Here is a 133,338-nt window from a genome sequence, read left to right as displayed (position 1 = left end):
AATGTATACTGGAAACTGTGGTTACTATGGTCAATATTGTAGGGGTTAATACATCATGATGGTATGTGTGTTAACCAAAGCTCCCTGTGACAAGCAAACGCTGCTTCTGTAGAGAGCTGACCCTCAAACGAAGAGTCCCTCCAGGGAGGTAAAAAAATGACATGCAAGCGAAAGTTTATGTGTTCCCCTGCTCCCAGAGTCCTCAGTGCCGCCCATCGCTCATTCACAGCACATGATAACAGTCCCTGTAATAACATCAGCAGCAGGCCTGCCGCGTTTTATCTGCATAAAAGTGTGGACTACACACATCCATCAATTAGATTGTTTTGGAGGGCAGAGAGAAACTCCAGCGGCATTGCAGCAGAGATTAAACTTTTATTAAAGATGCACTTTCAATGTTTTTGTGCCTAAATTTAAACTGGTCAAACTCAGACTTGTATCTCAGTTTTAGTGCACGGACCATCATTACTAATTCTATTGTATATAGTATAATACTACTACCTGTGATTTACTGTGTAATGCAAGCGCTTCATAATGTATGTGTGTGTGTGTATTTGTGTGTGTATGTTTATTGCTTTTAGCTACTCTTTCTGTTACACTTTTATTAATTTTCCATGCAGATTGCATGATTTTTGCTTTGAGCTTCTGGGTAATCTACTTGCTATGCACCACCTGCTCAAAATGACAAATATTATATAGTCAAGTCACCTATTCAGTGCAGATTGTTTCAAAGAAGCTTAACAGCGATAAACGGGAAGATGATGCATTTCGGCTGTTGTTCAGCTGTGTTGATTCAGTTCTGTTGTAAAGATCATCAATTATTAAATTAGTTCATTTCTTCTATAAAGCAGTTCTGCAAAAAAAAATATAAAAAAATGATGTCATCGTCCAGCTCAGTTCAGTTCTCATACAGTCAGATCAATAATATTGTTGAATATTAAGTCCCCAACTAAGCAAGGCAGAGAACCCAAACTCCATATAGTCAAATACATCTGTACCTTGTTTTTAAAGATGCTTCACTACAGACCAACACACTTCACTGCCATTTATTTTATTTAAGCTGTGTTTTGTACTGATGCCTCTTGATGGTGAAGACTGTGACTTATATAGGGTGAGGGTTGAATGTGTTTTAGTGGTAGAGTTCTGCAGTTGTCGCATAAATGGATCCAGTGTGTTGTGCTGGTTGTCTTCCCAGAGGACTAGTAGTTTTAGAAGGCTGTGCTCTGAATTTTAAGCATGCTGTCAAATGCTATCTCGACTACATTCCCGATCTCATATTCGAGGCTTTTAACTGGGAAGTTTGGCAGAATTTTTACCCCTTTCTGAGTTGCGAGCTTTCACATTTAATTTCTCAGTAGTGTCTGCTCAGATGCTCTGACTGGCACACAAATATATTATGGACAGTAAACTGGATTTGAGAATGAGTACTTGCTTCCTAAAGAGCAAATTTGCTCAACCTTATAACCTTACCCGTCTAATATGTTGTACTGGTGCACGTCCATTCTTGATATGGATGATGGTGTACTGTAGTAGATACTGTATCACTAATTGACCCTTTTCATGTCAGTGTTTCTCAGAAGCAGAAGTCGTCGTAGTTTGGTCAAATTCAATAGGTGAATGAGAGACTACATAAAAAAAATTTTGTGTGTGTGTGTTCCCATTTGCTCATATAGTCAACTCAAGTCACATTTATTTATATAGCGCTTTTTACAATCCAGATTGTTTCCAAGCAGCTTTACAGAGATAACAGGAAAATAATGCAAAAAGTTTTGTTTCCAGAAGAAAATACAGTCACAGTCCAACTTAAGTAAGTTAAGTAAGTTTTGTTGTAAAAAAGTTATTAATTTAGTTAATTTATATATAGCCACTCTGGAGTAAACCATAATGCTATCATCGTCCAGCTCAGTTCAGTTCTCATATAATGGTGTCAATGCAGGCAGATCAATATTATTGTTGAATATTAAATAAAATGTTAAATTTAATGTCCCCAACTAAGCAAGCCAAAAGCCAATGGCAACAAAGGTGGAAAAAGGCAACCGTGGCAGTGAACCAAAACTCCATCAGGTGACAGAATGGAGCCAATTGGATTGGAACAATCAGAATAATATCCAGTTCCATCTGGTTGAAGTTTGGAGTCATCATGCACGGTATATAACAAACGAAATACTCAACAATAGTGTTTTCACGACTTTCAAAAAGATGGGAAAATACAGAGAGATTGATAATTTCATGCAAAGGTAATATAATACAAAGTATATTGTTATATATTTATATATTATTTATATAGCTAATTTTATAATATAATATTTGTATTATTATTTATAATATATAATATATACAATTTTTTTAATATATATATATATATATATATATATATATATATATATATATATATATATGCATATATGCTTCTCTGTTTCAGAGAAGCTTAACAGCGATAAACAGGAAAATGATGCATTTTGGATGTTGTTCAGCTGTGTTGATTCAGTTCTGTTGTAAAGATCATCAATTATTAAATTAGTTTATTTCTTTTTCTTTCTATTAAGCAGTTCTGCAAAAAAAAATGATGTCATCGTCCAGCTCAGTTCAGTTCTCATACAACAGCGTCAGTACAGTCAGATCAATAATATTGTTGAATAATAAGTGTCCCCAACTAAGCAAGGCAGAGAACCCAAACTCCATATAGTCAAATACATCTGTACCTTGTTTTTAAAGATGCTTCACTACAGACCAACACACTTTACTGGCATTTATTTTATTTAAGCTGTGTTTTGTACTGATGCCTCTTCCCTTCTCTTTATCTTGGCAATGGTGAAGACTGTCTGACTTTTATAGGGTGAGGGTTGAATGTGTTTTAGTGGTAGAGTTCTGCAGTTGTCGCATAAATGGATCCAGTGTGTTGTGCTGTATAATATATATATATATATATATATATATATATATATATATATATATATATATATATATATATATATTATTTTCATGGCTAATTTATAATTGGAGGTGAATTGTAAAAGGTTGCAAAATGTCATCACTGTTATAATTCGATATAAAATTACATTATGCTTTGACTTTCTAGGTTTTTGACTTTCCTGAGGATGAATCACAGTAAAAGCTTTCCCAGTTTGTTCATCACTGTGCAGCCCTTAGGTGCTCTTATCGCTTCGCAATGATACATTTCAGAGTGTGAGCTGCTGTTATTAAGCCATATTTAGTGAAAAATAGTATTAGTATTTATATACTAATAAAGGCATTTTTAACATTCCAGGAGAGTGCCTTGGAGTTTTTCTTTGGTTTAGTATTTATAAATAAGTGTTCTGCTATGTAGTGGGTATCAGAGGTATATATTGATAAGTTTGATTTCAGTTGCATTTAGGTACATTTAGTGTACATTTTTAGCATGTTACAGTATTTTGGCCTCTGCGATTTACTGCAATACGTCACTCCAAAACAGAGGCCTGCAGGAAAGCTTTTCCCCTGTCGTCTTCAATCATTCATAGAAAGACTCCAGAAGTATGACGCAACAGCTCTCACTGTAATTCCAGCCTCTCCAACAATAATTCATTTCTCCATATGTGAAGTTACTAACTCAGTCTTGCTGCTTTTTGTTTTTTATTTTATGAAGGAAATACCCTTATTGCATAAAGGTCTCGTTTTCAGCCAATTACTTCCCACAGAGTAATCAAATAAGTTTTGAAGACTTAGCGCAAGTCATTTGGACCAGTTTTTGGTGTGTTTTATTGTGTCCTTTTTTCGAGCTTAACATCCCGGGACCTGGGATAACCATTTCTAACTGTGTTTCATGTAAGACATACAGGTTTGGGATGGCATGATGGTGAGTGTGTGCGTGACAGAATTTTATTTTTGGGTGAACTATTTCGCTAACAAACTTTGAGAATCTTTCATGCTGTCACTGTAGAAGCAGAAAAATTGGTTAATTAGAGTTAGGAAAAAACATGTCCAATTAATATAACAATATGTCATTTATACAGTGTGTTGAATGCAGAAATACAGTGCTGTAAATGGATGATCAACTCATTTCCTATTAGTTAAGGAGCTTTTGACCATTTCTGAGATGTCCCATGGGAGTCACAGGAAGTGGAAATTGAGGAAGTGGAAATTGACATCCACACAGAAAATGCACAGATAGAAACAATCCTGAGGTCTTGTTCATGTAGCTAAATTTTATTTTAATATTTTTATTTTTTATTTCCTTCCCTTTCACTTCACCTTTCTTCTGGATTTCCACCTCATCGCTTTTATCACCCAGAGAATTTTGTGAAATCAGTGAATTATTGATGTTTTCGTACGGATCTGCTCTTGTACTCCATGCACTACCACTCTTCTGTTCTCCATGTGTCCCTACATGAAGCAAAATTTCACAATTTAGTCTGTTTTAATCTCATTCTGTTGAGGCAAAGTATGTAACTCAACATCTGAAAATATCCAATTTAAAATTTGGCCTTATTTGCTACTCTAAGATGGCATAAAACTGCATGCACGATAACACTTACATAGATTTGTTCTCTTTATTTTTAATCTCTTCCATTGTTGACCTGTTTTGTTCCCAGAACACCTTTGAAGACTCCAGCTGTAACACATCCATTGATGTGAGGATTCAGGAATCAATTCTGCCATCATTTTGGCTTATTTCACTCAATCCCATTGAGTTCCCCTTATATGAGAGTACCTGTTTTTTCTATTCGCTATATTGAAACTGTAATACTTCCACAGAATCAATCGTTACGCCCTGAAAACCCCTTTAGTTCAATCCTCATAACAGATGCTATCACTGGGAATTACACTAGCTATCAATAACTATTTCTTATTTCACGTAGTCTTTGGAGGTGGCCAAGAGAGTGTTTAATTTTAAAGTGAGACTTGATCAAAAGGATTGATGTACCAAAAGAGACTATAAATTTGCTATGGAGTTGAAATGTGTAATGTTTGTGCCACTAGTGGCTCCAAATGGAATTGCACACCCCATCAATATGTCCCTAACGCGACACTTCAGTGAGAAATTTAACACCTGCTCTATAATTGAAACCAGACAATGTTTACATGCATGTGTGTACTGTGTACAGTATGTTAATTCCACAGGGTAATCAAGACAGAAATACCAATGCAATCAAATCCCTCTATTTTAGGTGGAGCACAACAAGCCATTCAGGACCCCAGTCACATGCGTGTGTGTTGCATCCGCAAGACAGCAGTGGAAAGCGGAGTCATTATAAATGCTAAATGGATGAGTGTCAGTCTGCTGAATTCAACCTTTGTCCTCATGAATAATACAGTATGTTGACTAAAGAACAGTTTGCGAATGTAAATTAGTGGTTGACTGATATGGGTTTTCAGTGGATTATGCCATTACTGATATCTAGAGATCAAGATGGCTGATTACTGTATACACTAATGAAAGGTTTAGACATAACTCATTCTTTATTATTAATATTTCCACATTTATAATAATAAGTCATTACAACTATGAAATTACACAAATGGAAGTATGAGAATTGACCAAACCAATGAAAATTCGTTCTTTTTGTCTAGATTCCAGCTCTACACATCTGGACATTCATCAACCAGCTTCATGTAGTGCATGCTGGGATGCTTTTTGAATGGTATGTATGCTGCACACTTGTTGACTGCTTTTCCTATGTTATCCTAACCAATGGGGTTATGTTCAACAAATACACTATCTCCATCCATCCATCCATCCATCTTCTTCCGCTTATCCGGGGCCGGGTCGCGGGGGCAGCAGTCTAAGCAGAGATCCCCAGACTTCCCTCTCCCTAGACACTTCCTCCAGCTCTTCTGGGGGGACACCGAGGCGTTCCCAGGCCAGCCGGGAGACATAGTCTCTCCAGCGTGTCCTAGGTCTTCCCCGGGGTCTCCTCCCAGTGGGACGCGCCCGGAACACCTTCCCGGGAAGGCGTCCAGGAGGCATCCGGAACAGATGCCCGAGCCACCTCAGCTGACCCCTCTCGATGTGGAGGAGCAGCGGCTCTACTCTGAGGTCCTCCCGAGTGACCGAGATTCTCACCCTATCTCTAAGGGATCGCCCAGCCACCCTGCGGAGAAAGCTCATTTCGGCCGCCTGTATCCGGGATCTTGTCCTTTCGGTCATGACCCAAAGCTCATGACCATAGGTGAGAGTAGGAACGTAGATTGACCGGTAAATCGAGAGCTTCGCCTTGCGGCTCAGCTCTTTCTTTACCACGACAGACCGGTACATCGACCGCATTACTGCAGAAGCTGCACCGATCCGTCTGTCAATCTCCCGTTCCATCCTTCCCTCACTCGTGAACAAAACCCCAAGATACTTAAACTCCTCCACTTGAGGCAGGAACTCTCCACCAACCTGAAGTGGGCAAGCCACCCTTTTCCGACTGAGGACCATGGCCTCGGATTTGGAGGTGCTGATTCTCATCCCAGCCGCTTCACACTCGGCTGCAAACCGTCCCAGTGCATGCTGAAGGTCCTGGCTTGATGAGGCCAACACGACAACATCATCCGCAAAGAGCAGAGACGAAATCGTGTTGTCACCAAACCTGACACCCTCCGGCCCCTGGCTGCGCCTAGAAATTCTGTCCATAAAAATTATGAACAGAACCGGCGACAAAGGGCAGCCCTGCCGGAGTCCAACATGCACCGGGAACAAGTCTGACTTACTGCTGGCAATACGAACCAAGCTCCTGCTTCGGTCGTACAGGGACCGGACAGCCCTTAGCAAAGGGCCCCGGACCCCATACTCCCGGAGCACCCTCCACAGGCTGCCACGAGGGACACAGTCGAATGCCTTCTCCAAATCCACAAAGCACATGTGGACTGGTTGGGCAAACTCCCATGCACCCTCTAGCACCCCGTAGAGGGTATAGAGCTGGTCCAGTGTTCCACGGCCTGGGCGAAAACCACACTGTTCCTCCTGAATCCGAGGTTCTACTATCGGCCGGATTCTCCTCTCCAGTACCCTGGCATAGACTTTCCCAGGGAGGCTGAGAAGTGTGATCCCCCTGTAGTTGGAACACACCCTCCGGTCCCCCTTCTTAAAAAGAGGGACCACCACCCCGGTCTGCCATCCCAGAGGCACTGTCCCCGACTGCCACGCGATGCTGCAGAGGCGTGTCAGCCAAGACAGCCCCACAACATCCAGAGACTTGAGGTACTCAGGGCGGATCTCATCCACCCCCGGTGCCTTGCCACCGAGGAGTTTCTTGACTACCTCGGTGACTTCAGCTTGGGTGATGGACGAGTCCACCTCTGAGCCCTCAGCCTCTGCTTCCTCAATGGAAGACGTGACAGCGGGATTGAGGAGATCCTCTAAGTATTCCTTCCACCGTCCAATGACATCCCCAGTTGAGGTCAACAGCTACCCACCTCTACTGTAAACAGCGTTGGTAGGGCACTGCTTCCCCCTCCTGAGGCGCCGGACGGTTTGCCAGAATCTCTTCGAGGCCAGCCGATAGTCCTTCTCCATGGCCTCACCGAACTCCTCCCAGGCCCGAGTTTTTGCCTCCACAACCACCCGGGCTGCAGTCCGCTTGGCCTGCCGGTAGGGCTGTGCCGGTAAACTTGACAACCGCACCACCGCGGTTGTAAAGCGCCACCGCGGTGGCTGAGGAGTACCGGCGGTGGTTTGCAAAAAAAAAAAGTTTGTATGTGAATGCTGTTTTACATTAATATTATGACACACAAAGCTTTGTTTACAAAATAAATAATAGGTTAGCAATTAAATGTTATATTGCAGGCGCAGCCATGGAAAAGTTTGAATTCATGACGAATGAGAGAGTTGTGCGCGAGTCCATAAATTTAAACTTTGTCGGCTTTGAATTCTGGTTTGCGATCTTCACCCGATAATCAGCAAATTTAAAAATATTCCATTAGTTATTCCATATAGAAAGTTGAATGGTCTACTTTTAAACAAAACAATTAAAAACGAAAATAAACCGACTAGCATATGTTTATGTATTCCGTATAGTGTGCAATTCTCTCTATAGGCGCGTTCACTGCGAAGATGACGAGTGAGCATCGTCAACTTCATCTTTGCAGCCCAACACTGACACAAAAAAACCCACTTTATTAATAAACAATTCAAATGTCTCCTTGCTATATATGACACGTTCATAATCATTATTTTTGCCGGTTTGTGACAGCTGTTGTGTGCGTTATTGGCAGCGTCACCCACATGAACGCGTCAACCGCATCAGCACCAGAACATGGAGATTTTATTTTAGAGAATGATCGCACAACAGACATTAGAACATAATCGAATATTCAAAAATCGTGACTCATCCCTGCATGGAATCTCTTTTTTCTTTTCCCATACCTTCACTCGCGTCTCACCCATTTCCAAAGGGGATTATAAACGTTTCTTCCTTTGTTCGCTTTTAGGTCGATTATTTTCGTATTCTTTACTGTGGTAAAGTAGAAAAAACGCTGTAGGACAGATATAGCCTACATTTTTTACATGTACGTCAAATTCTTTTTAACACAGTTTGTGCTTGTTATTAGACATATTGGTATAGGCGCGTCAAGTTCATTTGTAAAGCGCGTTTCACACGCGCGGGTGATTTTAGTTTGGCTTTCTCTGGCAGCGCGCAAACATAGCTTAAATGTCTTGCCCATGTGGAAGATAAAATTCGCTCTTCATACCTTTTACAAGTAGAAAACATGAAGATATCAGAAAAGAGATTGATGGTCTCTTTCCTGCTCGTGTCCCACATCCCTCTCAAAGCGCAGAGCGGTAGGCTGTATCACGCGTCTTTGTGTGGAAATATTAAACAAAAGTTTTTTTTTTCTTAAATAGATTAAGATTTTTCTTAAATAGAATAGATTTATTATATTATGTAAGTTACCAGTATTTACTGATATTTGTTGCAATGCTTTAGAGGCTTTATTGTGTTGTTTCTTTGTTTTTATTTATTTATTTCAAAACAACCCCCCAAACACCGCAACACCGCCGGTATTTGGGTCCATTACCACCGCGGTGGTAAAAAACTGCCACCGTCACAGCCCTACCTGCCGGTACCCGTCAGCTGCCTCAGGAGTCCCACAAGCCAACCAGGCCCGATAGGACTCCTTCTTCAGCTTGACGGCATCCCTTACTTCCGGTGTCCACCACCGGGTTCGGGGATTGCCGCCTCGACAGGCACCGGAGACCTTACGGCCACAGCTCCGAGCGGCCGCTTCGACAATGGAGGTGGAGAACATGGTCCACTCGGACTCAATATCTCCAGCCTCCCTCGGGATCCGGTCGAAGCTCCGCCGGAGGTGGGAGTTGAAGATCTCTCTGACAGGAGACTCGGCCAAACGTTCCCAGCAGACCCTCACAGTACGCTTGGGTCTGCCGAGTCTGTCCAGCTTCCTCCCCCGCCATCGGATCCAACTCACCACCAGGTGGTGATCAGTTGACAGCTCCGCCCCTCTCTTCACCCGAGTGTCCAAGACATAAGGCCGGAGGTCAGATGAAACGACTACAAAGTCGATCATCGACCTACGGCCTAGGGTGTCCTGGTGCCACGTGTACTGATGGACACCCTTATGCTTGAACATGGTGTTCGTTATGGACAAGCTGTAACTAGCACAGAAGTCCAATAACTGAACACCACTCGGGTTCAGATCAGGGGGGCTGTTCCTCCCAATCACGCCACTCCAGGTGTCACTGTCGCTGCCCACGTGGGCGTTGAAGTCCCCCAGTAAAACGACGGAGTCCCCAGTCGGAGCACTTTCCAGCACCCCTCCCAGAGACTCCAAGAAGGCCGGGTACTCTGCACTGCCGTTTGGCCCGTAGGCACAAACGACAGTGAGAGACCTATCCCCGACCCGAAGGCGCAGGGAAGCGACCCTCTCGTTCACCGGGGTAAACTCCAACACATGGCAGCTGAGCTGGGGGGCTATAAGCAAACCCACACCAGCTCGCCGCCTCTTACCATGGGCAACTCCAGAGTGGTGAAGAGTCCATCCTCTCTCGAGGAGTGTGGTTCCAGAGCCCAAGCTGTGCGTAGAGGTGATCCCGACTATCGCTAGTCGGAACCTCTCAACCTCACGCACAATCTCAGGCTCCTTCCCCGCCAGCAAGGTGACATTCCACGTCCCTAGAGCTAGTTTCCGTGTCCAGGGATCGGGCTGTCGAGGCCCCCGCTTTTACTCAAGATACCTGCAAAGATGACCAAAACGATGTCCATCGCAAATGCAGATTGATATCTAAAAGTTTTTTTTATTTTTCTTCTCAGTAACATTTAGATATTTAAATCGAATCATCAGCACATATTGTCATTAAAACTTTCTCAGACAAGCAGATGCAATGAGACCTGTTTTTCTGTTTCTTCATGTGACATTTGACATAAAGCCAATTAGAATATTAGTTTTGCAAAATAAATGTATGCGTAGGAACAATTAATGTCAACAGAAACACATTTTTCAGACAGCATTTAAGAAGTATTTAGATTAATGGTTCTCAACCTTTTGGACTTTTGACAAGACCCTCACATTGTCAACAATATTTTTTTTTTATAAGACATCTTTATCAGAATATTTTTATTCACAATTTATGTTTTGGCCAAAATAATAAAAAATAATAATATAATATACTAAAATAATATACTAAAATGCATATTCATATTCATAAAAATTCCCCTTAGATTTTTAAGATTGTTTTAATTTACATTACTTTTCCAGTTCTAGAAATAACACTTTTAAAATTAGGCTACCTCATATATGCAGGTTTTCCAAGACTGTGGGGGGGAAAACCTTTGTTGAGGGGTGATTTAAATCTTGATTTTGTTTGAGTTGTTTTAGCTTATTTTAAAGGCAGGGTAGGCAGTTTCGGAGGAGCTAGCAATAGCAAGCTAACTTTGAAAACATGTGATCCCACTCTCCCTTCAGAGCGTCTCCAAAGCCACGCCTCCTTCAAAACACATGAACACGTACAAAGTGTCACGAGAGACTGCGTTAAACTACCTCATTTCTTAAAGAGCATAACATTACAACAATAATAAACATAAACAAATTACAAGTCCTTACTTGTACCACCTCACTGCTGCAGATTCATTTCGGCATTGATAGCATTGCCATTGAAATGCATCGAGTCTGAAGACGTGAACAGCTCCGGGTAGAACGTCACAGGTTTCCATCTTGTAATTGCGGTTATGACATGGCGTGAACGCAGCATAAGCTCTTTGTTTTGTTTCAAGGAGGAACTGTAAAAGGCGGCTGCTGTTTGTGACTGTCTGTCCACAACTCTGCACAGCTTTACCTTACTTACTGCGCTGATGACGTGTGATGTCTACGCAAGCAGGGTCCATGGAGGTATGGAGATACATATGTTGACAGGCAAGTGGGACATCGTATCATTTCATTCGGACCGTTTGCATTTTTTGGTTCTGAGACTTCCACAGAAGATATACTATGTACGTACATTTTTTTATTATTTAGACCACTTGTATTATTGATTGCCATCAGGATGTGAAGAGTGTTTCAAACAGTATAACAAAAAGTTATAAAAACAATTGCCTACCCTACCTTTAATACGTGTTTTGTCTTATATTTCAGAATTGTATCCCCTTGGGTGTTTGCTGAGGCTCCCTAGTGAGTCCCGGCCCCCTGGTTGAAAACCTCTGTTTTAAATGAAATATTTAAGATCATGAGAAACACATTTTCAGTCAAGTGTGTCCAAACGTTTAACTGATAATGTATATACTGCAATTTTATAATGGCAAACGAGACGTACACAACATTGCTGAAATTAAATTGGACAATATCGTGGTACAGTATATATCAGTAATGTAAACCTCACATAGCATCTCCCAGAGCTTTCTCATCTTTTTCCAGCAATTTTCCTTACAGACTCCTTTCAGAAGTGTGATGGCACCACATTGTGCCCGGACACATTTGAGAAAACTGAAATAAGAATGAAATTCTCATGCTACTCCCACTGCCGAGAGAGGTGGAGCAACATGAAACTATCTGTTGAAAGAGGAGAGGATGCAATGTGTCTGAATGCAGTAAGCTGCAACAAAAGGCACAAGTAGACTGTGTGATGATCTAGTATTGTCAGGTTGTGTGAAACCTGAGCTTTTGCCTCATTCTCTATGACCCATTGTAGGGCAGTATGCATTTGCAAGAGATATTAAGCTTTAAATGGATGTGTATAAGTGTAGAGAGAAAGAGAGAGAGAGAGAAAGAGGGTGGGGAGGTTGAGCAAGCAAATGAGAGAGAGAGAGTGAAGGAGAGAGAGAGGCAGCGCACGAATGCAACAGAGCAGCGGAGGAGAGGAGAGAGAGGCAAGGAGGACTAGGCGTTACGGTCGCTCCTTCACAAGCTGCATGAGAGATGCTAGGACTGCTGCAGAGAGATTGCCGTTTCTTTCCTTTTTTCTTTCTTTCTTTCATCAGCTTTCTGTCACATTGAACGCTCCATCTTCTCGTCTATCTCAGAGGTAACAAGTCTATAAAGATAGATCATTACTTATCGTTACTGCTGGCAACTTGCTCGACTTTTTTGTGTCATGTTATTTACAGCACTCATTGATTTTTGGAGTCACTTTAGCGTTTGTATAGTAGGAAATTTAGGAGCACCTTCATTCGCGTAAAAAAAATAATAGAATAAGTTGAATAATGCGTTTTGCTTCAGAGCTGCATTAGTGCTGAAGTAAACCCTGAATTTACTGTTCATCTCCTATGTGCATGTTCTTGTCTATGGTGCAGGAGGTGTAGAGTAATGCGTTATTGATTTTTGATTGTGGGAGCATGTTGTATGCATTATGTTGGGACTGGGCTGGGTCACCTGTCCTCCGCCAGGACCCATAAGGGCAGGCGTGTGCTTATGTGATGCTACCCTAAAAAGTTTGTGTATTGTTTTACACCTGATTCTGCTTTAGGGAGATTATTCATTCATACAGAGACATTTAGATGCAACAGGAAGTTGCATTAGCTTAGAAGTGGGGAAACACATTATTGATTACTTATTGATTGTTGTGAACCTGAATGCAAAAAATTTACTTGTATTGCATTCATAAATGACAGTTCTCTATGCAAACAAAGCATTTTTTTTTTTTAAATTGTAGGGTAGTATAAATAGTTTTTATGTACCATTTATATAAGAGTTTAAATGTGTGTGTGTCTACTGCATATATAAATCAAATGTATGTATTTATAGTTACATATATATTTAAATAGCTATGTAGCTGTAATGCCACACCTTTTTCTGTTTAAAGTATCAATGAATGTAGCGTGAGAGAGATCTCATAAACAGACTGTGAAGCTTGTTTATTTAAACAGTCTCTGACGTAAAACAAGCTAATGAAAGTAGCTACTGTGTTCCATGTTGCTTTCAGACGTCACCTAATGTTTTGTTATGTTGTTTCATGACAGGTGCGTGAAGGAAAGGCCATACTTGGAGTCCAGGTGTCTGTAGTTCTGAGATCTCCCACTGAAAACCTTCTCAGCCCTTTGTAAGATTGAGTAGCCACTTGAAGCTCGAAGAAAGGAAAGAAAAATAAAGGCAAGAGTATTGAAACTGCATAAAAAGGAGGTAGAACGCCTACAACTGAAAGAATGGACATAGCAGAGCAGAAATAGTCTCTTGTTAACTTCAGAAAGCCTCATCACAGACTAATAAAAATTTGAAACGGCACAGCGCAGCAACAAATCAGTATTCTCCGGCAGAGCCTGCAAGATATGGCCGAGAGAGTTAACCCTTTAGATGGCTGAACTGATTCTTTGAACGGCCACAATCTGCAGACACACTGACTTGTGAATGATGAATTTTAATGGGTCATTTCAGGATCGTTTTTGACAAATGGAGATCCTGAGATTCAAATGGCTTTGACACTTTGACAGCCCCAAATTTTTGTAGCTGATAATGAAAACATTCTCAGAGGATTCCTTCCTAGTCTACTAGATGTACAGACAAACCGAGAGACGTATAACTGACTAGTCTGAGATCCTCAGCTCGGATGATTAGTTTGGAAAGACTTTTTCTGGTCCAGAAAGGTTCAGAAAATCTTCTCAGGGCTGACTGGCATTCTCCTCTTTGGCGTATTTGTTTCAGTAACAACGTTTAGCCACCAAATTAAAGATGGCTGCCGGAGTGGCAACATGGCTACCTTTTGCCAGGGCAGCGGCTGTTGGCTGGCTTCCTCTAGCCAAGAAAAACATGCCCAAACCGCCCGTGGACAAAAAGAGCCGCAACGACGAGATCCTCTTCGTAAACGTGAGCGGGCTCCGTTTCCAGACATGGAAAAACACGCTGGATCGCTATCCCGACACTCTGCTGGGCAGCTCGGAAAAGGAGTTTTTCTACAACGAGGACACTCAGGAGTATTTCTTCGACAGGGACCCAGAGATGTTTCGCCACATTTTGAACTTCTACCGTACGGGTAAGCTTCACTACCCCCGGCAGGAGTGCATTCAGGCCTTCGATGAGGAGCTGGCATTTTACGGCATCGTGCCGGACATTATCGGAGACTGCTGCATGGAAGAGTACAGGGACCGCAAGAAGGAGAACCAAGAACGTCTGGCTGAGGACACAGAGGCCGAGATGGCGACGGACACCCCACTGCCGCCGGAAAGCACATCTCGGGAGCGCTTGTGGCGCGCCTTCGAGAACCCCCACACAAGCACCATGGCGCTCGTTTTCTACTACGTCACAGGTTTCTTCATCGCCGTCTCGGTCATAGCGAACGTAGTGGAAACTGTCCCCTGCCGACCCCTCAAAGGCAGCAAGAAAGACTTGCCTTGTGGTGAGAAGTACACGCTGGCGTTTTTCTGCATGGACACGGCCTGCGTGCTCATCTTCACGTTCGAGTACCTCATGAGGCTTTTCGCCGCGCCCAGTCGCTGCAAGTTCATGCGCTCGGTCATGAGCGTAATCGACGTCGTCGCCATCATGCCCTACTACATCGGCCTGGTCATGCCTGAGAACGAGGATGTGAGTGGCGCGTTTGTCACACTGAGGGTGTTCCGCGTCTTCCGGATCTTCAAGTTCTCACGTCACTCTCAGGGCCTGCGGATCCTGGGTTATACTCTGAAGAGCTGTGCTTCTGAGCTGGGCTTCCTCCTGTTTTCCCTTACCATGGCCATCATCATATTTGCCACCGTCATGTTCTACGCAGAGAAAGGCACCAAGGGAACCAACTTCACCAGCATCCCAGCCTCCTTCTGGTACACCATAGTCACCATGACAACTCTTGGGTAAGTTCATTCCATTTTTACCTGCAATTGTTTTGAATATGCGATAGATTGATCTTCTATACGCACAGAGGGACTATTTCGCAACTGTCGAGTGTTTGTTTGGACTGCAGTGAAGGTAGTATTTAAAAAGCTAAGGAAGGAGTAGATGAGATCCATTAAGAACTTACTGGAAAATTCCCGTGTGATCCAAACCACTTACTGCTTCATTGCTCATTTATGATGCTGACATCATAAATGTGTTCTAATATAGAAGTTCCACCAAAACTTTTGCGGTGAAGAATGAGTTTGAATATGGACAGATATATATATATTAATTATAGCTATTGTGTAAAGAGTTCTTTTGAATTTACATTCAAGTTGAAAATGTATCATTGTTTTGGTGTTCACATGTTGGGCCACCCTAAGTTTGCATGAACAAAATTTGCATAGCTGAAGATTTCAATTTAAGTGAAAGAGTGATTTTCATTTCACCAGCATACAGGTTTGGTATTGCAGCAGGTTTTTAGGTAAGAAACCTGCCTATATGTAAAAAAAAAGGGGGAAAAAAGCACATTTTTATGGTTAGTGAATCATCCCTGCAACAAAAACCAAAATATGTACCTTTGAATTCCTCAGTTATGCCCTGAAACCTTCTCCGTAGTGAGTCATTTACTCATAAACTGAGCCGTGAATGAGTTATGTACTGTTTCTGCACTAAACTCTTCAGCCACGTCTCTGTCCATTGGTTTGCTGTCAGTCTTTAGGGAAGCAGAGATGACAGAGTCCAGTTTTCTCTTGTTCATTGATACAGATCAATCCCTCAAGAGTGATAGATGAAGAGTGAAATGCTGTGTCACTGCATTTGAGAGGAGAGGATGAGGAGGATAGATGAAGCGTAGTCATTTTGTGTGTATGTGTGTGTATTTTTTTCAACTTGTTCCTGAAACATTTGGCTGTTTTGCAAAATGTCTCAATATGGTTTCTTTTTTCCATGTTGTTGTTGGGTAGAAAACACCCACACAGATGCAATGAGTATCATTCAGCACTATAGCACATGTAGGCTGTGTTTGGAATACCATAATATCATAACATACTACTATTTTTTCCAGTATGTACTAAGTATACTGCACAAAGTATGCTAGTTTTAAGCAAGTTTTCTGCTTGGAACAACTGAATGAGCTGCTGCATTTGGCAAACACAGTATAAACACCGTAATAACACACTTTCTGAGATACCGAATCCCACATTGCAATGTGCATTTCATGACCTTCCATTTCCAGTGTTACAAATGAACTGGCAGCAAAAATTACTTATTTATTGGTTTTCAAACCGGTTTACCTGAAGACTAATGCCATTGGTTGAGCCACTGAGGTACTAGGATAGAGTACAGTCTTCCAGGTTCTGGAAGTGAAATCCCCATTCTTTTTCACCATATAGAAATTGATTTTGATGATTATATATAGTAACTATATACCTTTCAAGACAAACCTAGCATGAGTTCTGAAGTTATAAATTGATGAAATATGATTCTATCGTATCCCATCAGTCAGTGTAATTTCAACTTTTTTTTCTTTTTTTTAAATTGAACTACCTATAAATAAGATAATAAGATAAAACTATATATATATATTCTTTGTTCTTTGTGAAATCTTTTTTTTTTGTTTTTTTTTTTGACAAAATCAAATCAACCTTTGTAATATTTGTAGTATTAGGAATATTAGGTTTGGCTCATGAATTTCTATTCTTTATTAAATATTTATTTGAAATCCCTATATAATGAAAGTGGATGGTAAAATTCCTACTGGAAACCAAGGCTGCAAGTTGATGGTCATTACACTCTGTATCATTGACTTGCGCCCCAAACTCATATTTGTCATGTTTATTGTTGCATATACTGCATACTGTTTCGCATACTATTTGTAGTTGCAGGCTGTTTACATTGGATAAGTTGGTACACAAAACGGTGGCATTTGAATTTCGTGCAAACACATTTATGTTGCTCTTGGACAGTAGGAGCGAATAATGAACCTAAATCTTGGGTCTTCCTCTGCATTATGTAAATGTAGGAAATAACACCATATTACTCTTAATATTTGAGCTAATCGTGCAAATGTCAGGAGCTGCGTATTAACACTTTGAAGCAATACATCATCCAGTTATTGTACATTATCATTGCACACATATATTACCTGCCATCGTGTTTTTAGCGTTTTTTTCATAAAATATCATGTAGACTTTTAACATTAATCTTCAGTGGTTTCTGCAGGGATGTTGATCATTGGAAGAGGACGTAAATCATTGGAAAACCGTATCTGAGCAGAGTTATTACTATCTAGAAGTCTATGTATTTTTTGTAAAAATGTGTGTGACATGATCTCTTCCACCTAGAAAGTCAAATATATAATCTGTATTATATTATTAGATTTGCCTACCTCATGAAGAGCAATTCAGAAACATAATTATGGTTCTCAAACAATGTCAGATGTTCAGATGTTTGATCTAACGGTTTTATGGTTTCAAATATATCTGTATGTACAATACTGCAAACCATCTGTAATGTGTTTATAGTAGTCGCTGTTACTATTGCTCATAGTTATATGAACAAAGCTGATTTGAACAAAGTATTTTTCTCATAGTGGATGATAATATAAAACCGTGTAGTAGTTTTGAGTGGGCAAGTGCCACTCACTTTGTCTCTAAAAATGTGCATAGTTTAGATGTACAGTCATGATCATTGATGCATTTGAACTGGTTGGTGACATTGATATTGTTTTTTATGTGGTAAAAACAAAAAGTTGTGATGTAAAGCAAAGCACAGGACTATCTGTGATGCCATCCAGCAAATTTAAAACCTAATCAGTGACATTTTACCCTCAAACTAATTACTTTTACATAGACTTGGCTGTGTGACCATTGTATAGTCTCCAAAGAAAATCAAATCTGGAAGCAGTCATGTTGGAACAACAAAAGTAATGTTCAGTTTTCAAATTCAGTGCTTTCTGTTTGCATTTACAATGTTAATATTCATGAAAAACAGAGCCACAAGAAGTATGGCATTTTAACCCAATAATCATATTTTCCAAATATAATTATGCACTTCTGTGGTTTGGAAATCCCGGGCAATGAAAAAGCAAATAACTACATCAGGTTGCATGCTTCAGCTTGCATGTTAATGAATGTCTCAGTTGAATAAATGAATATATTTGTGGGTGTTCCTGAAGTTACAGTAGAGAGATCACCTGATGCATTAATATTTTCTCGGGTTTGGTTGATTGGCCGTGTTCCCTCTGGTGATAGCCGGATAAATGCTCTGCTTTAGCCTTACTGTGCAGAGAGAAATGCATGTGCTCAGATCAAAGGAACGAGCAAAGACTCTTTAGAGACTCTCAGTGAGTGCAAGATTCGATTGGTCGGTCCGTGGCGGCAGATGAGTGGAATGCACATTACCAGGGCTTTATATCCAACTTTACGCTTCCTCTCCTTTGACCTTGACAGGGCAGCGTTTGGAGCAGGAGCTGCTGAATTAAGATGTCTGCTTCATTCCATTTGGATACTGTGTTAAATGTTTAATGCACCCTCTAAGTTATTATTAAATACAACCTGGGTGAAAGCAGGATACAATACCCTGGTATGTAAGAAATCCGAAGCTGCTCGTAAAATATGGGATCTAAATAAAGGATGAATGAATGGATGGATGGATGGAAGGATGGATGGAATGATGGGGGTGGATGGATAGATGGATGGATAGGGCTTTAAAAGTGAAGATTACAAAAGAAAAGTTTAAGAATGAGAATCTAGAAGGATCTTTAACTCTGATAAAGATACAGTTATGCAAACTTTGGAAAGAGAACATTGTTTGCATTGTGAACATTATTGAACAAAGACAGGTATGTTCTATGCAATTGTGTTGATGGGGATATAACAAGATGCATTTTTAGTTTCATCATTATTTGTTCTTCAGACATTCTTCTTTAAAAGAAAAAGAAGTAACAGGCATGCAAACTTCAGGCAAAAAACACAAGAAGTTCTTTTTCCCATTGTCACCATTGGCATATAATGCAACAAACATTGCAAAAGTCAACAGATTTTACTAAAAGACTTACCAATCTCTGTGTAAAAATAAAATAAGGATGCTGCCATCCTGAAAATGGGTGGATTACTCAGTACATATACATCCATGACATTTGATATTTTGGCTTTCATCACTGTTTATGTTCGTCTTTCTTCAGAAAAAAAAAAATACTTAAAAAATTTGAGACTGGGAAGTTTCTGAAATTTGATTGATTTGACATGGAATGACCCAATTCCTCCTCTTGTCATTCATTCATTCATTCATTCATTCATTCATTTTGTGCCTATTCTTTTAAGGAAAGTGGAATGTAGACAAAATAGGAAATTAGGATGAGTGAAGGGGAATGGGATTGGGACATGACCCAGGTCAAACTTAAACCTGGGTTCCCTTGAGTAAACTGCTCTTACAAGTCCTAACATGCAGCTCTGACAGTACTTTTTTTTTTTTTTACATAATATATAGTGTACATTCAAACATTTACATTTGTTTTCAGCTTTCAAAGTGCACAATGGGCAAGATATTGAATTGCATGGTTTTTCAAGAAAAAAAAATGCTTATTTTTGTCATTTATCAAAAAGAGATGTGATGGACTGTTCAAAATCTTTCCAGTTGGGGAGTAATGTTAATCTCTCCCTTTACAAGAGGACAAAGACTTGTTGTCCCAAAGCGTCACCGTCCCTCTCTAGAGTCCACTCTCACCATCTGCTGTTAGCTTATATAAGTGTCTTGTGGGAAATGGTCGTCCTTGAACAATGCAATACCCAAAGGACCTCACAGCAGCCGCGTTAAGCGCTAACGTCTGTGACAGAAACCACTCAACTTATCACTTCATTGAAGCTGTCAGGGTGTGTGATGGGATTGTGGCTCTTATTTTATTCTTTTTTTTTTTTCTCCTCAGACTGATGACCTGTCAGAATTATGTATTAGTGATGTAATGTGGTTCTGGTCTTGGTTCAGTTCACATAATTCATCTCGTGCTAGAGGCAGCAGGCACCACTTCCTTTTATTTATTTATTTTGGGGCGTGTAAAGGTCTGCCGTGATTGGCTGGGAGATTTGACTGTGGCATAAGAGATAATGCTGGCTGAGAATAGAGATTTAATTCAGGTGTGGACATGGTGCAGTTCAAGGGACGGATTTATGATTTCTACTCGTTCTCACATGGGGTCAGGTGAAATCACATACAGTATGAGTTGGTGCTACGTTTGAATGTACTTTTTGACCGTTAAAAATATGTATAGTATGTATGACTCTGTATAGTATGAAAATGGGTAGTATGAATGAATTTCAGATCTTACTACAGTACATCCGCCATGTTACTGTCATGTGACCTACCAGTGTCAGCTGCATCGCTTCACTTCCATTCATAAATCCTCTCCCGTGGCCTCATGAGATAGTAAAGTGTCCAGCGAATGTGCACTTCAGAATCTCTGCTGAAGTAGAAGGTCATCCAGGGACTTTTCGCCTACTGTTTTTCAAATACTATGTATTCATACATACTACTCTTTTGGCATACTGTTTTTCGCATGGTATATAGTAGGGAAGATTTTAGTAGTTCGTAATAGTTTGATTTTAGACACAGTTATAGTCTTCCAACACATCATACCCTAGCAACCATTCAGAACACCTTAGCAATCACACAACAACACACTAAAACATTCAGAACACCCTAGCAACTGCAAAGTAACATCCTGGCAACCACCCACACATCCAGAAAACAAAAACAACAAAAAGTCCTTAATAGTTTTATCTGCATTCATTTTCAGTTGTTTTCACTCTCATGCTGTTCTATGTCATTTGATGTCAATGATGCCAAACTGCATTGGATTTCAGATGTTTTGTGGCTAACATGTCTTCGTGTGTCTTCAAAAATATCCAAGTTTGTATATGCGGAAATGCAAATAAGATTTGAGAGCTACAGCGGAATGGAACATTTTAAGCAAATAGTGACATTTGGGTCTGTTCCTCACACAAATATGACTTCAGAAGACTTGGAATGTAACGCAAGACTTGTATGGACAATTTTTAAAGTAATTTTATGTGGCCATTTTGGAGCATGACAGTGCTTTTCCACTTTCATTTTTATGCAAAACGGCAGCCTCAATATTCTGTTTAACATTTCCTTTTGTGTTTTGCAGAAGAAAGAAGTTCATACAGGTTTGGAATGACGTGAGGATGAGTAGATGATGACAGAATTTTTTTTGTCTGAACTATAATTTAAACTTAATTCCCCCAGAGATAAGTCTGTTGACCTTTTCTTTGACAACTGGCACATTGTGTTTTATAATTTAGTGCGATGTCACTTATTGATGGATGTAGATTTCATTTAATTTGGATGTAGAAGTACATTTAATCTGCCACTTTATCAAACCAAACCAACTTCCTCCCTGCAAGTGAATTTGAACTCAAACCAATATCATCAGCAGTCTATGATCTTCCCGTCTGTAATTATGGTGTGCCTGTCAAGTGTCTCGAGCTGTCTGACTCTGAGAGACCGCTCTTAAAAGCACAAGCAGTGTCTCAAACGTTCTGCCAGTTCCAACACACTTCCAGACCACTGTTAAAGAAGTGATTGAGGTTATATACTGTGATAATGGCAGAGTCTTTGTGTGACATAATGTGTGTGCTTTCTGGATAAAGGTATATGCTGCAGTTCTTGAAAAAGTGTGTGTATATATATATATATATATATATATATATATATATATATATATATATATATATATATATATATATATATATATATTAATATATATATATATATATATATATATATATATATATATATATATATATATATATATATATATATATATATATATATATTTATATATATATATATATATATATATATATATATATTAATATATATATATATTAATATATATATATATATATATATATATATATATATATATATATATATATATATATATATATATATATATATATATACAGTATATACAATTTTATATTTACAAATGCACATTTGTGTGCCAGTTCTTTTTGCCATTTTTTTTTCTGTTTGGCTTTTTTTTCATGAAGCAAATCCAATTTAGTTTTCAAATCAAATTTTATAGGACCACACTTACTATCATAAAAAATAAATGTAGTGGAGCTTTTTTTTTTTTTTTTTTTTATCTTTCTCAAAAGACTAGTTTTTGATAACTTAATTTTATTATTATTTATGTTTATGTTTTGCATTGATATTCATTTATTTATTTATTTGCTCTTCAGAGTTGATTAATGTACTCTGTAGTTGATTGATGTACATATCGGATTTGATACAAAAAGTAAAATATTATTCAATTTATTCAAAAATGATTTATTATTTATATTTTTCATAATCTTTTTTTTTTTTTTTTTTTTGCCCTTGAGTTTCTGAACAAAGCTTAAAGGACTTGTGTTGATAGCTGTAGTTCACACTCACACTGGCTTCCTGACAGCTCTCAGGGTCCAGACAATAACAGGCAATTCATAATCTTACAGGGAAAAGAGATCTCACCTGGATTGGCTGCAGATAAAGGGATTTGTTGAGGTCTAAAGAGTCATATGGTGCTGAATGATGGATTAGAGTGAAAATGTCTCTCAGCTGTGTCCCACGATGATCTTTCATCTTTTCATTGAGATGTTTAAAATATTAAACAACTTTATAGTGTAAGAAATGATGATGAAATAAAATGTCATGGGTCAGATTTTGCTTTGCCTATGAGGTTGCAGTTTATCGCATGCATGAGTACAGAAAATGAAATGTCAAAAGGTCACGTGTAAATATCTCATTTATTGTGCGGAGACAGCAGAGGTGATGACATGAATGTAAATATACTTGGCGGTAAGGTGCTGAGCATGCATTAACTTTCTTGTACATAAATCAAAGAACAAGGGTCAATGGTCAGGAAGAGGGAGATCTTTTACAGTCATCATAATAGCGGGCCCAGGACAGAACCATGAGGCACTCCCATCAGAACTAGCTTTGTGTCAATACTGTGATTGAGTGAAAGTTCCCTTTGCTGTTTACATGTTTTATGAAAGACAAAGGATGATGGAGATCTTTCATTTATAGATTTATATTCAGAAGGTCAACTGAGGGTCGGGAAATCCAGCTTTTTGAAGGTGCAAGACGATTATCTTTTTTCTCATGCATGTAATTCTCATCAGGAACATATATAAATCTGGAGGTTGGTTATGGTTACAGTGACCCAGATTAATCATCACGAGTATAAAAACCATTCAAACTCTCATACTGAGAGGCATTGCTCAATCATATTGTTCATAAGTAACAATAGCTCTGTGCACAATTCATCTCCGTAGTGTCATTGCAAAAATGTTCCCTTCCATTATCCAGCTCTCCTGACATGATTTGGCCAACTTACACCTCCCTCCTATCCAAAAATAATCGTAGCTGCTCAGTCAGGTGGCCCCTGGCTGTGGTCCTTCTGTGTGAATGACCCATTTACCGCCTTTGTGGAGAAAAATGACAAAGCTGACATCATTTCCTCTCTTGCTCATGCCTCTCGTCGAGGTCCGCACCTTTCCCACAGGAGCTTGAGGGAAAGGGAAGACTGCGGCACTACTAGACTGAAGTGCAGGCACTGTGAAAGCAGAATGCTGCTGTTTTGATTGCAGTTTGCATGTTCATAGTGTCTGTTGTCATGTTTGGCTTTTAACATACTTATCTCTCATCACCATGACATATAAAGACATGCTAGGAAGGTGTGTATTAAATAATGAACAACTTTCACTTAATGAGGTCATAAAGAATCAAATTTACCATTATCATTTGAGATAAGAGTTTGATGTACTATGAAATATGGTACAGTAGCTTTAAAGGAATTACAGCTTTCTAAAAGGACATTTATTGAAACAAAGCCGCACTCGTTTTAATTTAGGTTTAATTAAAGCAAATTAGTCACCTGTCAGTCACAGGTGTGGATAATGTCATTCGGAATCACAGATTCTACTTTTTGGAAGTATGACCAACATAAGAATTTTCACCGGAAAATTAATCTGTACAAGTAAGTAACATTCACTTTTTTTCTGACCAACTAAGGGAAAAAAAGCATTGCAGTAAATCGCGCTGATTAAATCTAACGATCGCTTATCATATCGTGTCAAACCGTGCAAATTATAGTTTGTTCTCAAATTGTTAATGTTAACAATATCAGCATTGCTTGACTACAGAAATAGCTTTCAGAAATCAAAACTTTCTCTCCAGTCCAAATATTCAAAAAACATTAATTTTTATTTAAATTTCATTAAATTGTAATTATTTGTTTTTATGATTTTTATTTTAATATCATGCATTTTTTTAATTTATTATTATATTTAGTTTATTTTTATTTAGTTTATTAAATACACTGTTCATATTTTTATTTATTATAAAATAATTTATTTTGTTGTTTTGTATTTTTGTTGTTATTATTATTATTATTATTATTATATAAAATACATAAAAAAGGTATGAAATTACCCCTTTAACCATGTAGGTCATATATATGAGAGACTAATTCAATTTTGTAGACCTTTGGAGCATGAGCATATTTGCATGAAGGAAAGCTCTTGCGCTTAAATGTGCTAGAAGGGAGCCATTCGTCCCTCTGCACCGTGCTGCACTCAAACCTGTGGGACCCTGAAAGTACAAATCCATTACGTGCTGCATTGTGTGATGATTGAAGATTGTGTGATCGCTTCGGCTCTGTGAGCTCAGGTTTGAAAGTGTGGTGTGACAGTTTTCCAGCCATGAGGCTCTTCTGAGAGCATTTGCCGGAATATATGGGGGATACTTGACTCACTCTGAGATGCAGATTGCTTCCTGTAGACTTCCATGTTTTCCTGTGAAAATTGTTTTCGTGACATGAGTGAATCACTCAATTCTAAATGAGACTCACAAACAGAATGTAATGCAACCTAAAGATCTAAGATTTATTTATCTAAAATAAATAAATGATTAGTTCACCCAAAAATGTATTCTTTTACTCTCTCTCCTTTTGTGTTCCACAGAAGAAAGTAAGTTATACAGGTTTGGAATGACATGAGGGTTAGTAAATGATGACAGTAATTTCATTTCTGGGTGATCCATCCCATATTCTACTCTTTTCTGAAAATGCTATACGTTTCATGTTCAATTCCTGAGAGCAAGAAGCAGCCCATGAATTATCACCATTGTGCCCTTGAGGAAGACACTTAACCCCAGGTTACTCCAGGGGGATTGTCCTTTTTATATGGGCATGCCAAATTCATTTTAGGTCAAGAAAAAAAAAAATCACTTCATGTGGGCCAATTTTTAGGACTAAAAAGAATTACAGCTTGGAAGATATTACACCGACCCTGCTTGTGTGGCAACAAATATATTCTATTCTATTCTACTCTGCTCTGCTCTACTCTACTCTATTCTGCTCTATTCTGCTCTGCTCTACTTTACTCTATTCTGCTCTGCTCTACTCTACTCTGCTCTGCTCTGCTCTACTCTACTCTACTCTACTCTTCTCTGGTCTACTCTGCGCTGGTCTACTCTGCTCTACTCTACTCTATTCTGCTCTGCTCTACTCTACTCTGCTCTACTCTATTCTACTCTACTCTACTCTGCTCTGCTCTACTCTACTCTGCTCTACTCTATTCTGCTCTGCTCTACTCTACTCTGCTCTACTCTATTCTACTCTACTCTACTCTACTCTGCTCTGCTCTACTCTACTCTACTCTACTCTACTCTGGTCTGCTCTGCTCTGGTCTACTCTGCTCTACTCTATTCTACTCTATTCTGCTATATTCTGCTCTACTCTGCTCTACTCTGCTCTACTCTGCTCTACTCTATTCTATTCTATTCTGCTCTGCTCTGCTCTGCTCTACTCTACTCTACTCTGCTCTTCTCTACTCTTCTCTACTCTATTCTATTCTGCTCTACTCTATTCTGCTCTACTCTACTCTACTCTATTCTATTGTTTTCTATTAAATTAAATTCTATTCTGCTCTACTCTACTCTACTCTACTCTACTTGCAAGCCCAATGTTCCTCTGCCCTTTCTGTTTCTACTTTCTTTCTCATTATTTAGTAGTTAGCATTTATATACACAGTCATTCATTTTGTCTCTGATAGTTAATCACTTTAATCATCTAGAGAACTGTTCATTGTGCTTTTGATTTATAGCCCTCTAAACATGTCCCATTCTGGAGGGAAAACTCAGAGCTCAGTGTCACCTATAAAAGAGGCATTGACTTTATGGTTATATATATATATATATATATATATATATATATACACTCACCTAAAGGATTATTAGGAACACCATACTAATACTGTGTTTGACCCCCTTTCACCTTCAGAACTGCCTTAATTCTACGTGACATTGATTCAACAAGGTACTGAAAGCATTCTTTAGAAATGTTGGCCCATATTGATAGGATAGCATCTTGCAGTTGATGGAGATTTGTGGGATGCACATCCAGGGCACGAAGCTCCCGTTCCACCACATCCCAAAGATGCTCTATTGGGTTGAGATCTGGTGACTGTGGGGGCCATTTTAGTACAGTGAACTCATTGTCATGTTCAAGAAACCAATTTGAAATGATTCGAGCTTTGTGACATGGTGCATTATCCTGCTGGAAGTAGCCATCAGAGGATGGGTACATGGTGGTCATAAAGGGATGGACATGGTCAGAAACAATGCTCAGGTAGGCCGTGGCATTTAAACGATGCCCAATTGGCACTAAGGGGCCTAAAGTGTGCCAAGAAAACATCCCCCACACCATTACACCACCACCACCACCAGCCTGCACAGTGGTAACAAGGCATGATGGATCCATGTTCTCATTCTGTTTACGCCAAATTCTGACTCTACCATCTGAATGTCTCAACAGAAATCGAGACTCATCAGATCAGGCAACATTTTTCCAGTCTTCAACTGTCCAATTTTGGTGAGCTTGTGCAAATTGTAGCCTCTTTTTCCTATTTGTAGTGGAGATGAGTGGTACCCGGTGGGGTCTTCTGCTGTTGTAGCCCATCCGCCTCAAGGTTGTGCGTGTTGTGGCTTCACAAATGCTTTGCTGCATACCTCGGTTGTAACGAGTGGTTATTTCAGTCAAAGTTGCTCTTCTATCAGCTTGAATCAGTCGGCCCATTCTCCTCTGACCTCTAGCATCAACAAGGCATTTTCGCCCACAGGACTGCCGCATACTGGATGTTTTTCCCTTTTCACACCATTCTTTGTAAACTCTAGAAATGGTTGTGCGTGAAAATCCCAGTAACTGAGCAGATTGCGAAATACTCAGACCGGCCCGTCTGGCACCAACAACCATGCCACGCTCAAAATTGCTTAAATCACCTTTCTTTCCCATTCTGACATTCAGTTTGGAGTTCAGGAGATTGTCTTGACCAGGACCACACCCCTAAATGCATTGAAGCAACTGCCATGTGATTGGTTGATTAGATAATTGCATTAATGAGAAATTGAACAGGTGTTCCTAATAATCCTTTAGGTGAGTGTGTATATATATATATATATATATATATATATATATATATATATATATTTATACTTATATATATATATATATACCAGACTTGGGCTGGTTGTCACATTGGCTATATCTCAGTAAGGTTTTGATTCACAATTGTTCAAAATCTTAAATTAGAAGTTTTCATAATAAGTAATAAGTCAGGGCATGTTGTTAAAATGTATTTATTATAATTTCTTATTAACCAAAACAGTTATCATTTTACATGTTTACATGTTTGCTGAAAACTTTGCTGTTGTGACAACTTAGCTCATTGCATGAAGAAAATTGTGTGACTAAATTGAACTGAATTAACTTTTTGTTGACAAAATTCATGTGCAGGTATGCGCGTATTCAAAAAATGACATTGAAAAATAACCCCACTCTGAGAAGTATTCACTAGAGTAGAAAGTGTGACAACTAAACCCGGCCTCCTCTATATCATAACACCAACAGTCACAATTTTGAGGACAAAGTTATTTGTGTTGACCTGTTTATGCAACAATGTGTTATGAATTAAATATACCTTGAGACATTTATATACAGTATTTGGTATATTTAGGTCTACAGAGTATTACAAAAGAGACAAAGTGCTTCTACATGTTCACTTTATCAGCTTTATAAAATGGGGTGCGCTTTATCAGTTCCCATGAGCTCACGTTGTGTTCCACAAAGAGCAGACATCATGACTTTTTTTTCCAGTTTGCAAAGGAACACGGATTATCCGAGTTCAAGCTGTTCATTTTCAGAGGTCTAACATGCTAACGATGCTTCAGAATGGAATCTAACATGCACATTGAGCTCTTGTCGCATGTGTGCAGTCCACAGATCTTTAATTAGACGTTTCCACAGCTTAGAATGTGGAGTCAAATTAAGTCCCTGCCATTTTCCCTCATCCCAGAGACCATTATCACCTTTCTGCAGGATTGGAAAAGACTTTCATTTACAGCCCCAGCTTTATCTGGCAGCAATCATGACCAATGGAAGTGATGACCAACCTTTTTTATTTTGAGCACTTGCACTTGTACTATGTTCCTGTGTTCCTGGCCAGCCGTCGTGGGTTTAAATTAAACCATTTAGCCTTCTATGATTCTTTAGGTCCTAGTTTGCAGTGGGTAGTAAACATATGCTTCCTAAATCTTAAAACAGCCATATTGTGCATTTTTGTAGCATTTTAAATCACCCTTTAATGTAAAGATTTCAATAGATTTTTATTTTCTGCCTCTGACTTTCAGGCATCAGGGTTGGGAAGTTAAATTAAATTTGAGTCGGAATCTATCAGCAGCGTTTTTTTCCAGAAGTATTTTTTCCATTAATTTCTTCCATAGTGATTTTAAAAATATTCTTTGTTAAAGTGTTACATGCCATAACCAAGCCAACCATCTACGAGGTGAATCATGACATTACAAGCTATAGATTTGAAGCATAAAAGTATTTGAAAATCAGACAATCCCATGAAGCATTGCGACCAGCATAATCAAATTAAAAGCGGTGGAGAAATATTAAACTACTCATTTAAAAATGTTGATTATATATATATAAAAACAATATATTTTAAGTTTATTGCAAAATATGCATATATAAGTATTTTGAGAGCGCAAGGAGTTTGACTTGATTTCGTCATTCGCAGAGCTTCATGAGAGTGGGCGTTTTGCTTGCAGTGACTCTGATTGGTGGAAATTTCTGTACAGTATCATGGGTAATGTAGTTTTTCACCACAAATTCCGCTGTTAAACACAGTAAGTTGAAATAATGCAGTTTGACAGCTTCAACAGATGCAATTCCATTAACAACCTCCTGGCTCACAGGTCTGTCTTTAAAGGTTTATAAGTTATCATTAAAAAACAGTTTCCCTAAGGAGAAAATGAATGCGTTTTTACTTCTGGAACTCTTGCACTCTATTGAATTAGCACAACCCTGCTAAACACAATGTGAGTTACACTGCTGCTTTGCGCACACACTCTGCAGTGTGAAACAGGTGCTATAAAAGGCTGGTCTTCTGTGTTACTGTACCTTTAAGACTTCTGTGTGTATATGACTCTGTTATGAATGTTTTGCATGTGATGTTTAAGGGTCAAGTTGCTGAACACTGAATAGGCATTGATGATCTCTCAGAATGTGCTCTTGCTCGTGACAGTTTTTTCAGCGTAGTTTCCATAATTGAGAGCGGACCAAGCATTTTGTTGTGAACAACATGGACAGTCATTGTAGCCTTTTGTTGTACATACATTTTTTATGACTTTCATTCATATTTTAAGACATCTACTTTCAAATTTGCAGTTCTGCCATAATAATTAGTTTAAACTCTGTAATCACATCATCTCTTCTGTCTAAATTAAGGTCTTATTAATTGAATCATAAACAGGTTTCTTTTGACCTTCTCTTCACATGCCAGTACTGGCAACAGACTTTCAGAAACTTTGGATACTGTTCTCATGTTTGTGCTCTCGGCTCATAAACTAAAGCACTACGATTAGATTCAAGTGCAGCATATGGGACATACAGATGCCATAGCTAGCTGATCTTGGGTTGTACGGGTTTTTAACAGGGCAGGTGGTGTCAACAACCAACTATCAGGGGCTGAAGGAGGAACATGAATTCTCAATCCATTCTCTTGCAATTTTTATGCGCTTTCCTTTAATAAGTCATCACAACATATCACACATCCTTGATGAGGTAACGCTAAAAGCCAAGAGGCAGTTTTGTGTATATATATATATATATGTGTGTGTGTGTGTGTGTGTGTATATGTATGTATGTATATATATATATATATTTATTTTTTTTATTTTTTTTTATATATTTTTTTCTCAATAATTTATATTTCTCAATAAGAGACTTTTCACAAATGGCACTGGTTTTTATCTCTCTCTAAGGGTTCAAACTCCTTCCTTTAGTTCAGCATTTCTCCGGCCAAATATTCAATAAAAGGACACTTTTTCATTTAATCAAATTTATGTCCATTCTTATATTGCAGACGGATGGAGTTATGGTGGTCTGATGATGGAATAGGAATACAATTTCATTTATTAAACTGAAACCGCTGTGTATGAATTCTTATCAGCTTGACTGGCATTGTTAAGTTTTGGGAAATTGTCAAAATTAAATCAACTCAATACATATTCCTGATCTTACTGTGAGTGATTCATTTGTGCATGTTATTCCAAAGAAATCTCAATATTTGAATCTAAATGCACACACATAGTGAGTTACATAATCATCATAATCATTTTTAATTGCACTAAACTAAGTTTTTTCACTGTTGAATGAATATGTTTCTTTATTATCAATATTTCCCGCTTTCTCCACCAACTTTTTGTTGTTCACTGAGCCATTGCAATGCATTTTGGGATTACATGCCATGCTGTCTTAGAATTGAGCTTTTGCAACTTTTGCAGTGTTGTTTGTGTCGGGAACACTCCCAATGAGTAAAATAAGGTCTGTGGTAAACACTGTTGGGTAATGTTACTTTTAAAAGTTACAATATTTTGTTAATCCCTAAATAAGTAAGTAATTGCGTTACTTAGTTACTTTTTATGAAAGTAACGCGTTACGATACTTTTGTGTTTCCTTTTCTCACCTGGGCTGGGCTTGACTGTTTGTTTTTAAGTAACAAAAACAAATCAACAAACAAACAAAAGTTCTATTTTTGGCAAAAGTAAACCAAAAGTGAAATGAATAAACCTCAGTCTGAAGGAAATGCAAGTAGAGGATACAGTTCAGACAAACCTTTCAGCTTTGCTGCCATTCTGGATTGCAGAAACATGCAGAATAAAGTTCAACACTTTTACTTCAGCAATAAAAACAAAAAAATGAGATTCAAATATGATGTTTATCTAAAATCATTTTTGTCTATTCATAGTTGAATTGGATCATCGAAGGTCAGCCGCTAATTCAATGGTTAATAAAGTGAGATTATATACTTAAAGTACATTTGTGTGAACATATTTAAAGTTATTGCAGGTTTGCGTAATTTTTCACTGTTTTTATTCATTTTGAGGAATACTGAAACTGTTTGTGTGCAAGTGAGATGAGTAAATGCATGCTCACGTTTAGTCTAGAACTACAAACCCCATCATGTTCACACAGCGCACATGACGATTTCTCTCAACACTGCGACAGGAGAGCTGTCAGTCAATAAAGGGGAAAACAAAGTAACTTATGTTACTTATTTGAAAAAGTAACTCAGATATGTTATTGCGGTCATTGTAGAAAAAAGGTATTGTCAAGTTATGTTTCCCACAGACCTTATTTAAAACCGCCCATTTCAATCTTTCAGATGCCATGGACCACTACCCCCATCCTAAAATATAAAATGCAGCTATATATTTTTATGTATAAAGATCCAATTTAAATTGTGATGAATAAATATTAGAAATATGTCTAAAATATTGAATTTATTTTTAGTATAAGTTTATTAGTATACTTTTTTGTACTCACTATAGTACTGTACTGTGTATTATTTGTGTGTTTTAATCTAATTTGTATTATTTATTTAATTCATTTATTAATATTTTGTGTTATTTTAATCCAATATTTGTAACTGATTCATTTTTACAATTTCTCTAAACATTTCCCCGGACCCCATTTTGAAAACCCCTGTGCTAATGCACGATTGTCTTTTAGCATATCTCACATTCTAGTGGTTTTAAATCACAAACTTGATGTTTGCAGATCTCATAAAGTCCTGCTGTTATTAAAGAGCGTTTCTCTCTTGCTCCTGAATAGTCCTTTTCCCTTATAGCAATAAACCACAGCTTTGTACTCTCTTTAGTTTTCTACACTGATGATATTTGCGAGCGGGTGGTCTGTTTAACCTGTGGATGCCACATATAAATCTCGTGGAAGAGGCCTTTCAGCATTCTGTCAGCATCGCCGTCGGCTTCCCATTTATGGAGGTCTGCTGGAAGTCAAGCCTATGATTAGTTCTGTTTGTTTAGCTTTAAAGCTTTGATTAAAAAAAAGAAAAGAACGTGAAACGGCAGTCAGATTGTAATTTGTGTCCCGTCAAATGTCCCAATAGGTGGAACGCAAGCACAGATCAGGAACAGGAGACAGAATCTGGTCCTATAGCTTTTATAGTAAGTTACTATTTAATGCACAGAGAATCCGAAAATAATGACCCCATGTGTGATCCTCCAGTCGTTTTCTGCTGAGCTGACTTATTCCCCGAAGGTGTATTGATGTTGTGGCCACAAAATGCGCTAAATTAACCCAGTATCTATAAATAGTTGTCATTTCTGTTGTTCTCCCTGTGAAGAGATTAGGTTTCAGAGCAGAACTATCGTTTCTCAATTTCTCAAGCTCATTTGACGTTCACGCCTCTCACTGCTGCAGTCGTCTTAGCTGGAGTCTAATCTGCCTGATCACATGATGCACGAAAACCAGTAAAAAATCATTTTTCTCAGATTCTGACATCTCCATATAACCGTATCCACCCCGCACATCTCTCTTTCTCTCTCTCTCTGTCTCTCGTTCCCATCTGAAGCTCACCGGTGAAACGGTGGAGCTGTTATTTGTTGATATGGTATCCAATATCTGGAGTTTATTATGAAGCCATTCTGTACATTTTTCCAGATTCATTGTCTTTGAGTAAGTTGTCCTAAGTTGTAACCTCACTGTCATTGTTGTATTGAATTCCTACCCCAGTGTCTTCATTACAAATTAACTTCACAGTCCATTTGACCTTCTCTGTCGAGAAGCAGCTTTTAAAGCAACATTACTTGATGCAAAAATAAAATAGATCTGAGTGCACAGTTTGAGAAGTGATATACAAAAAAATTTAAAAAAATCATTTTCATACGCAGTATTCTTCTTTGAAAAATATCTAAACATTCTTAAATCAAGATACATTTACTGAAGAAAGATTTGTTAAGATATTATTTCTCGTTGTCTGAAAAATGTACTAAATTGAAGTGAGTTTATGCTTAAAACAAGAAAAAATGTCTGCCAGTGTGGTAAGAAATATAAACTTAATTCAATGGGAAAACAAGATCATTTTTCTTATCCCATTGGCAGATATTTTTCTTGTTTTAAGCAGAAATTCACTTTTTCAGAAAATAAGACTGGATAAAGGAATAGTTCACTCAGAGTCATCGTTAACTCACCCTCAAGTTGGTTTGAACCTGTATGAATTTCTTTCTTCTGTTGAACACCGAAGAGGATATTTTGAACAAAGTCGGTAACCAGACAGTTGATGGACACCATCGACTTCCATGGTATTTTTTTGCTACTATGGAAGTCAATGGTGTCCCCTCAAACACCCCTCACTTCTGAATAACTACAGTCTCAGGGATGAACTGCATTCGATCAGTTCTGTAGATATCTAAGGGATGACAAATAGACTATTTTTTAACCCTGTAAAGCCTGACATATGAAATAATAGTCATAGAAATCAACATGGAACCATTTATTGATCTTTAGAAAAAAAAAGTTTACATATATGTTTTTTGTTGAATATTATATTTGATACTAAAGACTCTTATGGCTCACAGAGTATGATATATGGGAATATGGAGCTCATCCTTGAGGAGAAAAGACTCCTTCATTTTATTCAGAGTCCCAAACTGAGCAGAAATATGCAATTTGGTGCAGTTGCTGATATTTAAGAGTAAGATGACTTTCTTATAGCTTGTGATGTAAATCAATGAGATATTTAAAACAGTATAACAGACTACTTACATAAAATGCATATAAATATCAATTGTCACTCTATATCTCCTTGGTAATATGATATTTAAATAGTTTATATAGCTTAGTTTTGCAAAGCTCTGCAGTTTTTATTGTGAGAGGCAAAACCGATTTTAACATAATTATCCATACACCATTTTTAGAAAATATCAAGTAAACCTTAGTTGATTCAGTCCTGTGTATAAAATGTATTCTTCGGTTTACTTTATAAAAATCATAAAGATTTCACAGCTAAAAGACATGAATACATTTTGTAGAAAACATTTGTGGGTTTGAAATGAAAACTGTTTGGATTTGGAAAACAATTATGAGGCTTTATACACACAATAAACTTTGATAATCGCAAACTTTATTCCTGTTCTGTTCCGACATAAAGTTGTATACCCCAGGAGGGAAATAAGTTTTGTGTTGTTGTTAGTACAAGGAAATCAAATATTGCAGCATTTGGTGTACTTTTTAATTCAAAAACCTCTCCAAGCAGGAAACTGAGCAGTTTTATTGAACATAAAAATTGCTTATAAATGCAAACATCACAATAAATCTCAAAGGTACTTCTAAATACAAAAGGTATAAGCAAAGGTATGTTGTAGGAAAACTTCCCAAACATAGAATGTCAATACTGGAAGTATGTGAATGGACTTTTTTTCCCAGAATTTTATAATTCTGCTTTAACCACCCTAGTAAAAAAAAAAAATATATATATATACTAAAATGTATTTGAAATACATTTATTTTGTGCTAAGTATACTACAAATACATTTACATATTTATGTACTTAGAAAAATACCCTGCAATTGTACTTTTGGTGTACTAAACTTAAAGTCTATAATTGTGCAGAAGTATTGCTGAAGTCCAACTAAAGATATGCTTAAGTATACTTGATTGTGCTAAAGGGGAACTATTGAAAGTATACTTACGGTACACTTTAAATACCTTGCATTTAAAGACAATCCTTATTAATTATGATAATAAAACACATTTTAGGGTTAATATTAAGAAATGTGCATTGTGCAATAAAGAAATACTCCAAATAAAGTTTAATTTAAATCAGTAAGTATTAAGAGATACGTCAATAAATATGTTAATGGTTTTTAAGTTCTTAGTATGAGATAAATGCATTTTAAATAGATTTTGGTATAGTTTTTTTTTTTTTTACTAGGGCAGTAATCTTTTCTAATGTGTTTTGCTCTCAGTGATGGATTCCAAGGTTTGTCCTGATGGCTGATTGTTGGGCATTACGAGCACTAGTGCATTTATGACATTGATGTATTGTTTTGTCCCGTCTGAACTCCTTTACACCCTGAAGGTAGTTTTAAAGCATTCCCACCTCAATGACATACATTAAATAATGGCTTGTAGTGCTAAAAATAATAAAGATGCTCATTTGCATACATGGCTACATTTTGTAGACAACATTTGTGAGTTTGAAATAAAAACTGTTTGGATCAATTATGAGGCTTTATTCACACAAGAAAACTTTGATCATCACAAACTTCTGTTCCGGCATAACGTTGTATACCTCAGGAGGGAATTAAGTTAGTTTTGTGTTGTTAGTACAAGGAAATCAAATATTACAGCATTTGGTATACTACTTTTTAATCCAAAAACCTCTCCAAGCAGGAAACTGAGCAGTTTTATTGAACATAAAGATTGCTTGTAAATGCAAACATCACAATAAATCTCAAAGGTACTTCTAAATACAAAGTAATGAAAAATGACTTAAAATAATGCCTTTCCAAACCTGCATGATGACTTCTGTGAAACATGAAAGAATTTATTGTGAGATTTTTTTGTTTTGTTTTTGTCGTCCATACACTGGAAGTCAGTGAGCTCCAATGTTATTTGGTTCCCAAAATTCTAAAAGTGGGCATTAAATGGAAGTCTTTTGCGATACTCTTTGTGATATATATCTGAGTGAAACGGCTTCTCGAAAAAGAAGAAATATAGGGTGGGACTTGATTTTGTCTATTGGAATTGATTGGATGGTTGTGGTTTGCTATTGGTGGATCTCATGTGAGTGACAGTTTGCCCTGCCTTCGCGCCAGTAAACGTCATGAGAGAAGAGATATCGCTGACAGAGGGAGAGGAGGTTATTTTGATTAAAGATTATGAGGGCAAATGAAAACAAAAAAGTGTCAATTGTCAATTTTGATTTCATGGTGACTTTACAAATGTCTTCTTTTGTGTTCTGCAGAAGAAAGAAAGTCATCCAGGTTTGGAAAGACATAAGGGTGAGTAAATGATGACAGAATATTCATATTACCGGTATGAGCACGTACGAGATCACGCGCTGACGTAAGAAGTTTGCTTTGGGCCAATCGTAAAGCTCTGTTTACGGTAAGTTCTGCTGCTTTTATTTGTTTTTCTACGTAAACATGCGCTAAACGAACATCTGACCATTGCGCTGCGTCTTGCGCTCGAGACCATGCCCTCTTTTCCATTCATCAGTGCTGTGGCTCTGCATGTACTATTGTGTACTATAGTAACTATTATGCGTCTCGTGTTTTTAAGAGCAAACCCACATTCTTTGTGATCACCCCTTTACGTCTGTCACTCAGAAGTAAAAAAAAAATAAACCCAGCGAGCAAAAAGTCGTCTATTAGACGTTGAATAGACGTAAATCTTCAACGTCTAATTACGACTTTTCAACGTTGAAAACAGGTCGATCTTCAACGTCTTGATGGAATATGTAAAACTATCTTTGAGATAATAATGAACATGGTTTGGTAGTTTGTTTTTCTCTGTTATTTTAGCATGTATTACAGACTTATCCTGTCTTAGAAGATCAGTTGAAAACACGTAGTCAAACAATCCGGCCGAAACTACTTAGCTGAAAACCAGTCCAAGGCGGGCCGACTTATTTTCAACCATATTTCAACGTTGAAAGACGGTAATTGTTTACTGGGAAGAGACTAAAGTGTTTCTCCTCATCCAGGTGAATGAAGAAAATGGCTCTGTGTTTAAAGGTCATTTCTGATGATTGACATCACTGAGAGGTATTTTGATACTGATGTGTAAACGGTATCTTACCGGTAAAAAGACGGAATGCAGTTCCTTGAATCCGCTCTGACACCGGCGCTGGGCCATCCGGTATCATATTATGCATTAAATCTGATAGCCCCCCTTCCACCCGTTAGGTGGCGAAACGTCTAACGTGACGCATAAATGAAACATTTAATCAACCTTTAGCATCATGTTGCGCATGACGTGTTGTTCTTCGTAACTTATGTAAATTGACCTTTGCCCCAAATAGCTTGTTAGGGTGGTCCGACAGCGGCGCTGCAGTCGCTCTGGGCCGTTCGCCAAGCAGCCGGCATCGTCTTGGGTTGCATTTCCCCCTCCTGAAACAGGGGTATGGTGAAGGGCAAGGCTAAAAGCCACACAAATATGGTTCAGCATTCTGCATTGTGCCATCCATTATTCATGATTAGTTGTGCACAAAGAAAACTCATCTGAGCTGTTATGAGGTGGAAGGGATTTTTGTGGAAGTGGAGTGATTACTGGTAAAGCACATGTAGAGACTCCATTATGCCTTGTTATCATCTACACTGCTTTCTGCTCCAAGACATCTGGACAAGCCAGGCTAGATATACTGAGCTCGGCTGCCTGTTTACGGCTGATTCTCTTTTCTTTAAGGATAGTCGTCAGTTGATTACTTCTCGTTTTGTTTTATTTTCAGGTTATTACTAGTAAAATCATTTAGAAAATGTAGAATGCATTTTGAGACTGATTTGACAAATGTGCACCTACAAATAACAGCTATTTTAGGGCTGGTTGAGGATAGTCCATTGAATTATTGAAAATTAATGTGCACTCGAGATGGTTATGTGGCCATGATGCAAAAATGGAGTGGGCGTTACAGCTGTGGTGTGCATTTATTTTCATTAACTCAGTAATATAGAGTCAGTTGTTCTGGTTGCTGTATGTACATGTCTATATAATGAGTTTATCTCAAGACAATTATTCAGGGTTTTATCCCTAAACTGCTCTTGTGTGTAGTTTAAAACAGATTTGTTTTTGAAGACATCCATTGAAAACCAGAATATCAGAAATGTAGATGTGGGCTTTTTTGACTTTTACACTTTTTGGGGTTATTTATTTATTTATTTATCATATTCTGTAAATAGATGTCTATGAATCACTAAAGCTCACAACGAACGTCTTCAGGGTCTTCAGAGTTTCTCAGTCTAAGTTTCTTAATCTCTGCTCATGCAGAACCTCACCAGTAACATGTCATAGTTCTTCTTCGCCGCCTTTGCGCTCTATTAAAGTGGGATTTCAACAATCCTCTTCAATCTCATGATATGTAGAACCAGGGAGAACTTCCTTCTCCTGCTTATCATTTGGCTCACAGGCGGATTGTTGCACCTTGCACAGTTCCGACGATAATACGCATCTCTAAAGCATATCACTTTCGTTTTTATTAGATAAGGGAGCTTCATATTTCTCCGTCTGCCAGTATCTCTAAGCAGAGAGAGTTCTTCCCAGATACCAGCAGTCCTACAGGTATAATTCACAATAACAAAACTTCACTGTATATCGATTCCCTTCTGTAAAGATATAGCGGTTGGGGGTGCATTATAGAAATATCACACTTTACAATAGTGTTCATTAGTGGCCTTATAGAATAGCCTTATAAAAAGTCTCTACTGGTTGCACAGTTCTCAGCAGATACATCTCAGTACAATTGTTTATTACGATTGTACGCTAAATGCAAATTATAACTATAATATGCAATTCACATGCCTATCAACTTTTCAATGCAAGAAGAAAATAATTTTTCTTCACATAAACACTATCTTAAAAAATGTGTATTTGTTTTAATACATATAAATAAATAATTACATTTTAAAATGGTATTTGTTTATTGAAATGAGAATTGTATGTAATTATTTTTATTTGTTTATGTAGTTTTTCAGCAATATTTTATTTATTACATTACTGTTCAAAAGTTTGATGTCGGTCAGATATGGATGTTTTTGAAAGTCTCGTATGCTCACCAAGGTGTCTTTTATTTGATAAAAAAAATTCAGTAAAAAACATTAGTATTATGAAATATTATTACAATTTAAAATAACTGTTTACTATGTTAATGTACTTTCAAATGTAATTTATTCCTGTGAAAGGAATATCAAAACTGAATTTTCAGCATCATTACTCCAGTCTTCAGTGTCACGTGATCCTTCAGAAATCATTCTAATATGCCGATTTGCAGCTCAACATTTGTGATACTTTTTTTTTTTAAGGATTATTTGATGAATGGAAAGTTTAAAAGAACAGCATTTATTTGAAAAATAAATCTTTTGTAAAATATGTCAATGCCTTTGCTGTCACTTTTGATTAATTTAATCCATCCTTGCTGAATAGAAGTATAAAAAATGATACATTTAAACAGTATGAAATGTAAAGTCTGAGTCCTGAAGGAGAGCCAGTTATAGACTGCTACCAGAATATTATAATTTCATTTATTGGGGATCATTATCAGAACTGGGTGAATATGGAGTTGCAAATACCATTTGTTTATCAAAGCTGTATTTATTGTGTGCATTTCTCTGCTGATATCTTACAGTATTGAAGATGTTCTTAAATGGTTAATTCATTATTTGTGCTGTAGACAAGAAACATGAGGCTTAGTTGCCAAGGCTGCGTGGTTTAGGAGGGTGGATGATAAATATAGCTCTCGGTCCAATAGGGATGACATCTGACCCCAAACTCTTGGCTCATCACGCTCAGCTTTGCTGAACAGCACTGAGGATCTGCTAATTGAATGTTAACAGTGGCTTTTCACACCAGAAAGGCAAGAAAACTAAACCTGAAGCATGCAGAGAAAAACGGATTGGTTTAATGTAATCTCCTCTAGGATGTTTTTTCCTTTCACACTTGACTGGTGTAATCCAGTCTTTGGTTTCCTTTCTTTCTTCCAGAGCCAAAATTGCAAATGAAAGTGCAAAAACAATCATGTGCTTAAGCAAGTCTTTTTACCTGTGATGCCTGTAAATATCTGCAGCATATTTTGTTCTGGTATTCGGCACATATTGTACATCCACACTTAGTGTTAAAGTAATCGTGGGTGTTTTTACCAGATGCATTTAATCTAGTGTTGCACACATTGTACTTTGGTGTTCAATCAAAAAAATGTAGGACACAAAAAATGCCAATGCAAGCATTACTATTGCTCATACTCAGCATTAGAGATTTCAACAAACTCCCAATCCCAACCCATCCATCCATTCATCCATCCATCCATCCATCAATCCATCCCTCTCTCTCCATCCATCCATATGGATGGATGGATGGATGGATGTTATTTTCATGTTATCAATGTGAAGCTGCTTTGATACAATCTGTATTGTAAAAAGCGCTATATAAATAAAGGTGACATATCTCTCTCTCCATCCATCCATCCATCCATCCATCCATCCATCCATCCATCCATCCATCCATCTCTCTCTCTCTATCTATCCATCCCTCTCTCTCTATTCATCCATCCATCCATCCATCCCTCTCTCTCCCTCCATCCATCCATCTCTCTCCATCCATCCATCTCTCTCCATCCATCCATCCATCCATCCATCATCCATCTCTCTCCATCCATCCATCCCTTTTTCCATCCATCCATCTATCCATCAAACATCCCTCTCTTCCTCTCTCCATCCATCCATCCATCCATCCATCCATCCATCCATCCATCCATCCATCCATCCATCCATCCATATCTCTCTCTCCATCTATCCATCCCTCTCTCTCTATTCATCCATCCATCCATCCCTCTCTTTCCCTCCATCCATCCATCCATCTCTCTTTCCCTCTCTTTCCATCCATCCATCTCTCTTTCCCTCTCTTTCCATCCATCCATCTCTCTCTCTTTCCATCCATCATCCCTCTCTCTCCATCCATCCAATCCATCCATCCAACTCTCTATCTCTATCCATCCATCCATCCATCCATCCATTTTTTTTCAAAACATTGTCAACAAAGTCTTTGTCAAGCCAGCATTCAATGTTTGTCTTGACAAAATTAAAATTCAGTTAAATTATATTCTTTAGTATTTTAAATGTCCTTATATTCAAATTCTGCTTCCTGTTTGCTACCTCAAATTAGAACTAAGGTATTCTCAATTCAGTTCTGCATTTTAGACAGGCCGGTTTTTAAGAGGTCAGATTTATAATGTCTGTCTAGTAGTGGACCAAAAAAAAAAAAAAAACACCTTCCCAGAGACAAAATCTAGAATACTATAGTCTTGGTGGTTTGCTTTTTGGACTCGGACAGTTTTTTTTACTCTTTTGACTTTTTTATTGGCATTAAGAAAGAATCAATTGCTTTATAAATGGAAATGATTCTGATCTCTCATTAATGAATTGCTATCGACTGTCTGTGTCCTCTGGAGATTAGGACTCTGTTGTTTTTCAGGAAAGAGGGAGACAAAGGCTGATTTGTTTTAGATGGTCAAGCCATGCTAAGGAAGGATTAAGGATATGGATAAGTAAGGAGTGTTTCCCTTTTGACTTGACTTGTTTGTCATTATCCAGGGATCTCGCTTTGGAGAGTGACTTCAATTCTCATTCAGATAGAAATGCAAAGGTGTTCCCCGTGCACAGAGTAAAACACTACCTATTACTGCAGAGATGAGCTGTGATGTTTGCCTGGGCATTGCTGCTGTTGAGCTGATGTATTTGGAAAGGTTAGTTGTCTCTCAGAAGAGATATGGTTGCTTTTAAAGTTGTAGAATGATTGTAAGCACTAAATTATTTGGGTTTTTGTTGGGGTCAATGTTTCATTGTCTCTGTAGCTACGACTTTGGTCTACCAGCCAGGTACATTGTAAAAAAAGTGAAAATGTGCAGTTGAAAGTTTTAAAGCCCAATAAGATTGCAGTTTTGTGGCTTTTCATAGGCTATTTATATGCTTGTGTACCCCTAAATATTAAATTTGCTTTTAGCAGATAAACATCTGTTCTGTCATTCTAGAATATATATATATATATATATATATTACACAAACTTTTATTTTAGAATCCATTAATCGTGATTAATCGATTTGACAACATTGTTTATGTGTATATATATATATATATATATATATATATATATATATATATATATATATATATATATATATATATATATATATATATATATATATATATATAAATTATTTAGTATTTGTCTATATAATAATGTTAAAAAAGCTAGGCTACCTGACAAAACATTTTACAGTGGAGCTCTTTCACACCCTCTCCGTCCAGCCAATTTATCCAACAAACTCCTGATTTTCTGCCCACACTCTTTTTTTTCCATTTGTTTACGACTACGTTCAGATACAAGCAGTAATGGCATACATACATATGATCTTTGAAGCAGGTGGATGTTCGCCATTGTTCTGGTTTAATGTTCACATTCAGCCTGCATCAGCGTGACGCTGGGCACAAACTCGTAAATCTCGAGCCGAATGTGAGATACGTCGACATATCACTTGGATTCCTCTGTATTTTGTAGGAAAACATAAATCACACTTGGCACAGCCGAATGCACTCAGCCAGAAACAGTTCTAGAACGATCATCAAGCCACTATCAGAGACCCAGAACACCCACCCTATCATTACTACAAAGATTTACGGTGTTAGGAGTCAGTGCGCCTCCAGGACATGACAATTGTGAGGTTAACCCACATAGACTGTATTGCAATTCTTAACTTGCACTACCTGACAAAATGTTAACAGCTTATGCTTGGGCACAATTTATATTTGTCCACAAAACTAGCATATGCATACATTTCTGTACAAAACGAACCTCTTTTAAACAGCCTTTTGCTTTGGACAGGAAAATGGTCCCTGTGAGCACAACAACTTTATTATTTCATAAGCTGCTGACTAGCCTGATTTTAATAAAAGGGAGGTTGAAATGGATTATTTGGACTGAATAAGTAAGTAAAAACAACCAACAAGTGGCTGGCATACAGGTATGAAAGCTGTTTCAACCTCAGAGTAATAAATAAAATGGGTAATTGTGAGATTAAGTATTAAAATATTAAATAAAGTTACAATTGTGAGATATAAAATCACATTATTTGAAATAGAGTTATGATTGTGATATACGAAGTCACAGTTAAGAGCAATAAAGTTGCAAAATTCATTATTCATGATGCAATAATCCATTCAATATCATCGACTGGTTCTACCTCTACTATAGACTGGATTTCCAAAATACCATTTCTTTTCTCCGAATTTGACATACAGTGGGGAGAACAAGTGTTTGATAAACTGCCGATTTTGCAGGTTTTCCTACTTACAAAGCACGTAGAGGTCTGTAATTGTTATCATAGGTACACTTCAACTGTGAGAGACGGAATCTAAAACAAAAATCCAGAAAATCACATTGTATGATTTTTAAATAATTCATTTTCATTTTATTGCATGACATAAGTATTTGATCACCTACCAACCAGTAAGAATTCCGGCTTACCTGTATGTTACCTGTGAAATCGTTACCTGTATGAAAGACCTGTCCACACACTCAATCAAACAGACTCCAACCTCTCCACAATGGCCAAGACCAGAGAGCTGTGTAAGGACATCAGGGATAAAATTGTAGACCTGCACAAGGCTGGGATGGGCTACAGGACAATAGGCAAGCAGCTTGGTGAGAAGGCGACAACTGTTGGCGCAATTATTAGAAAATGGAAGAAGTTCAAGATGACGGTCAAACTCCCTCGGTCTGGGGCACCATGCAAGATCTCACCTCGTGGGGCATCAATGATCATGAGGAAGGTGAGGGATCAGCCCAGAACTACACAGCAGGACCTGGTCAATGACCTGAAGAGAGCTGGGACCACAGTCTCAAAGAAAACCACTAGTGACACACTACGCCGTCATGGATTAAAATCCTGCAGCGCACGCAAGGTCCCCCTGCTCAAACCAGCGCATGTCCAGGCCCGTCTGAAGTTTGCCAATGACCATCTGGATGATCCAGAGGAGGAATGGGAGAAGGTCATGTGGTCTGATGAGACAAAAATAGAGCTTTTTGGTCTGAACTCCACTCGCCGTGTTTGGAGGAAGAAGAAGGATGAGTACACCCCCAAGAACACCATCCCAACCGTGAAGCATGGAGGTGGAAACATCATTCTTTGGGGATGGTTTTCTGCAAAGGGGACAGGATGACTGCACCGTATTGAGGGGAGGATGGATGGGGCCATGTATCGCGAGATCTTGGCCAACAACCTCCTTCCCTCAGTAAGAGCATTGAAGATGGGTCGTGGCTGGGTCTTCCAGCATGACAACGACCCGAAACACACAGCCAGGGCAACTAAGGAGTGGCTCCGTAAGAAGCATCTCAAGTTCCTGGAGTGGCCTAGCCAGTCTCCAGACCTGAACCCAATAGAAAATCTTTGGAGGGAGCTGAAAGTCCGTATTGTCCAGCAACAGCCCCGAAACCTGAAGGATCTGGAGAAGGTGTGTAGGGAGGAGTGGGCCAAAATCCCTGCTGCAGTGTGTGCAAACTTGGTCAAGAACTACAGGAAACGTATGATCTCTGTAATTGCAAACATAGGTTTCTGTACCAAATATTAAGTTCTGCTTTTCTGATGTATCAAATACTTATGTCATGCAATAAAATGCAAATTAATTAGGCCTACTTAAAAATCATACAATGTGATTTTCTGGATTTTTGTTTTAGATTCCGTCACTCACAGTTGAAGAGTACCTATGATCAAAATTACAGACTTCTACATCCTTTGTAAGTGGGAAAACCTGCAAAATCGGCAGTGTATCAAATACTTGTTCTCCCCACTGTAAGTACTGATGCGGTTACACGGTTTAAATAATCATACAGACAATAGGCACACGATCTAGCGCAGAAAACTCAATCATCTCAGGTTTATCCAGAGGTAATGGCGATCTGTCCCAGTGGTGAATGATACACAGGGTCTATGAGTGTTTAGCATGCTCACGGTGACCAGGTGTTGTTGCTAAGCAGAGATGATTAATGATATTAGCTCGCTGTGTGGAAACTTCAACACCTCATTTAATTTTCAGCACACGCTGACAGTTGGCCATTCATAATTGAATCAGTAATTACTTAAATGTGATTAAATCTAACGGGAAGGATTTGAGAGATCGGCTTTTAAACTGAAACGTTTGGCATGTCAAGTGGCAATTTTGGACACATCAGTCGCTTAGCGAGAACTTGTCAGCTGTGGAAGACTGGTGCTCAATAATAAATGTCAGGTGTATTCGTTGGCCGAGTCAAAACGCATCCATTTCTGTTTTGCTTCGTTTAGCTGTCATGCCCGACAGCTGATGTATTCAGTCGTGAAGTGAGCTAAATGAAGTGTTATGTTTAATCAGAGAGTCTTTCAGAGTTTATGGTACACGCACATCCCGGCAAATGCTGAGTTTGTAATTGTAGGCGGCCTCCTCATGAATATTTTATGTACACTTAAAATGTCTGTGTCAAGCTAACATGGTCTGTGCTTTGTCAACATGGCCGTTATCTTGCTGAGCAAAACTTGTGCGATTGCCATCATATTCATTACTTGATGTTTATGTATTGCCTTGGGCAGTGGTTCTCAACTCCAGTCCTCGGGACCCGCTGCTCTGCACATTTTGTATGTCTCCCTTATTTAACACACCTGAATCAGATCATCAGCTCGTTAGGAGAGACTCCATGAACTGAACTGAGTGTGTCAGAGAAGAGAGACATACAAAATGTGCAGAGCAGCGGGTCCCAAGGACTGGAGTTGAGAACCACTGGCCTAGGGAATCAAAACATCAAAGATACATGAAAGTTGGCTTGCCCTACTTGTAAGACTTCCGGTGGTTATGGAAAATCTGAAGATTTCCAGGGGGAAACAAATCTTCATTCATAGACATTTTTTGAAATTTTCATAGTGAGTATACAATACAGTTTAAACTTTATTTTGATTGTCCACTTTAGACATTCTACTAACTATAAGTAACTTTGCAACTACATGCTACTGTAGGTTAGGGATAGCTGTTAGGGTTCGGGTTAGTCGAATAAGTTGATGTACTTGCAAAGTTACTTATAGTCAGTAGAATGTCTAAAGTGGACCATCAAAATAAAGTGTTAGCAGATATTAAGCAGACAGTCTAGTTGACATGTAGTTGCAAAGTTACTTATAGTTAGTAGAATGTGAAATAAAATAAAGTTTTAACTGTTTTTTAAAGAAAATAATACTATTATTCAGCAAGGAAGCATTAAGTTGACAGTAAAGACATTTATGACGTTTAAAAACTTTCTATTCATTATGGTGATTTAGTGACTTTCGTTTAGTGATTGTGAACTTCACATACTTTTGAAAACCCAGCGATTAGTTGATCCTGATAAGCGCTCATTGTCACGTTGTTGTAAACACTACTTCTTTCTTCTTCCATGAGGGGGAATTCAACCAGATCAAATCAGATGACGACTTACTTCGAAACTCCCAAAATGTTTCCCATTTGGTGCTCCTTATGCATCACGTTCAGCCAACGGTCCGTGGGTGTGACGTCTGTGGCTGAGACTAGGGTTTGGCTGGTTAGCATTGTTAAAGGCCCACTGAAGTGCCTTGAAACACACAGCATTATTCAATGTGTTGACAGGGCAGGACATATCGATTAGCCCCTCCCCTTTTTTGAAATAGCCAATAGCGTTTCATTGTATCACAGCTCGGCCAGAGCCATTGAGCTCGGTACAGCCGTGTTTGATAGCCATAGTCTAATAGATTCCCCAGATTTAATATAAAACCGCTATTAAAGCAAAACAGTGAACATAATCATGCTGAGGATGTGTACTGTATTATTAACTGTGTTATCTCTTCTACTCATCAGTGCTGTTTCTAATGCAGAGTCTGTCTAACCGTTTCTCCTCCTAATCTCCTCCATATTTCTTTCAAATGTATAGTATTCTGTGTAGAATTCAAATGGGTCCGATATGTTTTGTATCTATTGTTGTAATGGCAACATTTTGGAGGCAAAAAGCCTTGCTGAATTCGAGTGCATACTAATATATTACTCTTACTATTTCTGCTTGAAAGATATTGTAAATACAGTAAGAGTAGTATGCTGTTCAGAATTCAGCACGTTTCTTTATTGGCAGCCATTCAAATATAGATTTGCAATCTGATTATTTTTACAAGTTTTGCTATTTAAATGTTTAAACATTTTAACTGCAGAACATAATTTATATTTTCATTAATATATTTCCATGCTACTATTATCAAAGTAATGTTTTGGAGAGTCTTAAAAGCATAAAATTTACATATATATTCCCTGTTACCTGTATGTGGAACACTTTTGTGCAATGACAGCAACATTCAAATCAGATACTTCCAGTACTGCAAGAGCAAGACAATGAGATGAATAGGAATGTGAATAATTCTCTCCAGGTATTATAGACCTCCTTGGTTGGTTCTTACCACTCCTTTATTTTAATCTATTATGCATGCATGTTCTTAACAACAACTGACACTTCAATTAAGAATTAAGTAGCAAACACAACAGTGACACATCCACTGTTAGCCCTGCTTCAGTTTGAAGCTTTAGCTTCAGAATTTGCATGCTGTTAGAACATTGATTCCATCAGTAGAACAGCTGGAAATTCAATCAGAGGTGGGTATTTGTATTGAAACTTGTGTGGGGACACAAACACACACTAGCTACAGAAGGGACGTGAAGAGAGGGCTAGATGAGGGTTGTAAAAAGAAAGGAGATTGATGCCTAGTGAAATGTTAAAAAATCCATGAAGCGGTGTTTCCACATGTAATCTGTCCACAAGCCTCCTCGATTTCCACTAGCAGATGAAAACTACCCGTTCACCGGTTAACCTTTGACCTCCCACTGCTGGCCAGGTGTATGTTTGTGCATTTCTGTGGCTATGTTCAGAATAGCATATACTACCATTCTACTATTTCTGAATGTTATGCATAGTATGCAAATGTTTTGTATGCATGAAACACATGCTGCATTTGGTAAATGTGCAGTATACAGCAGAGCACACCGCACAGAATACTGTATCCCACCCATGATGTATTGTTTTACCTGAGCTTTCATTTCCAATGTGACGAAAGAATCAGGACTAATAGAGTACTGCAATGATGACATAGGCTAGCCTGGAAGTTTGCATCACCTTGGTTCCCTCGACAAAAACTCAATAGGATTTTTTGATTATAGCAGAAAATAAGCTCTGTGACAAGTTATGATTCTTACACATTTTGTTCATCAAGATAACTTATTAATTTTGAAGCCTAAACACAATCGGCAGAAGTAAAAAGCTTAAAAGCTCCAATGTAGCCACTTGTTACACTGTAAAACTAAAAATAATTAATTGGTTTGTGTAGGGCAAACTTAAACAAATACGTTCAATCAAATTAACGTTTGAGTATTTTGAGTATTTTGAACTTTCTTTTTTGAGTTCACAAAACTGACACATTTTAAGTAATCTGAATTGTTTCATTGTTTTGAGTTTAATGAACTTGTTTCTTTTAATTTAGACGAACTTAAATTTTACTGAAATATTGCTGGGATTTCTATTTCACAGCTTTGCCATGACACTCAAAAGGGAGAGTAAAAACTAAAAGTATGTTTTTATGCAAGATTAATGTTAAGTTGGATATTTAGTAGTGTTTAATTTTTTGTTATGCTAGTTTAGAAGAGTTTCTGTTATGTTGTGTTTTTTGGAGGATTACTGTGACGAGTGGTGCATGAGCTTGGTTTGAGAGCAGATATATGTTTATATTGTTTATTTGCTGTACTCATTCAGCAATTGTTTAACTATGCTATGCTAATACTATCAAAGTATTGTGTTACCAATTAGCAAGTTAGCATTTATTGAATTAGTTAGATAAAGCTAGCCAAGTTTCCACTACTAAAAATATTTGATAATTTTAAGTTAGATGTATGAATTAGCTTGCTCAAATATGTCAAGTTAAAAGTAATTGAGTACAAAATAAAAATCTGCAAGTTCTGCTTAATTAAACTTTGAATTTCTTAAAGTAAAATCTTTGATGTAAATGATTATCTAATTTTTTTTTTTGAGTTTTGCCAACTTATTTGGGTTTACAGTGTAGCAACTGCCTTTAACAAGACAAGTAAAAGCAAATCTTGTTAAAAAAAATCTTGAGCTTGTGTTTACTACAGAACTTATTTCAGGCATTTAACACAAAAAAAACATTCAGAAAACACACTTTCTCGGGAGAATGCAAAACTTTTGCAAGAGAACTCAAAAGCATTGAAATATGTTTTCCTTCCCCATGTCCCTTTAGGGTCTCCATAGAATAAAGATGCTTTTGTTGGATTACAGATGCAAGTAATTTTTTGCTTGCATTACGCTGTACTGGTAGTTGTCGTGGATGCTGACACCTAGTGGTGTGAACGTAGCATCACTCAAAAGATTTAATTGTTGATACCATTGTAGAAATGCACAATATGCTATTTGCAGTCATAATAGAAAAATAAATTAAATAACATTAATTGATCCGCTTCATAAGGAACATGGCCACTCTCCTGAGGAGTTTATCTCCAACCCTGATAAAAAACCTGACTGTTGCGTAACCTGAAGACCTTGATTAGCTTGTTGTAATGTTTAATCAGGGTTTCCATATGCAGTAAACAGAATATTAGCAGTCCTTTCTGCATGTTGCCTTGTGTGTTATGCGATGGTGTACTCGTCATGCAGTGAAGGACTTTAGGATGAAGCGTTCCTAATTGGGAATGTAACAACCACAGCTATTCATAGCTGAGTTTTGCTGAGTTTAAAGTGATGTCATGTTTCAAGGCCGGGGAAACAGGATTGTATCAGATTCGAAAGGGCAAAAATAGGCATGTTTGAGGAAGCTGTATTTTGGGCTCTCTAAATTCTCTCCTTCTGTACCTAAATCGTCCCTTTTATCTATAGCTAGATTTCCGAGAGAGAGAGAGAGAGAGAGTGTAAGTGGTGACGTCCCGGTGCTGGATCCCCAGGAGGAGAGGAAAAACTGAAGCATCAGCAGACGCAAAAACAAGCGTTTGCTGTTTTTCCTCTGATCTTTTCCATGCATGTCCTCGCCGTTTAATCTTCCGTCCTGTTTCTGCTCAATGTTCTCCGTGAACTTCTGGCAAACCTCCTTGACCCCTTTCCAGACCGGCATCTAGGCCAGGCAGCCTCATTCTTGCCCAGGGGATGTCTGTCTAAGACTTTCTATTACGGGAAAATTAAAGGGATAGAGAGCTCTCCTGGATAATGCCTGAACGCCTTACATTACCTGTCCTTTTCGAGCAACTTTTCCTGTTTATGTAGCGGTTTAATGGTTTCATGTTCCAGATAAAAACTACTGATCTCTGCCTTATATCTGAATAACAATAATAAACAACAGAATGAACATTCAAAGATTAAGAAAACCAAGAACCACTGGAGGGATAATAGACATTGTCAGTGTACAAATCAATATCTGTTTCCTGCCCTCCTTATGCACCAGGGGCCATCTGGCGATGCCGAAATGTGGACGTTTACTAGTCGGAAACAAAATTAGGCGCACGGGCCGATGTGGATTAATCCCGGGAGTGCACAAACTCTTAGGAGCTGACAAATGAGGGATGCTGGAAAGGGTTTGTGGGAAGAGTGTGTGTGTGTTTGAGTCTCTCATCTGATCAGGCTCTTATGAGAAATCCCACATTAGCCTGATGTGTCAATAAAACATAACAGAGCGCCCTGGTCTGATTTATGTGACAGACCTGAATGTGACTGCTTTTACTGGAGGCTTTCTGAGGAGAGATGATTTCTTGTTTTTGATCTCTGGAGAGAAATATGTTTAAAAATGTTTTTCAAATTTGGCCACGTTGTTTCATTGTGATTGGTGACATTTTTGCATTTAACATGAGCCTAAATGAGATTTGTGAGTAAGAATAATGTGTTATAAATAAGAAATTTTATCTAATCAATTTTAAATAATTATTTATTTATTTATTATTTATTTATTCAGAGCCCCTAAATGGACATGGTGATGGAAAATATATGAGATGGAATACGTATTTTAATGCCTTTACTTGCTCTCGGAAATGTTTTGTGTTTCTCCAAGAAACAAGTGCATGTGCAAGTGAAGGCAAAATGTCTTGGGGAATGCAGGTTTCTTGGGAAATGCAAAACATTTGAATATTGAAATAATTTTTCCTCCCATCTCATTTTTTTTTTCATCCCCTTGTTCCTTTAGTGGCTTCATATTTTTATAAGATATCATTTGAAAAATTTGAAATGAAAGAAATGAAATTTCGAGTTGACACTCATTAAATGGAAGAGAATCCGTTCTTAAATTCAGAATTTTACCTGATTCTGCTGACTGTGTTTAAGTCATTGTAATGCACAGCCTTGAGTGGCTTATATAGCATTCTTGTAACTTAAACAGTCGCTTTGGATAAAATTGTCATCTTTTTTTATTTCCCAGCTCAGCAAAACGTATCCAGGTTTTGATTTGCATATTGTCTGTTTTGTAGAAGGAAAGTGTTCTGACAGTTTCGGTCTGTTGATTCTGTAAACATGTACAGGATATAAGTGCAGAACATCAACACCACTTTAAAAACAAATCTTGTTTTAATTTACGCCACCTGCAGATCGGTCTCCTGTGAAGGGATGAAACATGATGTGAAAGTGAATGTGCCGTATGATGATTCGTACACTCTCTCTCTCTCTTGTTCTCTCGTTGTGTTGTCAGTGACTGATCCAAAATGCTGAGTGAACCTCAGAGAAATGTGTATCGCACCAGGGAAAATTCAGAAAATTACTTTTCAAAAGTGTTGCTGTCTCCGTGTAAAGCTCTGAATATTGTGCTTTCACTGTTTCATGCCTCACCGTCCAAACATTCTATACCGTTATGGATGTTATTGGTGTAGTGGGCTGCACTTCTTTCACATTTTTCTTGATCTTTTGAGATCTAAAGGAGTTTGATTTTCCTGCTGTGAAAATATACGGCAACTTTCAAAACTCAGAAGTTCCCAGTCCAAAATTGCATTTATTGAATCTAAACTTAAAAAAAAAAAAAATGCTTCTGCAATGTTTTGACATTGATAAATAAAAGCTCAACTCATGATCTCTGGCTGATTTTGAAAGCACATGCTTCTCTTAATATGGAATAAATAGTAAGAGGAGTTTGACTCATTCTGCTTAGTACACAATTTATGTGAATGTGAAACAGTATGCTGTGCAGAATGCAACAGTAGTATGCTGCACTGGTCCCAATGATATGACTATACGTATAAGTTTAAGTCAACATGTATGAATTTTTAATCAAATTTTGAGTGAAAATGTGTTCACACATGATCAAATAATAGCCAAGAAAGGTTTCTGGTTCATTCTTCACACTGGAAATACAAAGTCAAATGGATCGCACTAAATTGTGGAATACAATATTTCAGTGTGTTCTGGTTGCAAACTGCACACTGTTGCATGCCTATAGAAACTGTGCAAATTGTGCACAGTATGCATACTGTAAAAAATGTGCATGAGTAATATCATACTATGCCCTTCCAGGAGATTTATGGGTTATATCTTAACCATGACCACCCCTCTAAATTAGTCTACCCTCATCCAGTGTGTAGGAGGACAGTGGTGATCACGGCTGCTGCAGGACTGTGGTGTGTGTGAGTGTTTGTGAGAAACACATCACCTTAATAGCATTCTGCAGTTCTGTGGTGGTGTATTCTGCTGTTAGAAATATGTAATGTGTTGTGTTAGTGGACTTTTAGAGCCCTCAAGAGCCTCCGAGATGAGCTTTGGAGCCTTGTAAATTGAAATACACATGCACTTTTCCAAACTAATTTACACAATTGCAATAAATGTGACAGCAAAATAGATTCCAAGCAAGCGCTGGTCATTAAATCAGCGTAATCATATTCACACAAATTGTCATTCTCTCTCTTTCTCACACACACACACACACACACACAGAGCTGTTAAGTGTTTGACTGACGTTGGTGTTTGTTGCAGGTATGGAGACATGGTTCCAAACACCATCGCTGGAAAGATCTTCGGCTCTATCTGCTCTCTCAGTGGCGTGCTGGTTATCGCCCTCCCTGTTCCCGTCATTGTGTCTAACTTCAGCCGGATCTACCATCAGAACCAGAGAGCTGACAAGATGAGAGCACAGCAGGTACTATAGAACTTCTCTTCATCCCAATATAGATGTGTTCGGGATATTCTTCTGATGTTTTTTTAAGTGCCATTTTAAAGGTTCCTTTTGTTTTGGAGGTCTCCTACAATAGGTTTAAATGCATCCAAGATCAAAAAACGCTATAATTTTCTCATATACACTGCAGCATCACCTCTTGTCTCACAGTGTCTGAAACGGTTCGATAAAGGATTTGGTTTCTCTACACCCCTCCTTTCTGAGAGCCTGCTCTTATTGAAAACCAAACGGCCATTACCATATCTGAATTTCAGCTCCGGAGGCTTCCTCAGCACTTGATACACAGTGAAACAGTCATTAACGAATAGGGTTGGCTCAAATTTACTTCAGAAATATCTACCTACTTTTTTTGCCCTATTTTATTCCTGTTTGTCATTGAGTATGAATGTGGGTTGCCTGTTTTTAGGAATTTATTATAAATTATTATTGAAATCATATTGTCAGAGCCGTTTACAGTACATCACAGTACATTGACCATTGGTGCTCATTCAGGCAATGTGGGTTTTTATCTGGCTTGCTAAATTTCCAAGTTAAGTATCCCATCTCTCTGTTTTGTTTGTTTTTTCACAATAAAGTAGGCAAAAGGTCAAACAGCATTGAACAAACCATGACGTAACTAAACCGCATAACGGGCATCGTTACACCTCTGAGTCACTGCAGTTGTTTGTGAAACAAATGCTTACACGATCGATTCAGGTAAATGCTCTTTTGTTTTACAGAAAGTGCGACAGGCAAGGATTCGCATGGCCAAGAAGGGAACCACCAATGCCTTCCTACAATACAAAGAAGAAGGAGGATTTCAGGTGAGGGTTATCTTGAGAATTCAATTTAGTTGCACTGTAACTAAAAATCTATAGTCTAAAAAGATATGATCATTTACTCATTCTCATGTCACTCCAGACTCGTATGGCTTTCTTGCTAGAAAATAAAAGAAGACATTTTGTAGACTGTCATGCTACAAAATGTCATTTATTCCTGGGATGCAGGAATAGTTCAAAAGAACAGCATTTATTTTAAATAGAATCTTTTGTAACATTATAAATGTCTCTCACTTAATTTAATGCTTCCTTGCATTTCTTTTAAAATAATCTTACTAACTTAATACTTTTGAAAGCATTGAATCCATGTCTGCTGTGCGTCTTCTGGATCAAAGCAGGTTTGTGAATGAGCAGATAAGGTTGAATGAAATTTCAGTCTGTTCACAACTTCAGAAGACTTGAATCACTGTACAGAGCACAAATCATGTGAATGGACTACTTTTACCATCCCTTTTTTTTGTTTCTTGTAAGAAAGAAAGTCCTTTAGTGTTTGGAACGACATTAGGGTGAGTAAATGATGACAGAGTTTCATTTTTGTGTGAACTGCTGTCTTTAAATGATCTGAAAAACTATAGTCTTTATCAATCTCCCAGTTGTTCCACTCAGCACATTCAAGGAGGAACTATAGTTGCTGGAGTTGACAAAGTTTGCCTGACATCAAATCTTTAAAATTGACATAATGATTTGTAGCATAAGGGGAACCTTTCAGTACAGACATTAAACATCTGACTAAGGGAGAAATAAACGATATTTGTGTGTATTTTGGGAAGTCGTATTGTTGAGATGAACTGACTGAGTGTTCTTTCAACTACAGTTAGGACTGCTTACACAGCGTGTAATAGATGCCTCAATGATATTCCAGCAGAAATGGTTGATATCGGATCTTCCATAATAAGATGGTTTTCTGTTAAGAGGCTAACAGTAGCATCTCGCTTGACAGAAAATTAAGAATGAAAAACTTCTTTCTTTCTTTCCATACAGTGAAAGTCAAGGATCCCATTGACTTTAACTGTATGAATGAAAAAAAGTTTTTTCCCCCCAGAATAACTCCTTTGTAGTTTGCAACCCAAATTTCTTCAAAGTGTGTGTGTGTGTGTGTGTGTGTGTGCGTGCCCGTGTTGGTGTGCGTTTTTTAACAATTACAATTTCTTAACATCAGTTAATGCATTAGCTAACATAGTTAATGAAAATGTTCATGATAGTTCACAGTGCATTAACTAATGTTAACAGATACAACTTTCAGTAACACTATTTTTGTTACAGAGGAGGTTCCCGTACCGCCTCCTCCGCACCACCGGAGGGATCCGTCTCCCGAATATTAACCATTTCGTATTGAACTCAAATTCCCATAATACCTATCTCAGTAGGATGTACGAAAACATTGCGAAACAGTCCAAGGTCAGAAATACAAGAAGCAAACACGGGTAATAACGCTCAGTAGTGACAGCCAGGGCAAATCAAGACTTCGCAGAGATGTGGTGTGAGAAAGTGGCTTATATGTGTGTGTGTAAATGAGGTGCAGGTGTGTTGCGCAATCAGTCCCAGGTGAGAGGTATTATGGGAATTTGAGTTCAATATGAAATGGTTAAAGGGATAGTTCGCCCAAAAATGATATTTAAGCCATGATTTACTCGCCCTAAAGCCGTTCGAGATGCATACGTCAATCTTTTTTCAGACGAACACATTTTCAGTTATTTTAGAAAATGTCTTAGATCTTTCAGTGGTTATAATGTGAAGCAATGGGGTCCAGCTGATTCAAGTCGGAAAATGTACATGCATCCTTCTCAAAAATAATCCATCCGGCTCCAGGGGGATAAACGAAGGCCTTCTGAGGGTAATCCGTGCAGTTTTGTCGTAAAAATATACATATTTAAAACTTTATAAACTAAAATAACTGTCTTCCGGTGGCGGTCGGTGCGCGTTCATGGAGATGGGTGCTGGCGTATGACGTATGACGTAGCGTAGGAAGCGTCGTGACGTAGAACGAACGTTGAGTTTTGTTTTGCTCTGCTCTCTGGCTCCGCTGTCACGTTCGTTCTACGTCACGACGCATTCATCTCTGTGAACGCGCACCGACCGCCACCGGAAGACAGTTATTTTAGTTTATAAAGTTTTAAATATGTATATTTTTACGACAAAACCGCACGGATTACCCTCAGAAGGCCTTCGTTTATCCCCCTGGAGCCGGATGGATTATTTTTGTGAAGGATGCATGTACATTTTCCGACTTGAATCAGCTGGACCCCATTGCTTCACATTATAACCACTGAAAGATCTAAGACATTTTCTAAAATAACTGAAAATGTGTTCGTCTGAAAAAAGATTGACGTATGCATCTCGAACGGCTTTAGGGTGAGTAAATCATGGCTTAAATATCATTTTTGGGCGAACTATCCCTTTAATATTCGGGAGACGGAGCCCTCCGGTGGTGCGGAGGAGGCGGTACGGGAACCTCCTCTGTAACAATTTTAAAGTGTCCTTGTTACTTGTTACATGACTGTAGTAATAACAGTAAATTATGCATAATCTGACTCATCCTAAACCAAACCCTAAGGACATGTTGTTAATTGATTTTAAATGTATAATTACACTGCAACAGGACACCTTAAAATAATAATGTAACCCAACTTTCGATCTTAATTTATTAGTAAATGTTGAAATTACAATCAAGATGAATAAAAGATGTAGAATCTTAACTTTAGATTTAGTTCAAAGTAACTTTCTCAGCTCCGAATTGCAAGATAAATCTAAATTCCTCCGATTTTAAAAAACCAAGGCTAAAACTATAAAAGTTTAATACAACCCATTAAATCTGAGTCAAACCCGGCAACAAGAGAATCTCAGGTTCAGAGTATTCATATTCAAATGGAGGGCAACAAATTCAAATCAAAAAGTCATAGTGCACCAGCTCATAAAAAGTACAGTATATTTTTCTGCTGAGCACAGAACAGATTTTAAGATATTAACGATCATACAGTCTTTTTGATCTCATCAAACAGTGTTACTGTATGTGTAAAGGTCAGTCATTTGGCTTCTGAGAATGCGTCAGTCCCACAAGAGCCTTGTAATATCAGCTTTTTCAAATGGCCGCTGACATTCAGAGTCAGCTAAACACGGTTTCAGGGCCTTACCTGGGGTGCTGTGAGGAAATAGCAATTAACAACACTGAAGGAAGGACAGGTGATGCGGGACAGGTGGGAGGCGCAGCAGTAATTACAGAGACCCTTTCAGGCCTGTCGGTTCACTTGGCTTTCAGCTTGGTAACACCTCCGGGCAGCTTTTTTTCAAGGGGTCAGTTTCAGGTTAGCAGGGTTCGGTTAGCCCCCTGCTGGTGGATCCCATAAGTACACCATCTGGTGGCCTGTAAGAACTGGAGATCCAGGAAAAAATAAGCTAAACAATCAAAAGTTTGGAATAATTAAGCTTTTGTAATGTTTTTGAAAGAAGTCTCTTGCAGTACACTCACAAAGGCTCCATTTATTTGATCAAAAATATAGTCAAAGCAGTGATATTTCTGAAATATTATTAATATTATATATTTTTAAAAATGTAATTTATTCCTGTGATACAAATCTGAATTTTCAGCATCATTACTCCAGTCTTCAGTGTCATATGATCCTTCAGAAATCATTCTAAGCTGCTCAAAAAAACATTTTCTCAATATCAGTGTTGATCAAATGCTTAATATTTTGTGAAACCGTGATGCAATACTATTCAAAAGTTTGGGGTAAGTAGTTATTTTTTTAATCATAATAAGAAATTAGTCATTTTATTCAGCAAGGATGCATGAAATTAACATTGAACTGACAGTAAAGACATTAATAATGTTACAGTATAGTCAAATAAAGTCAAAAGTCAAATACATGCTGTTCTTTCTATTCAGCGAAGAATCCTGAAGAAATTCCCAGTTTCCACAAAAATATTAACTGTTTTAAACATTGATTACAATAAGAACCATTATTAATAATTGAGCACCAAATAAGCATATTTCCTGGGTCGCTGTTCCCCATGAAGTCATTTATCACAGTATGATTCAGCAATTTGTAAAATATTTCAACAGGTTTTCTTTCACCTTCCAGCGTATGGGTATGTTTAACATTCTCAAATAGCATTTTCTCTGCTGCATTAAGTAATATTAAGTACAGTGTTTATCCCAAATGGAAACAATCTCTTGCCCTTTCCCAATCACTCCCTTTATGAGGAAGCCCTGGTTATCATTATTCTGCGGTAATTGCCATCCCAGGGAAAACAAACCTACTTAAATATCGGTTTCTCTCTGTGGTTTTATGTAATTATTGCACTCGTTTCAGTTCCTCTAGCCCCGGGATGTGTTCACTGCGCTTGTTGTTGATCATGTTGCTCTTGTAATACATTCTGAATATAGAGTCTACTTCACGGTTAAGGGCGGAAAATGAAGATGTACAGTGTTGAATAACAGCTTATGGATTTCCCCATTTGTTTTACATAACTTCAAAGTTGCTTAAAGACTAAGAAATAATAGAAGCAAACGTGATGTTTACATTTTCTGAAGAAAGCGTGGTGCACATGTCCTAATCCATTTATTTGAAATCCATGGGATTTTTGTTTGGCATTTGCCAGGCAGTTTTTTTGGGGTCTATAGCATATGTTTTCCATAAAATGAAAGTGAATGTTGACCACTGCTGTCAGATAGTCAAGCTAGATAACTTCTTTTATGTTCTGCTCTTTCTTTTAAGCAGGATTTACAGCTTGCATGATTTTTTGAAGTGCTTTGTGGTGTGATGGTCTTGAAATCGTATCTGCCGCAGCCTCGTGTCCTGTCAGTTTATCAGATCATAACTGCAGGGATTAAAGCAAAGCTCTATTCCATAAACACACCTTTTCCCACTGCTGAAATCCATCTTCACTACGCAGGACAAGTAGCTGTATCCAGAGAGAGAGAGAGAAGAGAGAGAGAGAGAGAGAGAGAGAGAGAGGAGAGAGAGAGAGAGAGAGAGAGAGAGAGAGAGAGAGAGAGAGAGAGAGAGGAGAGAGAGAGAGAGAGAGAGAGAGAGAGAGAGAGAGAGAGAGAGAGAGAGAGAGAGAGAGAGAGAGAGAGAGAGAGAGAGAGAGAGAGAGAGAGAGAGAGAGAGAGAGAGAGAGAGAGAGAGAGAGAGAGAGAGAGAGAGAGAGAGAGAGAGAGAGAGAGATCCGTGTCTTTACTAATGCGGCAGGTAGAGTTCTCCGGAATCTTCTCAGGTTGTGAAACCCACAATAATCCAATATTTACAGTCCCCGAGTGAGGGTGTATTTTTTTTCAGCATGGATCTATAAACCCATTACTAACAGGCCTGCAATGCTATTTATAAACCCGACAAACGCTTTTTTCAACTCTTCAGTCTATTCTGGCTTTGAATTTCCACTTAGGTCTTACTTTTGTCTCTGCACACTGTTATTCGTCTTGACCTTCAACGAAAGGTTATTAGGAAGTGTTCATGTGCATGATTTATGTATGATTTACATTTTCATGTATTAGCTTAAAATCTGATGTATTTTTTTAAATAAACAAAATCAAAAATGTATACAAAATGTAGTACTGTATTTAGTGGTGCTTACTAATAATAGTAATAATAATTACATTTTATTAAACATTATTGTTGTTGATATTGTTAATCATAATTTTGCTTGCCTTAGTAAGCACCACTAAATGTATAATTTTGTGTTTTTCTATAAATTTTTTTAGGACTGTCAAGCGATTCTACTTTTGTAATCTAATTAATTACATGATGTGCTTATTAATTAATCCAATTAATCTGTTTTTATCCCGAATAAATGTTTTTAATAATAATAATTATGATTAATCCTAATTATGATTGCCTTAGTAAGCAGCACTGAATAAGATACTGTATTTTCTATAATAATAATAATAATAATAATTTATTATTAATCTTAATTGTACTTGCATTAGTAAGCACCACTAAATATAAAACAATATTTTTAATAGTAATCATTTATTTTTAAGCATGTAAGTATTAAACTTAATCTCGTAATTAACTCATCCTGCAACATTTAACTTGAACTGGTAAGCATGCAACCACTTATATTCAGTCTAAAAAAAAATTGGACAAAAGTTGTCACTGGGACGGTGCCCTTTCAAAAGGTACTAATATGTACTATTTGGGTACCTTTCAGGTACTATGCACTCTTTCGTGGTAAATAATATACAAAGTTGTGCCTTTTGACAGGGTACCACCCCAGTGACTGCTTTTGTACCTTTTATTCTGAGAGTGGACAGCCTAGCAATCACCCTGAACACTCCAGCATCATCTTCACCATTAAAAGAACTGCATTCAACAGATTTATTGATCTTTTCCATCCCTGGAGCTCTTAGAACCAGCTTCTTTTTTTTCTTTTTTTTCATCGGTACAGCCTGCGTAGATGCTAATCATGGGTAGTTAAGTCATCCAACGGCTGTATCTCTTGTCTCCACTGAGAAAATTGTGTTGTTAATGTGACGTCCCTATCAGCACTTTTTTAACAATGGAATTGTCAGTGATTGATGGTTTAATACCCTCTGAGGTTCCTCTGCTCTCTTTCCTGATGGAGTGTTCAGAAAGAGAGTGTTGCAGCCCGTGGATTTGACTGAGATGTATTTATTTGGGATTTATTGCTTGCCTATCTGTGATTGGCTGGTAGAGAAATTCACTTTTTGTTTTCCCGGTCAAACAGGAAATACATAATGATAAATTGAGATTCTTTCATTTTCTCATTTTGCGTCGCTCTGAAGGATGTATGACATTCTGCTTTTGCTCTGTTGCTGTTGTGTCAAGATAACGTAGTGGATCCTTTATTGAAACCGCTCTGTAGAATTAGTTTGCTCACACACTTGTGCTTTGGGGAATTTTTAAATGTAGTTCCTGTGTTGAATTGTATGGGAGTGAAATGCTTTGTGTTATGTTAGCCGTTGTCTCCGTTCCAGATCCGTTCTGTATAGGGCTACAAAGGATTGAGACGTTTTGGTTTTTCCATCTGAGAAGTGGAATTGCTTTTTGCTCCCACTCACGTCCTACGTGATCAAACTTTCTCAGATGTTTTTGGCGGTATATCTGCGTCATTTCATTTTACTTAAGGCTTTTCTTCCAGCAAAAACAAACCTAATTGTGCTTAGGTCCAATTACTGATGATCTTATCTGCCCCGATTCCTTCAGCCATCCTTGGTTTCGGCTGACGGGGCAGTCCTTGCTCTGTCCCAGCCTCTCTGAACAGCCCGTCCTCTCGCTCCTCGATAAGATCGGCTGCTTTTAAAGCCTTCTGATGGGCTACTTCTAGATGGCGATAAACCACCTTGACTCGGGGGCCAGATGGTATCGGGGAAGCATAAAAGGGAGACGCTGCGACCGATGTTTCTTGAGAGACTTGTTCTTCAGGACAAGACATCCTTGCGTGTGATCGTTTTACAACGAGAGGTTATAGAGGTTACCGGATACGTGCGAATGGCATCAAGGACAGCAGTCTGTCTCGGGAGGTAGTTGCGTGGTAAAGTAAGGTCAAATCACAGGTGACATAAGTGCAATGAAGGCTTTAACCCACTGCAACTACGTTGCAATGTAAAGTTTATTGCAGTTAGATAAAGCCTTTATGGATTAAAACAAAAAACAGCAGCTCTGTATCATAGCAACAAGTTTGGCAGGAATAAAATTGGAATCTCCCAACAAGCCAGTCACACAACATGGTCATATATTGCAGACTGTTTTGAATTATATTTAGCTAACATCCATATACATATTTTATCTATAATACTTTTTCTTAATTCTTAATATTTTTTACCATAATTATAGAAAAATGGAAACAATTTATATATATCATTTATATAGTTTTCAAAAGGCAATTTTCTTGCTTATGCATGGGTTTGAAGGCATAGTTGCACATAGTGCATCATCCTTTACACTGCCACCATGCGGCAAGCTGTTGTATGTGGATTTATTTTCCCTCCAAACCAAGATGGCCGACAGCCAGTCAGAAATGCCAGTTTGGTCCGGAATATCCATCCATTCCTTCTCTCCAGGAGACTCTTGCAGGTTAAATTTTTAGGAGTTCATATTATTGTTACATTTTCCAAGTATTGATTTTAGATTGGGAGGAAATTCTGATTAATCATCCGCCCACTTAATTGGACATCATGCATCACTAGCTATATTTCAGCTACAATTCATACTATATCTGACTGTTTTTGTCATTTTTGTCACTGAATGCAATTTGCTGTTACGTCCAAAACTAATGTGATTATGTAATGTACGTTGCTTGCAATGTCTTAATTTACTCGTTACATCAAAAAAGTAATCCGATTACATAATGCATGTTACTTGTAATGCGTTATCCTTCTATATAGTCTGATGGGTTTCCACAGTTTTTCCTTCACTGGTTGTTTACGTCACATCCTCATAAATGTATGAAGTTCTTCTCCATCTTCTCTGTCGAACAGGAACAAACTCAGTTGCAATAACTGAAGCTGTATTATATTTTTTGTAGATATTTTATAGCTTTCACATGATATTATTTCATTTATTGGTTTGTTAAATACAGTATTACTTTGTTATTATATGTTTAATACAATATCTCTTTAGTTAAAAACAAAAACGCATACTGTACACTCAAGTGGACATGTTTGAATTATTTTTAAAAAATCTTTGAAAAAAATGGTTTTATTGTATTTTGCATGAGAGACTTCTTCCCAAATCAGTAAGAATCAACTATAATGAAGTTGAACTGGTTTTCTTGTTTTGTTTTTTGCACAAAAAAAGGGTAAAAACATATCTTTTTATAAAACCTATCCAGCCATAGTACATTGGAGATGACAGTGAACAAAATGTTTTTGTTCTTTAACAAAAATAAACCTGCAGTCTTGATGATGCTATCAACCTCTGAAGGCTGTAAATAGTCGTGGTCTCTTTAAATAGATCTGTGTCCACTTAAGATAGATGTTTTAAGGTGAGTAGCTTGTATCTAAAGATTTTTATGGATTTTTATGTTTTTTATGGATCACCCTAAATAAACTTTTGTGGTGTTTTTATCTCTCAGTTTCGAGACAATGACAGCGCTCTGTGCCTGAAGAACAGATCTTCCTTTGAGCACCAACATCATCACCTGCTACATTGTTTGGAAAAGACAACCGTGAGTACAGCTCCTTCGCTCAGCCTGTTACTGGACACAAATGATCATACATTTCTCGATCAAAGTGCATAATCCAGAAGGTTTCATTAAGCATTTCCCCCTGTTTTCCAACAGAACCATGAGTTCACAGACGAGCTGACGTTCAGTGAGATGTGTATGACTGAGTCTGTGGGTTACCGTACGAGCCGCAGCACCTCCATCTCCAGCCAGCAGGGGTTGTCGACGTCCTGCTGCCCCCGCAGATCTAAGAGAAGAGCCATCCGCCTCGCCAACTCCACCGTATCGGTCAGCCGGGGCAGCGTGCAGGAGCTGGACACTCTGCAAGTGCACAAAACCTCTATTGGACCCCAAAGGTATGACATCAGATAGATATGATGATGTCATTTTCACTCTACAATCAAATGGAAAAAAAGTATCATGAAATATGTATTGTGAAAAGGACTCAAATAAACTTAGATCTACTTTATTTAGCATAAAGAAAATTTAGAGTAGTTTTAGGACCATTACAAATATATCATTATTATTTTATCAGTAGTTTATCATTATATATATATATATATATATATGTGTATATATATATATATATATATATATGTATATATATATATATATATATGTGTGTGTGTGTGTGTGTGTGTGTATATATATATATATATATATATATATGTGTGTGTGTGTACATATATATATATATATATATATATATATATATATATATATATATGTATATATATATACATACACAGACATACATGCATACTTACACAAATGTATTTTTTAATTTATAAGGTAGACGCATGCATTTTCTGTAAAGCTGCTTTTAAATGATATTTATTATTAAAAAAACGCTATACAATTTTTTTCTTTTTTTAAGAATTACTTTTATCCAGCAAGGATGCTTTGAATTGAGACAAAAAATACAGTAAATACATTTGTAATGTTACAAAATACTTACATTTATAAATGTATATTAAAATAAATTATTTTAAATTGTAATAATATTTCACAATATTACTGTTTTTTTTTTTTTATTGTATATAAATGCAGCCTTTGTGGTTGTAGTAAAGTCCACTGGAGGCAAGTTGCAGAGTGCAAGTTTATTTAGGATAACGTGAACAAACATAAAACAAAAGTATGGCGTGGCATGAACTTAGAACAAGACTTAAACATGAACATGAATATGGAGCTTACCAGACAGTGGTTACACAAATAAAACTTGACAAAGACACACGAGGGCTTAAATACACACAAGACTAATGACAAGACAAGGGACATCTGTGAACAATGAAACAATGAACCATTGACAACATGACACATGAGACAAGGGAACACATGGCAGGATCACATGACTTGAACAGGGGATCACATGACAGACATGAAACATAACCAAATCGTGACAGTGGTCATCTTCTTCCAAAAACAGTAAATATTATTATTAAATAATAAATACATTATTTTACTTATTTCAGTTTAGGTTATGTTGTTTTATTATAATTATTATGATTTTAATTATTTGTAAATATTGATAATTATACTGTATATTACTTAACCTAAACTGAAATATGTAAAATAATGATATATGTAACATAATATACAGTATAATTATTAATAATTACAAATAATTAAAATCACAATAATTATAAAACAACATAACCTAAACTGAAATATGTAAAATAATGAAAAAATGATGTATATGTAATGTTGTTTTATAATTATTATGATTTTAATTATTGGTATCAACAATTATTTACTTCATAAGTGTATTTATAATAATTATAAATAATTGTTAGTAGGCTATACACTATAATCCATAAATATGTTTTAATAACTATAAATAATTATTTTATTTTATTTTATATTTGTTCATTATAGTAATGAGAATGAGACTGTTTTGATTCATTTTTGAATATTTCTTGACATTTTTCTTAAGATTCTTAAGATTCTTAATTTTTACTCTCATAAATGTTAAGTGTCATGATAGATAATTTATATAGCCTAATAATGAAGATGGCACTATTCAAAATAAATAATCAATTCTCTCTCTCTCTCTCTCTCTCTCTCTCTATATATATATATATATATATATACATACAGTATGACTCCAACAAAAACAATAACTTCTGTAACAATTCCAGTGATATCCCATCTAACCAATAACTTTTTTTCTGTCCATGCGTTTGTGAACGTATGTGTCCAAACAGCCGCTCCAGTCTGAACGCCCGGACAGAAGACCTGAAGCTCAACTGTGAGGACAGGGATTTCACAGCGGCTATCATCAGTATCCCCACCCCTCCTGCCAACACCCCCGACGAGAGTCTGCCGCCCTCTCCTGCCATTCCCGGAATCTTGCGCAACTCTCGCTGTTCCTTCACCCACGAGACAGTGAAGATCTCCTCCTTATAACCGCCACAAGCACACAAGCATCCCCTACAGCACAACAGAACGCAAGTGAAGGGGGAAAGAGCTCTTCTCCTAGGAAACGCGCAACGCCACAGAAAAGACAACATATCTGCTTCCTTCCAAATCGACAGTTCGACGCAGACTCGCATGAGCTGACGTGCTTTTTTGTGACCCTGTTGTACATCGGAGGACCCCGGACTATTCACGCAGACTGATCGTACGCGCTTGTCTGGGGGAGACTGAAAGGACAAACTCAATCCGACGCATTTTACAATGATAAATCAGCAGTCATAGTGGCACAAAATGCCTTTTACTTTTAAAGATATGCAATGTTTCAACAAGCAGGAATTATGCCTATATACATCCACTGCGTAATACAGTTGCAGGAGAGATTACAAAAGGTGGGAATGATCTTTGCAGGGAAAAATGCTATTACAAAAAGTTATGGCCGATATAGAGGAGGTGGTGTATATGTATCAATATTTGTATCATACCTCTTTAGATCACATGCATCTTCAAAACCCCACAAAAAAAAAAGAAAAAAAAGAGAGATTTCTGAGCAATCCTACCCAAACATGCATGTTGTTGTATAGTAGATACCATGGCAGAGAATGGAGCCGCCAACATGCTACTCTCACATACTTTTGCATGAACCTTAATTTACCTCTGTTTAGTTTGTCCTGTTTTCTTTCTTGACATTGATGAAAAAAAGATGATATTTACAGAGTATTAATGATCAAATGTGCTGCACCAGATGTGCACATTAGAAAAAAGAATGATAAACAAACAAACAAACAAAAAAAAAATTCATTCAGGCATGTTCTTTGCAAAAATCTAAGGCTGGACTAGTGCGGTAGTGAGTGAGTGAGTGCGTGTGTGTGTGTGTGTGTGTGAGAGAGGGCCGACTCGGAATCACAGATATGCATGGATACCGTTATAGGTATTTTTATGTTTTCTCCCATGGGAAAATGAAGCGTTTCTATAGCATTTTAAAGCGAATTGAGGGCGTTTACCACTGTCATTGAGTTTTACAGCAGTAATTAGTCACTTCAACTTATTTTTTTCATTTGGCTTGGTAATTAAGTGTAACCTTTAAACCCTAGTTAGCTATTTTTATACAGTAGTTCACGCATCCAACACGGCTATGTCCAGTGAGCCATTTCTCTAATTTGTTTTGATGCTCTGTTAATGTTTATTTAAAATTCATAAGCAGCAGTGAGACAGGCAATAATAGTGTAATTATTTTTTACTACAACTGAAAAGAAGGATACAATTCTTAATGGAAATGAGTACAAAACAGGTGGAATGCAAATTTGCACTTGACTGTGATGAAAACTATATTTGTTACTCTGTTTACAAGCCTTTTTATTTTTACGTCTGTTTTGGTTCTGTCTCTCTCTCTACCCCTCCCCCCTCTCCAGCTTCATTAAACGGTGTGAAGTGGTAAATTTAGTAATTGGTCAGGCACTTGCTCATTTTCGGCAGGGGTTTTGGATGAAACGGCTCCTGGTAGAAGATTAAAGAGTTAGATATCAAAAGCACAGAGGTGTAAAGTCTATTCCACAAATAAAGTGAACAGAACTCAGAAAACACAATGTCTGTTGGCTCTCAATCACATCTAAACATCTGCATCGATTATTTTGTTTGAAATGTTGTATTACAAATCAACAGTGCATGGCATCAAAAATGTAATGTATGTTCTTGTCTTCAGATACAGATATGACACCATCTGATATTTTATAGTGCTAATCTTGAACGCGATGGTTAAGATGTTCACTGAAAGTCTCATAATTGTTTTCTGGTTTTCTCCTGAGGGAACACTGTGTAATTAGCTATCAATTTGCATAATGTGATAATTTGCCATTAAATCAAAATAATTTAGCTGAGCGTAATTACTCGCACCACAGCCAATCTTTTAGTGTTAAGTCAAAATGAAATGCATTCGAAATCCATTTTACATCTCTAATGTGACATTTCTGAGAGGAACAGGATATTTAAAGCTGGAAATATGTAGGGTGGGGCTTGATTTTAACTTCTGGGAACTAATTGGATGAGAAGATGAAATGTGTTTTTTATGTTGACTTTAAAGCTGCGATAAAACAAAAGTAGCAGGGATTTCTTCCAGGTTGTGACATACATTTGTGTAACATTATCAAGAATGAAAAAAAGAAAAAGATCAAAAATGCATCGGTTGTTGAAGCTTGCAGGGGCGGCGTTTAAACTGACTAAATGATTGGAGAGGTCCTGTATACGTCACGACTAGCGACTTTTTGGACTGCTGGTTGACATTTAGTCAGTCACTATATCAGACACGTTCTGTTGTCTGACAGAAAATATTTAAATGAGAACAGCTTTATTGGACATTTAGCTATATATTATATTAAAATACAGTGCGGACAGTTGACGCATTACGTCATCTGGCGATATTTAACGTCTTTTTGCGCAGGCTTTACCAACGTTCCACTGAAAATAGTTAGCAAAGCTGGTCAGCAGAGGGAACAATTGTTTACAACAAATTTTTTATGCATTTAGAGAATATATCGGGTGAATTCACTGAACTCCAAGCCCATATAGGCCTAGCCTACTATGGTATAACTTTGATATGATGATCAGTTTTTTTTTATAATTTTCTGTATATTTTATTTTATTATAGGCTTGTTTTATGTAATCAAAGCTGTTACATCCAGTCCAGGAATGTGATTCAATATCAAGCTCCACTCCACCATCATTCCCTGCAACCGTGGATAAAGCTGACCAGGTTTTGCATGTCTGGAATTTATATTTCAATGGGAATGCCGATGTGGCTACCTTTCTCCGGGTACTGCAGACATCCAAAACACAACATATAAGCTGATTATAGAGAAACAACTATAAACTTTGGCATCTGTGATTTAAACGTTTGCATATGAAAGTCATACAGGTTTGGACATAAAATGAACATAAAATGTTCATTTTGGGGCAGGGCTGTAACCATCAGGGATACAAGATGGGGGGGTGGTTGGGGGTTGGGGGTGAGATAACCCCCCCAATATTTAAATCTATGCATTACAACCCCCCCAATATTTATACCATGATCACATGAAAAGGAGGCATACCCAAACTTCAACCCCCCCAATGTTCAAACCAAATCTACGCTCTTGTTCTTGACCCTGCTCTGCTGCACTCCATTACAAATTACTCTATGTTTGTTAGGATGTCAGAATCTCCACATTTTTAGTCTGGTCTGCCTCAGAGGTCATCAATGTCAAAATGATTGAGATGACCAATCAAATCGAAGAAGGCGGGCCTTACTGTTCACAGAAGACTCGAAGACCCAACGCTTGGCTTTAGTTTCAATGGCAGTCTAAAAGAGTTCGTGCTGAGATCCAGTCTATGGGTGAAATGCAAGTAGCAAAAATGTAATATTTGACAACTGTTTTACGATAAATGTTAAAATGTTTTATCAAATTTTGATTTGTAAATACTATCAGTTTAGGCCTACACGATTCGTTGGCCTAATTCATAACTGAATGGGACGTTTGCTATTTCGAGATATTTGACATACGAATAAGAATGAATGTGTGCATATTTTAAAATAAAACATTATTTGCAAATGGTTTAAATGATTATTTCATTACTACAATTAGACCTAGAACTTTTTTAGAACCATTTTTATTTAATTTTCTTTATTCTCTTAAATCCATTTTAATCCTGGTCTCTCTGTCCATCTTTCCTCTCTAATCTTCTTGATTCTCCTTTCCTCTCAAGGCAACTTGCAAGAACAGAAACGATAAAATAGGAATAATTAATCTTTTTCTGCAGCTTTCATAAGTTAGGTGAGTAGCCTCTGACATGTGAAAGGCGGGAAAATGATTACGCAACACTGACCTCTAGTGTTAGAGTAACAGCAGCGCGAGCTCAAGAGGACAGGCTGTGTCAATAGACCTTATTCACAGCAGCGCCATCTTTGATTTTTTAATGGGAACGAAAGTGAGCCTTCGAGGGACAGACATGCATCTCTTCAATGGGCTGTACTGTTATTTAAAGTGTTTTTGGATTGTTCTGCTCATGAAACACTGGAAAAATATCTTTCCAAGAAATTTCAGTTGACAAAAAACTCGCAGCCTCACTTTCATACCTGTCATGGCGCTGCTCTGAATAAGGTCTATTTGTTGAAGGAAAAGTTCACACAAAAGTTACAATTTGTCATTGCTTTATATAAACCACGAATGAGATTATGGAATTGTTTGCGCCACTGAATTAAAAAGGTATTTTTTAACTCACAACTCTGATCTTTTATTTTATTTCATCGCAATTGCAAGTTTATTGTTAGCCTATATGTTTTAAATGCTAGTTTATATCTAAAAATTCAGAGGAAAAATGTTACAATTGCGATTGCAATTGAATTGTGAGATAGGCCTATAGTATAAACTCGCAATTCTGTGAAAAAGAACAGTGAGAATTCCGAAATGTGAAATTTATTTTATTTATTTCTTTTTTTACTCCGCAGCGGAAACGAGCTTCAATGGATTACAGAGTTTGTTTGAGAGGATTATCAGCGAATAACTGCTTAAAGTATATAGAAGGCTCATTTTATCAATTGAAATGCAGTTGAATGGTCTCAGATGAAGAAAATGAACAGGATGCTAATAAAAAAGAAGTGACATCACAGAGCCCTTAAAAGCAGATACAGCACTGGGCCTGTCCCTCTCCTCCGTCCTCCTTTCTGAAATCATGTGGTTCCTGCTCCTGTATTTGCAAATATCAGCTATTCAAGGCAAGTGAATTTGTATTTCCTAATTAAAACAAATTCCATATTCTGGCCGTTTTTACATCCATTGTGTTCCATGCTGCTGTTAATGGGGCACTTTATGGATGCAGGCTAAACAAACAGGCTATTGAAATAACATGCACATTTATTCATTTTTGCATATGTTTGTTTAATCTTGGTCTAATAGTATTATTTAGCATTATTTTGTAATTAATTGCAACACTTTTTATTAGGCTACATATCATTTATCAATTTATAGTATCAAGATAACAATTTAAAAAAATAAATTAAAAAAATTGCTTTAATGGCAGTATCACTTAAGCGATATGAGCAAAACCTGATGGTCATGATCTCCAAAGAGCATCTGCTTTAGTGGAAGCAAGAAAATCTAACTGATAAATCTGATAAAATGGCTAATGAGTGACCTAGAAACAGTATAACTTTTTTTGTTTTTAACATTTTTAAAATAAAAAAACTCTTTATTGACATGAAAATTAAGCTATAATCACTGTTTTACTATACTACTTGAAAATCTCTAAAATCTGGGGATTTGATTATTTCAATAACCTTTGTTTTGGATATGATGCAGCATAATGCAGACAGAGAAATTAACACAAAAAAAATTAGCCATAATTTTTGCAAATGTTTGTTTATTCATTTGTTTGTTAGTAATTTCAATGCCATTTCCGTAGCTTCATCTTCATTATATAATAAAATAATATATGTGATAAGCCTGTATAGAAATGCATGCATTAACAAGCTCTTATAATGTAAATAATGTATAAATTATATATAAATGCAATTGCAGTTTTAAAACTAATGGCTAATTTGTTTAATTTCTATGTCTGCATTATGCAGGATCATGTCCGAAACAAAGATTATTGAAATGCATTAAGATAATTATTATTGTTAAATATATATATATATATAAGCTTTTTATTTAGCTATTTGATTACCTAACTAGAGCGCTTAACATATTTTTTCTAGCAAGTTCCTGAGAAAAAAAATTATTAGTTAACTTTGAAATTAATTAATTAATGGATACATAAATTAATTAATTAAAATTAAGTTAAATGTAAAAAAAAAAAAAGGTTATACATTCACATATAGCATATAATTGCATATTTCAGCCGGTCTTTTAATTAATTAAAATTAAGTTAAATGAAAAAAAAAAAAAAAAAGTTATATATTCACATATTTCAGCCGGTCTTTTACTTATCTCCTCTCAGTATAAATTAACAAATTAATTTAACAATCAAAATCACTATAGCATTCATTCTAAATTAAAACAGCTACAATGATTAATATATAGAAGAATATGATATGCATCTTTGTGATATAAAATGTATTATTATTATTTTGCTAACGCTTTACAATAAGGTTCATTAGTTAAAATTAGTTAACTACTTTAGTTAACACAAACTAAGAATGGACAATACTTTGACAGCATTTATTAATCTTAATGTTAATTTCAATGTTTACTAATACATTATTAAAATCAAAAGTTTGTTAACATTAGTTAATGCACTGTGAACTAACATGAACAATCAATTAATGACTGTATTTTTTATTAACAAAGATGAATAAATACTGTAACAAATGCATAGCTCATTGTAAGTTCATGTTAGTTAATACATTAACTAATGTTAACAAATGAGACCTTATTGTACTTTATGGAAAAATAATACATGAATATTTATGCACATTAAAACATGTTACATGAGTTTCCCTAATGTTCATGATTGTTGCAATACATTTCAAAGCTATAGACCTGATGATTCCGAAGCCAAGATCATGCAGTGGTTTGTATGTTCTTCATAACCCTGTGGAAAGACACGGTTATGCCTGTGGTTAACTTACTCATGCTTATGTGAAGCGGGTTTATCTCAGAATCTGCATAAACATGCAACTTGCCAGAATTTCAGAGCTGAAAGCCACAGGCAGATAAGAGACCGCAGCAGTTTCTGCAGAACATGTGGTTCATCTGCTCTGAGAATTCACAACCACATTTTCCAGCGACCATATAAGGTTAAAAACGACACCTTGACCATGATGATCATTTAACTTTACAATAACGGAGTTAACATGAACTAGGAATTAGCAATACTTCTACAGCATTTAATAATCTTAATGTAAATGTTAACATTTACTAATACATTATTAAAATCAAAAGTTCTATTTTTTTAATATTTGTAACGCACTGTGAACTAACACGACCAAACAAAGAACAGCTGGATTTTTATTAACTAACATTAACAAAGATTAATAAATACTGTAACAAATGTAGTTCATGTTATTAATACATTAATTAATGTTACCAAATGAGACCTTATGGTAAAGTGTTACCAAACTCTTTTTTTGTGTGTTTTGTGGTGGACGAAGTACACAAATCAAGTATAGCCTGCTTAAGTAAAAGTAAAACACTGTAAAAACTGTATTTTTTAATCAACTTGGAAGTCATTTAAACTTAAAAATGTGTTGAATCTTGTATAACGTATACAAAAAAGTTGAAAATTATTTTGACGTGTTAAAGCAATCTAAAAATATATGTTGACATAACTCGTATACTTTTTTACAGTGGAAATATTACTCCAGTAAAAGTATTAAGTACTCATTTTTACTTGAGTAAAAGTGCAAAAGTACTTGATTTTTAATGTACTTTAGAATCAAAAGTAGAAAGTACTGATGGATGAATGTTTATTATTATTATTATTGTGAATAATTATGAATTGTCAAGTTGCCAGCAGGACTAGTTTACACAAAACTGACAGTCGGGACCGAGGATCTCTTGCTCTTGTGAATTTAGTGAATTGTTAACTGGAGACCCGTTCGAATCAGTGAGTTACTGACTCAAAAAGCAGATCGGTCCAATTCACGAATGAATCGTTATAACAGGTTAACTAGCAAATTACTAACAGCTTATTTGAAATCAGCTTGTTTACGAATCGGTTGAGTCTTGAAGCGGGTGACGATTTCTTCAGTTCAAAATAACGAGGAACGACATGTTTTTATGAGGAGTAAAAAGTACGATAGGCCTGTTATGCTTTAAGAATGTAGAGAAGAAAAAGTAAACGTTTCCCAAAATATACATATAGCCTACTTGAAATATGCACTTAAGTAACAATGTAAAAATACTTTGTTACTGTCCACCACTGTTTATGACAACATAAATCTATTCAATCTGATAAAAGTGATGATGTATAGCACTTAAAAGTTTACTATACAATCTTTTATTGCATTAAAAAGAAGTAGCTATTTTAAAACAAAAACACATTTTCACAAGATTGATAATTATTATATTTTTGTTTTTTAAGCAAAAAAAGTCATTTAAGTTTGTTATGTTTTGCAGGTCTCAATGTGGCTTTACGTGGATCGGACAGCCCGTGTAAAGGCCGGCTGGAGGTGCGTGACAAAGATGGCCAGTGGGGCTTGGTGTGTCATTTCGGGTGGAAGAGAATAAATGGACGGGTTGTGTGTAAATCATTAAAGTGTGGGGATGTGGTGGAATCCGGTCTAGAACAAATCCAGTATAAAAAAGATTTAACTCAACCCAAACAATATTTGATGGATCAAGTGGACTGCATATCGAATGAAACGAGCCTTTGGCAGTGCAGATTTGATGGTGCAAAAAAACCAGTGTGCAAAGAAAAGGAACAAGACAGTTTTGTTGCTGTTGAATGCTCTGGTAGGTAGTGTTTCTGGCTTTGCATGTTTAACTGTGAAATTATTCAATTTTTTATTTATGTTTTGAGGTCATCTTGGTTAGTTTCCAGAGGTGAATCAATACACTTTGTTGATGCCAAGCTTTTCACCATAGGAGCTGTTAATCTGAGCTTGGATCTGAATGGGCAGAGTGGTAAATGTGCTGGAGTGGTGCAGTACAAAACCAAGGAAGGCAAGATCTTTGGCGTCTGTCAATCTGGCTGGGGTAAGTGGACAAAAACAAGAATTTTATTTTTAATATGTACTTCTTAGACTCTAAATGTGACATCAGTATCAGACTGTCTGAATGTCATTGCATTACAAATAAATGACATAAATAAATAAATAAATGTTTAGCTTTATGTATATTTTGTGGATTATAGTCTGTTAACTTTGGTGTTTGTCATTGCATATTAATATTAAAAATGTAATTATTAATAAATAGTGTGTGTGTGTGTGTTTGTGTGTGTATAACATTACTGAAGGCCATGAAATTCAAATTGGTCTTTTGTGGAGTGAAGTATATATATTTGGGGAAAAAAGTATGTATTATTGAAAGTGACAGCTGACACTTTATGCAAGGATTATCTTTATGTATTTCTTTTTTTATCTTGGCCAGATGAAAATAAAGCAAACAAGATATGCCAGGAACGTGGATGTGGAAATTATAGTTACATCCCCAAACCTGGACTGTTCAAAGTAAATCAGAGCGATGAAAATGTAGTGCTTAATTGTGATGGCAAAGACAAGTTCTCTTGGCAATGTATGGAGTCAACGAAATGCCCGGAACGAGCCAGTGTGATCTGCAACAGTAAGTGTAAAGCTTTCTGAAGTACGTCGCTCTGATTGGTGGCATTCATCGTTCTGGCATTCTAATATTCACCGTCGTCCATAGCAACAGTGTAAATCAGTCCGTTCATCCGGGAAATTGAACATTTTCACTGAAATTCCTTGAAATTTTCCAGTAATTGTCCCAGACAGTATTTCCATGGTTTGTATCAAGTGAGTGGTAAAATTCACAGCGATATTTACACTGGAATACTTGTATTGTACAGATTACACGAGGTTCCGTCTGCAAGGTGACAACAACAATCTTTGCTCTGGGATTTTGGAAAAGCAAAGTGTCGCAAATAAAGCATGGGTTCCTGTTCAGAATAGCAACATCCCCGACATCTGTACGCAATTAAACTGTGGTAGAAATGTCATAACCGATTCAAAAAATAACAGCCTACTGACATGCTCAGGTAATGTTTTCTTTTGTGAATGTTTCATTGTATTTAAATGTTTGATATGTTATTATTAAATATGTAATTATTAATAAACAAATGCTACATTAATACAAATAGAGAGAAACAGTTTGATACGATTTTTTTTTGCACAATGTTATTATTACAAATAGAAAATGTAATGTTTTTCATGTCAAGTCAAATTACATTTTAATATGAGTTGCAATTTAATAATAGGGTTGTTAATTATTATTATTATTATGGTAATAGGATAGATATTTTGAGTTGACATTACACGCTTAAGGTTGTAAAACCTTGTAAAATGTGAATATAATGTACAAATTATTAATAGACTATATATTTATTTGTATTTATTTATTATATTTTATTATATTATATTTTTTGTACAATGTTATAACAAATTGAAAAGTTAAATTCAATTCAAAATTCAAAACAATTCATCTTAAGTTAAATTAATACATTAAAATGTGTTGCAATTTAATAATAGGGTTATTATTATTATTTGTATTATTATTATTATTATTATGTTAATAGGATAGACAGTTTGAGTTGACATTACATGCTCAAGGTCGTACAACCTTCTGAAATGTGATAGTAATTCTGACATTATTAAAAATATTTAAAAAATGTATATGTATTTATTGTATTTATGTTATACATGTCTGTAGTCATATATATCATAAATAGTCTAATTAACAAATAAGATATCTTATTTAATAAAATATTAAAGCTTTTAATAATACATCACATCAATATATATATATTTAAATGAGAGAGAGAGAGAGAGAGAGAGAGAGAGAGAGAGAGAGAGAGAGAGAGAGAATCAAAGACATAAAACCAAATTTTACTTCCATACATTTTGTTCAGATTTTATAATCTTGCAAGAATTGTGAAACACAGGGGTAGTAACAGGCCAAAAAAGCCATTCTTCTGATGAAGGAAAATTATATGAAAAAATAGTCACAGAATTTTTGTGAAATTTAGTTTTTTGATTTTTTAGAAAAAAGTATATTTGAAAAGTCAGCATCACATATTCATTCTTATTGTTTTGTTTGATGTACATTAGTAGTTTGTGGTGTTAATGCATACAAGTTTTATTGAATGCTAACTGCAAATGTTTCATTTAAAAAAAATCAAGTTTTCATTTGAATCCTTTTTTATTTTTATTTGTTTGTTTATTAGGTATTGTAACGATTACATTTTCTGTGTTCACAGACAGAGTCAAGCTCCACAACTTCACATCAAAGTGTTTTGGAACTGTTAGTGTTAGTGTGAACGACTCTATCTATACAGTGTGCTACAGTGAATCAAATAAAGGCCTGGGGGAGCAAGTGTGTAAAGAGCTTGGCTGTGGAGGGTTGCTGATGCCTGAGAAAGAGGGCAGCGTCTTAACTGAGGGTTTGCTGACTAACGTTCAGTGCCTGGGCGACGAGGAGTCACTGTGGCATTGCCTGACCAAACATGAGAGAAAACAATGCAAGCCAACCACTGTTATATGTGCAGGTAACTGAGACAGCCTTGCAGTTAATTACGATCTACTCAGAATATACAGGAAAGTTACTTAAATTACCTGCAACTGAGGCAATAATAAAATATGATGGTTTTAAATGGCAGGCAGCTTGGATGTGCGTTTGAGTGATGGTCTGGGTCGTTGTTCTGGACGTGTAGAGCTGCAATGGGAGGGCTCATGGAAGTCCATAAACTCCAATGGGTGGACCACTGTGAACTCAGACATTGTGTGTAAACATCTCAAATGTGGTACTTCAATAAAGGAAAATAAACTTTCCTTCAATGAAGGGAAACAGAATCAACTGGAATGGCATTTCAAGTGTAAAGACTCTTCAGCAAAACTCCATGAGTGCTTAGAAAAAGAGAAGAGATCTTTAATCTCAAAAGAGCCAAATGTACAAATCGTGTGCCAAAGTAAGTAATAATATGATATAAAAATACATTTTTAAAAGTTTTTTTGACATATTTTCACAATATTTACATATTTTTCAGCATACTTCATCCCAGTATTTTTTGCTTTTGTTTATTAAGTAACTAAAGCTAAGGTATCACTCCGATTTACTCTTCATGTAGAGCATGCACTATAAGTAACCACAAATCCATCATCTTCATTCGCAGAGGAAGAACTTATGTTCTTTGAAGGTGATACTCCCTGCAAGGGAAGAGTACTCGTGAAGTCATTTAATGAGACCAAGGCCAATCCGTGGCCTGTCAACAAGACAGAAGCCAACGACACATGCCATGCAATGCAGTGTGGTGACGTGGTAGACCTCCCTAAAAAACCAAACGACACATATGTCAATGTCACTGTCACATGTTCAGGTATGTGTGTCACCAAAATTTCTCATTGTTTTTACCTTGTATATGACTGCGATTTTCTGCAAACTAGTTATTTACCAAAATGTGACTTAAATAACTGATCTAGTGAATAGTAAGTTACTTTAGAATTACAGAGACCATATCATACACTTTTTTACAGCATTTTTTGTTTGTTTTTTCCCCTGAGGTTAGTAAAGGGGTCTTATACCACTCACATAATTGACTCTGTTATGTTTGGCTATTGACTGTCATTTTAATCAGATTTTATCAATTGCATATTTTAGCACAAATAGTTTTGTGATTTTGACAATGCTTTGCAAATATTTTTTTTGAAGGAAAAGCTACACTGGATTCAACAGCAAACCATAAGCATGTGCAGTCTTAAAGGCACAGCGGCCTTTAAAAAAAATAGTCAATCAGAATCTTACTTGCATTTTAGACTTAAGTGAGGAAATGAGCAGTACCTCTAAAAAAATACATTACAATTTCTTAGTTATTGAAAGAGGTCTCTTATGCTCAGTAGTAAAACTGTAATATTGTGAAATATTATTTCAAATTAAAAGAACTGTTTTCTATTTGAATGTATTTTAAAATGTAATTTATTTCTGATGCAAAGCTTAATTTTCAGCATCATTACCCCAGCCTTCAGTGTCACATGATCCTTCAGAAATCATTCTAATATGTTGATTTGCTGCTCAAGAAAATTTATTCTTGGGCTACTTAATATTTTTTTGAATATTAATGGCAGTAAATGATTCATAATTCAATGATTCTTCCAAATTCTCCTAATTTTATATTTTTTATTTCATTTCTATAAAAAAAGCCTATTGCCTATATATATTTGGAAAGTCTTACAGGATTTTTGGGGGATTTACACACGCAAGACCAGCCACTATAGTTATAGAAACTGTCACTTATTTTCTCTGATAAGATGTCCTGTATCTCTGTACACCGGTACCATCAAACCACATTCATCTGCAGAGGAGCAAAGCCGAAGCGCAACTATAGCAGTGTTGATTTTCAAGATATATGCAGTTTTATTTTTAACCACTAGAGGACCAAGACCTACATACTGTAGTGTAGGTTTAACATTGCTGTGTGTAAAATGCTTATATTCTTAATAATGCCACTTGTAGGCTCGGTGAACGTGACACTTCGAAACAAGAACAATGAACGATGCTGGGGAACGGTAGAGGTCTGCCAAAATGGAAAATGTGGAGGAGTTTGCAAAATTGAAAAAGAAGACTCTGAAAAGATCTGTAATGACTTGGGCTGTGGTAAACCAATTCAGAGTCCGACACAAAACCGTGGATCTGTGACCCACTATAGTGTGTACTGCTTAAATGAGGTGAAAAATATAAGCATGTGCAGGTTTATTCCCATCAACGACGGCTCCTGCCAAGGCCCAGCCCAAGTGATATGCACAGGTAATGTGTACAGTTGCTTTGTTCAAACAATAAATGGTGTTTTCGAGTCATCTTTTCGTCTTTAATACAAACAAAAAACACGCATGAATGTTAAAAAGTATGTTGGAAATACATTAGGCTACAACTTACCAAAATGTATCATGTCTCATGTAATCGCTCAATCAGTGTTTCAACAGCGGAAAGACATTTTAACTTAACGTTGCATTTACCTCAGTTATTTAATTCATTCTTCATTAATCTCGGCTTAAATAAGATGTTAACCCAGGGTTAAGAACAATGTGAAAAGCCATATGATAAACATTTATTTGATGCACTCCCTGCAGGCAGCGTCAAAGCTAAACTGGAGGATCCGAGAGACAAATGCGCTGGAACTGTGTCACTGTCTTACCTTGGGAAGTTGACACCTGTCTGCCATGACACTCTTAATGCAAATCTTGGAAATGCAATCTGCAGTGAATTGAATTGTGGGAATTTTACTGGGGAACCTAATGTTTCACTAGACAAGTTTCAAGTGCCAGGAATATCAAAAATTCAATGTCAGAGTGATGCCAAATCTGTTTCCGAATGTAACCTCGAAAGCATTTCAGACAAAGACAGGTGCACTGCCGGCTATATAAAATGCAAAGGTATTTTGCACTTTTTTTGATGATAATAATTCTTTTGAAATGTGCATATATTTCTTTTTAGGGTGAAGGGTGTAGTTTCTGCATCCTCTGACTTTTAACCTTTCCATCTTAAACATGCTAACAGAATCCTTTGATATTTCTGCCGTTGATGTAACAGGATGGAAACGATTGCTCCTGTATAAAAAGGAAGACCCCTGCAGTGGTCCTGTATATGCTCTGAGTGAAGAGAAAATGCAGCCCGTCAGCGCACAGGGATGGGGCCAGGAGGAAGGGCAAGAGATGTGCAAGTATCTACAGTGTGGAAACTACACAACACACTACAGTAAAACCGAAGTCATGGAAGAGTGGTGGAATAAGACCTATTCTTGCTCAGGGAAGACGAATATTTGGGAATGTGAGAGAGATAATCCTGCCTCCCAGTTTCCAACTTTAATTCAAAGGCAATTAAACATCACATGTGACGGTAGGTATCACCTCAGTTATAAACACTTACTTTTAGAGAACAGTATTTTCATAGCAGCACTGCCATCTATTTTTTTTATTGACATTTAAGTAAACCAGGGTTGTGCACCATTCAGAATTAAATGGACAATTCAGTTTTAAACATCAAATTCCAATTCAGTTATAAATTAATCAATATATTTGTGCTTTGTATTGGAACTTAAATATATATTAAATGTACAGTATATTAGGTTTATTATAGTTAACTAAAACTAGTGGCCAAGGCAACATTTCGTTTTAATTTAGTTTAACTTAAATAAAATACTAAAATACTAAAAATAAAAATAAAATAACTAAAACTGAAATAAAAATGTATGACACCTATATAGACATATTTTTAAAAAAGACCAAAAATATTAAAAATGACAAAAACTCAACAAAATTGCTAAAACTTTAAATAAATGGGAAAAAAAATTCATTAAAAATATTAATAATTTTTTTATAGTATATCAATGATGCTAAAATAACACACATATGCACACACACACACACACACACACACACATATATATATATATATATATACATTTTAATTATTTTTTCAATCAATTTAATTATTTAATAAATTACAAAATTTTACATACATTTTTTTAAACCATTATAGAAGACCACTTCATTTCCCAGAATGCTCTAATTTACCCCAAAGTGTTCAAAACAGACATAAACAGCATGCCAGTATTTAGTATTTTGCCTGTTTCAGATTTTGTTGGTTTCCAATTAAGTCATTTCAATTCAAAAGACTGGCCATGCCAAACTCATGATTTGAAAGGGCATCAATTCTTAAACTCTTTCCCAACTATTCTATAAACATGTCATACAGGAATATCTGATTGTTTGGTTTCATTCCTCTCCAGCTCAACCTCCACGCATTAGCCTCTCCAAAGGCTGCACAGGCGAGGTGCGCATAAATGAGACGGAGAATGTTTGTGAGTCTCATTTGGACAAACAGATGTACAGTGAGTTATGTGACAGCCGCGGCTGTGGTAAAGCCTTCTACAGCTGGAGTAAAGAAATGGAGAAACCAGATTGCTGGCATTTCAGCTGCACTGGCAAGGAGACGCTGCTGTGGCAGTGCGGTTCTACGAAGGGCAAATGTAACAAAATCCTTTCTCTGACCTGTCAAAGTGAGTCATACACATAATACTAGGCTATAAATAGGACCGTTACTGTAATGAATGGATGCTGAAATGTATAGGTCCTCTTTTTAAGGTACACTATGTAACTTTTTTTTGTTGTTCAAAATTAACAACATTTAAATGAGTCAATCCATCATCAATCCTTTTTTTACAAAACGTGTTTTGTTTTACCCAGATCCATTATGGTATGCCTGTTGTAAGTTTTTAATATTTTAAACATGTCAGGTTTTCTCACGCCTGAGCTTGTAATAAGACAAAATCAACATTGGATTTGTAGAGATGGCAACAACTGAGGGATTCAAAATGTTGTGAAAGTGAAATGCCATATGTAGCACTCTAACAGGGGTCATTGTAAAGATATATCTACTGGATCATTTCATTGTGTTTATTGTAGCGCTGTGCTAGAATTTATTTTCAAGGAAGTATAGTGTCTATTAATGCCTAAAGCTACAGTAATGTCTTCAGCTAGTCGGCTTGAGATCCTTTCCATCTAAACTGGTTATATCTCTTAAGCCTAGTAGTTAATGTTTTATGAGCATGTTCACACTGTCCAAATCCGATTATTTGTGTATCCGATTGGAATCTGATCCAAAGTTATTGATGTCCCCACTGAGTATCGCAACTGTTCAGATCCGATTTGTGTGTCCATGCAGCTCTTTCGTTTTCCGGAATATCTGCATTGGTGTCTATGACGATGACGTTGCGTTGGTAGGAATACGCCAAAAACAACAACAAACCGCAACATAGAGGGGTTAGCAGTAAAGATGTCGTCTTATTTAAATTTTAGAACATGGAAATGTTTCAAACCACATATGGATGATAAAAAATAGCATTTCGTTTTTCCTGTTCACATTAGCTAATTCTGAACACATGTTGCGTTCCGTTGCGGATATGCAACAAAATCGGATTTGGCCTGACCGTCTGAATGTAGCCTAAGATAATCATATTCATCCGCACAGTCGAGCAGAGCCAAAGCACTACCAAAACAATGTTCTTCTGCAAAATGCACGCAGTTACAAGTTACAGTGTATCTTTAAACATCCCATGAAATCAAAATTTGGGTTTTGTAGCTGTTGGTCAATTTCTGTTTTCTCATCTACATACTTATGTATTGCTAATTTACTTTGATCAGAAACAGATACAGTATATACAAGTTTTTAAACATTAAAAAGATTATTCAAATGTATGGATTATACTTCCAGTTACTTCCACTTACAAAATTGACATTTTTATTGCAGGGGGAATTGAGTTCGGCTCCACTGAGAAGTGTGGCGGGAAGCTTGTGGTCAAGTATGGAGATCAGTGGGTATATGTCTGTGGAGCCATAAATGCATATAAAAAAAACGTTTGTGAAATGCTTAACTGCACGAATGGTCAAAAACTTGTGGAGATAAAGGACGTAGCCAGTGAAATGAAGGTGACCATTAAATGTCTAAAGAACTACTCTGACATTTCTCAGTGTATGCAGCATTTCAATGAAAAATGCACAGAAGACCATGCTCAAATCAAATGTGAAGGTAAAAAAAATCTCTTTAGTATTTGTTTTACCACTGCTTTCTTTCTTGTTAAATAGCTTTAGTAAAGGTTAATAAATATTCTGACCCTTGAAACTATCATTAAAACTGCAGGTTATAAGAAGAAAGTTGAATCTCCAGATAATACTGGTCTGATAGTGGGACTATCGCTGGGCATACTGGGGTTGCTGATTATGGTTTTTATGTGGATGAATAGGAGACGCCTACTTTTAGTCTGTAAGTATCGCTTGCACCTTGCAGAAAGAAGTCATCTTGATCTGCAGACAAACATTATTTTCACACGCTGAAGTTACAGTGATATTTGAAGTGCCTTCATCTTGTTAACCTGTTGATGGCGGTGTTTGCCAGTCCTTGTTTCACTACAGATTGAACAATAGAGGCACAACACTCACATAAATATAAAATGATAACGTTTACATAAAACATTAACTGTATCCATTTATCATCCTTGGCCTCCAAAAGCACAATTTTCTACCTGTTTCTCTTTTTGCAGTAAGAAATTACAGAAATAAAAATGGCAAAGACATCAACATTGACAGGAATGAAATGAAAAACATGGAGGAAGAGGACAGAGGTATATCATTTAATTCTTATTTTGAACGATGTGAATATAAAGACATAGGATAATGCATATGTAAAAAAGCATGAGCTAATACAAAATATTTGAAAATGATATCCAATGGAAATGTAGATGTGTGTGTGTGTGTGTGTGTGTGTGGTCCAGGTAAACCCTAAATGGACAAAATGTCCCCACAAAGAATCGTAACGTCTGAAATTATTGTCCATGTTTGGTCTATAACTTATAAATAAACTTCTAAATCACACTAACTGATGTTTTTCGAAAATGTAAAAATGCAGACATTTTTTTGTGATGGGTAGCTTTAGGGGTAGGGGATAGAATATACAGTTTGTACAATATAAAAATCATCATGTCTATGGAAAGTCCCCATAAAGTGTGTGTAAGTGTGTGTGTGTGTGTGTGTTTAAAGCAAAGATATTACTGCTAGCCAAATCTGTTTCAGATTTGTCTCAAGGAAAGGCGTCATCATTAGAATATGATGAATATGAGGATGTGGATTCTGTCAGCAAGACGGGTAAGATATTGAAATATTTGTCTGTCTGTCTGCCTACACGTCCATTTTTCCATCCAAGTGTTCTGTAACTAAAATAACTCTGTTAATCTAAACAAAATTACTGATGAAATTTGTCATCATGACTTTTGTCAAACAATAAACAAGACAATGAAAATATGATAATTAAAGTTTTCTTTTTTTAAATGTTTGATAAACTAAAATGTTATTTTTGGTCAGCTAAAATGACATCCCATATCAGGCTAAATAAATGTATGAATATGAATCAGACTGAAATTTATAGGAGATTTTTGGACTATGTGAGAAAAAGAAAATATTGGAATAAATGTATCTAAATTTGTTTATATAAATATATATAATATATATTTAGCATTCGCGTATTCAGCATTCATACAGTATCCTATATACAAATGCTGTTTAATGATGCTTACTCTCACGTTTTATACGAGAAAGGACACATAGGTTAAATTGATTTGGAATAACAAAATCATAATAATATTATATATTTACTAATTTGTTTAAGAGTAAATCATATTCGGTTCTCCAACAGGAGGGGAGGATGCAGATGATAGAAGTAAAGGCTCCTCTGGGACCGAATATGATGATATTGAGGGACAAAACAGTGACATCTCTCTTCACCAAACCCACGCTGATCACGACGTCCCACTCCTTCCCAAGCGACCCGACAACATTCTAGGTACAGCACTAAAAGGCACACCTCGCAGTGTGTGTTTGTGTTTAGTTAGTACCCTTGTGGAAATGTTGGTGACCTTTTTCCTTAATGTTCTCAGCAGATCAGGACACCTATGAAGTGGAGATAGAGGACAAGGAGGACTATGATGATGTCATGCCTGTCGAAAATGCAGGGATGGCAGACACACAACCACTAGTAGATGTAGCCGTGGATGCAGGCACAGGTTCAGAAGCAGGTACAGGTGTAAATGCAGATGCAGTGGTGGTGACCACTGAGGTAGAAGTTCATGCTGAAGAAGAGTAATGATGCAGCCACATGGTTACACACTTTATTTCTATAGTCCACTTTAGATATTCCATTAACTGTAAGTAACTTTGCAACTAAATCCTTAGATCGGGTTATTTTGACCCGAAAGTAATTTTCTTTTAATTTTTAAAAATTGTGTTCATCGGAGTGGTCCAAGACCTCTGGAGTTTTGTCGCACTTGAAATTTGGAAAACACACACACAAATTGACTGGATTCAAGGAGTTTTTGTGGTTGTGATAAAAATAGTAACCAATCTTTTCCTTGCAGGTCAATTTGACCCCCATACGCACACGCACACGCACACACACACACACACACACACACACACACACACACACACACACACACACACACACACACAAATGAACACAAATGAAGGCATCAGACTATAGAACATTCCCAATGCAGAACACACTCACATTAATACACACACACACACTTTTAGAAATTCCCATTAAAATGAACGAGGGGACATATAACGGGGCAATGTTTAAAAAAAATAATCAGACCAGTCACAATGCACACAGATACAGTAGTTGCAAAGTTACTTATAGTTAGTAGATTGTCTAAAGTGAACCTTCGAAATGAAGTGTAACCCCAAATTTTACTTTTAAGATAATAATAAGAGATAAGATTTTATGTTTTTATTATATTTCATATCAGTAGAACATTAGAAAGATAATACAGTCTTATATATGAATGTTGTGTAATGATGCTAACTCTCAAGATGTATAAGAGAAAGGACACTGGTTTGGAATAACAAGACCATAAGAGTGTGACTTGATAAAAAGAGCAATTTTTTTGTGCTGACAAGCCAGCCAAACTTGTAGTAGTGGGAAGTTCGGATCATTTTACTGACTCGGATCTTTGAATCTCGTTCATCAAAATGAACAAATCTTTTTTCAAGTCATTTCGTTAATTTCAGCAGAATGTATTTAAAATGTTACACATCAAATGTTGATCACATTTAGAATAAGAAAAAAAATGGCAATGCAAGGACAAGGCCAAATCATGAGAAACAGAAACGATTAATTCATTACTTATCTGGGTCTTCAGGCTATGCAGTCTGTTAGTTTACCTCACCTCCTGATCTAAGCCGTTCGTTCATCCCGTGACATCCTCATAAACTGAGCTATGCAGTCTGTAGTACCTGATACAGAATTGATTAGTTCACGTTTCGAGCCTATCGACTTCGGGTTTGAGTCGTTCGTTCATCACGTGACAGCCACATACACTGAGCAATGCAGTCGGTACCGGATACAGAATTGATTAGTTCATCTCTCTGGTTCGAGTCGTTTGGTCTTATGTCACGTAACTGTATGTTGTTATTAGGCTATATATCTTTAGTGATTTTCCCCATCATAGATAAAGTTTAAAGCATTACCAACTCTTTAGTACCACATTTAATGTTATGGAAAAGAACCACCATGACAGAAATTCTAAAAATTATAAATTGTAAGAAATAAAAAAGCTATAATTTGAGACCAGAGCTAATAAAAAATTAAAAAAACTGACTACGCGCTTGTTTATAAGAAAGTTTGGGAATTATTAACTCATTTCTGTGTCCAGCGCTGTCAAATCACTTCACGTGACAAAAGAGCGAAAGATTCAGAAGAATCAGACCCGAAGACTCAAGAGGTGAACTAATCATATCTGTTTCCGATACAGACAAGCATAGCCTGTATGGGACTGACGGGAAGAATGAAAGGACCCGAACCCGAAAACTCGAGAGATGAACTAATCATTTCTGTTTCCGATACAGAACCTATTGGATGTTGCGCATACGCGGTCAACACAAAATGAACGAATCACTCTCTGAGACAACTCAGTAGTCCCGAGTCATATTAAAGATTCGTTCAAAATGAACAAATCGTTCATTACCAAATCATTACAAACTTGATGAAATTCTTCAGGTTTTGATGTGCTTTGTAGTGGTTTGATCTGGTTTTCTCTGTTTTAAGTTTTTTATATTCTTTTTCATTTGTTTTCAATGTGTTGAAGCTTATGAGCAGGTCCACATGAGATTTCTGCAGAAATCCTTAAAATTAAAATTTGATATAGGCTATCCTGTTCACTTGTTTATATAACATCTTTTAAAATTGTACAAGAGCGATGCCTTTAAAATTGTCATGACCCGGTAACACAATGTTTGTATAAAAAATGAGGAGGCCATAGTTCACCCAAAAATGAAAATTTGGTCATCACTTACTCACCCTCAATTTGTTCCACACCTGTATGAATTTCTTTCTTCTGCTGAACACAAAAGAAGTTATTTTGAAGAATATGGGTAACCAAACAGTTGAATGAACCCTTTGAATTCCATAGTATGGGAAAAAAACAATCAACTGTTTGGTTATAGACATTCGTCAAAATATCTTCTTTTGTGTTCAGCAGAAGAAAGAAATTCATACAGGTTTGGAACAACTTGAGGGTGAGTAAATTATGACAGAATTTTCATTTTTGGATGAAACCCAACTCAGAGGCGGCATCCTTTGTATTCATCCGAAGAAGAGCGTCGCAACGAAGGCTGTCGCAAGATTCATTGCGCACAGATGACAACAAGATTTTTTTAAATTCCAGATTACATTTTCAAATAAGTATTAGGTTTCAGTTTACTTGATTATCTAACAATTCAAATGTTTTTTAGTTTTTCTTTTTCTTTTTTTCTGTTCAAATGTTGACTTGTATCTCACCAAGATGTGACTTTATTGATAGTTTATACTCGTTATTATGCACATGAATGGCCCTGGGTGAACATATTTAGACTGGTTGTGAATCCTGTTTTGTTTTCAGACAGTTGAATATAGCTTTTAAAAAAAGTCCTGTACAAATGTTACTGTTGCTCGTCAATGGCAGCTGTCACAGTTGCAATCCTCTGTAGGATAGACATTCCCATTTAACAATGCTCAGTTCAATCTTTGTGGACCTCGAAGGATGCAGCCTTTGATTTGGAACGCAGCTTATGAGTGAACACAAATGAACTATCCATTTAGTTTCCATCCATTTTCTGGAACATTAATTAGGAAAAATGTACCTTATAACAATATTAATTTAGTTATGCAAGAAATGGAAGAATCTGTTATCAATAGTTTTCTTAATGCTACAGTACATTATACTCAAGAAATTGTAAAAAGGCTGCTCACAAAGTCACCAGAATTTAATATTTAAAGCTATTTTGGGGAAAAAGGAAGCATATTTTATTTGTGTGCATGTATTAAATTACAATTATGTGATTATTAATTTTACGAAGTCATCAATTTTAAAAGATACTGCTTATTTTAAAAGGAATTATGATTTAAAATTTTACAATAAGATTTAAGTTTTCTGTTCTATGTTTTTATTTTTTTCCAATATTGCACTGTTTAGATCCTTTGCCTTATTTTATTTGCTTGCTTTGAAAACTGCTTTGATGGATTTTTCCATTTCATAGATTTATTTCACATTAAAGTAATTGATAGTTCTGACTCTTTTGTACATTATTATGCATTCTCTTTAAATTTTATGTATGTCCAGTAAATCTCAAAAGAGCTGGAGAGTGAAACGATGTCAGTGGAGATGCAGTGCTCTGGTGCTGTGTGTTAAACTGTATCGTTCTATAACATCTATAGTTTGATTCACAGCACAAGAGTTTGCTCTCTGTGTTTCATCAGGAATTCTACTTCTAAATCCCACATGATCTGTGTATTTAATTGCAAAAATGTCTGATTACATTACTACACGCAGTAACAGCTGCTGTGTACTATTACTAGTAGTATTAGTGTTAGTGTATTTTGGTGACGTCTTCCTGTGGCCCGTGAAGTTCACATGTCATCTGCTTTACCCAGAGGAACTCATTTGTAAGTGCTTTGTGTAAACAGAACATGTTTCTTTTGAAGAGAAGTGACCGTGTGTCTTCAGGGGCCGGAATCTCTGAATAGAACATTCCGAAATTCAAATGAGGATTATCTGGGATTTGTTTAGCATTCTCTACAGTTCCGTGAAAACTCAGCCTGTTTAAGAGGTTTAATCACGCCTGTGCCGATTTGTGCTGAGCTAATGGGTGTGAAATAATAGGTGGACATTGTGTCTTTTGTTTATATTGTTGTTTTGACCTTGTATCATTTTTAAAACAAATTATGCAGCCAGAAAATGTGCAATTACCTGAGTTTGCAGGCCGATTCTGAGAGTTTGGTTTTGGATGATGCAGCAGACCATTGCAATCTGACATAATCTTTTGGTTTGTAATCAAATTTTCACACTGCATTCTTTAACAAGTGTTTGGGAAAGTTTATTTTAAAAGTAATGCGTTACAATATTGCATTATTCCCTAAAAAAGTTACTAATTGCGTGGTTACTTTTTATGGAAGGTACAATGATAAAAATTATATGATCAATAAGTTGTGACAACATACAGTACAGGTCAAAAGTTTGGAAACATTACTATTTTTAATGTTTTTGAAAGACGTTTCTTCTGCTCATCAAGCCTGCATTTATTTGATCAAAAATTTTATCTTGATTTATTTGATTTAAAATATTTTATCCATTTTTATTTTTGTAATATTGTGATATATTATTACAATTTAAAATAATTGGTTTTCAATTTATTATACTTTAAATTATCATTTATTTCTGTAATGCAAAGCTGAATTTTCAGGATTATTACTGATCCTTTAGAAATCATTCTAATATGATGATTCATTATCAAAGTTGGAAACAGTTCTGCTGCTTAATATTTTTTCATAACCTGTGATACTTTTTAGGATACTTTGATGAATAAAAAGTAAAAAAATAAAATAAAATAAAAACCCAATTTTTAAAAAAATAGAAATCTTTTGTAACAACAATATACACTACTGGTAAGTAATTTGGGGTCAGTAATTTTTTTCTCTCTTTTTTTTAAAAATAAATCAATACTTTTATTCAGCAAGGATGTGTTAAATTGATAAAAAGTGATAGTAAAGAAGATTTATATTATTAGAAAATATTTTTTTATTTTGAATAAATGCAGTTCTTTTGAACCTTTTATTTATCAAATCTATTAGGCAGCAGAACTGTTTCCAACACTCATAATAAATCAGAATATTAGAATGATTTCTAAAGGATCATGTGATAGACTGGATGTCACATGTGACACTGAAGACTGGAGTAATGATGCTGAAAATTTAGCTTTGCATCACAGGAATACATTATTTTTTAAAGTATATTCAAATAGAAAACTATTATTTTAAGTTGTAATGATATTTCACAATATTACTGTTTTTTCTGTATTTTTGATCAAATAAACGCAGCCTTGATAAGCATTAGAGTCTTCTTTCAAAAATATAAAAAAACTTACTGTTTCCAAACTTTTGACCTGTACTGTATGTTTTACATTGCTTTAACTTTCAACATATTTTTCAACATATACAAGATTCAACACATTTTTCAAGTCAGTTTAATGTAATTAAAGTTGAAATAACTTAAACATCCAAGTTGATTGTACTTAAAAATTTAAGGCAGCAACTTTTTTTTTTTTTACAGTGTAGTGTTGTTACTTTTGCATACTTTTTCTCACCTGGGCTGGGCTTAATTGTTTGTTTTTTAATAACAACAACAAAAAGTTTATATTTTTGGCAAATGTAATGGCCCTTTCATACAAAAAAGTGAAATTAATAAGCCTTGGGCTGAAGGAAATGCAAATTCACACCTGTACAGTAGAGGGCGCAACTCAAAAACCCTTTAAGCTGTGCAGCCTTTCTGGATTGCAGAAGAATAAGATGCAGGAGAGGAAAGTTCAACACTCTGGCTGCTTCCGAAATCGCATACTCTCTTGAGTAGGTACTTATTTTGTATAAGTACTTCACAACGGCAAGAAAAAAAAAAAAAAGCATTCTAGTATGAATCTGTGTAATATGAATAATCTGGATGTACTATCACCTTGTTGTCATTATTATGAGACCGACCAGCATCAGTTACGTAGCTTTACTGCCATTTATAAACCCTGTACTGTGGCCTCATGGGATGGTTTATTGTCCATCATAAGCACACTTTAGAATATCGCTGGAAGAATAGGTCATTCGGGCACTTTTTGCCAACTCTTTTATGAGGACTGTGAATTCAGACATACTTCTTTTTGTCACATACTCTTTTTAGCCTACTATATAGTAGGGAAGTATGTGATTTCGGATGCAAAAAACTAAAAAAAATAATTGCAAATGTGATGTTTCACTAAAATAATTTTTGCTTATTATGGTTGAATTAGATCATCAAAGGTCAGCAGCAAAGACATTGAAAAATAAAGTTAGATGAAATGCATATTTGTTTAATTTAACATTTAATTATCTCATGTTTTTATAATATTCTGAGTTTGCATTTCCCTGATTTTATTCATTTTGAGAAAAATGAAACTGTTTTTGTGCAAGTGAGATGTATAAATGCATGCTCACATTTAGTCTGGAACTAAAATAACCATCATGTTTACACAGCGCGCATGACGATTTCTCTCAACACGGCGACAGGAGAGCTGTCAGTCAATAAAGGGGAAAACAAAGTAACTTACTTATTTGAAAAAAATTAAGTCAGATATTTTGTTGTAAATTTAAAAGTAATGTTACTTTACTCGTTAAAAAAGTAATTACGTATCTCACGTTACTTTGCAAAGCATTACCACCATTTTAATAATTTTTGTCAGTGTTTATTATAAACATCAAATTAGGCAGAATATACGATAATTAATATACGTAAATATTTAATTGATGAGTTGTTAATGCAATATATAACAATAGCCTACAATATATAGGATATGATTTTACCCCAAAATTCAACATACTGAGACAAAATGATAACTGCAAATCCATGTTTCACTGCCTGGAGTCCGGTTGTTTCTGGGAAATGCAGCAACCCATTTGCTTCTCTTTTCTGTAGCTTTCAGAAGTCTGTAAAAAAAAACCCTCAGATTTCTTTGTCAAATCTGTTTGTACAGTCAATCTCAAAGCTCTTTCCCTTTTTAGATGTGTTCTGTGTGTTTTCCATGGCATTCACGCTGAAATCCAATGCTGCCACTCAGTCTTTTTGCCACTCAGTGGGCGTAACCGCAGTCACTTTTCGGCCGACGATGACATCACGCGCATACCCTCTAAGAAGGTTGATGTCTAACTTTTAAAAAAAAAAATGAATGAGGGGGAGGGTAGTGAATGACATCCCGGGTCACTAAAGACCCGAGGTATGCATTTAAGGGCTAATTTTCGTTTAGTTTAAGTCTTTCAACTGCTTTATTTCAATGAACATAAATGTTTTAGTTACCGATAATAACCCTGCACAGGAGTCCAAGCAGAGGAACCACAGGTGTAGTTCACTGCATTAATTGACAACCATTCTCAATATTCAGTAGATTATAAACCTAATAACGCTCATAAACAGATTTCATGCATAATATCATCAGTGAGTGATGCTCAGAAATATAATCAAGCTGTCATCTCATATGATGCTTTGCTCAATGTTTCCATGAGTCTAGACACACTGTACTGTACTGTGAGAGCAGAAATAACCTTCACAAACATGCCTGTGGATTGATGGTATAAGCAGTTGTTGGCTGTGAGATTGTGATTTTCCATAACGGCAAAGATTTATTAGCAGTACTGCATGAGCTGCTGGCAGTAACACGGATCCATTGGTTCTTCGGCCGCTGTTTCATGACATCTGGCCCTCAAAGCCTTATGGGATACTGGAGAGAGTGATGTCATGTGGAGGGGTCCTAGCTGATTTTTATGTTCCCACATTATATGACAAATAAGACAGCAAATAGTTTGGAATAATTAATTTTTTTTTTTTTTTTTTTTTTTTTGAAAGTAATGGGTTAGGGTTAGGTTCAAAAATACAGTAAAAAACATTAATATTGTGAAATATTATTACAATTCAAAATAACTTGTTTTCTGTTTAAATATATTTTAAAATGTAATTTATTCCTTTGATGTCAAAGCTGAATTTTCAGCATCATTACTCCAGTCTTCAGTGTCACATGATCCTTCAGAAATCGTTCTATTTTTGAGATTTGCTGCTCAATAAACTTTTCTTATTATTATCAATGTTGAAAACGTTGTTGAATGTTGAAAGTTTGGGGTAAGTAGTTTTTTTTTTTTTTTTAGAAAGAAATTAGTACTTTTATTTATCAAGGACGCGTTCAATTGATTGACGGTAAAGATATTTGTCATGTTACAAAATATTTCTATTTCAAAGAAATGTTCTTTTGAACTTTATATTCATCAAATAATTCTGACACAAATGTAGCACTGTTTCCAGAAGAAGAAGAAAACAGCAGCACAACTTATTTATATTAATAAGAACCATTATTAATAGCAGCAAATCAGCATATTTGAATGACAACAGTTCACCAATACAACAAATATGAATTGTCTTTCAGTTGCAATGCACAAACCATTTTGAATGTAATGGCCTCAATAGTGAATATATCATATACTTTCTGTTGCATTTATGGGATAAAAAGATAGTTGTAAAATATAATCGTGACTGGTTTAACTGCAGCTACTGTGGTGGTTGATATTTTAGTGTCATCGTAAAACACATGAAAGTCAAGTTGTCGAGTCTGTCAACAAAGTACAGAAGCTCAAAGAGCATTTTTAACATACATTTTAACATGATGGTTTGTTTAAAGCACTAAAGCAGTCCTGTGCTCGTCTGTTGCTCCACATGTGGCAGAAATGATCTGAGTGGCATTTATTATATCAATTAGAGCCTCGTATTGGTGCAGTGCAGTGTGATAACTTCATTTCCATTTCAGCAGGTGTCAAAGTAGGAACTGACACTGTATCGGTTAGCGTTGTTGCTCCAGTGGCCTCCAAAAAAGTATTCAGACACTTAAAATGTCTGAACCTGATCGCATGACTTAAGAGAACTTGAAACTTTTATTTATCATTTTTCTTCAACTCCTAATTTTTGGGGGATTTTTAGTGAATGAATGAAGTCAGTTCTCCTCAAACTCACACAAGAGCACTGTAATTTTAGTTTTATTATAGTTTTTATTTATTTATTTTGAATTAGCTTTTATTTTTATATTTTTTGTTTATTTTATTTTAGATATTGCTAGGCTATTTACATATTCATTTAATTTATTTTTATTTCGGTTTTAATTTTTGGTTTAGGCATATATACATGTCAGGAAACACTATTACTATAACACTATGTTAGTATCCATGGATCACTGGATCTTTGGTAAGTTGCAAGGAACACTATATCGAGTCCAACCTTTAGTTTAAACTGATAATCGTTTGTTTTACTCTCGTTTTTGCAGTTTCTCCTATTAACTCCAGTCATGCAGCAGCTCTTTTGCCACACGTGTTCTGGCGGGAAAGTGACATCAGTGCTTTAAATTAAAGGTTGGACTTACAACTTACCAAAGATCCAGTGATCCACTGACATGCAACCTGCAGGAAACGTGTTTTATGACACTTATATGTGCCTGATTCCGATGCCGGGCAAATGCACTAAGCAAATTTGCCTGTGACCGCTTCATATAAATACAATATAAGTTGGTCTAAATCTGGTTGATCACTTATAGGCTATCAATGTTATATATATTGTCATATCGTCCAGCCCTAAAACTAGTTTTTGTCAGTGTTTATTATAAACATCAAATTAGGCAGAATATACGATGGTAAATATTTAATTGATGAGTTGTTAATACAATATATAACAATAGCCTACAATATATAGGATATGATTTTACCCCAAAATTCAACATATTGAGACAAAATGATAACTGCAAATCCATGTTTCACTGCCTGGAGTCCAGTTGTTATGGGAAATGCAGCAACCCATTTGCTTCTCTTTTCTGTAGCTTTCGGCAGTCTGTAAAAATATACCTCAGATTTCTTGTCAAATCTGTTTGTACAGTCAATCTTAAAGCTCTTTCCCTTTTTAGATGTGTTCTGTGTGTTTTCCATGGCATTCACACTGAAAACCAATGCTGCCACTCAGTCTTTTTGCCACTCAGTGGGCGTAACCGCAGTCACTTTTCGGCCGACGATGACATCACGCGCATACCCTCTATACTAAGAAGGTTGATGTCTAACTTAAAAAAAAAAAATGAATGAGGGGGAGGGTAGTGAATGACATCCCGGGTCACTAAAGACCCGAGGTATGCGTTTAAGGGCTAATTTTCGTTTAGTTTAAGTCTTTCAACTTTATTTCAGCTTTATTTCAATGAACAGAAATGTTTTAGTTAACGATAATGACCCTGCACAGGAGTCCAAGCAGAGGAACCACAGGTGTAGTTCACTGCATTAATTGACAACCATAAAGTGTCCGTTTCCAAAAAGTGACCAGCGAAACGGCTGTTATTGCCAGACGCTTTGTAAGAAGAATCTGGCTCAGAGTAACAACCGAAACAGATTATGAGTCATTGCTGAGGAGTCAAGCTTCAGTGAAAGCTGTTAAACCCTTTACCCCATGATGGGCTTTTGGCTGCTTTAGAGTATTTAGTAATGAAGGTCTTTGATTGGACCAGCTCACAGGGACTGCGGTAACATTATCCCGGTTAGTGTAACGCTCTAAATATGCTGCAAAGCAAAGGGAGCTGCTGGGTTCAGAAGTGCTGTCAAATCCCCAGCGTGACGACGCACCGCCGGGACAGTTTCTCTAGAGCCGGGCCTAAACAAACACCAGCCCAGAATCCATCAATACCACACCAGCTGCAACAGATGCCTGGAGGTCTCTGAATGTTGAACAGAGAAGGTTGTAATGCTCTCTGTGTTTGTATGTACTGTAATAAATTACTGGGGTTACAAGCAAAGGCCATCAGTGGCTTAGAAGGGGTTTCAAAGCACATTTTGCAACAAAAAAGTTTGGGGAGGTGCTTGTTTGTTTAATCCTGTCAATCATATTTCAAGGGTAAATAACTATACCTCTCTCGGGGAACTTTATTTTAAAACTGAATTGCTGTTAATGCAAATTATCCTTTTTCTTTCTTTCGTCAAGTAGTCTAGAGCTCTTTGCTCAAGCTCATGCATTATGAAAAGCATATCAGATCTGTTTTATTTATTTTTTTAAATCATGCTATAAGTAAATCAATACTTAGTTGGTTTGACATTTAAGGGCAGTTTTATGTTCGTTTAATGCAAGTGGACATAAATACTAAAGTTAAATGTTTTAAAAGCAACAGTCATATCTGATATTATGTTGCCTTTAGAAAATGTTTGGCATAAAGCTTTAAAATTTTGACACAAGCAGCCATTATTGAATTTTATAATTAAGTAAAAGTAAACTAAAATGGTTATATTACTAATGTTAGTTAATACACAACATCCTCAAACACTAGATTTATCCTTGGAGATAATATAGGACAGGCTTTAATAGTGACATGGGTCTCATAATACACACAGCAAACAAAACAAACAAGTTGATATGAAATCTATACACATTTTATACAAATATATAATAGATATTTCAATAAACTTGGATAGAAACATGAGTAAAATACAACAGTTGTTTAAAACCCTTCATCTACACTACATTTAATGTCTTGTCTTTGTATTCTTCATTCACTGGACCCTCATTTATGCTAGAAAAAAAAAAAAACTGATTGGCAAATCATAAAATAATACAATATGGATCATTCCTGAAAGTGTCTGTAAATTTTGTGTGGAGGTAGAGGTTTGAATTGTGCGTGTTCATACCTGCATCAGAGATAAAAGGGGAGAAGACGGTCCACTCATATAGAAATAAATGGGAACAATTGTAATGCTCAATATGGCAGCTGTTGTCCTCGGTTAAGAGTCAACCACATTTTTGAGAGAGGCACCGCCAGTTTATTTACTCTATGTATGTGCATGGACCAGCCTGAAAAAATAATTAATGTACAATTTAAGCTAATTTGAAGCAAGATTTATGATGGCATTGTTGTCAGATTTTGTCCCAGATATTATTTAAATAACATTGCCAGGGGCGTAGTTTGTGGGGGGGTTGGGGGGGAGATAACCCCCCCAATATTTAAATCTATGCATTACAACCCCCCCAATATTTATACCATGATCACATGAAAAATATGCAGACCCAAACTTCAACCCCCCCAATGTTCAAACCAAATCTACGCCCTTGAACATTGCCAAAAAGTTTTGGGAATTTTGAACAAGATGGCGTCTTGTGTCAATGTCATATATTGAGCGTTACAATTATCCCTGCTTCCTCTGCCCTTACTATTGGTATAAAGAGTTTGTTAACAATAATAAAGATTTCAAGAACATTTTACTACAATTTCACATAAAATGGCATCTTACCATGTGCGAATCAGATCATGTAGAAAAGTGTTTTGTTACAAAGGTTTTCTAAGGTCAAATAAACATACAGTATACATTACAAGAATTATGTTATAGCTTGAATCCTCATATATATTTACTTTTATATAGACAGTTAATTATTAGTTGCTGTCAAAGCAGCCTAAATTATATTTAATCCACAATAATTCAATACTGTGGCAAATTAGTGTCTTCCCCTTTACTCTTTAAGATGTTACTTCGGAGAAGCAATATCTATATCAACACCTCTAATGATGTCAGTTCAGCCCACCAATCATCTGTCTGCATTGCAATTAGCACCACATTCTGATTGCTAATTTGTCATATAACACCATCACTGTTCGTCACTGTGGCTGCTTCTGCAAGGGCTCGGTGTGGACGTGCTGACCTTCCCGTTTTCTCCCACCCATCCGTTGGCATCCTTCGCTCGTACCCAGTCTTTACCCACGTAACCTTTGACCTCCCCTATGGAGCACCTCTCACTGGCATCCAGCGCTAACATCCTCCTGAACATCTGCATACACATGGGTGTGAACCTTTTCCATTGAGACGGCACGGGGGTCTTTGCCGGCGCTCTGCGCCAGTCTGCAAACTCCTCGTAGAAATCGTCGCTGTCGTTGCAGCGCTCCCAAGGGAAGAAGCCCGTGAGGATACAGAATAGAAGAACAGCAAAGGCCCAGGTGTCTAAAGTGGGCTCCACTCGGAGCGGAGGGACTTTCACCTCCTTCTGACCTTCCTCTAAGACCATGGCGCACAGCTCTGGAGCCATATACGGCAGCGTGCCTGATATGAAGCGGATGAAGGTTCCTTGTCTCTGGGTGAGGCCGAAGTCGGCCAGTTTGACCCGCCGGCAGTGTGTGTCCAGCAGCAGGATGTTCTCAGGCTTGATGTCCCGGTGGACCAGGCCACGCTGGTGGATGAACTCCAGAGCACAAGAGATCTGAACGGCACAGCGCTTCACTGCGCATTCAGGGATGCCCACCTGGAGAACAACAGAAATACAGTACAGTTTATCAATAAACTTTTGTTAAAAGTAGGTTATATTGTACACAAAAATGGCACAAAAACAACTGTAATATTTGGTAACATAAAATATATATGAAATATAAATGACATGAAATGACAAAAAACTAATACAGTAAATCTATATTTTTGAGTACATATATATATATATATATATATATATATATATATATATATATATATATATATATATATATATATATATACAGTCAAACAAAAAATTATTCAGACACCATATATCATTTTTGATATGTTTTTACTAGTGGGTGCAGGACACAATAGTTCATTTATGTAAGTTAGGATAGCAAGGTGTCTGAATAAATGTTAGTTTGACTATATATATATATATATATTTATACACACATTTAAAAACAATTATGAACTGAACTGAATTTGCTCAGTAATTTACTTTGGTAATATGTATATGAATAATAGTGTATAATGTATATAAATAACATTTTGCTAACTCTGCTTATGTGCAGGTACACAACTTTGTCAAGACAACATCATTGCAATATACGATTGCATGAGTTTAGGAGCCCCTGCTGTGTCATTGCCACTAAATCTTTCCAATCCTTCAGTACGTCTGGCTTAAGGTTTCACTGGATATGTTGAAGTAACAGAGACTCGTGTTGTGACAGAGAAAAACAGCTGCTCTGCTCTTTTACTCACACGTTACACCCTCCAAGATTTCCTAAGACATGTGAACATTACCGAAATATGTCAAGCGTACCTCCTGCTCCTTATTCAGTACGAAAAGCATGTGAACATGTTTAGCGTGCGGTCTGGATTCCAGATCCTTAAAGTCACTCCAGGCCTGCACTGGCATGTTAAGGATCTGGAGCTTTATTAGTCACATACTGTGCAAGTGTTTACTTCAGCTATGGACACTTTGGCACTGCGGACATATAAAATAAAGCTAAAATATACGTTTCTCACTAGTTTCTTTCATTTGTGTGCTCAACAGTAAATTATTAACATTAAATTCCACCATCTCAAATTATGGAATCACTCTGTGTTGGATGTTACGGTAGAGAAAATTACATTTGAAATATTTTTTTTAGTAAAGTGACATATCTTATTCCATTGCTAATATTTTCTTAAATCTGGAAGTTATGAAAGCCCTCAGAGTCTTTGCATTATTTTCTGAGATAAAAAAAATCTGTAATCAAAATATCATCACCCATCTCTAGTCCGCAATGCATTAAATCAGCATCTGTTAGACATCATTATATAAGCATGCAGACATAAAATATACCACATCTGGAGACACATACTGTAGTGTCTGTGACGATAATATTGTAACCTTCTCAAGTGTCGGACATTGATTTGGAAGCTATCTGGCAATGACAGACATAGTCAGTAAGTCTGGCTATATATATATATATGCATGCAAATGATGCAAAAAGTACAAAAATATAAATTTATATATATAGTGTGTGTGCTTTTATTACCTCCAAACCAGGAAAATATCATGATCACAACAGATTAAGAAAAAAAAATCTTGACTTATTTGGGTTTCAGTATTAAATATACACAAATAAATAATATTTTTGTACTTTTTGCATCATTTGACATAATTACAGATTTACTGGAAATGATGCACAATTTAATATTGAAATGAGATATTGATCTTGATTTTACTGTAATATTTACACTAATTGTGGCATAATTTCCACCATGATCAACACCTTGTAATTTGTGTAAAAAAAAGCACATATTTTTTAAATGCTCTTAATTAAATTTGACATATAATGTATTTAATTTAATTAAACATTTAATAATTATTATTTCATGATGAATTGTTATAGCTAAAGACTGAATGTCCGGGACAAAGGACAAATTTATATATAAAATGCAATTGAAAAGTAGTAAAAATAATGGCGGCATGGTAAAAAGTTTCCAAATCAGTTTTAATGTTTGAGTTTTAAAGTGCCCGTAGTTGAAGAAAGACCCATGCGTGTGCTAGCATTACTAGTGCATATGAATAAAGGGAAAGATCTGATGATGTTTGAGCACCCACCCGTGGCTGGATGATGGCGAACAGGTCCCGTCCTGTGACGAGCTCCTGGGCGAATCCGTAGTGCTCGTTGGACTGGAAGGCGATTCCAAACAAGCCCACGATGCAGGGGTGGCAGGACAGATGCAAGGAGATGCAGTATTCTCTCAGGAAGCCCTGCAGTTTGGTCGAGGCTTTGGGAAGCACTTTGAGAGCCATTGGAGTCCCTGTGACACAATCAGCAGTGAAAAATACACAAGATCAGAGGACTTTTGGCCTTCATAGATGGTGCTCTATAGAGACATAAAATGGTGACGTATAGTGGAAAGTATTTTCACAGCTGTTATGATGTTTTGGCATTAAGATTTGAGGGAGTGTAAAAGAGGAGATAGTGTTTCATTTAAATAGCATTAAATCATTTCTGCACTGCTCAAAGTGATCTCTAACAGAAGTGTGCATGCAGTAACTCTATCAAACTGTAATACTATAGTACTTTGATACACATCATGCATGGTACTAAATGATTCCCATGTTCATGTACACGGGCACAAAAGAAAAAGAAAGGGCCAAGCCCAAAATGGCTAAACACTTTAGTTGTCTTGGTCAGGAAATTGCTTTAATTAGTATAATAATGAAGGTAGGCCTACACAAATGAACTTTTTTTGTCGGATGACCTAAAAATGTGCTTCAAGTGGGAACTGAATCTAAACTGATTTTATAAAAGTCCAAAATATTCTAGGTTATTTTAGTAAATCAAACAGAAGGGTTTTTCCACAGGAAACATTTCAAATAGTACGCCTGCCATGACCTCGGCATGTTCAACTCAGTGAGTGGTGTCCATTTACCATCTTGAGAATAAAAACAAATCGTTTTCAGAAGCTTTATGCCGAACGTCACATGATCAAACAGGTCTCATGCATCTTCTGGGAGAAAGTGTTAACGGCACAGTGTCTATGGACTTTTTAACCTAGCTAGTTTCTTTTTTTATAGTTTTTATTTTATTTAAATATCTAAATGTTAGTGAAAAAAAAAAAAAAACTTTTAGATATCAATTTGCATATTGCTACAATAGACATCAGATATGATCATCTTTGCTTGCTCCAGTTAGATTTTTCTATATTTGGCCGAACGGTCGTTTGGATGGCTCGCCAATGTATTCGATTTCTCTAATACATAAAATAAGTACGATTGACAAGAGTTCATGTGGGGAGAATAATTTATTAAAGGTTTAAAGTGTAGCAGCTCTTCAGCAGCGATGTTAGCATGTCGTCCTTCAAAAATCTTAACCCAAAGTTCTTTCTGTGGGGCAGAACTTTATAACAAAGACTCGATACACAAGATTTGTGTGGGCCGTCTGGCCTACACCTATCAGTTCCTGTGGGCCATTTGGTTCACACCTTTACAGACAGTTTCAGTTGATTGTAAATGCATCTGACTAAAGTCAACTGAAATACACATAATCTTTCACTCCTTTGACAGTATCTTGAGAAAAACAGCTCTATCTATATTTGATGAAGCACAAAAGACCTGAACCGGAAGCGATGCGACCTGTTTTATAGAATACGGAAGTTTTTTGTAGTGCATAACCCCATTGCGGTTTCATTTTATTTAATTGCTGCATTTGTCCATTCACCCGGACTTGCGCTCCCAAACAGTTTTCGTCTTGTGTCGTATTTATTGTGTAAGTCAGTGTAATAATTTGTGAGCTGAAAAATGTACAGTCAGCCAGTCATTATCTTAAAATAAATCCATTCAGGGTGATACAAGACTCCAAAGGGATTGTTAAAAACCCAAGATTGCACTTTTTAATGCTGGGATCAGGTATGTATTGTTTTTATAAAAAAATCACAGAACTTACTGAACTTTTAAAAAACACAGTGAGTGACTTAATACAGAATAAAGGCTCAATAGCATACCTTTACAGCGGTGGGTGACCAGCAGCACATGGCCATACTTGCCACGGCCAATTTCTTTAATAATGTTGAAATGTTCTTTAATCTCGAGATGGCATAAGCTCTGAGATGTCAACTCCATCAGCTCGTCTATCAGACTGCTGCCCTCCTCCACTGAGCCCAGTTCAATCATTGCACTGCCTGTCCTGGAAAATAAAAGAAAACCAAAGAATATTCAGCACACTGTTCATTTTAGAGTGTGTAAACGTTAACAACATAATGCCTTTCAATAGAAACTGTGCCCAGCTGTAAATGTGCATTTGTCTATGTAGACTATATGATTATTATTCAAAATATATTATTATTATTATGTATAACATATATAAATATATATAATTTTAAAAGAAAAACATTCAAAATCACAAAAAAGTGTGGCTTAACTAACATACAGTAAACTATTTTCCTAAAACTGTAAATTACATCACATAAAGGACCCCTGTAGACCCTATGACTGTGTACCAATTTCAGCAGACCACTTAATAAATATAAAGTTGAATTAATTAATAAATAACAAAAACTATTCTAGTTTTCCTTTACATCATCTTGGAGAAAAATATTTTTCACCAAACAGCAATTCTAAATAAATAAATAAATATAAATAAAAAAGAATAAAATGTTCATCAAAAACTGATTCTTAGCTTTTGGAAATCTTGTACATTCACTTTGCAATAGCGGAGTGTTTCTGTTTGTCCTCGTCACTCATCACTGAACAATCAGCACATTCCCCCTCAGCTTCCAAACACTCACTACATACATTCCCGCTCTTGTTAAGCTCCTGTGCTCTGATACTCTACAAAACACGTGTGCAAGACCCATGCCGCATCAGGAATATGAATACAGAATGTAATGTGGTTATGTGTGGTATGTGTGATTATCGTTTATGAGCTCTTCCTTCCTTTTAAACTCTAAGCAGGTTGTAAATGACACTGCATGCTATTACAATGAACAGGAAAAAAATAAAATAAAAACATGATTCCATGTATTATGCTGTTATAACTTTACTTAAATTAAAACATATAAATTAAATAAATATTTATAAATGCACATGTAATTACTTTATTAATGTACATGTGAATTATATCACACTATGTTTGTGTAGTCCAGAATTTATTCAGCTTTTCAAAATCAACGCTATACACTGAAAAAATGGTAACATCTAAATCAACCGGTTTTGTTCAAGTCAAAAAAATATTATTTAACATCACTGAATCCACCTGAATAAATTGATTTATACCCACAAACTAATTTGAATGCATTAAATCAGGAAGAAAAAGTTATTTAAGGTAACAATTACGTCACCACTTTTACTGTGTATTTAATCCAACCAAAATGGATTTTTCCATCAATATCAGTCTTCAACTTTATTGGCAACTTTAAGAAACATTTAAACCCACAATTATTTACAAATCGCTGCAATGCAAATATTTGTAAATTCAGACTAGCCGAATAACACAGTGTCCATATGCATGCACAATAATGCACAGGATTTAGCTTAATCGACAAATCTGACATTGTTAGCTGTGTAGTAATGTCTCTCTGTCTATCTCTCTCTGCCCTTCTCTCACCTCTCTGCAGCTGTGCAAAGGATCAGGGCTTCCAGACGCAGCAATAGCAGTGCTGCAGCCGAAGTGACTGATGATTCCTGTTCTAACAAGGGCTTTGAGCTCCTGCAACGCTTTATATGGAAGAAGCACCCGCTCTGGGAAGAGTTACACTTCTCCGGTGCTGACTCCACCCATGTTCACTGACATATATCAGACACACAAGGCTGAGATGTCATATCATACGTCCCCAGATATGTTTATGCATATTCAGAAGCACGCACAAAAACCTAAGTTGGCCTATAGTTTCTACAAAAACACTGCGTTCAAAACTTCAGAACTGGCTTTTAATATGCAGAGTACTTAATAATCAGTTGAAGCTGATTTTTTTTAAAATATGGTCAAATGTGCGTTTATGCACGTGTTGGACTGTCTATCTGTTTAAAGAACAGTTTATCTGTCTGGTCGAAGGCGACTGTCTTTTGCGTACTCTCACAAGATCATCAGAGTCTATTTTTATCTCCATTCATCAGTTCTTTCATCAAAGAGACAGTGTGTAAGAACAACTTGACAAAGACCCCATAAATGTCTTGTTTAGTTTGTAGTCAATCGAAAGCGTTTCAATAGACAGAAATACTTGTAAATAAAATATCTATTCATAACAAGGATTTTAATCAAATCCCTCATAACAGGATGTCTATAAAATAATTTAAATCGTATTAATTTGACTAATTATTTTCTATAATTATCAGTATATGTAAGTTATTTTCAATAATTTATACTTTAAATAAATTGAATTTCAGATTACTTAAGAAACGTAGGGATTCTTAAACAATTTCTTCAAGGGCTTGAAGATGTCAATATTGTTTTCCAGTGACACTTTATTCTAAGCCAAGGTGACGTAGATACACATTACTTCATGTACTTGTAATAACAGTAAATTATGCATAATTACAAGTAACTAACCCTAAATCTAACCGTAACTCTCTAGTAAGTGCATGTAGTTAATTAATATTACTCAGTACTTATTTGAGTAAGTACAATGTAACTACGTTACCTTAAAATAAAGTAACCTTTTCCCTTTTTTGTTTTAAAGTGATCCTGGAAACTTTTTAGCATACCATTATCATTACTTTATCATTTATTTGTCTTTTTTTCCTCTTGTATGTTTCCTTATTTATATTTTATTGTATTACAGAAGCTTAGGGGTTTGTTTTCTTATTTACTTTATGAATTAAAGGGTCAAAGTCTAAAGGGTCAAAGTCTATATCAAAGTCCCTTTTTTAGTTTTTCTATAGTCTTTGGCTATATATGTAGAATTGTATGTAGAATTCAGAAACCCTTGTTATTTACTGATGAAAATCATATCGGTGAAGTACTTCAGTCGGGTTTTAAGAAGCACCATAGCACAGAAACAGTGTTATTGAAGGTTTTTAATGATATTTTTTTGGCAACCGATCAAGGGAATGTGACTGTTCTTCTGCTGTTGGATCTCACAGCAGCGTTTGACACGGTTGACCACAATATTCTTATTTCCCGGCTAGAAACATGTGTAGGCATTTCTGGAAATGCCTTAAATTGGTTTAAGTCATATCTCTTAAATAGACGATTCTCTGTTTATGGGTGAGTGCACATCAGTTTCATCACCTTTATCATGTGGTCTTCCACAAGGATCCGTTTTAGCACCACTTCTCTTTTCTTTTTATATGCTTCCTTTAGGTTCAATCTTGCGTAAATACAGTGTGTCATTCCACTGCTACGCAGACGATACACAGCTGTATATACCACTTAAGTCAAATGATTCCACTGCCATAGAAAGATTGTTGGCATGTTTAAATGAAGTTAAGGCTTGGATGTCTACAAATTTCTTGAGCCTAAATGAATCGAAAACAGAATTGATTCTTTTTGGTCCCTCCGACCTTGATAACGCAGTTGAAACTGAGCTGGGTCCTCTGAGCCTGTTTAGAAAAAATCTGGGGATGATTTGTGATAGTGCACTTAAATTTGACAAACAGATAAATGAAATCGTTAGGACGAGCTTCTTTAAATTGAGGATGATTTCCAAAATTAAGCCTTTTTTATCCCAGAAAGATCTGGAAAAAATAATTCATGCATTTATCACTTCGAGATTAGACTATTGCAACTCGTTATATTATCAGGGCTGCCAACTCTCACGCATTGAGCGTGAGACTCACGCAATTGACACTTTTCACACGCTCTCACGCCACACATCCATTTTCTCACGCACAGAAAAATTGCGGAGCAAAGAGGTACTTTTGATATTAAACTAATTCTCAGCTCTTAGATTCCGTCAATTTTATTACGAGATTCAGACAAAAATACGTTTGGCGCTTGTAAATGTGACGTGACAGATCGCTGAGCGCCTCAGTTCAAGTGCACGTGAACCGATCATCACTTTTTTTATTTAAAGATGCAGTACAATTTACCGAAAGTATACATAATATCGACCAATTAGTGTTTTTCAACCATGGAAAGAGGTCAATATAACAGCAGGAGAACAATTATGTCACATAACGTTACATTTACCTCAGGAAAGCCATTTAACGACCATAGCATGTTAATTGAATAGAAAAAATAGCTAGAGAGGTGATTTTGCTGAGCATTATATTACATTTTTATTATATTTGTACTTATGTCATTAAATAATTGTTATTATAACAAAAACTGCATTATATTTAATTTAATTTGTTATTTTTAACCTTTAAAAATACCAGCAGATTGGGCCCTCTATGTTTACAGCATTAGGTGAGATTATTTTTTAAAATAAAATTTAAAATAAACATGTATCCAAATGAGTCAATATTGAATCAAAATCGGAATCAAATCACAATAATGGAATTGAAATCTTGAAATTTTTGTCAAGCAATAATAAAAACTGTATCCTACCAGTCATTGTACAATGTAAACATTGTAACATGTTGTCACTGAACTGCATACAAATCTATTTAGTTACCAAATGTTTTGACAATCACAATTACACTTATTGTGATGCAATATTTGTTTTTACATATACCCCCCCCCCCCCCCCCCCCCCCCCCCCCAAAAAAAAAAATCTCACTCCAAGCTAAACTCAAAAGTTGGCAGCCCTGTATTATGGTGCTCAAAATAAAGTTTTAGATAGACTGCAGATGGTCCAGAATGCGGCTGCAAGATTGCTTACAAGCACTTGCAAATTCGATCATATTACTCCGGTGTTAAAATCACTACATTGGTTGCATGTCACTTTTAGGATTCATTTTAAAATTTTGTTATTTGTATTTAAATCTTTACATGGTTTAGCCCCATCTTATATTGCTGATCTAATCCAGGAACAAAAGTCAATGAGATCACTACGATCACAATTTCAGAAACGTCTTGTTGTTCCTCGGTCTAAGATGAAGTCTAGAGGGGATCGCGCTTTTGCGGTAGCCGCCCCGAAATTATGGAACAGTTTACCTTTATATATCAGGGACCTTCCTACACTCGGTCAGTTTAAAAGCCATCTGAAAACATATTTTTTTATGATAGCGTTCGATCAAGATAAGTGTGAAGGGTGCTAGTGGTATTTAATATATGTTTTTTGACTGTTTTATGATGTTTGTACTATTTATTTAGATATATGGATATGCATTTTCTTTTTTTGCTTTTCTCTGCTTATTATTTTACTGCTTGTACAGCACTATGGTCAACTTTGTTGTTTTATTAAGTGCTTTATAAATAAATTTGAATTTGAATTTATTAGCGACACCGATGGCCACGTGAACTGCAGCCAGCAACTGCAGCCAGCACTCGTGCACATGTATAGTAACGTAGGGCTACAAGACAGAAGAGACTGAACGTGAGGCAAGATATAACTTACTTACCACAATGTTCTTTTTCGTTCATCGCTTTTAGAGGTAAAAATTAGTTGGAAATACCTTTGTAGCGATATACTTTATCTCGACATCGAACATCTCGACGACGTCCACGAGAGTGACGTTTATGAATATGTAATTATGTGCGCGTGCTTTCCTCTCAATAACAAAATAAACACAACAAAAAGGACAGCGAGAAAGCAAAGCAGCAGTTAAGAAAGCATCTGATAGTGATTTGCACCAGATCTGCAATTCACCGGCATCATGTCGACAGATGAGGTAACGTTAGGCCTAATTCAAACTCTGTTATGATAGTTTGAGTATATTGACAATAGATCTCACTATGTGGGACTATAGTTTGTATTATTACCTTTTCTTTGCACGACACATTTACATTACTGTACAAAATGGTTCTTTCGGCATTATCCTAAAAGAGGCTCTCGGGAGCGCACGTAACCGTCACATCCTTTTCCCTGGCAAAACGTCCTTCACATAAAAATCAGAAATCGGGGGAAGGTTTTGTTTTTTGAAGTTTCGTTCACAAAATGGCAATAAAAAGCCATTAATAAATGAGCATTCTTAAAAAATACCCTTAAAAACAGCTCGTAAACACTTTAACACTAACGTTATATATTATAACCATTTAAGCATGAACGTATTATGCAATCATTTAAGACATTTACTCGTTGGAACCCTTTTGGCATAAATTAAAGTGTTCTTTAATATTGAGTCAAGAACACAAGGGATCTATTTAGAACACCTTTGATCCATTTTTTTCTTGAGAGTGTTGATTTCAAGCCCATGAGCTGGAAGGTTCTTACTTAATCAGTCACATTAGCATCCAGTCTGACACTAAATTATGTCATGGTAGTTGAGATGTCTTAGACACTGAGATAGTGTTAAGGGCACCAGTGTTTTTTTCCTGGGAGGCCATCGGGAATGGAATTACAGTTCAGTGTGGACAGACGGTCAGCCAAACCCTGCCGCTGCATATTTCATATTATCCCAAATATGCACCACGTGCAACATGCTACTCGTCTTCAGTGACCTAGAATGTGCCTAGCAAATTAAGAAGAAAAACAAAAGCAGGGCACAAAATTAGTATAATGGTTTCAGCGAGATAATCTTACTTCATCACCACAGGAACGCTAATTTGGGGTGAAAATCACTGACTGGCTTTGACAATGATCTCACTTTAGAATGATTTTCTTTCCCACCGGTGTGAATAACGTGAGTGGATCATGGGTTTCTTACCACCTGCTGTCACAGAATAGATTCGTTTGAACACTATAATCATATTACATATCAAGTTCTAGTACGCCACTGTGTTTTATGTGACTCGTTTGGCATTTGCACTCTCATTTATATTGTAAATTACACCGGCATAGTTGAGAAAAAGAATTCTGCTTTTGAAGATCATCAAATGCTGTTAATTTAAAGAAGCACAGATGCTTTTGTTGTATCACACTTAAGGGAATGTTCTGGCTTTTATGCAAGTTACGATCCTTCAACAGCATTTGTGGCATAATGTTGATTACCACAAATATTATTTTGACTTGTCTGTTATTATCCAAAAAAGAAAAAATAACGAGGCACTTATGAATATAAGCAAATGGGCAATATAAGTACATTTTGAAGAATTTAGAAGGCGGCATGTTAAATAAATGTAATTATTTTTCAAATTAATTATTTAATTAATTTATAAAAGCTTCCATTAATTCTTCTGGCAAAAATGTTGTCTATAACTACACAAAAAAGATTATTATGCGAGTTTTTGCACACTAAAATCATGTTAACAACACATATATTGTTGAGTGAGAATTTTAACATATGTTTATGGATTGGCCCCATTAGTTAATAAGTGCCTCACTGTAACCCAGACGAGGAGGACATGTTGTTGATTGTGCTTAACTTGTACTGAACTTGTACTGGTTACACTTAAATAACCTATGTAAGTAGCCTATATAAATGGCATTGCATTAAAGTAAACCAAATAGTGACTTTTTTTATAATCTCAGCGCTTGAAACAGACAGGAGCACAAAAATGCACAACAAACATTGTGTTTAATCTTAAAACCAGTAAAAGTGTATCTGTTTTTCAATCTGTGACCAGTTGTGTGTGGCCGACCTGGGGTCTTTGTAGGGCAGTGAGTAGGTTAGGACTAGAAAAGCAAAGGGTTTATTTTAGAGAAGTGTTTTGAGCCAGAAACGTTGTAGAAGGTGCAGACAGCTTCGTAAGATATTGTTTCAGATCTACATGCCAACCACTGTGCTGTGTGTGTGTGTGTGTGTGTGTGCGCCTGTCCGTCTGTCCTCTCCTCTGATGAATTAGGGGGCAGTCTCTGTGGAGCACACTTTTAGAAGCGGTGGATTCAATAGGTGCTATTCTTATAGGCTAATTACTCTCCCTGGCAAACATTCTTTGATACAGAGCTTAGACTGGGTTTTGAGTTGGATTGTAGAGCACGGTGAAGACGGATGAATATGACACTAATGAACGAGGTGCTTTCAATGCCATTGAGATATGTGCCAAGTGGCCTTCACCTTATGAACATTTACATTGTACATTACAAGAATTTTCTTCTTATCAAGAACCATATTTTGCTGTAGGCGTTACAAACTGCTCAGAGACTTATTGGGACAATCCAGATTCGTAATCCCAAACACATGGGCAAACCATACAAGTGAGCAACTGGGCAGAAAACACAGGCAAATGGGGAATCTTGAAAACAGGCAGAGAAATAAAACATAGGAGACAAGGATAACGCTCAGAAATGCCATGTAACAACATTAAAGACTCCGCATAGGATGAGTGAAAATACAGGGCTTATATAGACAGAGTTAACAAGGGTAATGAGAAACAGCTGAAAGTAATCAAGCATAATGAGTTTGGGAAATGGGTAATGGAAAATGCATGTCCCTGATGAGATCAAAAAGACGGAAAGAGTGCCCTCTGGTGGCTACCATAGGCACTCCAGCTGGACATTAATACCGGTAGTCATTATTTTAGCTGCTACACACACACACACACACACGCACACACACACACACACACACACACACACACACACATATATATATATATATATATATACATACATATATATTCCCCAACAACGACACATTTAATTGAGCAAAAGTGACAATAATGACATTTATAACGTTACAGAAGATTTCTATTTCAAATAAATGCTGTTCTTTTGAAATTTCTATTCATTAAAGAATCGTAAAAATGTCTTATGCTTTCCACAAAAATATAAAGCAGCACAACTGTTTTCAACATTGATAATAATAAGAAATGTTTCTTGTACTCAAAATAAGCATATTAGAATGATTTCTGAAGGAACGTGACAAAAATAGAAAATATTGGTTTTAAAATTGTAATAATATTTGGTGGTATTTGTACCAAACAAAACCATTGATGGCTTCCATTACCAAGATAAATCAGGGTTTATAAAGAAGAAACTTTTATTTGTAATGAAAAACAGACATTTCGAAATCATTGTAATAAAAACAAGGTATGCCTTCATTCCCCTAATAGACTTTCCAAAATTGGCGAAACAGCATTTCCACTAACAATATATAGTATTCTGTAATTAGTGTTACTATAGTAACTGGTGAATATTTGTAAAGGATTAACATGATTAAGAAGTGTCTGAATTGTGGACAGAATTCAAGTAAAATTCTGAAATCGACATTCAGTCACACACTGTACGCCACACAATCTGATACGAGTAGCATCTGGGGCAGAGAGATTCTCTCCAGTGTTAAGTGTTGAAAACTGTAAGGCACGAGCCCCCCGCTGCCAAGCCCAGCAGGAGAACGCTGACTATGATGTAGTGGGGTTGCGGCGGGATTACGCAAAGCCATAAAGCTGACAAGAATGTTTGAAACTTCCCATATCTTCCTATCTGCCTCACACTTACACCCAGATGGACACCAAACCCAGCACCCTAGTGCCGAGTGGGCAAGATACGAAGTGTTTTGTCAACAAAGAGCATGGCAGCAGAGTGTTGTCTTCCAGAGAGTGTGAGAGAGGGCTTTAAATCAAACCCAGGCATGGTGTGATAGTACAGACAGCAGCTCTCACTTCTAAAACAGTCAGGGAATGTCTATCTCCCGCTAGTCATCAGAACAAACAAAGAGGCAGTAATGTGATCTAAACAATGTCTGTTAATGTTCACCCCCTGTGCCCTGTGATTCGTCCCGCAGGCTTCTGTGCATTCACATGATGGCTGTTACATAAAGAATACAGCACAAGTACACTGTCATTTTTTGTGTGTGCAGTTTCAACAGAATAATGTAAAAATGCTACAATAAAATCTGTTAATTGTGAACTTATCGTTCAAAATGCATATTATATTTAAAAAGAATATGCATGTTTTTTTGTTGGTAAAAGAAAAAAACAGTAAAAAGGATGGATCATAAGTCTCTGCATGATGCATTATGTTATATTGCATTTATATAGCTATGTTGCTTCCTATGTTATCAATTGTGTACTAGAGGATAAATTGATACATTTTTCTGTTTAAAATAGAGATCACGACAAAATGTTAATTGCTGCAGTCTGTTTAAAAAAATACTTAATTCATTTGAATTATTATTATTTTTTAATCTGAATGAATGATTCAATGACTTACTCATAAAGACTTCACTTGTTTCATTACAGGATGAATTAGCATTTTTGAACAAATCTCTTGATTCTTGAATGAATGATTCAATGACAAATACATTTTTTAAAAGTTACTTGCGCCACCTACTGTTGTAACAATGTAATTGATACAAGCTTTATTTGAAGCGTCAAGTTACTTTCAACAGGTTTGATAGACACAGCCAAATCGTTGGCGTTTTGGAATAAGAACGCATGGGTGCTTGAATCATGATCGCAATCTTTTAACTATAAATCTAGCTCTATTGTGTACTTTAGGGTATTTTATGTTGTTTAGTTAATGGTAATTGTGTTAGTAATGGTGTTTATGGTGTTTTTTTCCTTGTGTGGGTGACATAGAAAGGCCACATTTGATGAACCTTATGGTCCATTATTTTACATCTGTATTATTATGGTATATATGATTGTTCAGTTTAAGGCTGCATCTAACGATTATTTTTGTTGTCGATTAATCTATCGATTATTTCTTCGATTTGTCGACTAATCTAACGATTCTTTTTCCGATTAATCTAATGATTATTTTTGGGATTAGCTGATTTATCCATTGGCAAACTTTCCAATAAATAATAAGTACAGCAATATATCAGCTGTATTTTGAAGAGGATAGTGCATCTGTATATTATTTTAACATGAAATCTATGAATGATGACAAAAAAATTGTATTTCAGAAAGGGTAATTGTCATTTTATTATGAAATATGCGAACAGGAAGCATTTTAAACTTTATTTTTAATTAATGGTACTATTTCATAAAATGTTCATCTTATTTCGTAAGATACAGTCACAGGCCTATTTAGAAAAATGTGTTTACTATAGTCTGTTATTAATTACCGTAGTGGGAGTATGATTTACTCAATTAACTTGTCCATTAACTTGTCCGAAAATGCACTTGTGTTTATCTGCAAAAAGGTTCACATACAATAGATTGCAGCCTAGGCTACTGTTAATGTAAATATAACGTTAGTCGTTTGGTTTGTTTTTGAAGTCTACATTAGAGACCTGCGCGGGACGGATTTCTCCCTTAATAATTCCTAAAAAGCTGACATCTCAGTTCATCGCGATCTCACAAATCTCTGTTATTATCAATGAAACTGGCTGCACAATGAATCTTTCATAATATCTACACTTTGTTTGCTATAATCTGATGATTTGCCAGTATGCAGAATTCAGCACTGAACAAAAAGTCAATTTTGAGCGGTGAGGGGATTCTATCTTAAGTGCATCTGATTGGCGTTCAAGAAATCAACTCTATGTCTGTGATTGGCTACATTGTTCAACGCTGCAAACATGTTATAAATAGATAGAGACTCTGGCCTGTAAATCGTTTCTATTTTGTTTTAGTTGTTCTTGTTGCTTTTGTGCAACAGATGAATGACAATTTATTTGTTTTTAGATGTTCAATTTATAGATAATTATATTTTGTAGGAGCCCGCGCCCGCACTCAGCCATCAGATCTATGTTCCCGCGCCGCACTCTGTTGCGTTGGGTCCCGCGGGAGTGCAGGTCTCTAGTCTACATGTGCATACACAACTTTTAAAAACTGCCAAATGCACTGAAAGCTTCGTTGACAGATTTAAGTTGAAGTTATAAATTAAAGTCCATTTTATTGTCGCCGAATGGGGCATAGTTTGCATCGTGAACAAAGCACCTTTCTGTTCGGCCGTAGTTTAAAGTATTCCCATACTTTGGATGATTGTGGTCTGTCATTTTCACCATGAGCTAGAGCAGAAGCCGCCATTACTCGATATTTAAACGTAAATAATTAATGTGACGCGTCGGCGCATTTCATGCGTGTCGACGTATTTTCATAGTCGACGTAATCGATGACGTCAACGCGTCGTTGCGGCCCTAGTTCAGTTATTCAGTATCATATATATGTACTGAACAACTAAACAATATATCCTGCAGCCAATGAGATTGCTTGATCAAAATTTAAATCGTCTAGTTCATTGTTTGCTGTAAGCTAGCAAGCTGCAGTATGCAGGTTTCTCTGACACCCTCCACCTCCCCCAGCTCCACCTGCCTAGATCTGCTACGGGATTAATATGTATGTCTATTTATGCAGCAGCAGCAGTAGCATTTCTTAGCAGCTGTGTTCAGGTGTCTATGGATGTCTAGGTCGTAGGCCTATTTCACTATAAAAACGAAAAGAAAAAACATAAGGAATTATATTTTTCTTTAAGAAAATGAAGCCATCAATTTTTTTCACATTGTGACATTTACGAGCATAACATAGCTCATCCTCTGAATGTCTTTTATAGACTTTTTCTTCTTGCAAAATACAATCTTTTATTTTTCTTTTGATTTGGTGGTGAAATATGACCCACGCATTTTAATCAACATTCAGCTTCAAAACAAACTAAAGACCAGGGCTATAAAAAAAAATGAATCATTAGGTCACATCATGCACGATAATCCTGCAATCAGAATCATGTTAATTATTTGTGTGGTATATACCTAATTATAGTTTGTTTTGTGTTTTTGAGCTGCACTGAAATTATTTATTTATTTATTTTAAAATCAATACAGGATTTAAAAGAACTTTATATATGTGATGACAGTCACTGCCAGTGCCATTTGATCCATGAGTGACTCCATGAGCGCAGTGTCGCTGAATATTTATAGCGAGTGGCCTGTGAATGTTATGAGTGTGGGTAATGAAGTGTGAAGATCTGTGTGCGATGACAGCTAGAGTACGAAAGGACAGCTCACATTATTAAACTGAGTAGTTTATCCTTGACCGTAAAACTTTCATTTGCTCAAATATTTGCTCATTTAAGATGTCCTGATAGTCACAACCTTTCCAATGACAGTGTGAGGGATTCTATAGACATGGTTCGAATTACATGGGAGCCAGTGGGAGCTGAGCTCCCATAGAGAGAGGATGAGCTCCCATGAAAGCAGTAAAATCATACACCTGTGGGGGTCTCTAAAAATCATCAGCACCATTATTTTAAATTTAAAGCACTTTTTCCTTCAGACTACTGTAGCGTGACTTAAAAGATAGGACAAGATGCCAAACTCATGGATCTCGCGGGATCTCGGATCGTCATCACACTACATCTTAGCTTCGCTTTCTGTCAGGACTTTTACTGACTTTTCTCAACTCACAGAAGTGACGTCAACGTCCGAGGCGTAATTTGCGGGTGGGACGGGTGGGACATGTCCCCACCACTTTTTGCTAAGGTCGATATTGTCCCCACCACTTTTGAAACATCTCGCGGCACTAATATACCGATACAAATAAATAAAACATCTCCAGTTAACTAGCAGAGCATTCATTTAGTTCGTTTGTTAAATAAGAGGCGATCTAGTGCTGAAATGTGTTGTTTTTTAAATAAAGTGATCAAAGTGCTCGTTGCCGCTGCGATCAGTGGCGCGGATACAGTGTTCTCTTGTGGCTTGCGCACAGTCTTCACTCGGACGCGCCCTTCAATCCGTTGTGGAGACTCTCTATTCGTTCCGGTGAAATCACAAAACAAAATGCACACAAACGTGTCCCTGCCTGATATACAACCACTGATAAACATAATCGGTTTTGATGAGAAAAAAAAAAAACCTATACGAGTGCGGATTAGAACACAGAACCTCTGACACGCTTGGCAAAAGTTCTGCCACTGGATCACTTAAATACTCACTTAAAATTGTCAGATCTATTTATTTATTCACGTGAAAATTCTCACCACTAACAACATATATTAGACTTAAACGACAAATTAATTAAACCAAATGTACTATATTTAAATTGAATTGCTTTTTTATTAAACATTTTTATTTATTTACATTAGTAAGCTACACACCAGGCCTGCTCATAGGCTACTTTTTTTTCTTTTTTTAAAGAGACCCCCACAAAGGTGAAATCATAATTCGAACCCTGTCTATAGAGGAGTGTAAAGTTACTGTTCGATAGAATTTGACTGGACAGACTTTGCATTTGTTTGCATTTACTGTGGAAAAGTAAAACTGAAAATTAAAATAAAAAGGCAATTTAATAATAATTTCACATAAATTAAATAACGTAGTTAAATAAAGCCACCATGAAATCAAATCACCAATTCTTATTTTTATGGAATATTGCAGTATTTATTATTAATGATTTATCTGTGCACATCTTTTTATTTATTTATTTATTTATGTGGACTCGTAATCTTTAATAAAAATAAATTGATGATTTATTTATTTACCATAAGGTTTTACATAACTTTTTCAATATGTCTGTAAAAATCCATAGTAAGCTGTCCTCCATCAATCATACAGGGGGAGATCAGTAATGTTCATACCGTGTCTTGTGACCAGACCCTCTGGAGACCCATGAGTGACCGGAAAATAGTTTGTATCAGTTTTCACTATATCAAAAATTAAAGATCTGTGAAAATTAATTATCATTAAAAATCAAGCCCATTACATGTTCAACAGATATTTTATATTTAGAGAATAATATACATGCCAACTTTACACTTTCACAAGCACTTTTTATAGGCAGTATGGGTTGGGAAAAAACATGATAATAATATTAACCATCCTTAATTTCTAACCGCCTATATTGACGTTTTGTAAAGAAATGCAGACTGGATCTATGTGCTTTAAATGCAGTACAAACAACAACAGTGTCCTCTAGTGCTAGAACATGAACAGTAGTAGAATATCACCTAAATATTTGTGAACGTTTGTGGTATTTTTGACATTATGTCATTCCATTTTTCTTGAATTATCCTTTATATGAGGTGATAATATTGGCAAGATATGCAGCAATGTGTCAAATTTATTGGGCCATTCATTGATTGTATGTGATTTTTAAGATATTATAATGATTAATTTTTAAGATAAATAGATATTTAAAGTCTGATTAATAGACTTTATGTTATTTATGTTTTCTTTTTTATGTTTTATGTCCCCCCCCCCTCTTTTTCCTCCACTATCCAACCAGCCATGCTCCCCCCTCCAGTCCAGTAGGTGTCAGAAATGCACCTTACGTCTGTTTGCCAACCACCACAATGGAAAAGCTGGTGTACTACTGCAAAATAGTCAGCAAGGTGAATCTCCAGGAACATGATTGAGCATCCCTGCAGTTTTTACAGGAACAGTTACCCCCAAATATCCTGAAGATAAGTGTTTTGATCATGGATGGATCCTTGGGATATTTGAATCAACAACTTTGTTGATCATACAGGACATTACCTGCAATCAGAGGCATGGGCTGCATCCGAAGTAGCACACTTCCCTTCTATATAGTAGGCGAAAAACAGTATGTGACAAGAGTAGTATGTCCGAATTCACAGTACTCATAAAAGAGTATAAAAAGTACCCGTATGATCTAGTACTTCCGGCGAGATTCTGAAGTGTGCATGCGATGGACACTTTACTATGCAGTGAGGCCACAGGAGAGGATTTGTGAATGACAGTGAAGCGATGCAACTGACCCTGGTAGGTCACAAGATAATGAAAACATGGTGAACGTCCAGATTACATTAACTCTACACACATTCATACTATAATGAACATACTTTTTTAGCGATTGTGAAGTAGTTACTTGTTCAAAATAAGTACCTTCTCGAGAGTGTGCGATTTCAGAAGTCTTAATATCTTAATCTTAATATGCCTACTTCCATACTATATAGTAGTCGAAAAACAGTATGTGAGCCGAGAAGTATGTCCGAATTCATAGTATTCATAAAACAGGCATAAAAAAGTCCCCGGATGACCTACTACTGCTTCTGACGAGATTCTGAAGTGCTATTTGATGGACACTTTACTTTCCCATGAGGCCACGGGAGAGGATTTAAATGGCTGTGAAGCGACGCAACTGAACCTGCAGGGCTGCCAACTCTCACGCATTGAGCGTGAGACTCACGCAATTGACACTTTTCACACGCTCTCACGCCACACATCCATTTTCTCACGCACAGAAAAATTGCGGAGCAAAGAGGTACTTTTGATATTAAACTAATTCTCAGCTCTTAGATTCCGTCAATTTTATTACGAGATTCAGACAAAAATACGTTTGGCGCTTGTAAATGTGACGTGACAGATCGCTGAGCGCCTCAGTTCAAGTGCACGTGAACCGATCATCACTTTTTTATTTAAAGATGCAGTACAATTTACCGAAAGTATACATAATATCGACCAATTAGTGTTTTTCAACCATGGAAAGAGGTCAATATAACAGCAGGAGAACAATTATGTCACATAACGTTACATTTACCTCAGGAAAGCCATTTAACGACCATAGCATGTTAATTGAATAGAAAAAATAGCTAGAGAGGTGATTTTGCTGAGCATTATATTACATTTTTATTATATTTTTACTTATGTCATTAAATAATTGTTATTATATCAAAAACTGCATTATATTTAATTTAATTTGTTATTTTTAACCTTTAATAATACCAGCAGATTGGGCCCTCTATGTTTACAGCATTAGGTGAGATTATTTTTTAAAATAAAATTTAAAATAAACATGTATCCAAATGAGTCAATATTGAATCAAAATCGGAATCAAATCACAATAATGGAATTGAAATTATCCCCCCCCCCCCACAAAAAAAAAATCTCACTCCAAGCTAAACTCAAAAGTTGGCAGCCCTGGAACCTGTAGTACACATGATAATGAAAACATGGTCAATGTAGTACGTGTGAATTTCAATCATTTATTTTGCACACGTTCATACTATATAGATTACTACATACTTTTTTAATGGTCGCAAAGTGTGTTTCAAACCACATGTAGTACTTACTATACAGTATGTGATTTCGGATGCAGGGGTGGTCATTTTTTGTGTTTATGCCAAATTACCTCATGATACTTGCCTTAGATGGGAAGAATCTGATTTTTTTTTTTTAAACAACAACAATGAACTAAATTTATGGCCTTCTCTCTTCCTCCCATTCTAGTTCAGACATCACCTGATGCTGACATTTCAAAAAGAAGAAGTCCATTCAGTGAATGCTTATATGATGTCGGGAAAGTGAAATATGAAAGTTTCGATTCCACAGAAAGAAGAAGTTTACCGGCCTCTTACTGGAAAAGACCCTCCCACTCCACCTATACAGTACTTCAGTTCCACATATTTCACAAACAATAGAAAGTCTCAGCGGGCTGTTTTTACACCACCGGTTTGGAAATAAAAGGTCAGAAATGTCAAAGTGGAATGACACTAGATGGGTGAATTCACTTGTTATTGCCAACAGTTTACTACATCATTTGGGCTGCACTCGATTTTCTGTTTTGTTTGGCTGTGATTGTTCAAACTCTTCCAGTCTGTCCATTTCCCGTTAAGATTCTGATTTCACAACAGTTTGCATTCAGACACTTTCATCCAAATTGGTTTGCAGTACATTAAATGTGTACTGTGTTTACTGGGAATCAAACCCATATCCTTGATGTTGCCAGCATAGTTTTGTTAATAATATTAAACACATTTTATATTGCTGTATACAATGATTCATGCTCATACGGATATCAATGGCATGATATATTTAATTTCTATGCAGTTTTTATGTTCTTTGTATTGGTTGTTGATTTATTGTTTTCTTCAGCCCAAAAATAAAATTCTCTCATTATTTACTCACCTTTGTGTCAGTCCACTGTGAAATAGTTCAATTTCAGCTTGTTCTTCACAAAAATCTTCGGAATGGCTTTAGAATACTTGAGACTATTCCTTTGTCCTTCTAGGAGCTTAACAACAAAAGTCCCCTTCACTTTCATTGTGTGGAAAAGACCCGCTTGAAGATCCTTTAAAAACATCTTCTCTCCACAAAGAACTGGTGAGTTTTTTTTCCCATTTGTTTGGTGAACTATCCCTTTTGCAGTTTTTGTTTGTTAATGACAGTGTTAACTTCCAAGAACATTTTATTAATCAGTATTTTTGCCTTCCCCCCCCCCCACTATAAATATCTATTCATAAAATGAACTATATAATATAATTTCGAAACAACATCTAAACAAAAACAAGATAACTTTATATAAAAAATATAAATAATTGTAATTTATTTCTTATGATAGGTACAGAGGTACATTTTAGCTCAGTCCAAGATGACAATGTGACAAAGAAAAATAAATAGATTTCTCCGTGGTACATTTCTCTGAAAACAAGACTTAAGGGTTACACTTTATTTTGATGGTCCCCTTCAACATTTTGTTGACTAAGAAGTAACATTGCACCTAAATGTCAACTAACTCTCATTAGAGTGTTAGTAGAATAAGTTGACATACTTATAGTCAGTATAATGTCTGTTGGGGGACTAAAATATTAGCAGTGTTAGCAGATATTAAGCAGACCAACACACACACAGACACTGATTAAGAAAATGTTTTTTTCTCAGTGAATTAGATTTTTGCTGTTGGAATTATGCATTTGTCGCAGGTATTGCCAGCAGGGAGCGCTACATCACATCTAATTATAATAATAGGCCTGTTCTTTATATTTACACAATCTCATAATTCCCTTAGTCTAATTATTAGTCATCACATTTCAAACCTCATGAGCACATGAACTTTTAGATCACTGTGTCCTTTTCCGAAAATGTCATGTTTTTCTAGTAATGTTTTTTCCACCCTCCCTCACTCCGCCGTACATAACATTCCTCCGCTGAAACTTCACAGATTCTGTGGAATTGCCCTGGAATTCTCCTTCCTGTCAAATATGACTGTGTTTGTTCCGAGAACAATTTTTTCTTTTATTTTTATGGGAATTTTGGACATCTGGGATGGACCTTTGACCATTTTAGGGAAATTAGAAAATGATACATGCAGCTGACTGTACACTTTGGTCAAGCATGTTGTATTTTTTTTTATTGCTGGTTCATCTTGTAGTAAAAGGCTGAAATGCTCTTGTGATGCCAGACTGGAGTAAATGGTTCCCATGGTAACAGTGGAGTCTGGCTTCCACCCAAACTCTGCACTGTGCTAAAACAGACAGAGCATTCTGGGATTATAATACATTAAAACTACCACCATCACCTTACCTAACCCTGCCTCCCACTCCCACAGCCGTTCAGGAGAGCAGAGGAGCTTGAGTAACTGCATCAATGTGTTATATTTGGAAATAGTATCCATCATCATTCAAGCATTTTACAATCGCATCACAGCAGTGCTTCTCAACTGGTTTTGCTTCAGGATGCAGATTTTACTGTACGTTTGAAATCAAGAGGTTACTAGAATTTTTTATTGTACAAAATTGAAGACACATGTCATGTGCCATGAACTACTGAAGTTGAGTGCATTTTCATTTGAGGGTTTGATTTCTAAACGTCTCTTGAATTTTGACAGTTTGCTTTTGCCATCCAATAAATGTTTTTTGCTCCTTTTTAAAAGTTCTTTAGCACATTAGGCATGCACAATATATATGTACCTTATTGTTATCAGGCTTTACGGTTTTTTTTTTTTTTTTTTTTTTTCTCTATTGGTATCTCTCGACATTGGATAAATGCACTACCATTACATAAAATAAATAAAATAAAATAAAGTTTTATAAGAAGTCTCTTATGCTCACCAATGCTGCATTTATTTAATCAAATATACAGTAAAACAGTAATATTGTGAAATATTACTGTGATTTAAAATAACTGATTTATATTTGAATAAATATTTAAATGTAATTTATTCCTGTGATGCAAAGCTGAATTTTCAGCATCATTACTCCAGTCTTCAGTGTCACATGATCCTTCAGAAATCATTCTAATACGCTGATTTGCTGTTCAAGAAACATTTATTATTATTATCAGTGGTAAAATTGTAGCAACATGAAAGACTTTACTGTATCTTTTGGACAATTGTATAAGTATAAGTAAAAAATAAAAGTATTCATTTCTTTAGAAAAACTAATCTTACTGACTCAAACTTTTTAATTAAACAGTAGTGTATACATCAGCTGATTTTGGATATTTAACAATATTGTACATTGTAATATTGTAATGTCTAATTTCACTTCTAACATTTAATTTTTTTTTAATCTGTGTATTCCTAAAGCCTAACGGTGCACAATTATATAGTTTGCTACATTTTATGATTTGCATTTAGCATTATTTTTCTTGCTGTCTGCAACCCACCATATGAGAAAAGCACTGTTTTATAGCATTGTGCCCATGTGTCTTCGAGTAGTCCTCTCTCCAGCATGATGTGTCACCCACATGACCACTGTGGTTAGTCATCATAAGCCTGGAGAGAATTCATTGACCGACAAGTACTATAATCATTCTATGATCATCACAAGATCAGAACACTCTATAATTTGGAAAAAACAGGCTGTTTGTTGCCAGTGATTCCAAGCATGTTATTCCTGTTGAGGGAATTCTGAGAAACAGGCCCTTCTGTGCTTCAGCTGATCGATAGATGGCGCCGTAGAGCGAATGAACTCTGTGTCTGCTTGGCACATCAACACAGTACAGGTCGTGTGAATCTGGCTTCATCTCAAAGCGCTCTGAATCTGTCATTCACTGTGTAGCTACAAAGATTTTTTTGTTTTATTTGTTCCGCGCTGAAAAGGACACCGTTAAGAAGGAAGTGAGGTCTTTTAATCCTTGCATTGTTTCATGTTAGTATTGTTTTTAACATTTCCACATTCCCTTATAAGGCTCTGTTTCCTACTTTGAAAACTAATGACAAAAAGACACCCTGCAGTCAGTTAATCTCATTATTATGCAGGATTTTATTTATTTTTAGACATCTATGAAAATTTTTCCTAAGACGTAATGAGTGTGACAGTGTTTGATGTGTCAATACCTCTTGCCCTTTAAGAAGCCCTTTGGCTTTGCTCATGTTAAGGTTCATGAGGAAGGTCAACCCTTTTTTTCAAATGCTGAAAACAGCAAAGGTGTCAGTTTTCATCTCAGAGTTACTTTCAAATCCCACCTCACTCTGTTTGTGTTATCTTTTAATACCTTATCGGATCTCACTTCATTATGCGGCTCTCTGGAATACTTGATTTTGATTGGTTAATGGCAGCATTCTGATGACATATTTGCTCTGTAATGGTGGTCTGAGTCAGGGTTGTGCTGAATTCAGAATTAAAGAAAGGGCTCCCTTTCAGTTCATGAGTTTGAATTTTAATTGGCCACGCCCCACAAGAAGGTGGAATTGGAATTTGGATTAGAATGACAGAAAGAGGATTTCACTGAATTGTAATTTAAATAATTCAAATACAGGTAATGCATTCTGAGAAATGCCTTCTGTTTGTTACCTCAATTCAAATTCACGAAATTAATTGGAATTTAAGGTTTTCTCAGTTCAATTATGAATGGTGCACAACCTTGGCAATTATCTTAGAAAACTTAAACACAGTTGCTGTGCAAGTTACATCTCTCTCATCTCTCTCATTACTCCACTTTCTTTTTTTTTTCTTCCACATGATTTTGACTCAATTTATCCTCTGCTGATTGAAATCACTATTTTAAAAATTATATATTTATTTGGTAAGTTAGCAAATAAAATAAATCCAGTTTAGGATGATCAGGACGTAGAAGCGGAGAGCACAAATTGAAACATGACGGTGAGTTTCAAGATGTCATCAAATCAATCTTCCTCCATTTTCTTTAATATAAGAGAGAATCTGAAGAATCTGTGGTTCTTCATGACACATTTGTTCTTAATGGAAAGGCGTCTTAAAGACAAACATAGATTGAGGAAGACAAAAAGCTACAGGAGGTGCTCTGTAACCTATTGGTTCCACGAATGGCCTCTCTGAACTCTTTCTGTGACCCCAATTTCATCCTATGCCCATGGTCTCTTTGGACGCCCCAGTCATCTGTAATTGGTTTTGACAAGTCTCTGTTTTGCAGTGTGTGGGAGCACGCTGTCTTTGGTGTACCATGTCCATGAGGTTCATGGGAAGAAGCTAGCAAAGCTCTGCCCAAATCTGAACTCCCCCCCTCCTCTTGTCTCCTCCTCTCCAATCTAGAGCCATTGGCTGGGATCTCTGCGGTGGAATGCTGCCGGGAGCCCCGACCCTCCCCTTGAGTTCACCCTCCCACCCATTAGGAATTCCAGCAGGGCATTGTGGGTGGGATGAATGGGGTCAGAGCCAAGGAAACAAAGTAGGAAGTTTTCACAAGAGTGTAGCCTTTGTTAATGACTGCTTGGTTTTGTTCTATCTATCTATCTATCTATCTATCTGACTGACTGTCTGTGCCTATCTATCCATCCATCCATCCATCCATCCATCCGTGTGTCTGTCTGTCTGTCTGTGTGCCTATCTATCTATCTATCTATCTATCTATCTATCTATCTATCTATCTATCTATCTATCTATCTATCTATCTATCTATCTATCTATCTGTCTGTCCTATAAATCTATCTATCTGTCTGACTGACTGTCTGTGCCTATCTATCCATCCATCCATCCGTGTATCTGTCTGTCTTTCTGTGTGCCTATCTATCTATCTATCTATCTATCTATCTATCTATCTATCTATCTATCTATCTATCTATCTCTCTATCTCTCTATCTCTCTATCTATCTATCTATCTATCTATCTATCTATCTATCAAAAGTCTGAAACAAACCTGACGAAAAGTGTTTAAAACCCTCATTATTTATTTCTCCAAATCTTTTCAAGCATATCCAAATCCATTCCTAGATTAGTTTACCTTGAATAAAGCAGTTTAAGGACGTTTATTGGCGCCACTATCATTCTGGGGGCATCGAGTTCAACTGATGCAAAGCATTTGTACAGTCTACCGAAAAAAACTGCCATTCATTTATTGTGACGTATTAGTGTCAGTGCAAGAGCAGAGACTAGTCGGTGTGTTTTGGTCTCACACTGAGTCAGTGCGTTGCATTCTGTGTGTGGCGCGGGACCCTCGCTCCTCAGGATGCTTTTGTGAGGGCCTCCAAAGAGGCCAAGTTCACAGATACACAAAAGCGGGAAAGAAAACCGGAGAGAGTGGGGTGACAGGGGGCAGCTATCAAAGGATATCAGCACATTCTTAGAGCCGCTGCTCGCTAATGCATTGTGATTTGAATAGCAGAGCGGGTGAATGAAATGAAGACTTGTAAAGAAGATGAAAAACTGAATTTGATAATGCATGTCAGGCCTTGTGGAATTCCAGATGCTTTTGAAATAACTGAATAGGGAATCGGTTGTGTGAAATCGTAAAATAAAAAAGATCACACGCTTTGTTTGATTTTAAGAAACTTAGCGGGAGTTGTTAGAAAGATTGCAAAATCATAAAAGTGCTGTAAATATATTTCAGTGTATTAGCAGTGTATTAGCAGATAAAGCGCTCTATTTTCAAACTCAATCAGCTTTTTTCATCCACTTTTCTTCAGACAGGCGTGTATCTCTCTCGCTCTCTCTCTGTCTCTTTTTTTTTTTTTTTTTTTTTTTTTGGGAGTGGGTGAAGAGAGCAAGAGGGGGCCTAAATCAAATAAACATCACAGCCATGATTGCTTCATCTCTGCTTTCCAAGAAAACCAGACATCCAGGCTGAGAATAAACTCTATTTGCATTGTCTCTTCCGGCCGTGGACCTCTAAGTGTCTTTTATTGAATCTGGTCTCATTAGAGAGCTAGACCAGCAGAGATGATGCTGCTATAGACAGCACTCAGCTAAAGCACTTATATCCAGATATATACGTGTATATATATATATATATATATATATATATATATATACAGTATATATATATATATATATGAACACTACACAGTGTTTTGGATCTGTAATAGATTCCTTGCCCCTCTTGTGTCTCTTGATGTTACAAACCCTGTTGTTTATGGCACTGATCTTGCGGGCTCATTAATTATGGATGATATGTTGGTGTCGTGCATCCTGATTTAGTCATAATGACTAAGTTATTTTCGTTGTGATGGGAGGAGAGATCTGCTTTGCGATCTCTCTGCTCAGTTGACAACCTATTGCTTTTTTACAGTCAACAATTCTACAATAGCAAGATGTATAAATATGCCTCTGATTAGCATATGACAAATGCCTTCCCTTAAATTAATGTACCATAGTAACCAGTTTATGGAAAGTGTTGTAGTTAATTTACATAATACAAATTTGGTATAATGAAAATATGACAAAGAGTTTGACAGCTTCTTATTTGAAGTAGATCCCACATTAATTAGTGCTTGAAGCTACTGTATTCCTAAAAAAATAGGGTTTGTTCTAAACCTCAAACTTTGGTCATTAAACTTCAGCAATGAATTAAACATGAATCCCTTTATGCACATATTCCATTCAAACTTTTTGTAAATCATTTCATATTCATTTTCATCGATAGAATGTTAGATTTTACTACTTGCACATTGAATTTTAATTACTCTTCTTAATTGCTCTTTATTTAATTGTGATTGGTCTTGTATTCTTTGCATATTTTTAATCATCAATAGTGTTGATTTCCATGTGCAGCTGATAGAAAACAAGTTTACATGACATCAGCAAAATGGCACTGACAAGATAATTAAAATAGAATAAAATAATGATCAACAGTGATTATAGTCACCATTTTGGCAGAAACTGGTTTCCATGGTCATATTTTGTGAGGTTTAAATTGAACTATGAGATCAATGTTTTAACACATAGATGCAATTGGAACCAAAGTGTCTAAAGAAAGATACAATTACTGATATTTCTTAACCATATTGTTAATGTGAGCAAAACTTGGCATCAAATAAGGACAAAAATGCTTAGTTTCAGCTTCCAAACAGCGAAAAGACCTTCAGTTTTGAAGGAGGCCAAACCACCTGCCAGCATTGTCTGTCTCCATGCAGTGAGGGGGAGCAGAGCATGATGGGAGGTGAGATGGTGGGGAGATTTGGTTCTCACAGGCTTCATTCTCTCAGATTTCCCGCCAACACCCTTTCTACGCACACTCACACACTCCTCAATGCTGTTTCACGGCCATTGCCCTTCAATACAGACCTGTGGAATGAGGGTGGTCAAGATGACAGAGAGAGAGAGTTGACTGGTCAGAATGTGTGCGTGGAAAATTATTTATGTATATTTACATTATTTTTGAAGGCCAAGGAGAAAATAAGTTCTGTGACAACAAAGTTTATGATTCTTACATGTTTTGTTCATCATGATAACATTTACAAAATGAGCACAACTTTTATAAAGTTTGAAGCCTAAATACAATTGCCAGAAGTAAAAAGATAAATGATAGGCTATAGTCTTACACAACGGTTGCATGACTTCAACACCACCACCAATACGCTTCTGTTAACTCTTTCAGTCTTTTATTAGTAAAGCATTTTCCCTTAAAGTTTGATTTAGAATAGTTTGCAAGAGCACGGTTATAAACACAATGAGGGTGTGTGTGTAAGTGAACTAGTGAGTAGATGAGTGATATTTAATGTCCCTGACAACCTCTGTAGTCCCATTTAGCCACTTTTTAGCAATCACCTTTTTCACAAGGGGGTATTATTGATGTCTTTTATGTCATAGAATATAACTTATATATCTTATATCCAAATATCCAGTATTACATATGCTACAGTAAAGGCTTTTCTGTGTTCCCGAATGCCTTTTCGTCAGGAGCGATCCTATTTGTGGAGTCAGATCTTTTGAAGAACTCCCTTACAAAGCCTATTAAAAGGTCTTAGCAGCATATTGTAACACCCCCCCCCCCCCCCCCCCCCACACACACACACACACCCACCACCACTGCCACTGCGAGAGATCAGAGAGTGAGGGTGAAATGCAACAGAGACAGAGAAAGAAAGAGAGTGAGCATTTGGGGGTCATCATAGATCACTTAGCTGGTCACATTAGCTTGTAACAATGTGTATCTGAAGTGCTTAACCCGTAGTGGAGAGCCACTGTCCCCCTTCACAATGGCTTAGATCAGTGGTGCACAATACTAGGGTCTCACAGAGGGCAAAAGATGGGCCAGAGATGAGAGCGTGACGGCTACCTCTTCCTTTCTCCCTCTGTCTCCTTGTGTGTTCGCCTTTACGGTCCCCTGTGGGGATACTCCTATGCATCACTGCACACTATCTTCCCTCATTATTTTTCCATTCCATAATTTACCACTTTCTCCTGTCTAATGAGCTCCATGTTGGTGTCCCAGTAATTCAAGACATTTACATTTTTGAATCCTGGTAAATTGACTTTAATGAAACCTATTTATTGCTTCACTTGCATGGCACATTCTTTAACATAAAACATATTAGTGTTTAATTGGACACATTAAGGGAAAGAAGTAGTTCATACAGTTTTTAATTGAGTGTTTTAAGAGTGAATTGGTGCCAATGGTCACATGACACATATTTCAATGTGTCATTTTGTATTTATTCTCATCACAGTCAAAAACATTTCAAATAACAACTAACTTTTTCTTTCTTTCTTTCTTTCTTTCTTTCTTTCTTTCTTTCTTTCTTTCTTTCTTTCTTTCTTTCTTTCTTTCTTTCTTGTTTTAATATTATTTTTTGTTTGTTTAATTTTATTTATTTATGCCTGCATGCATTATTTGAACTACTTTTAGGGTGTTTTCTTTTTCTTTTTGGATCTTGACAGCTTCAGTCCTAGCTCATTTTAATGGAATTATGAAAAAATGGAAAAGACGTTGAACATAGTAGTAATGCAGGTTTATAAAGACAGAATAAATGATGCCATGGTTATAATATATTACATTGTCATGTAAAACTATACTTTTGAATAATTAAAATAGCATTAATAAACATTAGCTGCATTACTGAAATGTAATATTAAACTCCCTGACGCAACCTACTGTACATAACTAACATAAGAAGCCACATGTATCTATTTAAATGTCTGAGTCACACAGAAACGTCTGCAAATTATAAAATGATTCATACAACAATCATTTTAAGAATACATGAAGTGGTGCATTTTAAGGTGATTTTAGTGTCTTAAATATAATTCCAATTTACTAACATTTACTGTAGCATTTTCACATTGGTTTACTGTCAAAAGTACTGACATTTTTTTTTTTTTTTTTACAACTATGACAAGAATGGACGTTTGTTTAATCAGACTAATTTTCTCTTTTTCTTGAGGCATCCTCACACCCATTTAGTGTGTGTGCTCATAAAGAGAACACTAATGATTTTTGCTCCTTGTCCCCATGCCCTTCCCAAACCCTAATCCCAGCGCAATAATGAGCTGTGTGTGTGTTTGTGTCTTGAGGGGGATGGGATCCTGTTCCTGTTATTGTTAACTACAGTCGCACCCATTGAACCCTTTAGCTCAGTCCATATCAGTCGTGTTTTTGAGATTTGGTCTCCTCAAACAGTTTTTGAGGCTCTTCATCTGTATAGATCCTTCATTAAATGCGACACATTTAAAGTTTGCAGGTTGTCTTGGGATTTCCATCAAACTGTCAGTGGGCCACCCCGATGTCAAGAATCGTGTCACGGGGGACTTGTGAAAATAGATCTCATCTCAGATTTCTTATCAGAGCTATGCAGAAATGCCCCAGTTCAAAACAGAGATCTGTGTGGCATGTGATTTCCTTCACAATTAGAGCTGTGTTGTAGATTATCGGAATTTGGCTAATGAGAAATGCTCATGGGAATGCCGGCATCAAACATATAAGAGAACAGAGCGGCTGCTAAACAACACACACACGTCACAATCACATGTATGCGATCTGTAGTGAGTGAGTGAGTGTGTTTGACAGGCTGCAGGGTGTCACTGCTTACACATGTGCTGTGTCGTCCCGTGGGAAGTGTGCGGTCATGTGCTTTAGAGGAAAAGGCCTTCAAGTGTGATTCAAAGGAATCGGAGAACGGCCACTGGATTTACAAAAGACCTGCGGGTTACAGTATTCATAGCGTCACCCTCATCAATTTACCATTTTCCTCATGCTTAACCTTTACTAAATAAGCCATGTGACGTGTGCTTGTACATGTGAGTTTGTGTATGAAAGCGTGGGTGGATTTAGAAAGTTTGCTGTCGTATAACAGATTTAATGAATCATGACAAACGGTCCGTTTATTGATGATTACATAGGCTTAACTCCAAAGCCTGCATGTGTAAATAACATTTCAAGGCATATTAAACATAGGCATAGGCTCATCAAATATGGCAAAACATATTTGTAATTAGTATTTGTGTCTTGCTTTCCTGTAAAATAGTAAATAAATGACTTAAGATGTTGTGTAAGATTTTACAACTTGCATTCAGACATTATATCTATCTAGATTAATTCAACTAGATCATAGTTCATATGTGAAACAAGACAAAACAATTTGCCAATGGGGTAAGAATAAGTGAACTTTATTCAACATAATATTCTCTGAAAACATAAGAATATATCTTGAAAAAAGTTCAAGATATATTTTAATTAGATTTAGTTGAACTAAAACTAACTTAAGACAAAACAATTACCCCAATGGGGTAAGAATAAATAGACTTAATTCAAGATATGTTCTTTGAAAACATGAAAACAAGTCTTAATTTCTTATGCGATTTTTTTTTTCTCTCCAGTTAATGAATAAAAAAATCACGTTTTAAGGATATATATTCTCTGAACAATGATTTAATAATAATAATACTTATTATAATACAATATATACTTATTGTTGATGCTATTATAATCAAATGTAATATTTCTTTTTGGTGAACTCACTAAAGAAATTATGGCTTAATCTAAGACAAAGTCAGTAAAATAATCATATATAATAATAATAATTATAATTATATATTAAACACAGAAAAGTGTCCATAAAAATAATCAAAGTAAAGTTGTGTATACTGTGTATTTTTATGATTATTTGAGAGTTATGTCAGTAGCTTAGCAACATACTAATGCAAAAATCTATTGAAATCCATTGAGTCTTCTATTTGCTTTGCTCTGTGTCATTGGTGTGCTATGAAGTTGTTTATGTAGAACATTTCAAATCAGCTATTTATGAGGTTCCATTTCAGTTAGGATTCTCCCTTAAAAGGGAGCTGCCTATGTAGGCAAGTCCGTTCATTATATTTTGGGATAGAGCTTTAGTCTGTGATTTGTTCATTTAAAGTGTTAGTTCACCCAAAAATGAGAATTCTGTCATTATTCACTCACCCTCATTCCAAACCTGTATGACTTTCGTTCATCTTCGGAACACAAATGAAGATCATTTTTGACGAGATCTGAGAGCTTTCTGCCCCCCCTACGCAACTAACACTTTGACGCTTCAAAAAGTTCATAAAGAGATCGTCAAACTAATCCATGTGAGCTGAGTGGTTTAGTCCAAATTTTCTGAATAGACAGGATCGCTTTATATGATGAACAGATTTAATTTAGGCTTTTATTCACATTCAAACATTGATCAGCGAACATAAACAGAAGCTCAACCGAAATCCTAAATTGAATCTGTTCATCATATAAAGCGATCGTGTCTCTTCAGAAAATCACAGACAGAAAGCGAATCTTCATTCAATCTTCAAAACGATCTTCAGTTGTGTTCCGAAGATGAACGAAAGTCTTACGGGTTTGGAACGAAATGAGGGTGAGTAATAATTGACAGAAATTGAATTTTTGGGTGAACTAACCCTTTAAAGGAGTAATTCATATAGGTGTATATGACTTTCTTCTTTCAGACGAATACAGTCAGAGTTATATTAATAAACACCCTGACGCTTCCAAGCTTTATAATGGCAACATTTGTCGTTTCCAGCGTCATTGCCCTGTGACCTACTCTTGCTCTCTTTCTGTCACTTAACACCTGTTCATCTTCCCAGGATCCTTTGCTCCTCTTCACCTTTTGGTGTCTGACATACTTCCACCTGCTTGGGCCAGTTGTACCTGATAAAACAATACAGATTTGTTACCCCACACCTGGACCGCTCCACCTGTTGTGAGTCCACCATTACTATCCTCGCACACTTATCTGCTTCACAACTGCCATGACAAGTGATGGGCCACAAAATGCCTCTATTTTTCTAGAAAATGTTGTCGGTTTCTCTGCCTATGACATGGTGATCAGTGTGGAGCTGCTCATTTTAACACAGATCAGCAGCAAAGGGCCGGTTCAGCCCGTGATAGCCAGGCATCCATCATCAGCCGTGTCATTAATCTTAATTAGATTTCAGATAATGGTGTGGTTCTAGACCTGGACATTATATTGAGCATCAAATTTACAGCACGTCCGATAGCAGGTGTAGCACACAGTAGCAGCTGGATGAAATGGGACTGTTTAATGTATTAACACTCATCAGGGAGGGGCGAAGAGGGGTAATTATCACTGTCAGCAGGTCCTTATGTCCTTATGGGCAGTGGGAATGAGGAAAGGAGATAATTGTATAATAAAGATTGTCTTTAATATGAGTGTCAAGAGATATATAAACCCCAATGAAGTTTTTTTTTTTTTTTTTAACATTTAAAGGGATATTTTATCCTAAAAAAAATAAATAATAATAATTATTTGCAATCTCTCCATTACACTGTGCCATTAACCCTCTGGGGTCTAAGGGGTTTTTGGGGTCCTTGAGATGTTCTGACATGCCCTGACATTTGTGCTTTTTTCAGTTGCTTATAAACATATTAATGGCAAAGGTGTAATTACACTATATTTAGCACAAACAGGGCTACCATAATATGTGAGCAACGTGCATGTACATGTTTGTATTTTTGAGAGAATAATGTTTATGCATGGTTATTGAAAAAACTAAAAACTAAAGTTTCTGAAATAAGGCCACAAAACACATACTAAATATGTGTCAATAAGACTTTTTCAAAGGGTACCCCTAAAACGTCCATATGAGACGAAGACATAAGCGCACCAGCAGCGCTTCCTAGCGGTACCCTAACGCATACCTAAACCTACCCATAACCCGAATTGTCACATATGGACGTTTTAGGGGTACCCTTTTCGTCGTATGTTGCCGTT

The 133,338-nt window shown here is 36.4% G+C and overlaps 3 protein-coding genes across 4 annotated transcripts; 2 read left to right on the top strand and 1 right to left on the bottom strand.

Moving 5' to 3' along the window:
• Positions 1-12,258: 12,258 nt before the first annotated feature.
• Positions 12,259-67,498, top strand: kcnd1 (potassium voltage-gated channel, Shal-related subfamily, member 1). The gene is made up of 7 exons (XM_084087181.1): positions 12,259-12,436; positions 13,371-15,191; positions 53,367-53,529; positions 54,285-54,368; positions 63,420-63,512; positions 63,627-63,865; positions 65,714-67,498. The coding sequence occupies exons 2-7, from the start codon at positions 14,077-14,079 to the stop codon at positions 65,913-65,915; spliced, it is 1,896 nt and encodes a 631-aa protein (XP_083943307.1). The 5' UTR covers positions 12,259-12,436; positions 13,371-14,076; the 3' UTR covers positions 65,916-67,498.
• A 3,115-nt stretch (positions 67,499-70,613) lies between these two features.
• On the top strand, positions 70,614-88,720 carry LOC311066157 (scavenger receptor cysteine-rich type 1 protein M130). 2 transcript variants are annotated; one of them, XM_084087179.1, is made up of 18 exons: positions 70,614-70,668; positions 74,012-74,347; positions 74,480-74,590; positions 74,984-75,175; positions 75,420-75,608; positions 76,827-77,114; positions 77,226-77,534; positions 77,739-77,942; positions 79,076-79,366; positions 79,690-79,992; positions 80,150-80,455; positions 81,348-81,617; positions 82,868-83,146; positions 83,258-83,380; positions 83,658-83,738; positions 84,187-84,258; positions 84,806-84,952; positions 85,050-88,720. In XM_084087179.1, the coding sequence occupies exons 1-18, from the start codon at positions 70,626-70,628 to the stop codon at positions 85,250-85,252; spliced, it is 3,747 nt and encodes a 1,248-aa protein (XP_083943305.1). In that variant the 5' UTR covers positions 70,614-70,625; the 3' UTR covers positions 85,253-88,720. The 2 variants fall into 2 exon arrangements, with proteins under 2 accessions (XP_083943305.1, XP_083943304.1); XM_084087178.1 differs by having other exon boundaries at positions 85,047-88,720.
• A 6,158-nt stretch (positions 88,721-94,878) lies between these two features.
• LOC311066529 (serine/threonine-protein kinase SBK1) lies at positions 94,879-104,182 on the bottom strand. Its single transcript, XM_084087754.1, has 4 exons — positions 104,062-104,182; positions 102,461-102,642; positions 100,569-100,771; positions 94,879-98,504 (listed from the first exon to the last, which is right to left on the bottom strand). The coding sequence occupies exons 2-4, from the start codon at positions 102,627-102,629 to the stop codon at positions 97,857-97,859; spliced, it is 1,020 nt and encodes a 339-aa protein (XP_083943880.1). The 5' UTR covers positions 102,630-102,642; positions 104,062-104,182; the 3' UTR covers positions 94,879-97,856.
• Positions 104,183-133,338: the final 29,156 nt, after the last annotated feature.

Source organism: Abramis brama (assembly GCF_963993115.1).
Source record: "Abramis brama genome assembly, chromosome: 16".
In the NCBI taxonomy this organism is placed as follows: domain Eukaryota; kingdom Metazoa; phylum Chordata; class Actinopteri; order Cypriniformes; family Leuciscidae; genus Abramis; species Abramis brama.
This window is presented reverse-complemented; position numbering and strand designations above follow the sequence as displayed.

Excerpts from the sequence above, each read along its gene's own strand:
- LOC311066157 (XM_084087178.1), top strand. The coding sequence starts at position 70,626 with ATGTGGTTCCTGCTCCTGTATTTGCAAATATCAGCTATTCAAG. Across the intron at positions 70,669-74,011 it reads GCAAATATCAGCTATTCAAG|GTCTCAATGTGGCTTTACGT; the intron begins GCAAGTGAATTT and ends TATGTTTTGCAG. Across the intron at positions 81,618-82,867 it reads CCTTTCTCTGACCTGTCAAA|GGGGAATTGAGTTCGGCTCC; the intron begins GTGAGTCATACA and ends TTTTTATTGCAG.
- kcnd1 (XM_084087181.1), top strand. The coding sequence starts at position 14,077 with ATGGCTGCCGGAGTGGCAACATGGCTACCTTTTGCCAGGGCAGCGGCT. Across the intron at positions 53,530-54,284 it reads ACAAGATGAGAGCACAGCAG|AAAGTGCGACAGGCAAGGAT; the intron begins GTACTATAGAAC and ends TTTGTTTTACAG. Across the intron at positions 63,513-63,626 it reads ATTGTTTGGAAAAGACAACC|AACCATGAGTTCACAGACGA; the intron begins GTGAGTACAGCT and ends GTTTTCCAACAG.
- LOC311066529 (XM_084087754.1), bottom strand. The coding sequence starts at position 102,629 with ATGATTGAACTGGGCTCAGTGGAGGAGGGCAGCAGTCTGATAGACGAG. Across the intron at positions 100,772-102,460 it reads GGTCACCCACCGCTGTAAAG|GGACTCCAATGGCTCTCAAA; the intron begins GTATGCTATTGA and ends ATTGTGTCACAG. Across the intron at positions 98,505-100,568 it reads TCGCCATCATCCAGCCACGG|GTGGGCATCCCTGAATGCGC; the intron begins GTGGGTGCTCAA and ends GTTGTTCTCCAG.